This window comes from Callithrix jacchus, chromosome 4 (genome assembly GCF_049354715.1).
Source record: "Callithrix jacchus isolate 240 chromosome 4, calJac240_pri, whole genome shotgun sequence".
NCBI classification, from domain to species: domain Eukaryota; kingdom Metazoa; phylum Chordata; class Mammalia; order Primates; family Cebidae; genus Callithrix; species Callithrix jacchus.
This window is the reverse complement of record NC_133505.1, coordinates 51,771,325-51,906,935: the sequence shown is the minus strand read 5'-3', so window position 1 is coordinate 51,906,935 and position 135,611 is coordinate 51,771,325. Positions and strand designations below refer to the sequence as shown.

Below are 135,611 nucleotides of genomic sequence, written 5' to 3'. Positions count from 1 at the left end.
TTGTTAGCATTTCATCAAACCTTTTTTCAAGGTTCTTAATTTCTTTGCATTGGGTTAGAACATGTTCTTTTAGCTCACAGAAGTTTCTTATTATCCACCTTCTGAAGCCTGATTCTGTCAATTCATCACACTCACTCTCCATCAGCCCTTGTTCCGCTGCTGATGAGGAGCTGTGATCCCCTGTAGGAGGAGAGACATTCTGATTTCGGGTGTTTTCAGCCTTTTTGCGCTGGTTTCTTCCCATCTCTGTGGATTTACCCACCTGTCGTCTTTATAATTTCTGACTTTTGGATTGGGTCTCTGAGTGGACATCCAGCTTGTTGGTGATGAAGTTTTTTCTGTTTCTTAGTTTTCCTTTGGCAGACACCCCATTTCCCCTGTGGTGACCCTCTGTGCTGGCTGAAACAGCGGCGTTGAGATTCATGGGGCTTTTCTGCCCGGGAATCTCCTGGTCTGGCTCCCTGCTTCAGTCCCCTTTTCAATCAGCTGAATGGGCATCTCTGCCTTACTGGAACTCCAAACGCCAACTAAAAGGGCACCCAATCCCGTATACTCTGTACTGAGAACTGCTGCACTGGGGCACTGCCAAAACAGCCATGCCAGCCAAAAGAGTTGCGCTGGTGACTCGTGGGGCTCCTCTGCTGGGAATCTCCTGGTCCGTGGGCAACAAAAATTCGTCTGGCAGTGTGGTGTCCACTCACTCTTTGCACTTTCACTGGGAGCTACAATCCTGAGCTGCTGCTAATCAGCCGTCTTGGATCTCTCTCAGTGACGATAGCACCATTGTACTCCAACCTGGGCGACAGAGTGAGACCCAGTCTCACAAATAAAATGAAATAAAATCCCACCAGCAATGTATAAGGGTTCCAATTTCTTTATATCCTCACTGACACCTGTTGTTTGAGGGTTGTTTTCTTTTAATTTTTTTCTTTTTTCAGAAGAAAAATGGAGTTTTGCTCTTGTTGCCCAGGCTGGAGTGCAATGGCATGATCTTGGCTCACTGCAACCTCCACCTCCCAGGTTCAAGCAATTCTCCTACCTCAGCCTCCCAAGTAGCTGGAATTACAGGCATGCACCACCACACCTGGCTAGTTTGAGTTTTTATTATAGCCATCATAGTGGGTGGGTAGTGGCAGCCCAGCCAGGTCACCATTTGTGACGTCACCTGCAATGATGCTAGTCGTTTTTGTTTGTTTGTTTGGAGACAGAGTTTTTGTCTGTCATTCAGGCTTGGAGTGCATTGATTCAATCTCAGCTCACTGTAACCTCCACCCCGTGGGTTCAAGTGATTCTCCTGCCTCGGCCTCCCAAGTAGTGGGGATTACATGCACCCCCACCACACCTGGCCAATTTTTGTATTTTTAGTAGAGACAGAGTTTCGTCATATTGACCAGGCTGGTCTAGAGCTCCTGACCTCAGGTGGTCTGCTGGCCTCAGCCTCCCAGAGTGCTGGGATTATAGGCAGGAGCCACTGCACCCAGCTGATGCTAGTCTTAAGGCTGGAATTAGGCCTGCTCAACTTGTCATCTGCTTCTCTTTCCTAAAGATGACATTTTGTATGTATAGAATCATACAATATATAGTCTTTTGCTCTGGCTTCTTTCACTTAGCATAATGATTTTGGAGTTCACCAATGTAGTAGCATGCATCAGTACCTCATTCCTTTTTGTGTGTGTGGTCAATTAGATGTAACATAACCATTTTAACCATTTCAGTGTACAGTTCTGTGGCATTACGTATATTTGGAATGTTCCACAACCATTATCACCATTCATCTTCAATACTTTTTCTTCTTTTTTCTTAGATCCAGGGACAAACTAGATCTGGTACTTTTTTCACCTTCCCAAACTGAAACTCTGTACACATTATATAACAACTCCCCATTCCCTCTCTCTCTCTAGCTCCTGGCAACCACCACCCTACTTTCTGCCTCCATAACTTTGACTACTCTAGGTACCTCATAAGTGGAATCACACAACATTTGTCCTCTTATAACTGGCCTATTTCAGGGTTCATCCATGTTGTGGCACATGTGAGACTTGCTTTTTTTTTTTTTTTTTTTGAGACGGAGTCTTGCTTTGTTGCCAGGCTGGAGTGCAGTGGTGTGATCTTGGCTCATTGCCACCTCCACCTTCTGGGTTCAAGTGATTCTCCTGCCTCAGCCTCCTGAGTAGCTGGGACTACAGGTGCCCACCACCATGCTGAGCTAATTTTTGTATTTTTAGTAGAGACAGGGTTTCACCATGTTAGCCAGGATTGTCTCGATCTCCTGACCTTATGATCTACCTGCCTTGGCCTCCCAAAGTGCTGGGATTACAGGTGTGAGCCACCACACCTGGCCAACTTGGTTTTCATAGCTAAATAATATTCCATTTTCTGGATAAACATTTGTTTACAGATGGTTATGGATGAATATTCATTTTGTTTAACCATTGCTCTATTAGTTGACATTTGGGTTGTTTCCATCTTTTAGTCCAAGTAAATAATGTTATTGTTATGGGATCTTTGAGGTGTCACTTTTCTGGCCAGAAACCTCTGTGGCTAGTGACACCTTTGCCTGACTCAAGCCCACTCAGCTCCTGTCACCCACTCAGGGTGGTAGGCTGTGCTTGGCTTTCACTACTAGTCTGGACCCATCAAGCATGGAACCAAGCGTGGAACAGCAAGGGATGTGTGAGCAAGAGAGCATGGGGTCCAGCCACTATGCAGTCAGGCATGCTACCACCAGGGAATGCAGTGGCACCTGGCAGCTTGGATACACCAGGAACCACAAGGCCTCAAAGGGGGACTCAAAGCTCGGGGAGCTCCCAGGTCTGGGCTCCCTGAAGGGCTGCAGCTCTTCTTGTCTTTGCCTGCAATGTGGCAAGCAAGGGGCATGTTTCAGCCCTGTTTGTGTTACAGCTTTTCTAGACTTGTCATTTGGTGGTTCCCAAGTACTTGTCCTGCCACCAGGAAAAATGAAACGTGCAGACAAGTGGAGGGTGGGCTTTATCAAGCAGTAGAACAGCTCAGAGACCTGCTGTGGGTAGCTCCTTTCTGCAGCCAGGGTGTCCCAATGAGAGTTCAGCCCTCAGTAGAGAGGAGGAGGTACGGGGGTGGGTGGCTCTCTCTGGTGCTGGTCATCCTCTTGTCTCTGCAGTTCTTAGCAGAGAGGCCCTGGAGTGGGTTGCTCCTCTTTGCAGGCAAGTCGTCCCTGGAGTGGGAAGCTCCTCTCTGCTGCTGGTCAGACAGGCATCTGCTCTGCTCTGGCTGAGTCCAGGGTGTTTATCGGCTTGAATGGAGAAGTGCATGCTGATTGGTCCATGGGCAGCCATGGGTGGGCCCAGGAAAAAGCACTATGAGTTCCCTCTCCCATCAGCAGGACTGGTAGCCTGGCTCCCCGCTGCAGGCTTTCCCTAGCTTGAAGGTGGGGCTTCACTGGGTCCGCTCTCTTCTGCCAGGACGAAGAGCCATTGCCTCCTGCCACCACCATCCATGACACTCAGGTTGCCTGTTCCAAGGGATACCTGCAGGCCAGTACTGAGGTGCCCTCAGCACCCCCTTAGCTTCCCTCCCTTGCTCATTGGTGGTACAGTCTGGAGGGGGCCAAGGCAGCAGGGGGCTGGCAGGTCAGTGCTGCCTTGAGTGTGCACCCACCCGGCAGGGCTGCAACTGTGCCCAGTCTCGGCCCCAACCTTGCCCCATGATCAGAGCTTGTGCTGGAAGCTGGGAGAGGCCAGGCAGCAGCAGCAGGCACTTCTGAGCCTGCAGGGGGAAGAGGGGGCCTTCTGGGCCCCAAGACTACAGAGATGCCTGGGTCCATGGCTGGGCTTGGGCTGCTGTAGAGGCACTCTGGGAGGGCAGGGCTCCTGCCTGCTCCATGGAGTGAGGGGCTCAGGCCTCCCTGCTGCAGCTGGTGTCTTGGCAGTGGCTGGCCATCTGGAGCTGCTGGTGCCATCACTATTATAAATATTCATGTACAAGTCTTGTGTGGGCATATGTTTTCAGTTTTCTTGGGTATATACCTATGAGTTGAAGTTTTAGACCATATGTTAATTCCATGTTTAATCATTCAAGGAACTGCCAGACTGTTTCCCAAAGCAGCCACACCATTTTACATTTCTACCAGCAGTGTATGAGAGTTCCAATTTCTCCACATCTTCACCAGCACTTGTTATTTTCTGACTTTTTTTATTCTGGCCATTCTAGGATGTGTAATCTCATTGTGATTTGTATTTGTATTTCCCTGATGGGTAATTATGTCTAGCATCTTTTCATGCACTTATTGGCCATTTGTATATCTTATGAAATGCTCATTCAGATCCCTTGCCCATTTTTAAATTAGGTCGTCTCTTTATTATTGAGTTGTAAGAGTTCTTTTTATATTCTAAATGCAAGTCTCTTATCACATATATGATTTACAGATATTTTCTCCCATTCTATGGTTTCTCTTTTCACATGAATCTCTCTCTGTCACTCAAGCTGGAGTGCAGTAGCATGAACATGACCCATTGCAGCCTTGACCTCCTGGGCTCAAGCAGTCCTCCTGTCTCAGCCTCCGAAGTAGCTGGGACCACAGGTATGCATCACCATGCCACGCTTGGCTATTTTATTTTATGTTTTAGAGACAGGCTTTTGCCATATTACCCAGGTGGGTCTTGAACTCCTGGGCTCAAGCAATCCTCTTGTCTCAGCCTTCCTAAATGCTGAGATTATAGACATGAGCACTACATCTGGCTTTTTCATATTCTGTGTGTTTTTTAATTTTTTGAGACCAAGTTTCACTCTGTAACCCAGGCTGGAGTGCAGTGGCGTGATCTTGGTTTACTGCAACCTCTGTCTCCCTGGTTCAAGTGATTCTCCTGCCTCAGCTTCCAAGTAGCTGGGATTACAGGCATGCACCACCACACCTGGCGAATTTTTGTAGTTTTAGTAGAGATGGAGTTTTGCCATGTTGGTCAGGCTGGTCTGGAACTCCTGACTTCAAGCGATCTGCCCACCTTAGCCTCCCAAAGTGCTGGGATTACAGGTGTGAGCCACTGCATCTGGCCCTTCACACTCTTCTTTCACACTCTTCATAATGTCCTTAGAGAAACAAAAGTTGTTAATTTTGATAAAGTCCAATTTATCTAACTTTTCTTAAATTTTTTAAATTATACTTTAAGTTCTGAGATACATGTGCAGAATGTGCAGGTTTGTTACATAGATATACACGTGCCATGGTGGTTTGCTGCACCCATCAACCCAATATCTACATTAGCTATTTCTCCTATCACTATCCCTCCCCTATCCCCCCAACACCCTGACAGGCCCCAGTGTGTGATGTTCCCCTCTGTGTGCCCATATGTTCTCATTGTTCAACTCCCACTTATGAGTGAGAACATGTGGTGTTTGATTTTCTGTTCCTGTGTTAGTTTGCTGAGAATGATGTTTTTCAGCTTCATCCATGTCCCTATAAAGGGAATTCATTCTTTTTTATGGCTGCATAGTATTCCACGGTGTATATGTACCACATCTTCTTTACCCAGTCTATCATTGATGGGTATTTGGGTTGGTTCAAAGTCTTTGTTATTGTGAATAGTGCTGCAATAAACATACATATGCGTGTGTCTTTATAGTAGAATGATTTATAATCCTTTGGATATATACCCAGTAATGGAATTTCTGGGTCAAATGGTATTTCTAGGTCCAGATTCTTGAGGAATTGCCACACTGTCTTCCACAATGGTTGAATTAATTTACACTCCCACCAACAGTGTAAAAGCATTCCTATTTCTCCACATTCACTTCAGCATCTGTTGTTTCCTTTTTTTTTTCTTTTGAGTTGGAGTCTCGTACTGTTGCCCAGGCTGGAGTGCAATGGCATGATCTCAGTTCACTGCAACTTCTGCCTCCCAAGTTCAAGTGATTCTCCTGCCTCAGCCTCCTGAGTAGCTGGGATTACAGGCACCCATTACCATATTCAGCTAACTTTTTGTATTTTTAGTAGACATGGAGTTTCACTATGTTTGCAGGCTGGTCTTGAACTCCTGATCTCGTGACCCACCAGCCTTGGCCTCCCAGAGTACTGGGATTACAGGTGTAAGCCATGGCGCACGGCCTGTTGTTTCTTTCTTTCTTTTTTTTTTTTTGAGATGGAGTTTTGCTCTTGTTACCCAGGCTGGAGTGCAATGGCACGATCTCGGCTCACCGCAACCTCTGCCTCCTGGGTTCAGGCAATTCTCCTGCCTCAGCCTCCTGAGTAGCTGGGATTATAGGCACGCACCACCATGCCCAGTAATTTTTTTGTATTTTTAGTAGAGATGGGGTTTCACCATGTTGATCAGGATGGTCTCGATCTATTGACTTCGTGATCCACCTACCTCGGCCTCCCAAAGTTCTGGGATTACAGGCGTGAGCCACCACACCCGGCCTTGTTTCTTGACTTTTTAATGATCGGCATTCTAACTGGCATGAGATGGTATCTCATTGCGGTTTTGATTTGCATTTCTCTAATGACCAGTGATGATGAGGTTTTTTTATGTTTCTTGGCCACATAAATGTCTTCTTTTGAAAAGTGTCTGTTCATATCCTTCACTCACTTTTTTCTTGTAACTTTGTTTAAGTCCTTGTGGATTCTGGATATTAGCCCTTTGTCAGATGGATAGATTGCAAAAATGTTCTCCCATTTTGTAGATTGCCTGTTCACTCTGATGATAGTTTGTTTTGCTGTGCAAATTAGTTTAATTAGACCTAATTTGTCCAATTTATCTAATTTTTCTAGTACTTTTGGTGTCATATCTAAGAATCTGGCCAGGTTCTGGGCTCTCTGTTCTCTCCCATTGATCTACGTGTCTCTCTTTCTGCCAGTGCTATTCTGTCTAGACTACCATTCCTTTTGTGGCAAGTTTTGAAATTTGGGAATTGTGAGTTGTTGTGAACTGAACGCGAGCCCGGGAATCTCGTCCAGCGAGAGGGTCCCAAACCTGGAAGAGGGCTTGCGCGGAAAGAAAGGAGACAGAGAGAGGAGGGGTCTGGAGGACTGGATGGGCTATGCCCATACAGTGATTTTATTTGTGCAGTTGGTTTCCTTATATACTTTTTTCTTTAACATCATTACCTCAATGCAGATCATTACTCAAACAATAAAAGGAACAGAAAATTCCTTGGGGGATGATTCTGAGGAACTGTCAAAGGGAACAAATACTAATTTAAAAGATCAATGGGAAATAGGTGATGCTGATTATCGATATTGTCAGAACAATCAGTAACTTGGATAACAATCTTTGATTAACTAGAAGTCACAAGCTCAGCAGTAAACCGTGCATCTGCGAGAGACAAGGACCGCAGGGGAGGTCGCCAGGCTGAAACAATGCTGGTAAACAAAGTCTTAGATCAGGAGCCAGAAAGGGGAACACAATACCCAATTAACTCACTTCAGCGTTCACCTAGCCATTATCTCATCGGCCAAGAAGGCTGAGGATAGTGTCCTGCTTCTTAATTTCCTCTTTCTTTATAGCTCGACAGCCTCTAGCCAGGGAAAATGTGTAAGGGATCAAGTTCACCTAATGGTGGAGGCCAAGTTGTTAGCCTCTCGCAGGGGCGACCCCCACAGTGAGTACACTTTGTTCTTCTTTTGTAGGATTATTTTGGCTATTTGGAGTCCCTTGCAATTCAATATGGATTTTAGAATCAGCTTGTCAATTTCCAGTGAAGTCAGTTGGGATCCTGATAAGGATTGCTTTAAACCTTGATCAGTATGGGGGGTATAACCATCGCAACAGTGTTACGTCTTCTAATCCATGGACATGGGATGTTCTCCATTTTTTAAATTTTTTTTAAATTTTTTTTCGAGATGGAGTCTTGCTCTGTTACCCAGGCTGGAGTGCAGTTGTGTGATCTCGGCTCACTGCAATCTCTGCCTCCCAGGTTCAAGCAATTCTCCTGTGTCAGCCTCCCAAGTAGTTGGGACTACAGGCGCAAGCCACCACACCTGGCTAATTTTTTTGTATTTTTAGTAAAGACGGGGTTGTACCATGCTGGTCAAGCTGGTCTTGAACTCCCAACCTCAGGTGATCCACCCACCTCAGCCTCCCAAAGTGCTGGGATTACAGACGTGAGCCACCACAGCTGGCTGCATTTATTTAGATCTTCACTTCATTTTGACAAGGCTTTTGTAGTTTTCAGAGTTTGGCATTTCTTTTGCTAAATTTATTCCCAAGTATTTTATTCTAGTCAATGTTATTGTGAATTTAATGGTTTACTTACTTTCAAAAAGTAACCCCTGGCAACTCCTAATTTGTTTCCATCTCTGTAATTTGGTTATTTGAAAATGTAAATAGAAACATGTGCCTTTGTGTTTTTTTGTTGTTTGTTTGTTTGTTTGTTTTGAGACAGAGTCTCACCCTGTTGCCCAAGCTGGAATGCAGTAGCTCAATCTTGGCTCACTGCAACCTCCACCCACCAGGTTCAAGCAATTCTCCTGCCTCAGCCTCCTGAGTAGCTGGGATTACAGGCATGTGCCACCATGCCTGGCTAATTTTTGTATTTTTAGTAGAGACAGGGTTTCACCATGTTGCGTAGGCTGGTCTTGAACTCCTGATCTCAAGTCATCCTCCCACCTTCTTGGCCTCTCAAAGTGTTGGGATTACAGGCATGAGCCACTGCACCCAGCCTGAAGTTGGCTTTTTTTTTCTTTTTTTTTTTTTAACTCAGAATAAGACTTTGAGATCTGGGGCTGGGCGCGGTGGCTCAAGCCTGTAATCCCAGCACTTTGGGAGGCTGAGGCAGGTGGATCACGAGGTCAGCAGATCGAGACCATCCTGGTCAACATGGTGAAACCCCGTCTCTACTAAAAATACAAAAAATTAGCTGGGCATCGTGGCGCATGCCTGTAATCCCAGCTACTCAGGAGGCTGAGGCAGGAGAATTGCCTGAACCCAGGAGGCGGAGGTTGCGGTGAGCCGAGATCATGCTATTGCACTCCAGCTTGGGTAACAAGAGCGAAACTCCATCTCAAAAAAAAAAGAAAAGACTTTGAGATCCATCTAAGTTTGTTGCATATGCCAACAGTTTTTTTCCTTTTCATTGCTGAGTAATACATGATATGGATGTACCAGTTTGTTTTACCACCCACCAATTGAGAGACTTGTTGATGATTTTCAGTTTTTGGCTAGTGCAAATTAAGCTGCTATGAACATTCATGACATTCATGTGTTTGTTCTTGAGTGGATGCAAATTTTCATTTTCTGGGGATAAATATCCAGGAGTGTAACTGTTGTGTTGTATGGTAAATGTCTACTTTTTTTTTTTTTTTTGAGATAGTCTTGCTCTGTCACCCAGGCTGGAATGCAGTGGCACCATCTCAGCTCACTGCAACCTCTGCCTCCTGGGTTCTAGCAATTCTCTTGTCTCAGCCTTCCCCGTAGCTGGGACTACAGGTGCACACCACCATGCCTGGCTAATTTTTGTATTTTTAGTAGAGACGGGGTTTCACCATGTTGGCCAGGCTGGTCTCAAACACCTGACCTCATGATTTGCCCACCTTGATCTCCCAAAGTGCTGGGATTACAGGCATGAGCCACTGTGCCTGGCCTACTTTTCTTTTTAGGAAACTGCTAAATTGTTTTCCAAAGTGGCTGTACTATTTTACTTTCCCACCAGCAATGTATGCAAGATACTGTTTCTCTGCATCATGACTGGTATTTGGTATTATCACACTTTTTTATTATAACTGTTCTACTAGGTGTGGAGTGCTATCTCCTGATAATCTTCATTTGCATTTCCCTGTGACTAGTGTTATTGAACATCTTTTCATGTGCTTATGTGCCATCTACATACCTTCTTTGATGAAATATCTCTTCATGGTTTTTGCCCATTTTCTAATGGAGATGTTTGGGTCTTTTTACTGTTGAATTTTGAGAGTTTTGTTTTTGTTTTTGAGATGGAGTCTTGCTCTGTCCCCCAGGTTGTAGTTCAGTGGTGTGATCTCAGCTCACTGCAACTTCCACCTCCCAAGTTCAAGTGATCCTCCTGGTTCAGCCTCCTGAATGACTGGGACCACAGGCGTGTGCCACCACGCCCAGCTAATTTTAATATTTTTATTAGAGATGGGGTTTCACCATGTCGGCCAGGCTGGTCTCAAACTCCTGGCCTCAGGTGATCCATTCACTTCGGCCTCCTAAAGGGCTAGGATTACAGGCATGAGCCACCATGCCTGATCAAGAGTTTTTTTTGTTTTGTTTTTATTTTTTGAGACGGAGTTTCGCTCTTGCTGCCCAGGCTGGAGCGTGATGGGGCAATCTTGGCTCACTGCAACCTCCACCTCCCAGGTTCAAGTGATTCTCCTGCCTCAGCCCCCTGAGTAGCTGGGATTACAGGCATGCACCACTTTGCCCAGCTAATTTTATGTTTTTAGTAGAGACAGGGTTTCTCCATGTTGGTCAGGCTGGTCTTGAACTCCCGACCTCAGCGTGATCCACCTGCCTCAGCCTCCCAAACTACTGGGCTTATAGGCGTGAGCTACCACGCATGGCCAAGAATTCTTTATCTATTCTATATAACAGTCTTTTGTCTGCCATATGGGTGTCAGATATTTTCTTTCTTTGTTTTTTGTTTTGTTTTGTTTTTTGAGATGGAGTCTCGCTCTGTTGTCCAGGTTGCAGTGTAGTGGTGAGATCTCTGCTCACTGCAATGTTCACTTCCCAGGTTCAAGTGATTCTCCTGCCTCAGCCTCCTGAGCAGCTGGGATTACAGGCACGTGCCACCAAGACTGGCTAATTTTTGTATTTTTAGTAGAGATGGGGTTTCATCATGTTGGTCAGGCTGGTCTTGAACTCCTGACCTTATGATCCACTTGCCTCAGCCTCCCAAAGTGCTGGGATTATAGGCGTGAACCACTGTGCCCAACTGATATCAGATATTTTCTTGCAAATATTTTCTTCCAGTTTGTAGCTTGTACTTTTATTTTTCTTATTTTATTGTTATTATTTGAGACAGGGTCTTGCTCTGTCACCCAAACTGGAGTGCAGTGGTGCAATCATGGCTCACTCGCAGCCTTGACCTCCTGGGCTCAAAGTGATCATCCTACCTCAGCCTCCCAAGTAGCTAGGACCACAGGTGTGTGCCATCACACCTGGCTATTTTTTTTTTTTTCTAGAGATGGCATCTCCCTGTGTTTCCCAGGATGGTCTCGAACCCCTGTGCTCAGGTGATCCTCCCAGACTCCCAAAGTGTTGGGATCACAGGGATGAGCAACCACATCTGGTTAATTTTTGTACTTTTTGTAGAGACAGGGTTTCACCATGTTGCCCAGGTTTGTCTCCAATCCCTGGACTCAAGTGATCTGCCCACCTCAACATTCCAAAGTGCTGAGTTTATAAGTGTGAGCCACCATGCCCTGCACTGAAGGATCTATTTCTAAGGTGGCTCAGTCACATGGTGGGTAAGTGTTGGTTGTTAGTGGAAGGTCTTAGTTCTCCATGTGAGCCTCTCCATAAGGGCTGTTTGAGTGTCTTTATGACATGGTGGTTAGGTTTCCCAGTGGTAAGCAATCTAAGACCATAGGGTGAGGGCTGAAATGCCCTTTATGTTCTAGCCTGAGAAGTCACATATTGATGACACAGATTAGCTGTGATTCAGTGAGGTAGGGGGACAACTCAAAGGTGTGAATATCCAGAGTCAAGGGCATTGGAAGACATCTTGGAGACTGGGTACCATAGCTGGTCAATAGAACTAAATAGATGCAATTCGAGACAGTCTGGCTCCATAGTTGGGAAGCATAAACACCCTCTTATACTGGCTTAGTATGGTAAGATTTGGGCTGGCTGCGAAATATGACTTCTGTAAAGTAGAATAAGAGCAACTGAGGAAGGGTAGGTGGCGTTTCTATTATAGGAAAATAGAACAATTTTGCGAAAGGATCATATGGAAACAGTATTTGGTTACCTATTTTCTTAAAAATATCCATGCTGTAAACTTTTTGGCAAGTTGCCTTATGCCTCAGCCTGCTGTCCTGAATGACTGTTCCACATCTAACCTTCTACACCTTCTGCCCTTCTCCTTCTCTACTGATGACATTGCTTCCTAACCCTCAGAGAAGGTTAAGGCACATCTACCCCCTGATAGCATCTATGCTAACACACTCTCCCTTCCCTCCTTGACCAGTCTCTGCTCCCAAGGTCAACTCTTCAACTTGGCTACTAGATCTCTTCTCCTCTCAACTACTCAAGGATATTAGGATTGGCAGCCGTTCATCCCTTTATCTGAAATTTGTCTCTCTTGGCTCATTCTCATTAGCATGTATGTCAGGCTATACCATCTTCCATCTTTTTTTTTGAGACAGGATCTTACTTGTCACTCAGACTGGAGTACAGTGGTGTGACCTTGGCTCACTGCAGTCTTGACCTCCCAAGTTCAAGTGATCCTTCCATCTCAACCTCCTGAGTAGCTGGGACTACAGGTGCACACCACCAAGCCTGGCTAAGTTTTGTATTTTTTCTTAGAGATGGGGTTTCACCATGATGCCCAGGCTGGTCTCGAACTCCTGGGCTCAAGGGATCTGCCTGCCTTGGCCTCCCAAAGAGCTAGGATTACAGGTGTTAGCCACTGCACCCAACCCTATCTTCCGTTTTAAAACTAAAACAAAAGCAGAAAAACTTTCTCAACACCTTTTCCCCTTTAGATACTGTCCCAGGTCTCTGCTTCTCTTTACAGCAATGTTTTTGTTTGTTTGTTTTGTTTTTTGAGACGGAGTTGCTCTGTGTCCAGGCTGGAGTGCAGTGGTGCAATCTTGGCTCACTGCAACCTCTGCCTCCTGGGTTCAAGTGATTCTCCTGCCTCAGTCTCCTGAGTAGCTGGGATTACAGACATGCACCACCACATCTGGCTAATTTTTGCATTTTTAGTAGAGATGGGGTTTCATCATGTTGACCAGGCTGATCTCAAACTCCTGACCTCAGGTGATCCACCCATCTCAGCCTCCCAAAGTGTTGGAATTACAGGCGTGAGCCACGGCATCCAGCCTACAGCAAAACTTATTGAAAGAATGGTCAGTTATCTGTCTCTACTTTCTCTTCTCTCATTCTCTGTGAATGCATTTTAATTAGGCTTTTGCCCACATCACTCTACTGAACCTGCTCTTTTCAAAGTAGTCAATGACTTTCATATTAAATTGAATGGTTATTTCTCAGGACTTACTCTTCACCTATCATTGTATTGGTTATCTGTTGCTATATAGCAATTACCCTCAAATTTATTGACTCAAAACAAGAAGCAATTTTCTCATAGTTTCTATGAGTCAGGAATTCAGGAATAGCTTAGCTATGTGATTCTAGATTAGGTTCTCTTATGAAGTTGCCTTCAAGGTGGTGGCAGAGGTTGTAGTCATGTGAAATCTTGGAAGGTTGGAAGATCCACTTCCAATGTACTCACTCACATGTCTGGCAAATTAGTGTTTGTTTTTGGTAGTAGGCCTTAGTTCTTCACCATATAGACCTCTCCATAAGACTGCTTGAGCATCCTCACAATATGGCAACTGCCCCTCCTCTGGGAGAAGGGATTTCAAAGAGAGCAAAGCAGAAGTTGAAATATCTTTTGTGATCTGGCCTCATAAGTTGCACTCCATTATTTCTGGAACATCTTAATGGTTATACAAGTTATTCTGATTCAGTGTAGAAAGAGATTATACAGGAACATGTGTACCGTGAAGCAAGAGTCACTGGGGAGCCATCTTGGAGGCTAGCTAGCAGAGTGATGTATGCCTCAGTCGATTGCTCCCTTCTCCCTCTCCTTCTTTAATGCTCTCTCATTCTTGACATAATTTTAATTCTTGACTTTCTGGATACCACATATTCTTGGTTTTCTTCCTATCTCATTGGTTGCTTCTCAGTTTTCTTTCTGTTTATCCTTTCAGCTTCAAATGTTAGAGCCTCTTAGGGTTCATTTCACATCTGCAATGGATGCTGTTGTCCTACTTAGATCTCCTTTACAGGACTAGTTGTACCCATTCCTCAGCTCCTGTGAGTATTGGCTACTAATGGCTCATCATTTACTCCTTCTCTGGAGAATTGCTCTCCACAAACTGGATCTGCCTTACCTGAGAGATTAGAGAGATTAACTACTGCTCTCCACTGGCCGGCAGACCTGTCATTGACTAATGACTAATGATGAAATGAGGTCAAGTTAAAAAGGCCAATTCCTAGCCTTGGTAGAACGAGCTTTGTGGAATAATTCATGCTCCAAAGTTCTCACAGGATCAAACTGAACACCGTAACTTTGCCTAGCTCTTTCTCCTCTCCTATTCCATTTCCCTTGCTCATTTTCTCCTGACAGCACTCCCTCAAAGATCACATACACTCAAATCCCTATCTCGGCTCTGCTTACAGGGAGTCTGATCTACGATGCCAAAACACTTTCTTCTGTTTGTACTCATTCCCTAGGCTTCCTCTGCTCTTCAGCCATACCACAGATCTGCCCCACCTCAGAATCTTTCTCTCTGCCTGTCACCCACATCCCCAGATATCTACACGGTTCAATTCCTTGCTTCCTTCAGGTCTCTGCCCAAACCTCGTTTTATCAGAGAGGCCTTCCCTGTCTGCCTTATATAAATAGATGTATATCTGCATCTGTCACTTTCTAACCCCCTACCAAATTAATTTTTTCAAAATGCATATTATCATTTGAGATATTATCTATCTACTTTCTATTTGTTTATTGTCTGTCCCTTCCTGTACTAGGTTATGTGCTCCGTGAGAGCAGGGATTTTATTATTTTTGCTCATTGTCATATTCCCAGGGCATAGAACAGTGCCTGACACATGGTAAATACTCAGTAAATTATTTGTTGAATGAATGAATAAATGGACTCATTAATAGGGAAAACTGAGCCAATCTATAAAAAGCTTCCTCTTTCTCACCTATTCTCCCAATACTCCTGCAGTGGGAAACTGGGCAAGCTCATAGCAGCAGCTAAAAATATCACTCTTGAAAAATAACACAATAATTGAGTGCCCATTATGTGTCCAATATTGTTCTTGCCACTTTCACGCACTAGCTCTAATCTTTAGAACTACCCTGCAAACTGGATATAGAGCATGAAGGTTAACCAATCAAACTTTGGAGACAAAGATTGAAATCTTGCCTTGGCTACTCTGTAACTGTGATCTTGGGCAAGTTCTTTGAGCTTCAAGAGTCCTAAATGTGGTCAATAATAGATCCCACCTCCAAGTGGCCAGCTCCTGGTACTACCACAAATGTGTTCATGTTTGTTTCCTCCACCAGAGCAAAGTTCTTGAAAGTAATAATAGAGTCTCTTTCACAGAGTTGGTGGGAGGATTAAATGAGACAATGTATGCAAAAGATCTAGCAAACTACCTGGGATATAATAGTTGTTTCATAACTCTTACTATTATTATTGTATCCATTTTTCAGATGAAAAAACACCAGTGATGTGGCTGGACTCCAGGGTAAATGGCCATGTCAGGCCCCAGAGATTCTGCATCCTTAGCCTTATTCTCCTAGCCTCAAAGATTCCCTAGGCGTGGCAGGCTATGAAGCAGAGCCGTGAATCAAGGAGACGAGAGCTGGGACATTAAGTGGTAACCTGGATGGACAGTTGACTAAGAGGCTCCTCTAATGCCACATCACTACAGGAGTTGCAGAACATTGTCATAATTCAGGGTAGTCCCCCTACGTTGAATTGACAGTCATTTTGGTGGGATAGAGACTAAAGATTGAAGTTAATTTGATTTCTAGAATATGAAAAAGTTAGATATTTTGGGTATGTATAAGTTTATGCACCGAGATTCAAACTTACAATATAAATAGTACAAAGCAGTGTATAATAAAGCCAGGTGATCTGCACAATGGCTTTTACTGGAATTCAGAGGAGAGAGAGATCATTAAGAACAATCAAGACAGGTTTTTCCTAGAGGATGGGACCTGGAACGATAATAGTACTACAACTACTAATAACTATTTATGAAGGGCTTGATTCTTTATGTGTTATTAATATGGTTTGGTTGTAACTCCACCCGAATCTTATCCTGTAGTTTCCATAATCCCCAGGTGTCATGGGAGGGACCCAGTGGGAGGTAACTGAATCATGGGGACAGATACCTCCATGCTGTTCTCATGATAGTGAGTTCTCATGAGATCTGATGGTTTCATAAGGGGCTTTTCCCCTTTTACTCATTCTTGTTCTCTTTTCTGCCACGTGAAGAAGGATGTGTTTTCTTCCCCTTCTGCCATGATTGTAAGTTTCCTGAGACTTCCCCAGCCATGCAGAACTTTCCTTTATAAATTACCCAGTCCATGAAGACAGTGTGAAGGCATAAAAATGGACTAATGGCTGGGCACGGTGGCTCACACCTGTAATACCAGCACTTTGGGAGGCCGAGGCGGGTAGATCACAAAGTCAGGAATTCAAGACCAGCCTGGCCAAGATGGTGAAACCCTGTCTCTACTCAAAATATAAAAATTAGCTGGGCACAGTGGCTTGAACTCAGGAGGCGGTGGTTGCAGTGAGCCAAGATTGCACCAGTGCACTCTAGCCTGGGTGGCAGAGCAAGACTCTGTCTCAGAAAAAAAGACTAATACAATGATTGTCTTTTTAAATAGTCACAATAAATTAGCAATGTATGGAGATGTTATCATCTTCATTTCACAGATAAGGAAACTGAAGCTCAGAGAGTTCAAGTAACTTTCTCATTACCATAAAGCTAATAAGTAGTTTGGGTCAGGATTTGAACCCAGGTCTATCTCTGGTCCTATGGAAACATGCCCATGGCCCTTGACCCTTCCACACTCGAGTGTCTGTCCTGAAGGACCAAGCTGAAACTCAGCTCCCCTTGATAGTGACATCCCCAGCAATCCCCAGTGGATTCCCATAGCACTTTGATCCCATCTCCAAGTGGCCACTTCCTGGAACTATCACAGTGTGTCCATGTTTGTCTCCTCCACTAGAGCAAAGTTTCTGAAAATCAGAGAAATGTTTTATTTATCTCTATCTTATATCAATTTTGCAGTATTTGGCACTCAGTAGGCATCAAAATATTGAAAAAATTGATGAAGGAAAAAGTGAATATTAAATACTGTGATACCAAAAAGCATCTATTTGGGTTTTTTTAAAAGTGTGCTTTGAGTTTCTCATGATTTTAAACATATATTTGATATGACTTTCTTTTTTTTTTTTGAGACAGAGTCGCCCTCTGTCACTCAGGCTGCAGTGCAGTGACACTATCTTGGTTCACTGCAACCTCTGCCTCCTGGGTTCAAGCGATTCTCCTGCCTCAGCCTCCCAAGAAGCTGGGATTACAGGTGCCTGCCACCACACCAAGCTCATTTTTTTGCATTTTTAGTAGAGACACGGTTTTATCATGTTGGCCAGGCTGGTCTTGAGCTCCTGACCTAAAGTGATCCACTCACCTTGGCTTCCCAAAGTGCTGAGATTACAGGCATGAGCCACCATACCCAGCTAGATAAGACATTTTAATTTCTTTCATGATTCCTGGTATTGTTGAAGAGACATCATTTACAGATATAACAGGGACTATAAATAAACATATGAAAATGATAAATTATAAAATAGTAAATGATAATGTGTTAAATTGCATGGATTCTTTAAAAATGCAATAGAAGTTTAGAAAATATAGAGATTAGTGTGATTTTAGGTGGTATAAGGAAAAGAGAACTGAGGACAGCTCTCTGAAATGCTATATTTGTCAGTTCTCAGTTGCAAGCAACGGAAATAGATTCTGAATAAGTTAAGCTACTGAGCAGTTCACAGAAATACTGGGACACCTGGAGAACCAGGCTCAGAGCCTAAACAGATACAACCATAGCCAAAACCACTCCATAAACAGTGTTTGGTGAAGATTCTGCTGTCCACTATATGCCACATTTTATATCACTGACACTAGCAGGCCAGGGACCTGAGATTGGCACTGCTGCTAGGACTGCATGAAAACTAGAAGTTGCTGTCACCAGGAACACTCTTCCCCTGACTCTGCTTATTTTCATCAGTAACTCCTGAGTCAAAGGCTAGGATAGCTGCATCTGATTGGCTCGGCCTAGGACACCGTCAGGTCTGGCTGCAAAGGAGACTGGGAAAGCCCGGATCTGGTGTTTTCAGCATCTCTAGTGAGAAGTAGGATCTGCTTCATATAAGATTCTTGGGGTCTTTTTTGTTTATTTGTATTTTTGAAACAGAGTCTCACTCTGTCACCCAGGCTGGAGTGCAGTGGTATGATCTTTGCTCACTGCAGTCACTGCCTCCTGGGTTCAAACGACTCTCATGCCTCAGCCTCCCAAGTAGTTGGGATTACAGCTGCATACTACCCTCCCTGACTAATTTTTTGTATTTTTAGTATAGATGGGTTTCATTATGTTGGCCAGACTGGTCTTGAATTCCTGACCTCAAGTGATCTGCCTGCCTCAGCCTCCCAAAGTGCTGGATTCTTAAGGTGGGAAATTCTCAGGTCTTGAGTAGCCTCCACCCCTATCTCCCAAAAAAGGAATGTCTACTGCAGTTGCCCAAAGCTAGAGGGCAAGAAAAGGAAGAGGGATGGTTAGACAAGAGATCGAGAAGTGGTCCAGGGCAGTGGAAAGAGCCTTGAGGAAGCCTGGGAGGAGAGTTTAAGGAGGGAAAGGTAAGGTGCTGAGTGCTTCGGAGAGTTCTAGGGAGAGTAGAAGTGGTCTTTGCATTTGGATAGAAAGGGGTGTTCTGTGACCTCACCAAGAGCAATTTTGGTTAAGTGTGGAGGTAGAAGCCATCATAGGAAATTATGGAGAAAACCAATGTAAAGACATGGAGGAATCTGTCTCAAAATTATTGGGAACATTTGTCTCTATTAATCATCTAATGTCTTAATTCATCATTCATTCCATGACATGATTTGGCTGTGCTTCCACCTATGTAGGGAAGGGGAGTAGAAAGTTGCCAGGATAGGCCAGATGTGGTGGTACATGGCTGTAATCCCAGCACCTTAGGAGGCTGAGGTGGGAGGACTGCTTGAGTCCAGGAAGTTGAGGCTGCAGTGAGCCATGATCATGCCACTGCACTCTGACCTGGGCAATAAAAAGAAGAAAGGAAGAAGTGTGAGAAACAAACTCACCCATCTAAACTCAAAGAATGGACTCAGAGACTCAGAGAACAGTGAAAGTGAGACTTTTAATGACAGTCCTGAAGATTGGGTTTCTGATAGGGAGGCACACCCAGCACAGTTTCAACAAGCAATTTATCCCCTCATGCACAGATCCCTCCCCCAGTTCCTCATAGGCTGAGTACTATGGGGTCATAATCTTCCTGGACATTACCTATTGATTGTTGGGTAGAGGCTTTAGGTCTTTGTTTGGGTTGTCTTGCTGCATTTTATTGTAGCTCATAATGCATTGCAATCCTAGTTAGCTCGGGGGCTCTTTAAATATTTAACTTATGACCTAAGTGGCTGGACAGGCTGAGTGAGCTATTTTGCAGACTAGTAAATTTTTATCTTAGACTAAACTTTGGTCCAGGTGAAGGCAACTAAGGGAGATGGGGAGTGGGGAGGCCGACAAGCAGTCATTGGCTATCCAAGCAGGGGCCTGGTTTATCCTGTTTCTTTTGTAGTTTGTTGGCCTAAGCTGATTTAAGGCACTCTGTCTTGGAAATGGACCAATGTATACATTATTTCCTTCAATTTCCTCCGCTTTTTCTTTTTACTCCTATTGGTCCCATTTTCACATTTATTTTTGTGTCCTTTGGTTCTTAAATTTATTAGGGACTCCTAATGAATTAATGTAAGTGCTGGGATTAAAATAATGTGTTGTATCTCTCCAACTTCAGGGGCCATGTGGATTCTTGGGGATCTTATGGAATGCCGGGGTGAAGGGAACGGCCAATTGAACTAAGGCACAAGTTCCGGTGCAATTGGACGGTAACAGGTTAGGGAGGTTGCTCTTCCCATAGTACCACCAGACATCAGCCTGGGGTATATGAAGCACTGAGTAGTTGCCTTTGTTTGACTCACCAGTTAAACATTTAGGATTTGGGTACAAGCTGAGAGTTTTCCCACAGGCTTACTAAACTCTGCCCCCTGCCTAGAGAGGTGAGAGGAGTGGTTCAAATTCCCTATGGAGAACGAGTGAATTGCTCTAGGGTCTGATCCCTGCAAGGCAGGAAACAGCAGTGATAGACTTTTGTAAGTTTTATTTCCCCATGCATTCCTGTCCTGGTATAGAGCCAACATGCAACGCATTCCATAGGGATTGACAGTTCTTCCTAGGGAAATGGAACCACCTGTGCCCGAGGCTGCCCAGCAAAGCATGCAGTAACAGTCACTCTTATTAAGAGCTAGTACTGAAAATTTGACCCATTTAATCCAGGCATTTACATCCCCATATCTAGTCTTAATTTCTAAAGTCTGCCTCAAGTCAGTTACCTTAATTATGTTTGTTCTCTTACAGTTATTGTCTGGTGAGTTAAAGGAAGTAGTGGGACCAGGAGTTACAGTAATCCTGGGTGGACTCGGGGTGGAGTTGGTGACCAGCCTAAGGGCGAACCATTCCACGGCATCCCTTCCTGAGACATCTATTTCTAATCCACACCTCCAAGGTTCCTGGGTTGTTGATGGTAATTAATATAGGATTGCATTCTAAATTTCTACCGTTAGGTGATGTAGGGCCCTTATACAAATGTATTTTATTCTATTTTTTTTTTTAATGAATCATAGTCAATTTTATTCCAGTTCTTCAAAATTTATACTCAGTATGTTGTTTCCAAAATGTAAGTCACCCTTTACATAATAATTTTATTATATCATCTTTCCTTTATAGTTTTTTCATTGTTTCTTAATGGTTCTTCAGTAGAATCCAGAATCTTGAGTTGCCCAGTTAGGAGCCTCTGACCTGCTATTCTGATTAAGTTTCTTCTCAATATTCATGGCCAACATCTGGCTTCTAAAAGAAAGGCTTTTGGTCTTTTCAATCACTTGCTGATAGGGTGAGACTGCATTGTTACCCATAACCACATGACCCAATTTAGAATCAATCTTGGCATCCAGTCTTGCATTTCTAATCAAATTTACAATCCACCTTTCAGCTTCTTCTGGAGTCACGTTCAGTTTATCCGCCAACATGTTAATGCTGATACACTGGTGGATGTGACAGAAAGTTTCAAATATGAAGAGACGGGCATTTTCAATGAAATCTTCAAGACAGGCCACCAAGAAGAAGTCATTCACAAGCACTGATTCACATTCCCTCAGCTTTTTCTGAGCCCCATCAAAGTCAAAGTTAACATATAAGCATTCAACAAATTCTGTAATTGGGTCCTTATATGTGTGAGACTCCTGTTGAATAATCTTAACTAGATCTTTCAGCACTTGCCGGCGTTTTCGAACATCCTTGTTTGTTATGACTGCTGTAGTCAAATAGCGAAGAATGTGTGGACACATTGTCTGAATTGCATTAAGATACTGTGGCTGGTAAAGAAGAGATTGATAATATTATCGCGAACTTTGGGGTGATTGAAGAAAATAAACAGGGACCAGTGAATAAGCCATGTTCTCTGCTGAAGAGACTGGAGTGGAGAACTCACAGAATTATTATCTATGGTCTCTTTTAACCGTGTAAGATCTTCCATGGTGGCATCCCAATTCTGCATTAAGATTTCAGAGGCCAGCTTTCCCCAGAGTGAACTTAATGCATTTCTATCTGTTGCTGGAACCAACACTCTAAAAAAATAAAGATATTCTGCTGCTCCTGAGTAATTCCCACATTCATATTGGAATTTTGCATATCTGTAGAGGGTGTCTAAATATTCCTGCCTAAAACCATGTTTGTCCGCCAGGTAGTCAAAGAGCATCCTACCATCCTGGTTGACTGCATTTGCCTTGTAGTTTCTGGATCTTCAAACATCTTCACAATTGGTTCTGTTTCTGCCTGAAGCTGTTTCAGTTGTGCAACAACTGTGGTTCTTTTCTCTCTCAAAGCATGAGGAATATCATCAGAATAAAGGTTTTTGTAAACATCCATAGCAAAGTCTACCATGTTGGTATCACTAAGAAGGTCCAATTTACCTTGTAATAATTCCTTTTCATTATATATCTCCTTTACAGAGAGAAACTCCAAAAGCGGAAAGACTAGATGCCGATCCAGAAAGTGCGTGATGTGAGTAGTTAAGTCGTACTCCGCCATCTTGCCAAAGAAACGTATTTTATTCTTTAAGGGTTTGCTTTTGGAAGAATGACTCACCTAGCTTTGATATTGAGTGGGCCAACAAACCTGATTCCGGCTAGCACAGGGCTTTTCTGAGAGGGCCCAATAACAGTCTGTTTTAGGACATAGATATTTACCTGCTCGTGACAATTGTCTTTGGTTCCCTAAATTCAGGCATTAAATTTTATAGTTGGGGTGCAGGGGTGGAGGTCTTAGTTGATTATTGGTTTGGATATTCCCTACTTTCCACCCCTAGTACTGGGCCCTATTCAATACTTACGTCTCCTTTCACCCCTTGTGTTAGGATGAATCCTAACCATATCCACCCCTGATGACGGAGCCTGCTCATAGCTTCCTTTTCGGTTTTTCTTAAAGTTAGCTTTAAGTGTTCCTTAGTTGATCTATACACTTCCCATTCACCCTTTTCCCTTCCCTCTGGAGGTTCGTTTGCTAGTCCAAAAATTTTTATTGTGCAGATGTTTTTTTGAGACAGGGTCTCACTCTGTTGCCCAGGCTGGAGGACAGTTGTGTGAACACAGCTCACTGCAGCTCAACCTCCTGAGCTCAAGCAATCCTCCTACCTCAGCCTTCCAAGTCTTAATTAGCACCAAGTTGCCAGCCTGGAAGTGGTGACCTGTGAATTCAAGAGGTAGGGTTTGAGTTAGAAGTCTTTTTAACTTAAGGGAGGACAAGTGCTGGGAACACTGTGGACCTCTCGCTGGTGTCTGAGCTACCCCAAGCTTCTGAAAGAATCGGCAAAACCCAAGCTATCTGAAATAACAAGAAGAAATTGTGAGCCTATAAACGGACGCATGAGGGGCATCTGTCGTGAGGAAAAACCTCTGTGGTGGAGATAAGGATGTGAAAGTCTTTCTTCTCCTGCTGCTCCTCCAGGCCTGCGTGGCGGTCTCCCCGCTCTTGCAGTTTTGTGGTTGGGCTGGTTGTCCTGTGTCAGATCCTGTTCCCCCTGCAGCTGTGAGCCCAGTGTATTCTTGCTGATAGTTATAAGTTTATGTTTAACCTCTATTCTTGCTAAGGTGTATGGTTTCTATGCTGACATTGTGATCTTGGTGTACCAGTTTTGCAAATGTATTCTTTTTGTATGATCGTTGCCACAGTGTTGTGTAATCTCACTCACCCTCCAAAAAACTGAGGTTTTCAGGGGGATTTTAGACATTCATGGAGCAGCATTATGTAGTGTCTCCCCTGGGCCCAGCTTTAAGGAAAACCATTTCCTTGTCTTTCTTTTACCAACCACTCAATCACTCTGAGAGACATCTTATCTGTGCTGATATATTGGGAGCTGGTCTTCCAATAGACAAGGTGAAGGATATGGCCAGTATACAATTTCTTAAAAATTGGTCTTTGGTTTCCATAGTAGGAAGGTCAGTAGTTTTGCCTAAACACAGGAATGCTTTGAAATGTCCTTAACCCAGGCGGTCTTCCCCCAGTAGTCTGTTTTCTAACTACCTTTTTATTTATTTTTTGGCAGGCTGCACAACCCCAGCACACTTGTTTGGCAAGGGTATAAATCCCTATCCACTATAATTTTTGAGTATTGCATCACATGTGGCCTGAGGACCCCTATGACTTCCCTTATGCATTATGGACATAAGTTCTCTCATAAGGGTGTTTTTTTTTATCATTTCTCTCCCATTGGGGAGCACCTATCTCCCATCCTCAGTCTGAGTGGCCCCTATCTTGCCCAGTTCTTCCTCCTCCTCTTAAGAACACTGAGGTCTTAATGTTACTTTAGGGATATCTGAGATTGGGCTAAACAGTCTTTCTAACTTCTTCCTCCAGGGGGTCTTGCTTAGCAGCTTCATTCGCAGGCCTGTTCCCTACAACTTCTATAGTATTTACTCTCTGATGACCATTTTCATGAACTATGGCTATCTCTGCTGGAAGCAGGAGGCTTTTCAAAACTTGTTTGACCAGTTCCTCAGGTACCAGTTCTTTCTCCCTGCTATTTATTAGATCCTGCTCTGCCCAGATCTTTCCAAAGATGGGTATTAATCCATAGGCATATTTGGAATTAGTATGCAGTGCCTTCTTGGCCTTCTAGGAGCTTTAGGGTCTGGTTAAGAACATATAATTCCCAGCACTGTGGGAGGCCAAGGGGGCAGATCAAGAGATCAAGACCATCCTGGCCAACATGGTGAAACCCTATGTCTACTAAAAAGACAAAAATTAGCTGGGGGTGGTGGTGTGCGCCTGTAGTCCTAGCTACTCGGGAGGCTGAGGCAGAATTGCTTGAACCCAGGAGGCGGAGGTTGCAGTGAGCTGAGACTGCACCACTGTACTCCAGCCTGGTGATAGAGTGAGACTCCGTCTCAAAAAAAAAAGAAAAAAGAAAAGAATATAATTCTCAAGTTTGGGCTGACCATTGATTGGGTAGTCTACCTTTTTCACATAGGGTTGTTTGTTTCCATCAATGACAGCATAGCCATTGTGTCTTTTATCATCTATTACTCAGGATGACCCATCCACAAACAACCTTATTCCATCATGTAGTGGAGTTTCTTTAAGGTCTGATTTAACTTTAGTTTGATATTCTAGGATATCTAAACAATCTAAACAGTTATGATCTGATGCTTTCTTATTCTCTTCTCCTTTCCGTAAGAAACTGGCTGGAGTTAGGTTAGGTACCTCCCCAGGGCCCGCTGACCCCAGGAGGAACTTGGGGAGGCAAAGGACTGACTAGTTGGCATCCCAGGGTGCCTTTGGCCAGGACCTGCTGGGTCTGGTTCTGGGCCAAGAGCTGCTGGTTTGAAGAGGTGCCAGCCTGTGGCACCTTCCCTGATGGGCACTCACATTGGCAAAGGCATCCCTGGCTCTGGGCTCCCTTCTTTCTTTGCTTCGAAGGCATCATCCATCTCCCTGGCAGGCCAAGAACTGTACTGTTATATTTCATGCCACCCCCACTGGTGACCCAGCAACTGCAAAGGGCCTCTGGTTTGTCCCACTCTGGGAGGGGACTCAGTGTTTTCCTCCTCCTCAGCTGCAAGGGTCCTCCCTTAGCCCAGCCCTGCTCTGGGAAACAGAACTTTCATATATCCCACCTCAAAGCATCTTGGTGGACTTCTCCCCAGCAAAAGCCCTCTCTACTTCAGGGATTGCAAACTGGCATCCTCTTTTGCCTGTATTGGGTTTTAAAGGTTTTTTTTTTACTGATCACCAGCATTTAAAAATCCTATTTCACATAAAAAGTCAGAATTCCGGCCTCTGACAAAGCAGACAATTTGGCAACCCAGGGTCGGCACTGTAAGAACAGGCGAGCAGCTGCAGCCCCTTTAATAGGTGTGCCCTCTTCAGTTAGCCACAGCCCCCACCCAGCCCTGCAGCCCTCCTTCTCGCATCATTTGTGGGCGGGTATTCCTTTGAGTTTGCAACCCTAGTTCTGATCTTCCTTATGTAGCCTCCTCAGCCCTTCTGCAGACTTACTGACAGCTGCCCCTTGTGGACTTACAGCCTTTCAGTAAAACCTTAATGGTCATCTCATCCATTTATCCTTCCATAACCTGAATCATCTCTACCACCTCCCAACAAACAGCCATCTGTTTTTATTGTTTTTGTTTTTAAATGGAGTCTTGTTCTGTTGCCCAGGTTAGAGTGCAGTGGTGAGATCTCGGCTCACTGCAACCTTCACCTCCCGGGTTCAAGCGATTCTCCTGCCTCAGCTTTCTGAATAGCTGAGCCTACAGGCACGCACCACCATGCTCAGAGAATTTTTGTACTTTCACCACATTGGGCAGGATGGTCTGTATCCCTTGACTTCATGATCTGCCTGCCTCGGCCTCCCAAAGTGCTGGGATTACAGGTGTGAGCTAGTGTGCCTGGCCTGCCACCTGGTCTTTGTTGTAGGCAACCCATTATTCCTCAAGCGGCCTGATCCTAACTTTCTTTCACATCCCTTTCTCACTTGCAAAGCCCAGTTCCTGGGCTCTGTTCCTCCTCAGTGGCCGCACTGCACCCTTTCCCTGCACCTCCTTGCTGCTTTAGCCTCTAGAGCCTTCCCCTAGCCCTGCCAATCTCTCCACAGCCTCTCACTTCCTCTTGTACTCTTTCTTCCTTTTACATTATTTTTCTCCCCAGTCTCACCTTCTGTGTCTCTCTTTGATCTCTGTCTTTTCCAGTCTCTCTGTCTCACTCATTTTTCTTCTTCTATTTCTCTCTCTCTGTCATCCCTGTTTCCTTTCTCCCTCACATTCAGTTTCTCCCTCTTTCTCCCTCTGGGCACAAGCTGAGCCATGCTATGCCCTGGCTCTCCACTGTCTGTCTGCAAAAATGGACAGCTCTGTCTCTCTCTCTGAGCACCAGTGCACCTGCACAGTGTCTTACACTGTCCACCCTGTTACAGCTGCTTAGTCCAGTGGCTCCCACACACACGGCTGCTCACTGGCTCTCCCTTGCCTTCAAAGTCAGCAGCTTAACTCTTTCTCTCTTTCTGGCTCTTTACAATTGCCGTTTCCTCCCCTTCCCCTTCTGATTTTCTTTCTTACTTTTTCTCTTTCTTCCTTTCTTCTTACAAAAACCTTCTGACCTTTTCTCAGTCATTCCTTAGTTGGTTTTCGTTCCATCCATCCATCTTTTGCAGTTTTTTAGTAATATCAGGCCAGCTTTCAGTCACAAAATTAACCGTTAAAAGGCCTTGTCCTACTGGATCCTCTGGATCTAATCCTGAATACTTTCTCATTTGATATTTGAGCCTCTGCAGAAAAGCCGAGGGAGTCTCCACTTTTTCTTGTTGGATCTCAAATGCTTTTAGGACATTTTCTGTTCTAGGAGAGGACTTTTTAATCCTCCAATTATTCGTTCCCTTAGGTCCTGCATTTGGGCCTGATCTCTGGGGTTATTGTTAACCCGTCTGGGATTTGCATTTGGGAATTTCTGCTCAGCCCAGGAGGATGCTGTCTCTCCCATGGTCATTGCTGCCCTTCTAATCATTCCCCTCTTCCCCAGTAAACAGAATATGTTTACAGTTGACATCATCTCAGCCCAGGTACGTAACTTGGGTCCTAAAAATTGATCTAGCTGCTCTGCTAAACTGAGGAGATCTTCCAAGAGTGGCCTCATTTCCTTTTTAAAATTCCTAACCTCAGTACTTGTTAGAGGCACACTCACAAATTCAGCTTCTCCCTGTCCCACAGCAATTCTCTAAGAGGGTACATATTAGACATCTACTGTTTAGAAGAAATGGGGAAATTTTCAATGTCCTTCTTACATTGTTCTAATCCTCTCCTTAAGTTTGGATAAAGATTTAAGGGAGCACTGGGTTTAGCACCTTCATGATCCCCAGATTCCTTTTCCTCCAGCCTTCCTGTTGCCCCTGATCTCCCTGTCCTTGACTTCGTGAGATGTATGGGGGTGGGAGGATCATGTTAGGGGATCCCAGGGCTTTTCACTGGGTGAGGGCTCTTTACTATGCTCTTGTTTTCTCTCTCTCTTTAAGGGGAAACATGGAGTTAATCCACTAATCCAACAAAGAGCATAACCCATCTCCTCTTGTGAGGATGGGGTTTTATCATTTACCTAGAGAATTAAAGTTTGGCACACTCAATTCTCATCGGAGCCAAACTTAGGCCAAAAGACCGAAGGCTGACTAATGGGCTCTTTGGGCCAGATAAAACAGCAGGTTTGTTTCTAATTAGCATGTATACAATGGGTGTAGTCTTTTAAGGTCTTAGCTTTATTAGGGGTGTCTTATTTTAGAATCCCTACTTTAGACCCTGGCTTTGATCCAGGGGTCTCAAAATCCAGTGCTCCAGTTCACCTGGTCTGGGAACCCTCTAGAAGTGAAAGCTGCTTCAGTGGTCTGTCTCTCTGGTTTTCTGCCTTTATGCGGCTTCTTGTCTGAACATTCCTCACTTTCTTCCCAACTCATACACGCATTCAAGGAGACATTTTCCTCTATTAGATCCAGCATTTTAGTTGTTTTGAGTGGGAATTTTCAAACCTGAGACCTACTTTACCATGTTACCAGAAATAGAAGTTGGATTTCTTAGAATTTTAAAATTTTCTTCTAGTTCTTTTTGTTTTAAATACATTTATTTAGGTATAGTTTATGTATAAAAATTTACCCATTAAAAGTATAGTTCAGTGTATAGACCCATGTAACTACCACCACAAGCAGTGCATAAAACATTTCTAATCATCCCAAAAGGTCTCCTTATGTCCCTTTGTAGTCAGTCCCTTACTTTACCTCCAGTTCCAAGCGACTATTGATGTTATTATTATATATGACTTCTGCCTTTTCTGAAATGTCTTTCTTTCTTTTGGTCTCACTCTGTTGCCCAGGTTGGAGTGCAGTGGCATGATCTTGGCTCACTGCAACCTCTGCCTCCCAGGCTCAGGTAATCCTCCCACCTCAGCCTCCCAAATAGATGGAACCACAGGCATGCACCACCACACTCGGCTAATTTTTTGTCTTTTTAGTAGACATGGAGTTTTACCACATTGCCCAGGCTGGTCTTAAATTCCTGGACTCAAGTGATCTGTCCACCTTGGCCTCCCAAAGTGCTGAGATTACAGGTGTGAACTACTGTGCCAGGCCTGAAATTTTTTATTAATTAATTTATTTTTATTTCTTATGTTTTCATTTTTTTGAGATGGAGTTTCACTCTTGTTGCCTAGGCTGGAGGGCAATGGCATAATCTTGGCTCACTGCAACCTGCACCTCCTGGGTTCAAGTGATTCTCCTGCCTCAGTCTCTCGAGTAGCTGGGATTACAGGCATGTGCCACCATGCCTGGCTAATTTTGTGTTTTTAGTAGAGATGAGGTTTCTTCATGTTGGTAAGGCTGGTCTCAAACTCCTGATCTTAGGTGATCCGCTCGCCTTGGCCTCCCAAAATGCTGGGATTACAGGTGTGAGCCACTGCGCCTGGCCTATTTTATTTTATTGTAGAGATGGTATTTCACTATGTTGACCAAGCTGATCTCAAACTCCTGGCCTCAAGCAATCCTCCAACTTGGCCTCGCCAGTTACTGGGATTACGGACATGAGCCACTGCACCAGCCTGGAATTTCATACAAATGGAATCATATAGGAGAGCTCCTTGTGCCTAACTTCTTTCCCTCAGCACAGTGTTTTAGAAATTGATCCATATTGTTGCATGTTTCAGTGGCTCATTCCTTTTTGCTGTTGAGCAGTAGTCCATGGTATAGATATATCATACTCAGGTGATTTTTGAGATAAGATTTCTGTATATCTCAAAGAAGTCAATAAAAAGATGAAGAAGAGATTTACTAATGTGGAAAGTTAATATGGAAGATTCATGCTACATGTCCTTTTTTTTCCCCCTGTGACAGGATCTCTCTCTCTCCATCATCTAGGCTGGAGTGCCTGGGTGCAATCATAGCTCACTGGCTCACTGCAGACTCTACCTCCTGGGCTCAAGTGATCCCCATTAACTGCCTTATTCTCTCAAGTAGCTGGGACCATAGGTATGTGCCACCGTGCCAGGCTAATTTTTAAATTTTTTGTAAAGACAGGATCTTGCCATGTTGTCCAGGCTGGTCTTGAACTTTTGGGCTCAAGCAATCCTCCCACCTTGGCCTACCAAAGTGCTAGAATTACAGGCATGAGCCACCACACTTGGCCATGTTCTTTATTAAATAAAATCCTTCCATCTCTTTCTTCATTTCAGCTAGTTAAATTGAGATCTAAAGGTCCAAATTTACTATTTAATGCTACCTAATGACATTTCAGAGACTGGCCATAAAAAATCAAGTGTCAAAAATCAACAAAACATGTCTACAAAGGAAATGAAGATGTTCCCTCTTCCTTGAAGCAACAGAGAGAGAAATATCCTTCCGCATTATAAAACTAATTCCAAGACTCTGATTTGATACAGTGTTAAATAGAAAACATTTAGGAAAATATCTATCTTGTTTTCTCCATTTCCATTTCTGCAAAATGGAGACTTGCTGACTATTCATAATTATCAACTTGCTCTGTACCCTATTTTCTATTAATGTGAATGTCATTGGAGTTATAATTTGAATAAAGCAACCATGTAAAACTCTTGTCAAGGGAAAATTACTTTCAAAATAAACCTATTGTGTTTTTTGTTTGTTTGTTTGTTTTTTGTGAGACAGGGTCTCACTCTGTCACCCAGGCTGGAATGCAGTGGCACAATCTCAGCTCACTGCAACCTCTGCCTCTCATGTTCAAGTGATTCTCGGGCCTCAGCCACCCAAGTAGCTGGGATTACAGGCATGCACCACCACGCCTGGCTAATTTTTGTATTTTTAGTACAGATGGGGTTTCACTGTGTTGGTCAGGCTGCTCTCAAACTATTAGCTTCAAATGATCTACTTATCTTGGCTTCCCAAAGTTCTAGGATTACAGGTGTGTGAGCCACTGTGCCCAGCAAATAAACCTATTGTTCTTATTACTTTTCTTACTGATTAATTATTTGATTTATTTTTATTGCCCTAATAATAGTGTGATACTCAATATTTCTATGTTTAGTTTTTTTGAGATGGAGTCTCGCTCTCTTTTCCAGGCTGGAGTGTAGTGGTGCAATCTCAGCTCACTGCAACCTCCATCTCTGGGGTTTAAGTAATTCTCCTGCCTCAGCCTCCTGAGTAGCTGGGACTATAGGCATGCAGCACCACACCCAACTAATTTTTTACATTTTTAGTAGAGATAGGGTGTCACCATATTGGTCAGGCTTGTCTCGAACTCCTGACCTGAGGTGATCCACCCACCTTGGCCTCCCAAAGTGCTGATTACAAGCGTGAGCCACCACACCCGGCCCAGTATTTGTATGTTTCTAAATCAGTATTTCTATGATTCTGAATACTTATAGTATTCATACTGTCTCCTCAAAGTAGAAGAAAATGATTGGCATGATGGAAAATATAAAGGCCCCTAACTCTGCTAGGTTTTTTATTTTCAGAAAGAGATTGTGTCTGGTCTCATTTAAATTGCTACCAAAGAATGAGAATAATTGTGAAAGAAGCTCCCTCCAGAGGTGAGAAAGCATGAGAATTATTTACATTTATCATAGTAGTGAGGTTACAAAACTATGCAATCACATCTGCTAAGAAAACAGAGTTTTCTGTGTCAGGATTGGTTGGAGGATTTTTGTGTGCTTGCAAAAGCTGGATCCAGGGGACATGTAAACAACTTTGGCTGCCCGTTTGATTAATGGATGCCAAATACATAAATACAGAATTGAATCTAAGAAAACACAGAACAGTACTATATCTACTAGAAAGGCTTACATTAAAAAGAAAATCTGACAATACCAATATTTGGCAAGAATCTGGAGCATGTATAGTGCTCGTACACTGCTGGTGTATGAAGTTCAAGAATAAGAAAAACTGGTCAAAGATATTAGAAGCCAGAAGAATGGTATTATCCATTTTGAGAAAGTGTAAGTGAAAAGAAAGAAATGCCACATACAGTGGTTTACACTTGTAATCCCAGCATTTTGGAAGGTTGAGGTGGGAGGATTACTTGAGCCAGGAGTTTGAAACGAGCCTGGGCAATATAGGATATCCCATCTCTCTTTTTTTTTTGAGATGAAGTATTGCTCTGTTACCCAGGCTAGCGTGCAGTGGTGTGATCTCGGCTCACTGCAGCCTCCACCTTGAACCTGGGAGGCAGAGGTTGTGATTCTTGTGCCACAAGAATCACTTGAACCTGGGAGGCAGAGGTTGTGTTGAGATTGCGCCACTGTACTCCAGCCTGGGCAACAGAATGAGACTCTGTCTCAAAAAAAAAAAAAAAAAAAGGAAGAAATACAGAGAAGACATTGATCACAGCAAGAAGGTTAAATAAATAAATAAGTAAATAAATGCAATTAAAATAGAAGACATTAATCCAGTGAAGTCTTTTTCTTTGGCTTAATAACAGAAAACAACAGACACAACACACATCAACTTACACTGTCTCATGGTTACATGAACTTTTTGACTCTGCCACAAGTTAGCACATAGGGATCTTGACCATCTTACCATCTCACAAAGTATCTTGTGGGATGAACACTGAACTCATGACATCAAGCTGATAGGGCACATGGAGTAAAAAATAGCAAGTATCTTACATGTTTAGGAAATATATGTATACCAGAAGGCAGGGAGTCTCCAGTACAAGGAATTTCACTTCACTGATATTTCTTCATGTTTAATGATCTTGCATATAGGTGCTCCCTTCAAAATGAAGGACAAGTTGCTTTATTTGTGCCACCTACCCCTAAACCAAAAGAACCACATCGCTCTTAGAGACAGTGTTGATTATATTTGGGCTACTGCTTTGACCTCATTACCGGGTCACTTGAAATAAAGGCATATTTGAGTGAGATTCAGAGGAAGAAAAGCTTCTCCAGCTGGTCTCGTCTGCAGGGCAAGTTAGTCCTTGCGGTCCTTATAACGTTCAAAGTGTTTATGGCAGACTGAGGTGCTTTGGCAAGTCCTGATAGGAGAATCACAGCAGAGGCCCTCTGAGCATGCCTTTTGGCAGGTAAATATTTTCTCTTTGAGATTCAAGCTCTCAGTTTGCTGCTGGGCCATGGACACAGCATGATCATGAGCTGGCTATTATCTGGTCTTCCTAGATATGAAGCTTGTTCATACCTAGGACATGAATCTATTATCAAGTAGAAAAGACATATACAAAATGAGGCTAAAGTAGATCCTGAAAACACAAATGGGTCCGAGCACCCACACCCCTACTTCTGCTGCATTTCTATTTCACCTACCACTATAACCAATTACATGAGCCTTGTCACCAGACTGCAGTGGAATAAAGTCATATTAGTTTGTCACTGTCTTCACCTGGTGCATTGGCATGAAAAAGAAATGGGCTGCTGTGATACTGTGGCCTCCAATCAAGGATGACCCTGAAGGGCACAGGGGATAGGCAGGATTTCAAGAAATACACATACCCGACTAGTTTTTCCAGAAGGAGAAAGAGGCTAAGAATCTACACTGATTCTTAGTCTGAGGTTAATGGTTTGGCTAGATGATTAGGGAATTAGAGTAATATTAAAAGGAAATTTGGAGAAGTATAATGTGGATGAACTTTTTAAAATGGTTCCCAAATGTGACGGTATCTGTCATGATTCAGTTGCAGACCACAGATACCACTCTACTTAATTTAAGGGAAAAGGGAGCTATTACCAGGGATTAGGTGGTTTACACAATATTCGTAAGGGCTGGGAGAAGAAGCTTTAGGTGGAGCTTGTAAGAGCTTATAGGAGCACCATGATCATGCTGTGTCCATGGCCCAGCAGAATCTCACTGATTCTGCTATGTTTGGGTAAGCTATGACTTCCACTGCAGGAAACCAGCAAATCAGTACATTGGTAACCACAGAACCACACTTCCTCTGTCATGATTCGCAGAAGCAAAGTGAATTCATTATATCCTGCCTCTCTCTCCACATCACTCAGTTAATTGGGTTTCACATTAAAGTCTCATGAAAATGTACCTGATTGGCAAAATCCCTATTACATCTGGAACCATAACTGTAATAGGATCTGAGACATACAGCTTTTATCTTTCTAGACTCTCAGTATAGAAAGGTATGAAGGAGTTTAGAATATATGTTGAGAAAACCAATCTACCATAATGAGAACATGTGTGCCTAGTGGGTAGAAGACGCTATCAACAATTAGGTAGATAAGATGACCTGTTCTGTGTATGGTGTCTGGCCTTTCTCCTAGTTACACCAGAGCTTGCTCTATAAGCTTGTGGACAAAGTGACCATGGGACCACTGATAGCGGCAATGCATGTTGAGTGTAAAGGCTCAATCACATGGACTTTCTCACACTAAGACTGACCTGGCTACTGCCAATTTTGACCTCTTCCTTCATGAACAGGGCAGTAATTTATCTTCATTGTAGAAGAAACTTATTTTAAATTTCTATATATTTTTCCTACTCACCGTATTTTTGCCAGCACCATCCAGAAATTTACTGAATGACTTATAAGGCATTCAACACGACATCCTGCAAAATGATGCTTTCGGCCAAGGGAGTACTTTTACAGTGGAAGAAGTAAGGCAGTTGGAATACACAGTTCAACTCTTCTGAGATTCCTTATTTCGTTGTATTGTATATTCCAGGTGGTCTTATAGAATAGACTTACTGAGGTCTTAGTTATTTTGCCAACTGGAGACAATATCTCATAAGATTAGAATGGTATCAAGGCCGGGCGCGGTGGCTTAAGCCTGTAATCCCAGCACTTTGGGAGGCCGAGGCAGGTGGATCACGAGGTCAAGAGATCGAGACCATCCTGGTCAACATGGTGAAACCCCGTCTCTACTAAAAATACAAAAAATTAGCTGGGCATCGTGGCGCATGCCTGTAATCCCAGCTACTCAGGAGGCTGAGGCAGGCAAATTGCCTGAACCCAGGAGGTGGAGGTTGTGGTGAGCCGAGATCGCGCCATTGCACTCCAGCCTGGGTAACAAGAGTGAAACTCTGTCTCAAAAAAAAAAAAAAAAAAAAGATTAGAGTGGTATCAGCCAGGCATGGTAGCTCAGGCCTGTAATCCCAGCACTTTGGGAGGCCAAGGCAGGTGGCTCATTTGAGATCAGGAGTTCGAGACCAACCTGACCAACATGGTGAAACCCCATCCCTACTAAAAATACAAAATTAGGCTGGGTGCAGTGGCTCACGCCTGTAATCCCAGCACTTTGGGAGGCCAAGGTGGGTGGATCACGAGGTTAGGAGATCCAGACCATCCTAGCTAACATGGTGAAACCCTGTCTCTACTAAGAAAAAAAAATATATTAGCCAGGCATGGTGGCACGCACCTGTAGTTTCAGCTACTTGGGAGGCTGAGGCAGGAGAATACCTGGGAGGCGGAGGTTACAGTGAGCCGAGATTGCACTATTGCACTTCAGGCTGCGCAACAGCCTTTGCCTCAAAAAAACAACAAAAAAAATTAGCTGAGCATAGTGGCGCACGCCTGTAATCCCAGCTACTTGGGAGGCTGAGGCAGAAGAATTGCTTGAACCTGGGAGGCAGAGGTTTCAGTGAACCGAGATCATGCCATTGCACTCCAGCCCGGGTGACAAGAGCAAAATTCTGTCTCAAAAAAACAAAAAAAAGAAGATGAGACTGGTGTCCTACAGAATGTGACATAAGCTCTGAAATAGTGACCAACTATATGGAGCATTTCTCTCGTATCCAAAAATATATAAGGGTGGGGATGATATATAGGTGAGGTGATACCTGTTACAATTACACATGTGGCTGGGTGTGATGGCTCACACCTGTAACCCCAGCAACTTTGGCAGGTTGAGGCAAGGGAATCTCTTTTTTTTTTGAAACAGAGTCTCACTTTGTTACCAGGCTGGAGTACAGTGGCATGATGTAGGGTCACTGCGACCTCTGCCTCCTGGGTTCAAGCGATTCTCCTGCCTCAGCTTCTTGAGTAGCTAGGACTACAGGCACATGCCACCACACCCAGTTAATTTTTGTATTTTTTTTTAGTAGAGACTGGGTTTCACCATCTTGGCCAGGATGGTCTCGATTTCTTGACCTCATGATCCACCCACCTTGGCCTCCCAAATTGCTGGAATTACAGGCGTGAACTACCGCGCCCAGACTAGGCAAGAGAATCTTTTGAGCCCAGGAGTTCAGCCTGGGGAACATGGCAAAACCCAGTCCCTGCCAAAAGTACAAAAAATTAGCAGGGCATGGTGGCACGCACCTGTAGTCCCAGCTACTTGGTAGGCTGAGAGGTAGGAGGATTGCTTGAGCCCGGGAGGTTGAGGCTGCAGTCAGCCATTATCAAGCCACACTGCACTCCAGCCCAGGCAACAGAGTGGGACCCTTTCTCAAAAACAAAACAAAACAAAAAACTTGTATCTGTAACAAATTACTACAAACTTGGAAGGTAAAAACAACACATATTTATGATCTTACAACTGTGGAGTGCATAAATCCAAAATGGGTCTCACTGGGCTAAAATTAAGATGTGACCAAGGCTGTATTACTTCTGGAGGCCCTAAGAGACAAATCTTGCCTGTTCCCTTGGCTTTTTCAACTTCTAGAGGTTGCCCATATTTCTTGGCTTATGGCCCCCTTTTCAAAGCCAGCAATGGCTGGTCAATTATTTCCCCTGGTGCAGCACTCCAATACTGACTCTCCTGCCTCCCTCTTTTTTTTAGAAGGTAACCACTGGTGATTACTTTGGGCCCACTTAGACAATAGAGGATTATTTTCCCTTTTTTTTTTTTTTTTGAGATGGAGTCTTGTTCTGTAGCCCAGGCTGGAGTGTAGTGGCATGATCTCAGCTCACTGCAACCTCCACCTCCTGGGTCCTGGTTCAAGCAATTCACCTACCTCAGCCTCCCAACTAGCTGGGATTACTGGCATGAGCCACCATACCAGCTAATTTTTGTATTTTTAGTAGAGATGGGCTTTCACCATGTTGGCCAGTCTGGTCTTGAACTCCTGATCTCGTGATCCACCCGCCTCGGCCTCCCAAAGTGCTAGGATTACAGGCATGAGCCACCTTGCCTGGCCGATCTGCGATCTTAATTCCCTCTTGTCATGTAACACATTCATAGGTTTTGAGGATTAAGATGTGGACATCTTTGGGAACCATTATTCTCCCTATTACATCAACTATGAGCTCTGCTGCGGAGAAATACTCCACCAGTAGGAACAACAGTTTAGGGTGAGATGACCACTGGCCATTTTTGGTTCCTCACACTGCAGCAGATCAATGGGGAAAAAAAAGAAACTATGATATTGAGTCATTAATCTTGATTTTTGAGAAGAAATAAGATTGTAGTTACACATTGGGATCAAGAGGCATATTGATGGGACAGAGGGGACTCCCCCACAGGGTGCATCCTAATGAAATCGTGTTCAGAACTAAAAGTTAGAGAAAGACTTATTTAATCCCTTGAATAGGCAGGTCCTCCAAAGGCTTGGATCTCTCAGAAATGAGATTTGGGTCACGTAATGACCAGATGAGGCTCTGCCTAGAAGCAAAGAGACCATGGAACTAGTAGAGAGGGCAGAAGTCATAAATACCCACAGCCTTATCACTAGTTGTGGAAATGAGAATTGTAGCCTCTTTCTATGTTTCTTTCCTGGATTTTTCCTAAATATGTTCATATATCTTAACTGATTTCCCTTTTTTCTTTCTTTCTTCTTCTTTTTTTTTTTGAGACCCAGTCTCACTCTGTCGCTTAGACTGGAGTGCAGTGGCACGATCTCAGCTCACTGCAACCTCTGACACCCTCGTTCAAGCTATTCTCCTGCCTCAGTCTCCTGAGTAGCTGGATTACGGGCGTGTGCCACCACACCCAGCTAATTTTCGCTTTTGTTTTGTTTTTTTTTTTTTTCAGTAGAGACGGGGTTTCACCATGTTGGCCAGGATGGTCTCAATCTTCTGACCTTGTGATCCACCCACCTCAGCCTCCTAAAGTGCTGGGATTACAGGTGTGAGTCAACGTGCCCGGCCTTTTTTTTTAAAAAAAAAGTAATAATAAATGATATGTCGGCCAGACACAGTGGCTCACGCCTGTAATCCCAGAACTTTGGGAGACTGAGGCAGGCAGATTACTTGAGGTCAGGAGCTTGAGACCAGCATAGCCAACATGGTAAAACCCCGTCTCTACTAAAAAAAAAAAAAAAAATACAAAAATTAGCCGGGTGTAGTGGCATGTGCCTGTAGTCCCAGCTACTCACAAGGCTGAGGGATAAGAATTGCTTGAACCTGGGAGGTAGAGGTTGCAGTGAGTCAAGATTGTACCACTGCACTCCAGCCTGGGTGACAGAGCAAAACTCCATCTCAAAAAACAAAACAAAACAAAACAGTGATGTGTTGGTGATTGACAACATTACAAAGCTAGTCTATAAAGATATCAAGACAACACTGGGCGGAACCAGGAATAGGTATCAACAGGACTCCCTGGGCTTGGAGGTGGATGTAGTGACTGCTGAAATCTGAGGTTATTTTGAGGGAGGCAGTAAGTTGTATAAGGGATACCTAAAGTGTGTTGGACAGGAAAAAGTTTTTTGGAAGAGTAAATATGGGAAGAAGGATATATGTGGATAACAGGCAGCAGGAGGGATTTTTCTGAGACTTGTTCTTTATAGATTTCCCATCAATACTGTGAACTGCACAATTTAATTTCAACCACTTTATTTTCTGCTTACGTTAGCCAGGGTTCGTTTTTCTTACTTGCAGCTGAAAACCCTGACTGATACAAGGTCCCAGCCTGTCTTACCCTTTCCTCTCTCTCTTGTACCTATCAGTTTCTTCTTCCTAAAAAACAGAAAACGTAGACCACTTTATTCTGTCATCCTATGCAAAAACCTCCAAACGACAGAGTAAAATCCACACACCTTACTCTGAAATCCGTGTTTCTCACCAGGTTAATGCCAAGTTACCGTTCCAAATTTATCTTTGCCTATTTCCATCTAAAAACCAGCATTCAAGTCAAATTGGCTCCTGACCACCTTGGGAATCACCAAGAACATCAAATGTAACTTTTTCTCAGAACAAAAGAGTGTAGCCTTCTTTGGCCACCCAGTCCTCAAAGAAGTCTCCAGATAGAGAACTCCTGTCCATGACAATTGTACAGAAGGATGCAATGCATCATGATATGCTTTTGTTTTGTTTTTATTGGTATCTTGAAAGCTTCATTTAATAAAAAACCTAGGCTGGGCGCAGTGGCTCACGCCTGTAATCCCAGCACTTTTGGGAGGCTAAGTCGGGTGGATCATGAGGTCAGGAATTCGAGACCAGTCTGACCAACATGGTGAAATCCCGTCTGTACTAAAAGTACAAAAATTAGCTGGGTGTGGTGGTGAATGCCTGTAATCCCAACAACTCCGGAGGCTGAGGTAAGAGAATCGCTTGAATCTGGGAGGTGGAGGTTGCAGTGAGCCAAGATTGTGCCATTGTACTCCAACCTGGTCTACAGAGCAAGACTCAGTCTTGGCAGCGGGGAGCGGGGGAAGAAGCTTCTCAAAGATAAGGACCATGTTTATTTCATCTTTATAGACTAGAACCTAATAGAGTAACTGACAGATATAATTACTATGGTTTTAAACAATTCAGATATATTTCAGTGCTTTTTTTTTTCTTTTGGCAAGTAATGGTACTACCGATGCAGTGCTAAACACGAAATCTGTTCTTCCACCAAGGGAGGGAAGGACTCATCTGCTCCATGGGCTAGATGAAGAGACTGAAGAATCCAACTGTTACTCGTACCAACTTTCAACCCAATTCTACGTTTCAGCACCACACCCAAACCCACCTTCAAAGGTCTCTGGGGTGTCGAAGAGGGTCAGGGTTCTGCATATGAACAACTTTGGTTTCTTCTGGGCTACCCACTCACATGCCTAAGTTTCCACTTTTTTTGCTTTGCTGTTAATTACCTAACACCATTTGTTTTCTGGCTTCCAAAATGTTCTCATTATCCCCTGTACATTCTCATTCATCTTTTCTCCCATTGCTTTATTTACTTATTTTTATTTTTTAGAGACAGAGTTTCTCTCTGTTGGCCTGGCTGAAGTGCACAATCATAACTCACTGCAGCCTTAAATTCCTGGGCTCAATCGATCCTCCCAAGTAGCTGGGACTGCAGGACTGAGCAACTATGACTGGCTAATATTTTTTAATTTTTATTTTTGTAGAGACAGGGTTTTACTATGTTGCCCAGGCTGGTCTCAAACACCTGGCCTCAAGCAATCCTTCTGCCTTGGCCTCTCATAGCCCTAGAATTATAGGTGTGAGTTACCATACCTGGCCCAAACACCTTAATTCTAAGTAAAGTTATATTCTAGGCCTAAGTTTATTTCAAAACAAGAGAAACTAATCACTCATAATATTAGAGCCTCCCCAAAGTAACTAATTTGATTTACACACGTATAAGCCACCACACCTGGCTAATTTTTATATATATTTTTTAAATGGAGTCTTGCTCTGTTGCCCAGGCTAGAGTGCAGTGGGATGATCTTGGCTCACTACAACCTCCGCCTCCTGAGTTCAAGCAATTCTTCTGCCTTAGCCTCCCAAGTAGCTAGAACTACAGGTGCACACCACCAAGTCTGGCTAATTTTTGTATTTTTAGCAGAGACAGTTTTCACAATATTGGCCAGGCTGGTCTCGAACTCCTCTCCTTGTGATCCACCCACCTCAGTCTCCCAAAGTGCTAGGATTACTGGTGAGAGCCACTGCACCCAGCCCTATTTTATTAATAATTTTTATACAACCTCTGCAATATTAGGCTTGTATTGTTGAAAAAAGAAGCTACAATTACTGCTAAGTCAATCCAGCTGAGTTTATTTATTTAAGGGATACAGATTCAGCACAAGCAGGAAGCACAGCACGTAGGTCAGTAATATTTTCCTGGACAGAAAAGTGGGCTTTCAAAATCCTAATGAGTAGGGTTGCCAGATGTAGTGAATAAAAGTACAATACTTTATCTGGCAATCTATAAACAATAGACCACAATTCTAGATGAGAACTCTTGAGTGAGTTGAGCATCACATTATTCTTTTTGGAGGGCTCACTGTCCCTCTTCTGGCCAAATGTTTCCTACACAAAGCTGGAGTTTATTTGGATATGTACCAGCAATCACATCATCTGAGCCAGTTGCACCTTATCAAGCTTGAACTTAAAAGATAACCAGTCTGGGCCAGGCTCAGTGGCTGACACCTGTAATCCTAGCACTTTGTGAGGCTGAAGCAGGTGGATGGCTTGAGCATAGGAGCTCGACACCAGCCTGGGCAATACAAGGAGACTCTGTCTCTACAGAAAAAATTTAAAATTAGCCAGGCATGGTGGTGTAGTCCCAGCTACTCAGGAGGCTAAAGTGAAAGGATTGCTTGAACCCAGGAGGCGGAGGCTACAGTGAGTCAAGATCGTACTACTGCACTCCAGCCTGGGCAACAGAGTGAGATCCCTGTCTTAAAAATAAATAAATAAAAATTAAAAAATAACAAGGCCTAGCAACATGGCGAAACTGTCTGTACAAAAAATATACAAATTAGCTGAGTGTGGTGATGCATGCTTGTAGTCTCAGCTACTCAGGAAGCTGAGGTGGGAGGATTGCTTGAGCCCAGGGGTTCAAGGCTGCAGTGAGCTACGACCTGTTTCAGGAAAAAAAAAAATTCCAACACGCTAAACAGTTTGCTTAAGTATAGTATGCACGCAGGCATGAACTCAGATTAATGTTTACAATATTTAATATGCTAGACGTGGTCAACCTCTACAAACCTCTTCAGCTCCATTTCTCACTATTCTCCTTTCTTTCTGCCCTCTGGTCACACTGGCCTTCTGTCTGGTCACCCAGATCACCATGGTTTCTCCTGCCACAGGGCTTTGTGTACAGCTGAGCTTCCCAAACCTTAGACCAGGAATGTTTACAGGTATGTCAAGAAATGATTCCTCTCTACCATGGGGTGAGAACAGGTGGGGACTGGGTAAGTGGCTGGTGTAAACAGAGGCAAGGACAGTGAAAAAGGCAAATGTTAGGAAGCACTCGATTAGGTGTCCCTCTGACTACCAGGTTTTACACTCTACTTCCACCTCCTACTTATTTTCAGATCTCAGCTCAAGTGTCACTTCTCGGGGAAGTCCTGCCTAATCCCTCTGACCTTGGCAGATCTCACTACATGTCTCAGACCAACCAGGACCTTTCCTTGAAAACACTTGAAAATTTCCATTAAAATGCGTAAACATAAAAATATTATCATAATTAATAGTATTGTTGTTAGATTTATTTTTATTTCATTTTATTTATTTTTATTTTATTATTATTTTTGAGACAGGGTATCACTGTTGCCCAGGCTGTAGTGCAGTGGTGCTATCATAGCTCACTGCAACCTTGAACTCCTGGGCTCAAGTGATCCCTCTGCCTCAGCCTCCCAAGTAGCTATGACTACAGGCATGCACCGCCACACCTGGCTATTTTGTTGTGACTATTGTTTAGTAGAGATGGAGTTTTGTTATGTTTCCCAGGGTGGCCTTGAACTCCTGAGCTCAAGCAACCCTCCTGCCTCAGCCTCCTAAAGTGTTGGGATTACAGGCATGAGCCATTGTGCCTGGTCAGTATTTATTTGTTTTTTAATAAGCTGGTAAGATGTACACTTGTGTTTTGTATGATTATGGTATTATGATTATAATACCATCTTATTATAGTAATATAATGCTATATATTAGTATATAGTATATACTAGTTACAAAATAGAAACCATGGTGATCTGGGGGACCAGACAGAAAACATTTGGATGTGAAACATCCACATATGAATTAATTGCTTGCATTCAGGGTTTCTCCAAATTCAAGGTTAAAAAGAGTTATTAGTGCCTCCTGGAATAAAGGCAGGGGCCATAACAAAAGCAATTTTTATTCTCTAGGCTTGGGTATTAGCTATCTGCACAGCAAATGACTCCCAGGTTGGCAGCCTAAAGCAAGCATTTTTATCTCACAATTTCTGAGGATGAGGACTATGGAAGGACTTGCTGGTGGTCCTGGTTCAGGATCTCTCATGAAGATGCACTCCAGATGTTGGCTGGGGCTACAGTCATCTGAAGGTTTAATATACTTGAGGATCTGCTTGTGAGATGACTCAGTCACATGGCTGTTGGCTGGAGGCCTCAATTCCTTGCTTCTGTTGTCAGGAGACCTCAGTTTCTCACTACATGGGGTCTTCCATAGGGTTGCTCAACATGGCAGGTGTTTTCCCCCAAAAGCATATGATCCCAGAGAGAGAAAGTATGCTTAAAATGGAAGATTAGGCTTTTAGAACCTAATCTTGGATATGATACATTATCACATCTGTCCAATTCTATTGGTCACATGGATCAACCCTTGTACAGTATGGGAGGGGCCTATACCAGGCAGTGAATACCAGGAGACAGAGATCTTTGGGGGCCATCTTGGAAGCTGACTATCATATCTTAGAAACAAATTGCTGGCCGGGCGCTGTGGCTCAAGCCTGTAATCCCAGCACTTTGGGAGGCCAAGGCGGGTGCATCATGAGGTCAAGAGATCGAGACCATCCTGGTCAACATGGTGAAACCCCATCTCTACTAAAAATACAAAAAATTAGCTGGGCATGGTGGCACGTACCTGTAATCCCAGCTACTCAGGAGGCTGAGGCAGGAGAATTGCCTGAACGCAGGAGGCGGAAGCTGCAGTGAGCGGAGATCGCGCCATTGCACTCCAGCCTGGGTAACAAGAGTGAAACTCTGTCTCAAAAAAAACGAAGAAAGAAAAAAGAAACAAATTGCTTATCAGCATACAGATAGTGCTATTGAAGCTCCACAGCTCCACATTTCTTAGGATAGATATTTGTCTTCTGTCTCTAGCTCTTTTAATTGTGAAAAATTACTTGTATACTTTTGTATACATAAAAGTATACAATGTATACTTTTAAAGTAAGAAAAGACAGATACCCCAAAAGTACAAAATACTCGAGAAGTTTCACTGTTGCCGGAAGCAGTGGCTCATGCCTGTAATCCCAGCACTTTGGGAGGCCTAGGCAGGAGGATCTCTTGAGGTCAGGAGTTTGAGATCACCCTGCATTCCTATAGTCCCAGCTATTCAGGAGGCTGAGGCAAGAGAATCACTTGAACTTGAGAGGCGGAGGTTGCAGTGGCCAAGATCATGCCACTGCACTCCAGCCTGGGCAAATGTACAGAACGGGTGTGGAGGCTCATGCTTGTAGTCCTAGCACTTTGGGAAGCCGAAGTGGGTGGATAACCTGAGGTTAGGAGTCCGACACGAGCCTGGCCAACATAGTGAAATCCTGCCTTTACTAAAACTACAAAAATTAGTCGGGTGTGTGGTGCATGCCTATAATCCCAGCCACTCGGGAGGCTGAGGCAGGAGAATCACTCCATTGCATTCCAGCCTGGGCTACAGAACAAGACCACGCCTCTAAATAAATAAATAAATGTACAGCTAACTGAATTATTAAAAAGCTAGTATCTGTGGAAAAACAACCACCCAGATTAATATATGGAACAATCTCAATACCCCAGAAGCCCCTCCCATTGTCCTGTCTAATTACAATGCCCTCTCTTCCAGCCTCAGGGTCATCACCATGCTGAGTTTTACAGTTTTTAGTTTCATTTTCTTTATAGTGGTTTACCACTAAGAATGCACTCCTATTCACTGTAGTTTAGTTTTGACAAGTTAGCTGCATATTGCGGTAATCCCAGAACTTTGGGAGGCTGAGGCAGGTGGATTGCTTGAGTTCAACACCGGTCTAGGCAACCCAGTTAACCTTGTTTCTAAAAAAGAAAAAAAAAATCCGAGCACGATAGCACATGCCTGTAGTCCTAGCTACTTGGAGGTTGAGGCAGGAGGATGTCTTGAATCTAAGAGTTTGAGACTGCAATAAGCCATGATTGGGCCACTTACCTCCAGCCTAGGTGACAGAGAGAGACCCTGTTTCAAAACAAAATAATAATAATAAAAAAAGCTACATGAATGAAATCATGCAATATGTATTGTTTTGCATCTATTCTCTTTAACTCAACATTATGTTTTTCAGATTATTTATGTTGTTGAGTGAAGTACTTTGTTAATTTTCAATGCTAAATAGTATGCCATTGTGTAAACATCTCCAAATTCATTCATTTTATTGTTGAAGAATATTTGGACTGTTTTCAGTATTTGGCAGTTACACAGAAAGCTGCTGTGAATGTTCTCGAACATCTGCTAGTCTAACTTTATGCATTTCTGTAGGATATACACTTAGGAAAAGAATTGTGAAGCCATTTTCAATTTTAGTAGAAATGCCAACCTGTCTTCCAGAATGGTGGCACTGATTTTATACAACATGGAAGAATGTCCCTTGTTCTACATCCTCACCAACAGTTGCATAACTATGTTGGAGTGAAGTGGTATTTAGTTATGGTTTTGATTTTCATTTTCATGATTACTTGTGAGGTTTCATATGTTTATCAGTCATTTGAATTTTGAATTTCCTTTTTTGAGCACTTCCTCTTTTTTTTTTTTTTTTGAGATGGAGTCTCACTCTGTCATTGAGACTGGAGTGCAGTGTCATGATCTTGGGTCACTGCAACCTCCACCTCCTAGGTTCAAGTGATTCTCCTGGCTCAGCCTCCCAAGTAGCTGAGATTCCAGGCATCCACCACCATGCCTGGCTGATTTTTTTGTATTTTTTTTTTTTTTAGTAAAGATAAGTTTTCACCATGTTGGCCAGGCTGGTCTTGAATAACTGACCTCAAGTGATCTGTGCCCGCCTCAGCCTCCTGAAGTGCTGTGGTTATAGACATAAGCCACCATGCCCAGCCAAAGCTTTTTATTTTTTATTTTTTTGAGACAGAGTCTTGCTTTGTTGCCCAGGCTGGAGTGCAGTGGCATGATCTTGGCCACTGCAACCTCCGCCTCCCGGGTTCAAGTGATTCTCTTGCCTCAGCCTCCTGAATAGCTGGGACTATAGGAACGCAGGATGGTCTGAAACTCTTGACCTCAAGTGATCCTCCTGCCTAGGCCTCCCAAAGTGCTGGGATTACAGGCATGAGCCACTGCATCCGGCAACAGTGTAACTTCTCAAGTATTTTGTACTTTTGGGGTATTTGTCTTTTCTTACTTTATAGCTGTTGTTTATATATTGTTTTATGAGTCCTTCGTATGTGTGGCATAGAACTTTGATACAGGGTCTTTCTTTTCCCACTCCATTCTCTTAATGGTGTCTTTTGATAAATAGATGTTCTTAATTTTTTTTTTTTTTTTATGGAGTTTTGCTCTGTGGCCCAGGTGGGAGTGCAGTGGTGCAATCTCAGCTCACTGCAATCTCTGCCTTCAAGTTCCAATAATTCTCCTACCTCAACCTCCCGAGTAGCTGGGATTATAGGCACGTGCCACCATGCCGGGCTAATTTTTGTATTTTTTTTTTTTAAAGATGGGGTTTCACCATGTTGGTCAGGCTGGTCTTGAACTCCCGACCTCAGATGATCCACCCGCCTTGGCCTCCAAAGTGCTTGCATTACAGGTGTGAGCCACCACACTCAGCCTAATTTTTGTATTTTTAGTAGAGATCGGGTTTTGCCATGTTGGCCAGGCTGGTTGCAAACTCCTGACCCTCTTCAGCCTCCCAAAGTGCTAGGATTACCAGACATGAGCCACCATGCCTGGCCATTCTTAATTTTAATGAAGTCCAATATATTGATCTTTTTATTAGTTGTCTTAAGTCTGGGTTCTCCAGAAACTAGAGCCTGATTTTACTACTAGGGAGTCCTTGGAGCAGGTGTGAGGGACAAGGGGAATGAAGCAGGGAAGGAACTACAGCCAACAAAGGCATCTTTCCTCAACCTGGACATCACTAAATTAAACTGATTGTTCAATCTGGGGACTGTGTTTGCAATGAACAAACTTTATCTCAAAACCATCCCAAGATAAGTGAGATAAGGGAAAAATTATTCATTGGCTCCTGCCTCTCACTGATAAAAATTCCATCCCATGGGGAATTATCACCCTTACACTTCCTGATTGCACATGAGATTATACCTTAAAAAAGACAAAACTCCTTACTGTCATATTAGTGGAGGTTATAGACAGAGTAGTGATACATGCATGATTGAATTCACCATGTTTAACAGAAAATCATATTGTCTCTCTTTTTTCTTTTCCAGAGACAGGGTCTTGCTTTGTTGTCCAGGCTAACCTTGGGCTCCTGGGCTCAGGTGAAAACTCCTGCCTTAGTCTCCTGAGTAGCTGGGATTACAGGTATATGCCACGGTGTCCAGCAGAAAAAATCGTATTTTCTTTTTCTGAAATGGAGTCTCACTCTGTCACCCAGGCTGGAGTGGCATGATTTCAACTCACTGCAACCTCTACCTCCTGGGTTCAAGGAATTCTCCTGCCTCAGCCTCCTGAGTAGCTTGGATTACAGGCGTGCACCACCATGCCCAGCTAATTTTTGTATTTTTAGTAGAGACAGAGTTTCACTATGTTGGCCAGGCTGGTCTCAAACTCCTGACCTCAGGTGATCCACCTGCCTTGGCCTCCCACAGTGTTGGGATTACAGGCGTGAGCTACCACACCTGGCCAGAATCATATTTTCTTTTTTTTGTTTTTGTTTTTTGAGACAAAGTGTCCCTCTGTCACCCAGGCTGGAGTGTAGTAGCACGATCTCAGCTCACTGCAAACTCTGCCTCCCAGTTTCAAGCAATTCTCCTGCCTTAGCTTCCCAAGTAGCTGGGATTACAGGCACCTGCCTCCATGCCTGGCTAATTTTTGTATTTTTAGTAGAGATAGGGTTTCGCCATGTTGGGCAGGCTGGTCTCGAACGCCCAACCTCAAGTGATCTGCCTACCTCAGCCTCCCAGAGTGCTGGTATTAACAGGCACAAGCTACTGCACCCAGTCTCAGAATCATAATTTCTAATTGGTTATTATTGGTGTAAAGGTAATATTGCTAATATTAGGATATTATCATTCCAGTCACTGAGCAGGGAGTGCCTAGGCTTAGTTCTTGTTTAAAGATGGTCAATGTTTTTATCTTCCCACCCACATGACACATTCCCATGAAACTGTACCCCCAAGCAGAAGGGTGGCAGTCATTTTGTTCAGCTTGCATGTAGGGACTTGGCTTTAAGTTGAAAATCTGGCCCAGGTCCTCTACCTCCTGAGAGGCACTTACATCTTCATTATCTCACAGGAGCCAAATCTCTAACTGCTACCCTTGCTTCTAGACTCATTTAAAAGCCCACAAGTTCCATGCGGAGGGGGTTATCTCATTTCAGAGTGTATTAATTGTCTTGAGCTGCTGTAACAAAATACCATAAGCTGAGTGGCTTCAACAACAGGTGCTTATTTCTCACAGCTCTAAAGGCTGGAATGTCTAAGATCAAGGTGCCAGCCAATTTAGTTCCTGGTGAGTGCTCTCTTACTGGTTTATAGACACTGCCTTCTCACTGTGTGCTTGCATAGCAGAGAGGGGCATGGGTGTCTCCTCCTCTCTTTATAAGGATACTAATCCTATCATGGGAGCCCTACCCTCATGACCTCGTCTAACCCTAATTACCTCTCAAAGGTCTCTTCTGCAAATATAGCATCACATCAGGGGTTAGGACTTTCACAAATAATTTGGAGTAGTGGGCAGGGGCAGGGGGTTGGGAGACACAATTCAGTCCATAGCATACAGCCTAGGTCTCCTTTTCTCTTTTAAGGTTTTACATGTCATTGCCATACGTCTACTATGGGGTGGGGTGTGTGTGTGTGTGTATGTGAAAGCCTTTCCACATCTCACCATTTTCATGAGAGTCTCAAAAATTTCTTGATGACAGACAATAGTGACAGTATGTTAACTGGGTTCTTCCTATTGTCTCTGGAGTTTCAACAAAGGCCTCAAAAGCAGAAGGCAATACAACAGGTGCCAGGTACTCCCATTCCCCCATCTTAAAGGGTGATGATAGAATATGAACTAGTCTGCCAGCATTACTAATCATCCACATTCAGTCTATATAAGAGAAAGAGGATTGTGATGGAGACTTACCTGTGGGCTCTGTATTTCCTCTCTTGTCACTCTAGGGAGGGAGAGGTGTTTCTCCCCTTGCTTGAAGCCAAGTGAGATAAAGGCTTCCATTAGAACCTCAGGATATTTGGCTTGTGTCTCCTGGGGTTTGGAGATCCACAGGGATGGTGTCTTAACCCCTACCTGGGGGAAGTCCGAAAGCAAGATGCTGGCTAACTGCTGGGATGGTGAATAAGGTGGGTGCCATGGGAGTGAGCTGCACTGCCCTTGACACTGGGGCAAAGGCATGAGTTACCTGTGAGCCAAGCGGACCTACAAGCTAACCAATGTGGAGTCATTTAAAAGGGATCCTTCCCATGAGAGATAACCAGAGAGGAAAAGGACTCTCTGCCACAGGGGAGTGAGTTTTACATGAGGTAAGCATCCTCCAGAAGGCCAGATACTTGGGGGAGGGGAGTCATAGATATCGAACCAGAGGAGGACCACTGCCTAGCTCCCAGCAAGAGAGTTCTAAAAAAGCCCACAAAGGTGTATAAGAGAAAGGCCAACATGTGTGATTCCTCCATGCCCACAGGGAACCAATATTGGAAGATAACAGCATCCTGCACTAACCAGGAAACTCTGTGTTCTTTGCCTCCAAACCCTTCTCCTCCTGGGAGGAGGAGGGTCAGAAATAGCAGCTAGCCAGTGGGAGAGGAGAAGCAAACTTTGAAGAGCAAAGGTAGGGAGGTGGAGAAGCCTACCATACCACCTTTAATACAGCAAGCTTCAAGTCTGAAACAGGTAAGAGCAGGGGTAGGGGAGAACCTTTAGCCTTAATAAAGTTTACAGTTTTGTTATTCTGTACTAGATGTTTTCACTTCTGCAATATGACTACTCTCTTGACTGAAAAACACTTGAAAAGTGAAAGGATCTGCAAGAGAGTTCATGCAGGACACATGAACTATGCATAGAGCAAGTGTGATGGGGAAGCAGAAGAGTTTTCTGATTATACACCATGTCTCCTCTCCCTGTCTTGAAACCTCCCAGCTCCTTTGATAAAAACACTCAATATTAGAAACAGACTGGGGAGGAAAAGTTGATACAGAATATAACAAACATGATTTAAAATTTATTGACTCCAAGTATCTATACACACTGATTTACGTTTTCTTTACATTTATTAGGTCCCACCAAAAGTATGGGTAACCAAAATCCATATATATGCTAATAAAGACAGGGCATACACTCAGGCAGATTATTATTATTTTTTTCATTAAGTTATTGGTGTCTTATTTTATATAAATTATATAAAACGTGAAGCTGGGTGAAAGAAGTCAACTAGTGAAAATTTCAAACGTTTTTACTGAGTATATGCCATCAAAAAACATGGAAATGGGTATATACATAGATGTTTTTTTTGAGACACAGTGTCACTGTCACTCAGGCTGGAGTGCAGTGGCATGATCACAGCTTACTGCAGCCTCAATCTCCCGAGTAACTGGGGTACAGGCGCGTGCCATCACACCTGACAATTCTTTTTTTTTTTTTTTTTTTTTAGAAATGCGGGTCCTTCGATGTTGCCCAGGCTGGTCTTGAACTCCCAGGCTCAAACAATCCTCCTGCCTCGGTCTCCCAAAATGCTGGGATTATAGGCGTGACCCTTCGCACCTGGCCCACTTTTGTATTTAGGATGCAGAGCCCTGAGACTGACATATAGGAAAATCCTGGACTTAAGGCAGGTGGAGGAGGCATGCCTGAATCTTCTACAAAAAACTCGACAGGCCTCCAGTCTGTCATGATGTGGGGCCCTGGTAGTGAGGGCCCTCCACCAAGACCACAAGTACTAGTCAGAAAACAGCTCGAAAACTTACTGATGTCTATTTGGGGTTTGATTCTCGACCATCACCTCCATCTCGCACTCTCCTACCCTCAATTTCAACCTCCAGAAATTAGGCAAACTGGAAAGTAAACTGATGTGAGTCGTGCTGCTTCCGCAGGCGACGGGGACTTCGGTGGGAGCTCTTGCCGAGGTCCGCGACCTCGGACAAGCTAACGTTTTCAGGCCTGTTTATAGTCTCACGAATGGTTTACAACCATTTCGTGTCCATTCCTAAATTAACATGCTTAAGGGGCGACAGGTAAGAGCGAAGAGCTGCCCCAGATTTCCAAACCGCCAAGTCCCGAGGCCTGGAGCATCCCGGGAAAACCAGGCTGAGAATTCCTCCCTTCCGCCCCGCCCACCCCGCGCGGAGGCCCCGGGGGTCACGTGGCCGCCGGGGGAGTGGAAGTGGGTGGCTCAGCGGCCGCCATCTTGCGGGGTCGGAGGCGGGGCGTGCAGAGCTCAGGGCGCGCGCTTCGCTTCCCCTCCTCTCGCCTAGCCTCGTACCGTTGTCTGTGCTCCTCCTCACTTTTCTTGGTTCCTGCGGCCGCTCCCTGAGTGGAGGAACGGGGAACCCCGGAGGCGGGGGGAGGGGGGGTGTGTCGGACGCGTGCTCGCGCTCTTCAACCGCTGGCCGCGCGGGCGCGCTCGGCCGGGCCCCAGGGGCGACGCGGGGCCGAGGGGAGGGGGCTGCTCCAGCTGCTGGGGCGGCGCGCAGCGGTCGAGGTGGCGGCGGCGGCAGCTGCGGCGGCGCGCTCCGGGCCTGCATCTAGGGCGCCCCTGGGTCCGAGCGGTCGCCGTGGCCGCCGCTACGAGAACCATGTACCGCAGCAGCGCCCGCTCCTCCGTCTCTTCCCACCGGCCTAAAGACGACGGCGGGGGCGGCCCGCGCAGCGGCCGAAGCTCCGGCTCCTCCTCAGGCCCGGCTCGCCGCAGCTCACCGCCGCCTCCGCCCTCCGGCTCCTCCTCGTCACGGACCCCGGCTCGCCGACCCCGCTCGCCCTCAGGGCACCGCGGCCGCCGGGCCTCGCCGTCCCCGCCGCGGGGTCGTCGCGTCTCCCCATCTCCTCCTCGAGCCCGTCGCGGCTCCCCGTCGCCACCACGGGGCCGACGACTCTTCCCGCCGGGCCCGGCAGGCTTCAGAGGCAGCAGCCGAGGGGAGTCCCGCGCCGACTATGCCCGGGACGGCCGCGGAGACCATCCAGGCGACAGCGGCAGCCGGGTAATCCCACCCCTCGTCCGGGACTCCCTCCGTCCCCCAGCTCCCTAGCCCGGAATTCCCGTTTCCAGGAACGCCCAGGGCCTCCAGGCCAGAGTCCTAAGCGCGGAGCCTCCGGCCAATTCCCTCGGGGATGACGAGCCTGTCAGACCCGGGAGCGTTGACACAATAACGGACTCGGGAGCGCACGGGCGCCTGGTCGGGAGTGCGCGCCCCATTCTTTAGGAATAGCTGTTTCTCTCACCCCGGGTGAGGTGTGGAAAGTTTGCCAAGGCTAGGGACATTTCTCCAAACCGTGTGCCTTGGTACTTTTTGGAGCGTTGGCGTGTCGTCGGGGTTCCGTAGTTTTCATCCCCTTACACCTGAGCTGCCCCAGCTGGATCTTAGGAAAAAAAACCCGAAATGGTACTTTTTTTTGGTGGCGAATTAGGGACGCTTGAACCCTACCAGGCCAGACGTCTAGAGTGTAAACTGCTAGCTTAAATGAATTGGAGCTGCTTCTCCGGAATAAATGTGCAGAACCACGGTCATTGTCATAGCCACTACTTCTTACCGAGTTCTGTGTTAGAAATTATGCCTAGTCTTTCACTTTACACATTCTTTAAACCCTCCAAACTCTTCGAAGTGAGGCAGTTAATATCCCTTGTTGTACGGTCGAGGAGCCAACTCAGAGAGGTTCAGGTAACTCGACCAAGGTGACATGGCTAGGTGGTAGAGCTGTGATTCAACTCAGAGCTGCCTGGTTCTCCAAACCCATGATTTTAACTGCTGTATTTCACTGCTACAGGAACAGAGCATGAGATTGTTTAGTTTTAGAAATAATACTGACCTTAACCATAACCACCACTCCAAGAGATCCTCTAGATAGAGGCTGGTGTTTAGGGATCTGTTTTATTTTTAGTTGTTTTTTTTTTTTTTTAATTGTTTGAGACAGGGTCTCGCTCTGTCGCCAAGGCTGGAGTGCGGTGGCGTGATCTCGTCTCACTGTAACCTCCGCCTCCTGGGTTCAAGCACTTCTGCCTCAACCTCCCAAGTATCTGGGACTACAGGCGCCCACCACCATGCCTGGCCTCTTTTTAAAAATTTAGTAACAAAGTTCTACTTTTTTGAGTGTCTCTCTAACGTGTATCTAAGTACTGTGAGTACTTTGGTCATGGGTGAATTGTCACTATGTTACGATTTTCAGTTGAGCAGTGCCAGGGTGGGTGACAGTCACTACAGAGGAAACAAAAATAGAATGCTTGTTTCCACAACATTCTTTTCTTTTCCAATGCACAATTTATTTACTCTGGTCTTTTCTGTTTTAGTAAATAGCATCATCCATGCTTACATCAGAAACAGTCATTATTTCCCATCTCTCCATATCTAATTTGTTAGATTACCTCATCTGTCTAACCCATTAGCTTTACCTCTGGAATATGTCCCCAAAACTGCCTTCCTGCCATCACTCTGGTCTAAGCCTTGTTATCTCTTTCCTGGGTTGCTGCATTGGGCTCCTTTGCACTCCACTCTTGCTACCTTCCAGTTTATTCTGTACACAGAAATCAACATGATTTTTAAGCCCTCCCTTTATACATTTGACATCTATTTATTAAGCATCTACTTTGTATTAGGCACTGTTCTGGACTATCTGGGGATACAACAAAGTACAAACCAGGCAAAAACTCCTGTCCTTATAGAGAGTTAAAATTCTAGCAGGGAGAGTTGGATAATATAAAGTTAGAAATGAATGCCATGGTTTGTTAAATGTACTTAAGTACTAAGAAAGACTAAGAAGAACTAAAATAGAGAAGGGAGTTACAATGTGTGTGTGTGTGTGTGTGTGTGTGTGTGTGTGTGTTTTTCATAAGAGTCTTGCTCTGTCACCAAGACTGGAGTGTAGTGGTGTGAACATAGCTTACTGCATCCTCAAACTCCCAAGCTCAAGCTATTCTCCCACCTCAGCCTCAGGAGTAGTTGGGACTACAGACATATATGTACCAGCATCCTAGCTGACTTTATTTTATTTTTTTAATTTTTAGTGTGGGGAGGGATTTCACTATGTTGCCCAGGCTGGTCTCAAACTGCTGACTTCAAGTGATTCTCCTTCATCAACTTCCCAAAATGCTAGGATTACAGGCATGAGCTACTGTGCCCAGCCTTGGGAGTTAAAATTTTTGATAGAGTAGTCAGCCTCCTGGAAAGGTGATTTTTGAATAAAAAGATCTGAAAGAGGTGAGGGTGTGCTGTGCAATCATCTGGAGGAAAAATGTAGTCGGATGATCACTATCCTGTGTAAAACCCTTCTGTAGCTGTTAATTGCACTAAGAATAAAACCCAAATTTCCCAACTGTGGTTTCTCCCTATCTTTTCCTCTTCTGTCACTTTGTTTGCAGCCCCACTGGCCGCTTTTCTGTTATTTAAAACATACCAAGCTCAATACTGAGGTGATTCTTTCCTTTGTCTGAAACATCCTTCTACCTGTTCTTTGCAAGGCTAACATCATTCAGGCCTCAGGTTATCACCTGATGCCTTTTCTAACCATTCTATCTGAAGTAACTCCTTTTATGATATCATGTTTAATGACTTTATAGCACTTATTAGAAGTACTTTTTTTTTTTTTAGATGGAGTTTCGCTCTTGTTACCCAGGCTGGAGTGCAATGGTGCGATCTCGGCTCACCACAACCTCTGCCTCCTGGGTTCAGGCAATTCTCCTGCCTCAGCCTCCTGAGTAGCTGGGATTACAGGCGTGCGCCACCATGCCCAGCTAATTTGTATTTTTAGTAGAGACGGGGTTTCGCCATGTTGACCAGGATGGTCTTGATCTCTTGACCTCGTGATCCACCCACCTTGGCCTCCCAAAGTGCTGGGATTACAGGCTTGAGCCACCGCGCCTGGCCTTAGAAGTACTTTTTTTTTAAACTTGTTTTTGACTTACCTCCTTCACTAGAAAATGTGTAGGTTCTGAGAGCAGGGACGTTGACCTCTCTTTTCCCATGCCCAGTCAGAATGAGAGGTCACTGTTGAGGAGAGTTAGAGAAAGTGATAATTTTTTAGAAATGCTTTATTTTTGTGCGGGTCAAGATGTCCAGGGGCAGACCTATGTTATTTCTAGTTAAATAATTATAAGCTTGCTTTGCTTATTGTACACTGAAGTTTATACCCCAAACTAAGTTATATCAAATATTGGTGCAGTAAAATAGAAATCAGGTGGCAACAGGAGGCCTAAGGTAAAGACCATCTGAGAGCTCTGTAAAACCTTGGAAGCTGTAAAACCTTGGAACACCTTGAGGTGGTTACAGAGCAGGAAATACTGCTTTGGTCCCATGAATGCCTTCTCAACATGAAGGTGGCATGAGGGTCTTGTCAAGAGGACTTGTGCAAGATCTCTGAGAAGGGAGGTGACCTCTGCTCACAAGATCTGGAGGGTTGCAAGGAAGAAAAGCCTTGCAGGGCAGAGATTACCCGACGGGCTCTGCGTAGGTTCTCAGAATAGGGAGTAATTTTGATTGCTCTGTGTTCTCAAGGCTCAGAAGATAAAATGCACCTTGGTAGCGACTGGTGGTAGAATTCAGTGTTCTAGGTTTGCATAAGAATCAAGGCTGCTACTGAATACTGCAGACCACACCTCTCCCCCTGGCTGTATTGCCCACATTAGTCTAGAGGCCTCACCCAATAATTTCAAGGCCTCCCCTGATCACCCCTCCCTGTTCCCCCACCTCTCAATTAACAAGTGTATGCACCTATAAAAGCCTGTGGAAACCAGAACTCGGTGCCGCTTGTGTTGGTACCCTGGACCCATGCTGTAAAATTCTACTCAGAATTTTGTCTTTTGTCTTTATTTCCTTTTCTCAATCCCAGGACTAAGGGCACCCACGAACAGGGTTGGGGCTGTACCCAACATTTTGGAATAGTGTCTTACCATAACCGTTTCTTACCTTGTTGAACCCCAGCTTTGTGAGGTTGTTTTTTGTTTTTATTTTTGAGACAAAGTTGCTCATCGCCCAGGCTGGAGTGCAGGGATGCAATCATGGCTCACTGCAGCCCTGACCTTCCAAGCTTAAGCTATCCTCCCACCTCAGCCACCCGAGTAGTTGGGACCACGGTGCAGCATGCACCCCACACCTAGCTAATTTTAAACTTTTTATAGAGATGGCGTCTCTTGCCTGGGCCTATACACCTCAGCCTCCTGAAGTGTTGGATTGGCTAACTTTGTAAGTAGGGAGGAGAATGTTTTTGGATGTAGGAATGTCTTGACCCTATTGACTGACTATATTATCTTTTGCTTTTGTAGAGACGCTCTCCTGGTCTGCGTTCTGACTCTTTGGAACAGAGCTTAAGGATCACTGTTGGCAATGACCACTTCTGTGTTAGCACACCAGAACGACGACGGCTTAGTGATCGGCTGGGGTCACCAGTGGATAATCTGGAAGACATGGACAGGTAGGCATCACCTAAGGCAGGGCATACTATGCTAGTACTTGAAGGCAGAAATGTTACTTTTTTCTGAATGATATATTTGAAAGGATGGTACCAGCTCTGAAGTTACTTTATATGCCATGTGTCCAGTATAAAATATAACATTGGAACAGACTTTTTTTTTTTTGAGACGGGGTCTTGCTCTGTCACCCAGCTGGAGTGCAGTGGCATGATCTTGTCTCACTGCCACCTCTGCTGCCCGGGTTCAAGTGATTCTCCTGCCTCAGCCTCCTGGGTAGCTGGGACTACAGGTACATGTCACCACGCCCAGCTAATTTATTTTTTTATTTTTTATTTAGTAGAGACAGGATTTCACCATGTTGGCCAGGGTGGTCTCAATCTCCTGACCTCATGATCCACCTGTCTTGGCCTCCCCAAGTGCTGGAATTACAGGCATGAGCCACAGCACCCAGTCCATTGGAACAGACTTTCTAAGTGGGAAGAGTATAATGATGTGTAGACTCTCTTGCTGAATGAATTGTATAGAAAAAAAGACTTTAAAAAGGTCATGCTAGTCTGACTAGAAAGAAGAGGCTGAGGGAACATAATCAGAGTTCCACAAGTCAAGAACAGTTGAGATTGAGATGGTGTAAATTCTAAAACACTGGAGCTATGAGGGGTCCCTTCTGCAAAGGAAAGTTCTGGACAAAATGGGAAGTCTTTTTTAAATGGTGTTATATTTTAGCTTATCCAGGCTGAAACAGATTCAGAAATGGTTTAGATAAAGTTCATGTCTAATATATGCGTGTATATGAAGTAGATAAAGTATTAATAGAAAGTTAGAAACCTTCAAAAATGTTTAAGGCCAGGCACGGTGGCTCATGCCTATATTCCCAGCACTTTGGGTGGATCACCTGAGGTCAGGAATTCAAGACCAGCTTGGCCAACATGGTGAAACCCCATCTCTACTAAATACACAAACAAAATTAGTCAGGCGTGGTGGCGAGTGCCTGTAATCCAGCTACTCAGGAGGCTGAGGCAGGAGAATCACTTGAACCTGGGAGGCAGAGGTTGCAGTGAGCCAAGATCACACCATTGCACTCCACACTGGGCAGCAAGAGTGAAACTCCATCTCAAAAAAAAGTTTAAGTTTAGTCATTAATTTACAACTATTGAGTGCTGAGGAAGGTGGATACACTCCAGAGAGTTGGATATAGACCTCAGCTACTGGGAACTTAACTATATATAGGATGTAAATAATCACATTAGGTGTTTTTCACCTCACAAAAGTCAAAGTATGGATGGGAGTTCAGGAAAGGACTCTTTCTCAGAGCTGAGACATGACTGTTATGGTCTTTGCCCAGCACACTGGGAGTTTTGACAAATGAGTAGTGGTAGCAGTAAATCAATGTAATGTTGTTTTAAACTGAGACTGTCCCTTGCATTGTTATACAGAGCATAGCCAGGCACATGGGGGATAGCTGGGCAGGATGTCTGAGGACCAGTTTTGCCATTGGTAATACTTCAAAGTTCCATTGGCTGTGGATGCAATGAAGCAAGGCAGAACAGTTTTTTTTTTTTTTCAGGCTTAATTCACTTTATTTTTCTTGTATAAAAACCCCATGTTGTGGCCACAGTTGGAACCTGGGTCCTTTGCACAGAAACTTTGGTGTGGGTTTTGACAAGGTGGTCAGTGAATTCCTGATAAGGAGACTTGGTGAATCCAGTCTCCTTCCAGAGTTCAGGGGTCAAGTAGCTGTAGGTCTTAGAGATGGCATCAAAGGTGGCCTTAGCGGAGTTGCCCAAGTTGGCAGTGCAGCCTGTGGCTGAGGTGTAACAGTCATCGATACCAGCCATTACGAGCAGCTTCTTGGGCACAGAGGCCGAGATGAAGCCAGTGCCCCTGAGTGGAGGGATGAGGTGCACCAGGCCCGAGCCATAGTGGCCTTTCACCTTACAAGGGATGGTGTGGGGCTTACGGATCTTGTTCTCCAGTGGAGAGCTTGGCCAGGATCATGGCCCCGTGGATGGCAGTGGCCACCTCCTTGGAGCACTTAACACCTAGACTTATGTGGCCATTGTAGTCTCCGATGGCAACAAATGCCTTGAACCTGGTGCACTGGCCAGTATGGGTCTGCTTTTGAACCAGCATAATCTTCAAAACGTTGCCCTTGAGAAAGGCCCCCAGGAAAAAGTCAGTGATCTCAGATTCCTTGATGGTCAGGAAGAAGAGATAGATCTTCTCCAGGGACTGGACCTTCATGTCCTTGACCAAGTGGCCCATCTTGGTGATGGGCATCCACTCCTTATTCTTGGCCTCACCCCCATCCAGGGCCACAACCTCAGCCCCAGATGCCACTGCCAAAGCCGCTGCCGTTCCCCATCCCAGGGCCCCTGAGGCCTCCGCATCCACCCCCATTGGTCCACCATTTGGTGTTTCTTGGAGAAGGAGCAAGGCAGAACAGTCTTAGGTCATATAACATTGAAGCTTCTGAAGGGCTTCAAGGTATGTGACTGTATCCGTTAATTGAGGCAATAGCCCTTGCCCTTCTGGCTGCTTCTGTTTTGGAAAATAATTGAGTAGGTAGTCTGGGTAGGTGGTACATAGTATGATTGTCTTTCTTCTTTGCTGAGGTTTTGAGTTAACTTCAGCAGTTCCTCTTCTTGGGCATAGAATGTCACTTCCCCTTTGCATAAACTTTGTTGTACACATGTGCTTCAGATAACTAAGTGTATTTTTAAATTACAAAAATTAAAATTTTTGCCCTTAGGGAGTTTCAGGCAGCAGTCTTCTTTCTAGAACCTAGGCCTACTTTAGAGAAAGTGAGATTAAGGTTCTGAATGGAGATACAAGGCCATTTGAAAAAACCATTCTACCATGCACATTTCTCTTCTTTCCGTCTTGTTCAGTATGGTTTGTGTGGATAATTACTGTCCACTAAAACCAGGTCACAGGACCATTGGATACTGAGGATGTCTCCTGACAGTGAGTCTAGTCTTCAGCCAGTGATACAGGCCATTTATATCCTCTGTATGTAGATTCTGGGCCTGGTGCCCTGGCTCACATTTGTAATCTCCGCACTTTGGGAGAATGAGGTGTGCCGATTACTTGAGGTTAGGAGTTCGACACCAGCCTGGCCAACATGGCGAGCCCCTGTCTCTACCAGAAATACAAAAATTGCCCAGTAATGGTGCAAGCTTGAACCTGGGAGGCAGAGTTTGCAGTGAACCCAGCTTGTACCACTGCACAGAACAACGACTCTGTCTCAAGAAAAAGAAAGAAAGTGTATGTAGTTTTATTTTTACTTTTTGTAATTTATTTTTAAGAGATGGGTTCTCACTCTGTCACCCAGGCTGGAGTGCAGTGTCATAATCATAGCCTAGTATAGCCTCTAACTCCTGGATTCAAGACATTCTCCTGCCTCAGCATCCCAAGTAACTAGGAAAACAGGCACACACCACCTGATGCCCAACTAATTTTTTAAATTTTTGCAGAGATAGGGTTCTTACTGTGTTACCTAGGCTGGTCTCAAACTCCTGAGCTCAAGTGAACCTCTTGCCTCAGCCTCCCAAAGTGATGAGATTGCAGGCATGAGCCACCATGCCTGGCCAGACGTTTATTTTTTTTCTGATACTCTAGTATTCTTTCTCTTCCTTTATTGAATCTTTTAAGTTTTATGTCTGGTTTGGATGATAGCCAAGGTGGGTTTTATTGTCCTCACCTTAGCAACCCTGTATGTAGAACTGTAATTGTTCTTAAAAGGGAACATGAACAGGCAATGTGAAAAATTCGAAAACACCTGACTTCTAAAGACTTGTCGATGTGAGGCTATGTCTCCTGTTCATCAAAGTAATTTGCACATTTAATGTTCCATTCATGGAACTATTTACTTTTAAAAATGTATTATCTTTTTAAGAGACAATGTCTCGCTTTGTTGCCCAGCCTGGAGTACAGTGGTGTGATTGATCATAGTTCACTGTAACCTCAAACTCCTGAGCTCAAGTAGTCCTCCCAGCTGAGGCTTCAGAGTAGCTGGGACTGTATGGGCTACATCGCCACACCTGGTGAATTGAAAAAAATTTTTAGAGAGTGGTGGTCTATCTATGTTGTCCAGGCTAGTCTCAGACTCCTGGGCTCAAGCAATCTTCCTGCCTTGGCCTCCCAAAGTGCTGAGATTACAGATGTGAGCCACTGTGCCCAGCCTCATGAAATTCTTATCTCTTAATTCCTTCTCCTTATTCTGACAGATTGAAGGAGCAGGATTTTTTTTTCCCTCTAATTTACTTTAGGGAATAGAAGCAAACAGCTTTCTTGGAGCATTTTGGGGACTCATCAACAGAAAAGAATGGAAAATTTAGGCTCTGAAGGACCTTTTAAAATGTATATACATTTTTGGCTGGATGCGGTGGCTCACACATGTAATCCCAGCACTTTGGGAGGCCGAGGCAGGTGGATCATGAGGTGAAAAGATTGAGACCATCCTGATCAACACTGTGAAACCCTGTCTCTACTAAAAATACAAAAATAAGCTGGGCATGGTGGTGTGCACCTTAATCCCAGTTACTTGGGAGGCTGAGGCAGGAGAATCGCTTGAACCCGGGAGGTGGAGGTTGCCGTGAGCCGAGATTGTGCCATTGCATTCCAGCCTAGCAACAGAGCAAGACTCTGTCTCAAAAAATATATATATATATTTATATTCATATTTTTTAACAGCTCTATTGAGGTATAATTTGTATGCCATATAATTCACCCATTTAAAGTGTACAGTTCAAGGCAAAGCATTGGAGAACCTTCTCAAACTTGTGAAGAACATTATGCTAATTAGATAAATCAGTTGTTTTTTAAAAAGTTACCCTATAGTGAAACTTTTTTTCCAGTTGAAATATTAGAACCTTAATATACAGACATAAAGTTGGAATTAGTATCATTTAATTGGAGTAGAAGGTCCAGAGCCCCTCTGGGTCTGCTTTTCTAGTACCTCGTTTCTTTTGGTAGCTACTGAGCACTCTTTAGAATCTCTGGAACACAGCTTTAAAACCATTGATCTGAGCCTGGTTCGGTGGCTCATGCCTGTAATCCCAGCACTTTGGGAGGCAGAGGACAGCAGATCACATGAGGTCAGGAGTTCAAGACCAGCCTGGCCAACATGTGAAACTCCATCTCTACTAAAACAGTACAAAAAAAATTAGCCAGGTGTGGTATTGCATGCCTGTAATCCCAGCTACTCAGGAGGCTGAGGCACAAGAATCGCTTGAACCTGGGAGGCGGAGGTTGCAAGGTTGCAGTGAACCGAGATCATCCCACTACACTCCAGCCTGGGTGACAGAGCAAGACTGTCTTAAAGAAAAACAAAAACAAAAAAACCCTATTGATCTGGACTTGTGTTTCCCAACTTCAAAGTACAAACAAATCACCCGGAGATCTTGTTAAATGCAGATTCTAGTTCAGATCTGCTTGGGGTGGAGCTTGAGAGGCTATATTTCTCAAAAATTCCTAGGTAATGCTAATGCTCTTTGGTCCACACCACACTTTCAGTAACAAAGAGCTAGAATTTAGCTTGTGTGAATTTATGCAACTTGCATGATACTCTACATGTCCTAAGTCTAGTCAAAGAAATTATCCAAGAGCTCTGTCTAGATACATTGGTAATATTACTTCTTGGTTAGAGGCTAAAGCTGCTTGTGCCCGTGGGGAAAGGGAGAGGAAATGTTCTTGGACTTCATGATTATAGTCTTTTGCCCTAAGTATTTTATAGCCCCTTGACAAGTAACAGTCTCTTAGCCTTGTCTGCTGTTGCTCTTTCCAAGTCTACTATGTGCACTGATGCTTCTCTCTTTCCTCAGGGATGACCTAACTGATGATTCTGTCTTCACTCGAAGCTCCCAGTGCTCTCGGGGTCTTGAGCGATATATTTCCCAGGAAGAAGGGCCTCTCAGTCCCTTCTTGGGACAACTTGATGAGGACTACCGAACAAAAGAAACTTTCCTGCATCGATCTGATTATAGTCCCCATATCAGTTGTCATGATGAACTTTTGCGGGGAACAGAACGGAATCGAGAAAAACTCAAAGGCTACTCTATACGATCTGAAGAAAGGAGCCGGGAGGCCAAAAGACCCCGTTATGATGACACAGAGAAGATACACAGCATGGGAGGGGATCACCCAAGTTTCACAACAGGAACTCGCAATTATCGACAGCGTAGGCGAAGCCCAAGTCCTAGGTTTCTTGACCCTGAGTTTCGAGAACTGGATCTTGCCAGACGAAAGCGAGAGGAAGAGGAGGAACGAAGTAGGAGCTTGAGTCAGGAGATGGTTGGAGTTGATGATAGTGGTACTGGCTGTTCCATCCCTGGATTGTCAGGTGTTCTAACAGCATCAGAGCCAGGATATTCTTTGCATCGACCTGAGGAAGTATCTGTGATGCCCAAGAAGTCCATTTTGAAGAAGCGAATTGAGGTGGACATTATGGAGCCTTCCATGCAGGTCTCTGCTGCATTTCTTATAGGATCTCTTGCTACTTCCTCTAATATCTTAAAGCCTGCTTACTTTCCTGGGGGCTGTGTTCCAAATGGTATCTTGATAATATATGCTGGACCAACATTGTCATGCCTATATGAGTTACACCTTCTAGGACTCTCCCTATGAAACATTAGGCCTTTTAATGCATCAGTAGAGGGTTCTATTGCTGTACATTAGGCTTTATATTAATAAATAGATATTTTGGAGACAGTACCTACTATAAGTTTTTTTCCTTTCATTGGATTATCCTGTGGCAATCTTTGAATGTGGATCTCTTGGAAATGAAGCTTTAAGGGCAAGGGGAGGAGGTATGATCTCAATTTTCTCATCTCTCTTTAGAGAGAAGACAAGATGTATGAGTTGTAGGACACTGGACTAGAAATCAGGTGATTCTGATTTTGGATCCACCTCTGCCACCAACTTATTGTGATTTTTAGACAAGTCACCTCACCATTCTGAACCTTGATATTTTCCCCTCACCTGTGAAAGGTTGGTGAGATCACTAGTGGCAAGACCACTGGTTTTTAGCTGTCCTCTTAGGAGATAAAGTCTTCTGAAGAGGTTCCCAAGCAAGGGAATGCTGATGAGTTAACGTCTAGCATCTCCTATCCCCACTTCAGCCAAAGTGGCTCTCCTTTTTTTTCCCTTTTCTTTTGGGGATCCATAAAAAAGGAAACAAGCTAGGGGATCTCTAAAATTCTTTTGAATTCAAATTCCTTTTAACAAATATATAAAGGTGAGGATTCCATCCCGTCAACCTCACTTCTTGTTTCTCCTTCTTAACAGCAGAAACATCTGGAGATAAGGGGACTCACATTTTGAACCTGGCTAAGGATAGATACTTCTCCCTTTTATCCATACTTATATCTCACCTGTTCATTCAGGAAGACCAATGTATATAAGTATTTATGTCAGTTACTACTGTTCTGAGATTCTGCATAAGACTAAATCAGTTGTGTTTGTCTTTGCAGCTTGAGAGTTTTTCCAGCAGTACCAGCTCCAGCCAGGATCACCCTCTCTACTCTGGGCACCCATCTCTTCCACTAAGTGGTGCTATTGCTGCTTTTGCCTCAGAGATTGAAAACAAGGGGACTATGGTAGAGACCGCCTTGAAGGAACCTCAGGGCAACCTCTACCAATGGGGTCCCCTCCCTGGGATTCCCAAAGACAACAGTCCCCTCAGAGAAAAATTTGGAAGTTTTCTATGCCACAAGGATAATTTGGATTTAAAGGCTGAGGGACCTGAGCGACACACCGACTTCCTGCTGCCCCATGAGAGAGCTAGCCAGGATGGCAGTGGTTTTTCCCGCATTCTGAGCATGTTGGCTGATTCTACTAGTACCCAGGAAAAAAGGCGACGTAGCTTTCCTGACATTGAAGATGAGGAGAAATTTCTCTATGGGGATGAAGAAGAGGATTTAAAGGTAGAATCCCTACCAAAGCCCCTTGGGAGCTCTGAGAGTGAAGTTATGAGGCAGAAGGCAAGCTCCCTGCCCTCTTCAGCTCCAGCTGTAAAGCTAGAATCACTAGAAGAGACCAATCCAGAATATGCCAAGATCCATGACTTGCTCAAGACAATAGGGCTGGATATTGGAGTAGCGGAGATTAGTCAATTGGCTGCACGCACCCAGGAACGACTTCATGGCAAGAAGCCGTCATTACGCTCCTCAGCTGACCGCCGTTCCTCAGTTGACCGATACTTTTCAGCTGACCGCTCTTCCTCAGTTGACCACCGCTTCTCAACTGATCGCTGTTCCTCAGTTGACCACTGCTTCTCAGCTGACCGACATTCTTCAGATCCCCACAGGCTAGAGAACAGGGAAGCACATCATAGCAATACCCACTCTCCAGAGGTGTCCCATCCACACCCACCTTCTCCTGTGGATCCTTACCTGCTCACAAAAAACAGCCCCCCATTTCTCAAGTCTGACCATCCAATGGGTCATATTTCAGGACCAGAGGTGGTTGGTAGTGGGTTTCAGTCATCTGTTGCAGTCAGGTGCATGTTGCCATCAACCCCATCTGCTCCAATTAGACTTCCACACTCTGCTGCTTTATCTCAGTTTCACATGCCAAGGGCCTCTCAGTTTGCTGCAGCTCGGATACCTCCAAGCTACCAGGGACCTGCCATTCCTCCTGCCTCCTTTGATGCCTATAGGCACTATATGGCATATGCAGCCTCAAGATGGCCCATGTATCCCACCTCTCAACCGTCAAACCACCCTGTACTTGAACCACACAGGATAATGCCAATAACTAAACAAGCTACTCGTAGCCGTCCCAATCTTCGTGTGATCCCCACTGTGACTCCTAATAAGCCTAAGCAGGAAGAGTCGGTGCTAGGCTCAGTTCCTACGGCCCAAGTTCCTGTCCAGGTGACCATCCCATCACTTATAAGATATAATCCAGAAAAGATCTCTGATGAGAAGAACCGTGCTTCCCAGAAGCAGAAGGTAAATATTAGCTTTGGGCATCCTTTGCCTGAATTTTCTGTTTTACCATAAATTTGTATGTGTCTTTCTGAGGGGTCTGAAAATTTGTAGGGCTCTTTCACTTTAAGTCCTTTGGAGGCTGCTGTCATCACCCTAAGAAATGTATATTGTTCCTCTGGTTTTTTTTTTTTATTGCATTTTAGGTTTTGGTGTTCCTATTTTTTTTTGCACATGTTTTATCATTAGGACTAAACAAAAGTCTGGCTTTAGGTCCTATTGTGATCTGCCAGACTTTTTAAAGTTTAATTCCATCCATATTAATGGTCTTCAAACACTGTAGATAGGAGCGGGGTGCCTTGAAGTCTTCAATATGATTTCATGGTGGAGTGGGGAACCAAAATTGGGTCTTGTTGAAGGAGAATCAGTAAAGCAGTGAATTCTGGATTCTTACCCTGTAGTGATTATGTGAGTTAAAGCTAATAACTAGTTGTTACTTGATAATTGAAGCAAACCAAGAAATAAACTTTGCTTGTTCTAGGTTATCTTACAGCCCAGGAGTAACATTAGCATATTTTTGACATGTTGTTTAATTTAAAAAGTATGTATGTTTATGTGTATATATATAGATATATTTTCTATAGAGATGGGGTCTTCTCACTATGTTGCCCAAGCTGATCTTGAACTCCTGGGCTCAAGTGATTCTCCCCTGCCAGCCTCTCCCAGAGTGCTGGGATAACAGGCATGAGCCACTGTGCCTGGCCTCCAAAATTAGTTTTTATATTATTAAGGTTCATTGGGTTCCCAGGCTGTGGGAAGAAAGCAGTGACTGGAGTAAAAATACAGTAATTCTATCAGAGACAGTGTTTGGAGATCATACACTTTCTCTTTATTTTCCCTTTATAAACCTAGCCCTTTACTCAGTTGGGTAGAAATTTGGTAGCCTTTAAGTCAGGGCTAGGTTTATAAAGCATAGTTTTTAAAAGGTGGACAGTTCTATTCTGGAACTTAGATCAGAATGAAATATCACTTTAACTGTAAGGTCAGAGCCTCTGTGTGCAAGCATTTGGATCCTTACATTCAGATAATGTCTAGCATGAAGACTTCTGGAAAAGAGAAATAGGAAAGAGAATGTTGGAGGATGCTAGACTCTCGTACCATTTTGTGTTTTACAGGTTATTGAAGAGAGGGAAAAACTAAAGAATGACAGGGAAGCCCGCCAGAAGAAGATGTACTATCTCAGGACTGAGTTAGAGCGGCTTCATAAACAACAAGGTATCAGCTGCTTTGCATGACTGCCTTTTTGTAATAACTTGTTCAGGAGACCTAAATGGGGAAGTTTGGTACTCTCAGATAGGTTCAGTAACCTGAAGCTTCATTAAAAAAAAACTTTTTACATAATTAAACTTGTTAAAAAGTTGCAATAATAATGCAAAGAATTATCAGGTACTCTTCTCCCAGATGATGATGATGATGATTTGAGATGAAGTTTCACTCTTTTGCCCAGGCTGGAGTGAAGTGGCATGATTTCGGCTTGCTGCATTCTCTGTCCCCTGGGTTCAAGTGATTCTCCTGCCTCAGCCTTCCAAATAGCTGGGATTACAGGCGCCCACCACCACACCTGGCTAATTTGTTTAATCTTATTAGTAGAGATGGGGTTTTGCCATGTTGGCCAGGCTGATCTTGAACTCCTGATCTCAGGTGATCCACCCACCTTGGTCTCCCAAAGTGCTAGGATTACAGGTGTGAGCCACCATGCCCAGACAGATTATTAACATTTTACTACACTTGCTCTATCCTTCTCTCTCTCTCTGTGTGTGTGTGTGTAATTTTTCCTGAACTTTTTTTTTTTTTTTTTTTTTGAGACAGTCTCACACTCACCCAGGCTGGAGTGCAATCTCACCTCACTGCAACCTCTGCCTCCTGGGTTCAAATGATTCTCAAGCCTCAACCTCCAAAGTAGCTGGGATTACAGGTGTGCACCACCATGCCTGGCTAATTTTTATAATTTTAGTAGAGATGGGGTTTAACCATTTTGTCCAGGCTGGTCTCAAACTCCTGGCCTTAAGCGATCTGTCTGCCTTGGTCTCCCAAAGTGCTCGGATTACAGGTGTTAGTCACGGAAATGGCCTTTTCTGAGTTTTTAAAAGTAACTGTAGATGTAATGTTCCTTTACTTCTAAATACTTAAGTATTTCCTAACAACAAAGAAGGTACATAACCTTAATACACTTACCAAAATTAGGATATTAGCAGTGATACAATAATATTACCCAGCCTACCAATCTTACTCATATTTCACATCGTCCCGTTAATGCCCTTTATAGCAAAACAAAGTGCAAGATAATTTATTGCATTCAATTTTCATGTTCTTTTAGTCTTTTTAAATCTGAGTCTTTGTATTTCATACATTGGCATTCTGGAAAAGAAGAGGTCACATATTTTGTAGAATATTCCTTAATTTCGATTGGTCTGTTTCCTTATGATTAAATTCAAGTTATTTATTTTTTGCAAAAATATCACAGAAGTGTTGCTGAGTTTGTATCAGGTGTTGATTTGTCCCGTTACTGGTGATGTTAATTTTAATTATTGGTTAAGGTAGCATCTGCCAGATTTCTCCACTATAAAGTTACTATTTTATCCTTTTTAGTTAATGTGTATCTTATAGAAGAGATACTTTGAGGCTGTGTAAATATTCAGTTACTCCTCAAACTTCCACCCACTAGTTTTAGTATCCATTGATGAGTCTTGCCTGAGCCAGTTATGGTGATAATTATTTTTAAAAATTTTAAAAATATATTTTATTTTTTGAGACAGTGTCTCGCTATGTCACCCAGGCTGAAGTGCAGTGGCAGTGGCACTATCTCAGCCCACTGCAGCCTCTGCTTACTGGCTCAAGTGATCCTCCTGAGTAGCTGAGACCGTAGGCACGAGCTACCATGCCTGGCTAATTTTTTTTTTTTGTAAAGACAAAGTTTTGCCATGTTGCCAAGGCTGGTCTCAAACTCCTGGGCTCCTTGGCCTCCCAAAGTGCTAGGATTATAGGCATGAGCCACTCACTGTGCCTGGCCTATGATGGTTATCAAACAGGGATTTTTCAAGTTTCCTCATTCACTTTGGTAGAAGCCTTAATTAGTTGGCTTTCCACCATAAGAGGGAACTTCTTAACCTTCACTCCCATTTGTTTATTCATTTATATGAGTATGAATTCGTGGATTCTTCATTCGATAGGTTATAATCTTTTATTATCATTATTTATTTTAATGCTCAAATTGTTCCATATGTGGTCAATGGGACCCCCCTATGAGTTGGCTCCTGTGTCCTTTCTTTTTTTTTCTTTTTCTTTCTTGGCCAACTGAAGTCAGACCTGTGTCTTTTCAATATGTCTTCATCATATTTGTGTACTTTCTATTTTTTTTTTTTTTTTTAAGAGACAAGGTCTCATTCTGTTGCTCAAGCTGGAATCTAGTGGTGCTGTCTTAGCTCACTGTAGCCTCACATTTCTGGACTCAAGTGATCCTCCCTCCCAAAGCACTGGGATTACAGGCACGAGCCACCATGCCTGGTCTTTCCTTAAACTTAGTACAAAAAAAAAATGTTCCCTGATGCCTTCCTTTTTATTCTATTTCTTTATGCTTTTAGGAATTCATATACACAGTGAGGAAAAGAACATAACAAGGCTTCTAAATACTGATAGTATGAATGAACAGAGTGGGAGAAGATGTAATTGCTTCTGTCTGGGTTTGGACTGTTTAAGGATGAGAAATTTAGTTATTTATCTGGTGAGGATTAACCCCAGAGGATCTGGAGTTTGGAATAGGAGATAATATTAAATAAGGCATCTGTGTACAGTGGCTCACACCTGTAATCCTGGCACTTTGAGAGACTGAAGTGGGCAGATCATTTTGAGCTCAGGAATTTGAGATCAGCCTGGGTGGCAAAACCCCATCTCTACCAAGAAAAGGAAAAAAAAGATAAATCAGAGGCAAAACCTAAACTCATTGAAGAATTTGTTAATGTGTCCTTCGATCAGATAAAGTCAACTGCATTACCCTAAAATAATTCTTCAGCTCTCTGAAGAGAGGACAACCGCTAGATTCATAGTTATAACATTTATTAATATTTTGGGGAGACACACAAAATTGTATATACTGTTATGGAAGTTCATGGATTTTCTGAAGCCTACTATAGATCCTTAGCTTTACACGAAAGATAATGTCATAACCCATCCTTTACCTTTATAGAAGCTTCACTTACACCAATCCATATGGAAGGACAGTCTCACTTGCTCTTAGAAGAAAAATTTTTTTTGAGATAGTGTCTCTCACTATCACCCAGGCCGGAGGAATGCAATAGCACGATCTTGGCTCACTGCAACCTCCACCTCCTGGGTTCAAGCGATTCTCCTGCCTCAGCCTCCAGAGTAGCTGGGATTACAGGTGCCTGCCACCATGCCTGGTGAATTTTTTGTATTTTTGGTATAGACAGGGTTTCACCATGTTAGCGAGGCTAGTCTCAAGTTCCTGAACTCAAGTAATCCACCCGCCTTGCCCTCCCAAAATGCTGGGATTATAGGCGTGAGTCATTGTGCCTGGCTGCTCTTAGAAACTTTTGTGGACAAAGATTTTGTAGCCATAAGGCCCTGACAAATTACTACTTGTAAATGAGAAATGACTCATCTCATTTTCCCTCTGCTTCTTTTTGTTGACATTTGACTGCTCAGGAGAAATGCTGCGCAAGAAACGAAGGGAGAAGGATGGTCACAAAGACCCACTCCTGGTAGAGGTGAGTCGGCTTCAGGATAACATTATGAAGGACATTGCAGAGCTACGGCAAGAGGCAGAAGAGGCAGAAAAGAAGCAATCTGAACTGGACAAAGTGGCTCAGATCTTGGGAATTAACATCTTTGATAAATCCCAGAAGTCTTTAAGTGACAGTAAAGAGCCTACAGAGAAGCCCGGGAAAGCAGAAAAATCTAAGAGCCCAGAAAAAGGGTCATCATTCTCAAACTCCTCCTCTAGCAAGGTAACAACTCAACTTTTCCATTTCTATTATACCTTTTTTTCTCCATAGACTCCTACAGAAGGTTTCTAACCATTTTCTTAGCTGAGGTTTTCAAACTGTTCTTACTCTTGTTAATTATTTTTTCAAAGTATAGATCAGAGCATGGTACTCCTCTTCAGAATTTCAGCTGTTCCTTGTTGTCCACAAAGAATCCAAAATCCTTGGTATTCAGGACCTTCCATATTCTTGTTCCAGCATTTACTTCTTAACCCGCTCCTATCTGGCTTCTAATCTTCTCACAACTTGTATATACCCTTTTGTGGGGTTCATATTTAGCACCTGTGTTCATGTCTAGGTCACTATTAAGTTGCTAATATCAGTAGATACATTTTACTTCTCAAATGAGCAGCATTTGAGGCTGAGAATCACTTCTACAAATGGAAGAAAGTGATTCCCTTGGCTTCTGACATTTCTTTTCCTCCTAGTACATTATTGGATGCTCCTGCTTAGTATCCTTTGCTGTCTATCTTCTCGTATATAATCTTTAAATGTTTGAGTTTCTCAGAGCTAGGTCCTTGCCCAGTTCTCCAGAATTTGCTCTTTCGTTCTAGGCCATTTCATCCAGTCCTATGCTAAAATGCCAGTTTTATGTTCCAGTTCAAATGAGTCTTCTGATTGTCTAACAACCTACTTGCCATTTCCACTTCATTATCTCACAGGCACTTCAAATTGAGCATGTCCTAGACTAAATTAATGGTTGTGCTCAACCTCCTTCCAACTTTTTCTGCCTCCATTGTTAACCATTTTCAATGAATGGCACCCTGTCCAACAGTTTTCATGCCAACAACTTAAAAGTCACTCTTAGTGCTCTCTTCTCCCTAATTGCTCCATACGCAAACAATTACAAATTCTGTCAGGTCCCTCTCCAAAGTAAATCTTGATTCCATTCAGCTTACCATCTCCATTGACATTCAATTCCAAGCCACATCAGTTTTTTTGCTTATATTTCTACGTTATTTCTCCACATGTAGCCAGTGATCATGGTACTTAATCCCTTGCCTACCTCTTCAAACTCATTTCATACCTCCTTTTCGTCTTGCTTACTGTAGTTTCATTACTAACCTTTTCATTTTTCAAATATATCATCTCCTCTCATGACCTCATATTTTCTGTTCCCTTTCTTTACCATGCAAACCAAACTCTTTCCTTATCTGCTTTTTTTTTTTTTTTTAACTAACTCCAATTCATTCTTTAGATTGCTTCTTAAATTACTTCTCTGACTTCCTTCTCTGATTCCCTAGACTGTTAAGTTTGCCTGATAGGCACTCCCATAATACCTTGTAATACTCCCTCTTAGCATTTATGACAGATCTAATTATATAATTACATGTGTTCCCCCCAATTTGATTTTAAGGTACAAAAGTTCCAGGGATTTTTTCTTTTTCTCCCTGGCCGCACCTCTCAGTTCCAGGGATTCTGGATTTTATCTGTGTCATTATTCAATATGATTTCCAATACATAGCCCAGGGTGTGGCACATAGTAATGAATGCTGCTCAAGAAACATTGTAACATCTTAAACTGCTGTCACCTCAAAATGCAATTTTTCAGATGTGCAATATCTGGTGTTATACCTCTCTAATTTTGTATTAATAATCCTATTAGCCTGTAATAATCTTTCTCCCAACCCTACTCATCCATTAAGTCCCAATTTGCATACCACCTTCTCCATGAAGAATTTCCAGATTTCCACCCAGATCTAGTCAGCCCTTCTTTAGCACTCTGTAATTTGTTTCTTTGTAAAATTTATTTTGTTGTCTTATATAAAGACTCTTCTAATTTCTGTCTTCACTTAATGAGAGCTTCTTTTGTTTTTTTTGGAATAAAGATTGGATCTTGCTATATTGCCCAAGCTGGTCTTTTTTTTTTTTTTTTGAGACAGAGTCTCACTCTGTCGGCCAGGCTGGAGTGCAGTGATTCAGTCTTGGCTCACTGTCACTTCCATCTTCTGGGTTCCAGCAGTTCTTTTGCCTCAGCCTTCAGAGTAGCTGGGATTACAGGTGTGTGCCACCACACCTGGCCAACTTTTGTATTTTTAGTAGTTACAAGATTTCCCTATGCTGGCCAGGCAGGTCTCAAACTCCCGACCTCAGGTGATCCACCCATCTCAGCCTCCCAAAGTGCTGGGATTACAGGTGTGAGCCACGGTGCCTGGCCCCAGGCTGGTCTTGAACTCCTGGGCTCAAGTGATGATCCTCCTACCTCAGCCTCCCAAAGTACTAGTATCACAGATGTGAGCCACTCCACCTGGCCTGAGAGCTTCTTGAGTTTAAAAGAGGAAAGTTTTTTATCTTTGTGTTTCCCATGGCATACAGTATGTCTGGCACATGGTACATCCTCAGTTAATGTTGAATTCAGAGGTAGGAAAGAGAATATATTCTGTATTATCACCCAAGCTCTATTTTCCCTGTCTTCCTGGGAGACTTCTTTCTCAACCAGGTAGGCCTAGTCTTTTTTTTTTTAAGGCAGTCTTGCCCTGTCGCCAGAGTGACTGCAATCTCCGCCTTCCGGGTTCAAGTGATTCTACTGCCTCAGCCTCCTGAGTAGCTGAGACTACTGGTGCGTGTCACCATACTCAGCTAATATTTTTGTATTTTTAGTAGAGAAGGGGTTTTACTATGTTGGCCAGAATGGTCTCCTTGGCCAGCCCACTTTGGCCTCTCAAAGTGTTGGTATTACAGGTGTGAGCCACCGCGCCTGACCAGCACTAGTCTTTTATACCTGGGTACTGAGTCTAGGTAGGGCCTTTGATGGGCAAAGAATTTAAAGGCTCTAGTCCTTTGTAATTAACTTGTACATTGGATTTCTATTCATATACCAACCCCATGATAATCTATCATCTTGATTTCTATGAGTCTTCATGGTCTCTGAACATAACAGGGATATGTTACAATTCAGTTTTCATCTCAGCAATAAGGAATACTATGTCTACAGCCTAATTTTCTTACCTGTTCTTGGTATGCCTTCTTTCTTTACCTCTCTTTAAAATGTATAATTGGTTTAAGGTTTTCTTTCCCTTTCTGTTCATTTCAGAAAAGTACACACAGACTTGTAATTTCATCTACCTAGAGACAACTATTCTTACCTTTTTTTTGAGACAGGATCTCACTCTGTCACCCAGGTTGAGTGCAGTGACACGATCATGGCTCACTGCAGCCTTTAACCCTTGGTTCCAAGCAATCCTTCCATCTCAGGCTCACCAGTAGCTGGGACTACAGGTGCTCACCACCACCACAACCGCCTAATTTTTGTATTTTTTATAGAGTTGAGGTCTTGCCATGTTTCCCAGTCTGGTCTCGAACTCCTAAGCTCAAGTAATCTGCCTACCTCAGCCTCCCAAAGTGCTGGCATTATAGGCATGAGCCACTGGGCCCAGCTGAGACCACTGTTATTAATACTTTGGTGTATGATATTATTAATACTTGGTCCTTGGTGTATGTTATTCCAAATACATAACACCAAGGTATTAATTCTGTCCATTAATCCACTTAACAAATATTTATTGATCATCAAGAAATTGTCAGGAACTGGTCTAGATATGGGATGTATCACACTGAACAGTATAAACAAGTTTCCTATTCTCATTAAACAGCAGAAGACAGACAATAAATAATTCCATGTTAGGTAATCAAGTGCCCCAAAAAAGAAAACAGGATTAGGGGAATAGAGTGGTGAGAGAAAGTCTTTTGGATAAAGTTATATTCAACATTCTGTGTCTATTTATGTATCTTTATTGATTATTCAAGTGTATTTTGAATAATACATGATATGTACATCTTTCCATGTCAGTAAATATACTTCTATAATATCATTTTTAACAACCTTATTTTTTGTTGTTTTTGTTGCATGGTTAAGCAAAATTTATTTAACCAATCAAATCACCTGTTGTTTGACATGATAATTTCTGTAGGATAAATGTCAAGGAGTGAATTGCTGGGTTAAAGGGTATACAGAATTTTGAGGTAGGTAATATGTATTTCTAGAAGATGGTGCTAGTTAATACTCCCCCCAGGAGAGTCTGAACTCTCCCTGTCTGGTGTGATCTCGTTAGTGATTCTTGAATAGGACTCAGGTAGGGAAAGAGTATCTTTGGAGCCCGTTATTTCCCTTTCTTTATCCTGTCTTTTTCCCCACATGAGTCACTATTCCAGGTGCCTAGTTCCTTCACATTGTGTACTATAGAACACCATTCATAGTTAGACTCCGAGTTGCAAAAATTATCTTTTTCCGTGCCTTACTCCTGAACATTAACCAAAATTCTCATTTCTTGAGTGCCTTGTTTCAGCTTGGTAATAAATTAATTCATATTAAAGTATTTACCATTGATAACTTTAATATTAAGGAGTTGATATATTTTAAAAGAGGATAACTCAAAGGGGTTAAATTCTTTTTTTTTTTTTTTGAGACAGGGTCTCACTCTTTGCTGAGGCTGGAATGCAGTAGTATAATCTTGTCTCACTGCAACCTCTGCCTCCCAGGTTCAAGTGATTCTCATGCCCTCAGCCTCCCGAGTAGCTGGGACTACAGGTGCATACCACCACACCTGGATAATTTTTGTATTTTTAATAGAGATGGGGTTTCACCATGTTAGCCAGGCTTGTGTTGAACTCCTGGCCTCAAGTGATCTGCCCACCTCGACCTCTCAAAGTGATGGGATTATAGGCTTGAGCCACCACACCTAGCCTCTAAAGGTGTTGAATTCTAAAAGTGATATTTTAGGTACTTAAAAATATTTTTTTCAGATTCCTTTAAATCATTCTACATAGATGACTATCTGCTTTATCTATGTATACCAACCTATCTCTCCAGTGTTTCATACCAGGATATATATGATAAGTTTACTATCACCTATTTTCTGCATCTTCTTTGCTTAGCCTGTCAATTACCTTTTCCATTTTGGTATTTTTTCCCTCCCTAGTCATCATGATGATTTTCAAATTTAACTATTTAGTTGCATAGGTAACGCATTCAACATCTATCTTCTCAAGGGTATACAGTGAAGAGACTCCTACCCACCCTTGTTTTCCACTTCCCTTCCCCAGCCAATGATTCCACAACCTTGGCTGTTCTTCTAGAGATATTTTAGGATATATAAGTAAATATATTGCCGTTATGATTTACTTTTCATGCTGTGATAGCACTATGAAGTCAGTTTGTTCTGTGTGAGTCTTAGAGACATGTTTCTGTTAGGGTTACCCCCAACTTATGCAGCTTTAAATATTGACAATATGGTCATATGGCTGTATTTGTATTATTATGGACACTTACTATTTCTAAGAGAAGACAAGTCTAGATTGCCTTGAATTTCTTGTAAGTACAGATTTTTCCCCTCTAGGAATCAAAAGTAAACAATGAGAAGTTTCGTACTAAGAGCCCCAAGCCTGCCGAAAGCCCCCAATCAGCCACTAAGCAGTTGGATCAGCCCACTGCTGCTTATGAGTATTATGATGCTGGCAATCACTGGTGTAAAGACTGCAACACCATCTGTGGAACCATGTTTGACTTCTTCACCCATATGCACAATAAGAAGCACACACAGGTAGGTATCCTGCTCTCTGTATTTTCACTCCCACCCTCACTCTCTTCAAATTTCTATACCCCTATCTGCATTGCAAAGCCGGAAAAGGAAACATTCTCATAGGGCAGGAGCCCCAGTCTGAAGAGCCAAGAGATACCAACAAAGGAGACACCATTCCCGGGACTCAGTCCAGGGGACTTGGCTATAGCTAAACACCATGACAAGTGTAAGTGAGGTTTCTGCCTCTTTTGATTCCTTGAGTAACTGATTTTTTTGTTTCATTTTAGCTTTTTCTGGTACTTGCTCTAACATGTGTTTACCTTTTCCACAGGTGATTTCCATTTAAACAGTTGGCAGAGGGGTTGGGGGTGGGTAGCTGGGGGCTTCTGGTCCCCTGGTCTTATGTATGGGGGAGAAAAAGAGAGAAAGGTGGGTCATTGAGTTTTTTAGTGCTGTTGTGTGAGCACCTCTGCCTCTTACAAATAGACACTGGATCCCTACAACAGACCTTGGGCTTCAAAGACCCAGAGTGAGGCCAAGCAAGATGTTGTAAAGCGCACTGACAAGATAACTGTTCCTGCAAAAGGTATGTTTTCTCTTTGCCTCCTTTATGTTTTCCTTATATTCAGTTGAGGAAGAGGTGTCCCTGAGCTAAGTTGCTAGGAAGCAGTATAGCATGAGACATAGCCATTCCTTTTAACAAAGCCGTAAGAATACCTTCTGTCTACAAAACGGTGTACTAGCTCCTGAAGCTATAAAGAGATCTATAAGACTATGATCTCTACCCGTATGGCCAAATATCTGCTATTAACAGATGTTAAACGTAGACATGTCACTTAAAATATAATAAAACTGTCTTTGTCATTGGTTTATGGGCCCAAAATCTTGCTTATTTGGAATCCAGGCTAAAAAGGATAGGAAATGCAGTAATTTTAAAAGTATTTATTTATTTATTTAAAGGCGGAGTTTCACTATTGTTGCCCAGGCTGGAGTGTAATGGTGTGATCTTGGCTCACCACAACCTCTGCCTCCCAGGTTCCAGCTATTCTCCTGCCTCAGCCTCCCTAGTAGCTGGGATTACAGACACCCACCACCACACCCAGCTAATTTTTTATATTTTTAATAGAGATAGGGTTTCACTATGTTGGCCAGGCTGGTCTCTTAACTCTTGACCTCAGGTGATCCACCAGCCTCAGTCTCCCAGAGTGTTGGGATTACAAGCGTGAGCCACTGCGCTCGGCTAGGAGATGCAGTAATTACCTTTTCAACTAAGAGCTATACAATATTTTGAGTCATTGTTAATAAGGGGTAAATGGAGAAGCAGAAACTTTCTTCGTCTTTAAACTTTTCAATTTCTTACCTTCACAAGTAGCCAGTGCTGCTTCTGTATCCTTTAGATCTACAGAAGATAGATTCCTCAGTGAGGAATGAGAGATCCTCATAAAATGATAATGAACTATTCGGGAGTATAGTTTTTATATCTCCTGTGATGCTTAGCGCTAGTTAGGATTTGAGGAGACTCAGCAACAGGAGTGAATCTGGCACAGGAAACTCCTAAATTAATCAGTTAGTGTTCCCAAGAGGTAGAAGAAATAGAAGACTATAGTTCAAGCCTTAGGTTGGAAAGACTTGCTATTGGGTTTCATCTAAATGCTACTTCTGACTTCAAAGTGGGTAAGGACCTTTATACTGTAACTATTTTACTGTAAAGGGGTGATGGGATTTCCACTGGTTGCTGTTATTCTGGGTGGAATCGACTTATTTCCTTGACTTTTTTCTATTTCTTCCAGGTTCTGAGTTTCTGGTTCCCATTAGTGGATTTTACTGCCAGCTCTGTGAAGAATTTTTGGGGGATCCAATTTCTGGGGAGCAACATGTGAAGGGTCACCAACACAATGAGAAATACAAGGTTGGTCTTTGTAGTAGAAAAAGTTTCCAACTTTTCTGAAGTAATTCTTTTGACTTTGTCAAATGAATTCTGAGCTGGAAAAAGTCATTGACACTTCAAATTCCATATAACCTCTAAGTTCTCCTCAGTCCTAGTGGGAGATTTTGAGCTGATAGCATCCTATATGTCCTTGAGAAAGATTATTCTGGGGATTTCTACTAAGTAAATTCTAACAGTGGCAGGGCCAAGATATTTTTCTCTTGTGTTTTTACCAGCTTTTGAGCCTTTATCTTTTTTATTCTCAGAAATATGTGGATGAAAACCCACTATATGAGGAGCGGCGGAATCTGGACCGCCAAGCTGGCTTGGCTGTGGTCCTAGAGACAGAACGGCGACGGCAGAGTGAGCTAAAGCGCAAACTGAGTGAGAAACCAAAGGAGGATAAGAAAGAAAAAAAGGCAAAGGCTGTGAAAGAAGTAAAGGAGGATGACAAAGTCTCTGAGAAATTAGAAGACCAGCTCTCTGAGGGTAGGAACTCCCCTGAAAAAGCTGAAAATAAAAGGAACACTGGCATCAAACTCCAGTTAAAAGAAGAGGTAAAGAAGGAATCGCCAACATCATCATCTTTTGGGAAATTCAGCTGGAAGAAGCCAGAAAAAGAAGAGGAGAAAAGTTCAGTGGTGACCCCAAGTATCTCTAAAGAAGAGATTATAGAAAGTAGTAAGGACAAAGAGGATGGCAAAGCTGAAGCTGGGAAGGCAAAGCCTATCAAAATTAAGCTCTCTGGGAAAACTGTTGTTGCACATACCAGCCCTTGGATGCCTGTTGTGACAACTTCAACACAGACTAAGATCCGACCCAACCTGCCTATCCCATCCACAGTACTCCGCAAGTCATGTTCAGCTACAATGAGCAAGCCAGCTCCTCTTAACACCTTTCTGTCTATTAAATCCTCGGGAACCACTGCTAAACCTCTGCCAGTGGTTAAAGAGTCTTCAGCTGATCTCCTCTTACCTCCAGACATCATCTCCAAAGCATTTGGAGGGGAAGAGGTGATTCTAAAAGGGTCTCCAGAGGAAAAAGTGGTGTTGGCTGAAAAGAATGAGCCATCCCATTTACCTGAACAAATACTACCACCTCCTCCACCACCCCCACCTCCACCACCTCCACCACCCCCAGTTATACCTCATCCAGCTGCCTCATCTCCTGCTCCAGGAAATGCTATCTTGGATCCAGTAAAATCAAACCCAACTGTTTCTCAGACTCTCAGCCCTGGCTTCATGGGTCCTAACATTTTGAACCCAGTGTTGCCTGTAGCCATCATGGCCTCTGCACAGCCAGCTGCCATTCCTTCTGATGAGACAGCTCCTGGGGTGAGTGAGAGTGACCGAGACCAGACCCTGTTCTCTGTGTTAGTACGTCCTCCACCACCCCTCTCAAGTGTGTTCAGTGAACAAGCCAAAAAATTAGAGAAGCGAAATTCATGCTTAGCCACAGCCAATGCTAAGGACCTGTATGACATATTCTATAGTAGTGGTGGAAAGGGGGCCCCTGAGACTAAGCTAAGTGGTGGTCCATTGGCCAATGGGGAAAATAGCAACCTCTCTAGAACCAAAAATTCAGACACTTCTTCTTCTCCTTTGAACAGCAGTGCATCCCAAGAAGAATTACATCAAGATGATGGTTTGGTCACTGCTCCTATACTCAGCAACTCTGAAAAGCCCATTGTGAAAACTCTGGTGGCCCTAGGGAAATGGTCAGTTATAGAACATGTAGACCCAAAAAGCACAGGCAGCACATATGGCTTCCTACAGCCTCTGACAAGGTTGTGCCAAAGCAGGACTTACGAAACGATTACCCCAAAGACAGACAGTTTGGCCTTATGGACCTCTAGTTCCTTCCAGAGTGACACTAGTAGGGATATATCTCCAGAGAGGAAGAGTGAGCTTGACCTGGAAGAGCCAGGGCCACCTGGTGTAGAACCACCTCCTCAACTGTTAGATATACAGTGCAAAGAATCTCAGAAGTTGGTAGAAATCCACCTCAGAGAATCTGTTCACCAGGGTAAGAAAAGCCAAGAGCTCCATAAATCTGAGGATTGTAGAGAAAGTGAGATAGAGACAAACACTGAACTACAAGGAAGGGCAAAAGAGCTCTCTGAGGGGATAGTTGATGAGAGAGCAGGTACCAGCATTGGACCCCACAGCATAGAAGATTCTAATTTGAAGCATGGGAACAGATACATGTGGGAAGGAGAAGTAAAACAGCCCAACTTGCTAATAATTGACAAAGAGGCTGAACAGTCCAATAAATTGATGACAGGAAGTGAAACTCCAAGTAAAGTAGTGATTGAATTGAGTCCACAGGCTTGCTCTTCCACAATGGCAAAATTAGACTCATTTTCATCAGAAGCTAGGTCTTTACCCAAGAACCCACAAGATATACCTGTGAAAATTTCTGCCCCAGAGTTTCTTCAGTCCCCAGCCAGATCAGCAGTGTGTTTGACAGGTAGTCCACAAGAGCAAGGAGTTTCAGTTAGTGAGGAGGGGCTAAAAAATTCAGCTCCAGAATCAGCATCTAGAACTCCTAGGTACAGACGCCTCAAACTCAAGAGAAAAAGAGCAGAAGACTTTCTAGTTACAAAGATGTATGAGTTGGCTGTTTGGGATGAAAACAAGAGGCCAGAGGCCTGGGAAAGCCCAGAGAAACCAAAAGTAGAAGCACTGGAGCTACGAGATATCCATCCAGAGTTACCAGTGACAATAGAAAGCAAGGCCCTAAAAGACTTTGAAGCTACAGACTTAAAGGTAGAAGACCTTACTGCCCTGGGGGATATGCCTGTTGATTTCTGCGGTAGTCGGGTAAGCCCAGCACCTAGATCCCCAACTGCCTTGTCTCAGAAAGTTTGTGAAGAAAATTCTATATTACCTATAGGGTGTAATTCTTCTACTCCCACTAACTTTGAGCCAATACCATCTTTTTCTGGGTTTCCATTAGATTCTCCTAAAACCTTGGTGCTTGACTTTGAGACAGAAGGTGAACGAAATTCATCTAATCCCAAGAGTGTTAGGATCCCTTCTCCTAACATTTTGAAAACTGGACTTACAGAAAATGTTGACCGAGGCTTGGGGGGCCTAGAGGGAACACACCAGGCCCTTGACCTGTTAGCAGGAGGAATGATGCCTGAGGAAGTAGAAGAATCTTCCCAATTAGACAAACAAGAGTCACTCAGATTGGAATTAAAAGAAATTAATTCTGTAGGCCTTGGGCCATCTCCTTGCCTTCCAGACCTTGTTGACTTTGTCACACGGACCTCTGGAGTTCAAAAAGATAAACTGTGTTCTCCACTCTCTGAGCCAGGTGACCCTTCTAAGTGTAGCTCCCTGGAGATGGGGCCATTACAGCTAGAAATACCGAATGCATCCATCACAGAGGTGGCAATTCTGCAAGTAGATGATGACAGTGGCAACCCTCTGAATTTGGTTAAACCTCCAGTGTCAAGGTCACCTCCAAGGGAGCAGGTAGTCGAAGACAATATGGTCCCTCAGGAAATGCCTGAACAGGAAGCTACAGTTGGTGCCATCCAGGACTGCACGGAGTCCAGTGTTCACAACTACGAATAAATACCTAGAGCTGCTTGTGAATGAATCAAATTGGCTTTTAGAAATCAGATGCCCAGATGCTCCAGGACTAATTTGCTATCTCATCTGGAACCTACACCAAGAGATGCAGTCAGCATCTTACAGTAAATGTTCATGGAAACTGAAAAATTTACCTTCTTTCCTTTTTCCTTTCCCCTTTAAATACCAGACAAATCAATAACAACTTCTATATATATATATATATATATATATATATATATATATATATATCTGTAAAAATGTATTTTCTGGGTGTTTTTGGCCAATTTATTTTCTCCCACTTTGTCATTAAAATCAGATGTCTTAACTGGCTCACCACATAGTGTGCTTTGATTGTATTTTGGCTTTGACTCTGCCATTTCTGAAATGTGGGGGAGGATGGAGACAGCTGACCTCTCCAATAGCTGTGTTGTATTCCTACCCAATTTCCTGGGCAGTTGATGCATCTCTGGGAGAAACATCAGAAAGCTTGCTGAAATGAAAACTTGGAAGAATTGTTCATCTCTTAACATTGCTTGAAATGCAACGTGAGTAACTCTTTTGTTTACTGTTTACATCCTTTATTGGCATGTCAACTCCTGTACTTCCCTTACTCTGTTGCCTTTCTTGAGATGCACTGTCCTGCTAACCCACAAACCTGTTTGGAAATAAACAAGGAAGAACATCTGGCAGGCCCACTTTTAAGAAGATGACAAATCAACAAATCGGTAAGACTTTTTCATGGTTCATTGCCAGGAACAGATAGGCTTTTGGGATCACTTTTATTTTTGAAATGGCTTTTGTTCATTGTATTGTGATCCAATAACACTTTGTACTAAATTATTTAGCAGCCATTTCTGTTGTGAAGGGGTAGAAGATCTGTGAAATTTTCGAGATTGAACTCATTCCCTGTTCGACAAACCCATATGTATCCTTTCCTCTACCTCCTCCTCTCCCAATTTATTTCCACCATAGTATGATGTTTTGGGTTGTACATTTTGTTAAAATGATTAAAGAATTTATGAGTTGGCTCGAACAAGTTTAACTTTATTTTTAATGTGTTAATTACTTGGAATAAATGCATTAATCTCATGTTTTCTTCTGGATTTTTGTTTTGAAATCACACACATTTGAACTCCAAAGGAAAACTAGAACAATGAATCCCTGCTGCCCTATTGTTTATCTGCACCCCTCAACCATTCTTTCCTCATTTCTCAGAATTACTTTATGCCAGAATGTTAGGATATATAGTCTGCCCCAGCACAGCCTGGATGGGTAGTAAGTAGGCAACAGTGGTCTGGTATTGGCATCTTCCTGTCGTGAAGCTTTTTGTATACCTTTGTGTTGACTCTCCATAGGGTCTTCTAGGAACTGAGCTCCCCTAGGACAATCAGGTTGTTGCTCTTGGGAATTAGGGAGTTCAGTCCTCAGATTTTCTAACTCTGTCCCTGTTTCCTCTTGATATCCCTGTTGTCAGCATTTTATAACCTGACTCAACAGGGACTTCAGAGTCTTATTTACCCACCTGTTCCTCAAAGATAATAGAAAATTCCTGATCTGTATTTTTCCCCCAAAATTATTTTTTCCTGTTTCCTTATAAAAAGAGTTATAAAATCCCTAGGTCAACTCTGGAAAGCATTTTTTTTTTATACTAATGTCAATTTAGAAGTCATTCTGGCCTCTCTTGATCATGTTACGGAAAGGGCACAGATTTGGGAGAGCTAGATCCTCGACTATACCTCAGTCATACCTTGCTGTGATTTTAGACAAATTAGTTTACCTCACTGTGTCACAGAATTGTTTTGTGTTGTTTCCTTTGAGATAGGATTGTTATTTTTATCCTAGCACCAAATATGTACAGGGTCAGGATATCTTGCCTGTGTCACCTTTCTAGCCCTGATTTTGTAGGAGAAAGCCTGAGTTCAATGTAGTTTTCTTGCTTGGAAACCATAGACTAACTCAAAAGGTGTCATTGAGAAGAGTTAAAGCCCAGATGAGCTTCAGGGAGATTTGTTTTCCTAGAGAACTACTCGCTCTGTGTTTTAGCAGGTTATCTATAGGAATTCAGGGAGCATAATTTTTAATGCCAGTTTGTACTGATTTTCAGTCCTGTTCACTTAGTTCCACTTCTCTTTAGGGAGAGACCGATTGTTTTAGATAGAGTCAGGAAGAGGTAACCATATCAAGATCTCAATCCTAACCTTTTTCCCACTAAGAGGATGTTGGACTCTTACTCTCTAGGTTAGGAGGGGGCCACTTGAAAAGGGTGAGAAGGGAAAAGCAAAATTTATTATAAGAACGGCAGAACCGACTCAAGTAGCTAGGGCTGGAGTACTTTGAGCCTAAGCTTTGGTACTAACTCCTCTTGTATTCTCTGGGTAAGTTCAGGATTTAAACCAAAGGCATCCACCAATCAGGGTTTTTCAAAAATAATGCTCACTTCTAACGATGTAGGAATGACATTCTTTATATCTTGCTTGAACCAGCAGAGGGAGAACTTTTTAGGATTCTGTATTCTGGGCAGGAAGTGTTGCTGCCTCCTTTTGATTAGTGGGATCTAGCTTTGGAACCTATCCAGAGAAGACAGGTGAAAGGAAGGACAAAATTCTAACCCAGTAGCTGGAAATAGAGCATATATATTTTTTTATTCATCACCATCATGGTACTGAGTAAACTTTCAACTTAGGAGACTTAGGCACATGGAAGAAATGGGCCCTGAATTCTAAGTGAAGCTTGTGGTGTAATATAACTATGTTTTAAATTTCACAAACATGAGGAACAACTTTTATCAGGCATCCTCAATTGTGAGAGCAAATGATCAGCAATTATGTTTAAATTTGGGCAAACACCTAATTTTATCTAAGGTGTATAAATAACCCCCTGTAAATCCCCCTTGTCCTTGCCAATGGAGGGCTTCTTACTTTACAAGCCATATTTTCTTCACAGGGTACATAATATTCTCTTTCTGCTAATATTGCTGAATAATATAGTTAAGTATTCTTACTTCACTCATGATACTTCATCTTTCAAAAAAGTCAAAAAGTTAATATTCTGGTAGCAGAATATGCCAGCATATAAGTTCATTTATCAGACTGCCAGGTTCAGGGACTGAGGAATAATGGGGTGGGGAGGTGGACATACAGGACACATGCATCCAATAGGAACATGAAGTGTAATTTTTAAAATTGGAGAAGGGTCCAGAGAGGATATAGCCTATAACAAATAAATGAGTGGTTTCTTTAAAATATATATATGTATAATATTTGTTATATATATAATATATATATATTGGTAGGTAAGCTTTGTTAATATATTAATATATATTCCTGAACCTTAGTTCTCACCTTAACAAAGCTTACATACCAAATCTAGGATACGAATCTAAAACAAAGTCTTGGTTTATTAACAATTTATGTGAGAACATGGACAAATGGAAATAGTGAGCACATCTCATTTAGAGTTTAAAATTGCAGTAACGTTTATGTAATTTTTAAAAGGCTATGTATACAATATTCATTGATAAGCCACGAAGTTGAATTTATAATGAAAATCTCTTAAAATCACAACTCTCCTGATTTGCCCTCAACCCATATACACTTTTGCAGGAATACATATATAAACATGTATGTTTATGTTGTAGCAGTTAATGTGGTTGTAATTTTACCTTTATGTTTCTTTGATTAATTCTGTGTTCCCCTTGTTCCCCTTAAGTACATCAAAAACTCCCCAAGGCAAGAAGTCTGTCTTTGCTTACTGTTTTCTTAATCATTGTATTCACAGTGCACAGTTGTCTGGCATATAGCAGGTGCTCAATAAAAATTGATTGAAACAATGTGTAATAGTAGCTGTTTTTATTATCGAATTGTTAATACTTAGCAAATTATTAGTAAAAATTGTAAATTGCCTCTTTTATTTTTGGGGTGCTTAGCACTCTAGAAGCCAGCTGTCCTCTTGCTTCTGTCCTGGGTCTTTGTATACAAAGCACTATATCCGTGAAGCATGTCAAGTTTGCCAGTGGTTCCCTCACTTCAGCAGCATTCTGGAATAGTGGTGCCAGGCCATGATGGGAACACTGCTTCTGCAGCTCCTAGAAGAGAAACAGGATGAGAAGGAGTTAAACTGGCCTTAGAGTTAGCAAAAAACTTTTGGGGATCCAGCTTTCAGGTGGTCTGCTTTTTTCTTTGAGCCAGACTTCATAAGCAGGTTGAAGTCAGTCAAACCCCAAACCCCTCTGATTTGGCTGAAAAAGTAATTCAATACTTTATGGTTCAACATCATCTTATCTCATCAAAACTAAATCATAACTTAAAAAGGTTGCCTTTGGGAGAGGGAATAGGAATTCTATCACTTTTTATTTTGTATCTTCTGTTTTGTTTCAACATTGTGACCATGAAAATGCATTTTATATAAAATATAAATGTTTTATAAACAAAATATGTACACATGCACACATATGTATGAAATGATAACATATAGTAAGGGTTACCCATTTCTGTATTAAATTTTTTTTTAAGTTGTGTCTCTCCTACTCAGTGCATTCCTGTTTTCCTTCACACCTCCTGTCTGTTTTCCATCATTACAAATAGGTCCTACTGCTTTTCCCTCAAGACTTCCTAAATTCTCTTCCCATCATTGCTGGACAACATGCCTTCTTCAAGAATCTCTTCCCATTCTTTTTCCCTAACCTCTGTTGAGCTGGTTGTGCATTTTCATTAATGTTGTACAAGCACTTGGACATTAAATGATATCAATCAAGATACCTGTTTCACAAAGTAATACAGGTACACAAAAGATAACAAAGTCTTTGTCACATGCAAAAGGATAGAAGATAACATCTAGATGTAATGGTTTAAACATTTACAGGCTTTGGTTCCATTTGTGGAGGATCAGGCAAGAAAGGAGTTTTGTAGAAAATAAGGGAAATGAGTATGTTTAAGGGAAGTGAATGAACAGGGTGAAAACAAGCAGCGTTACCTAACAGGAGAGCAGAAGGTAGAAGATGAGAAAGATGGCAGAAAAAATCAACCATATTATTATTTTCTTTCATCTCTCTGATACTCTGCCCCTGCTAAGTTTCCACCCAGCCTTCCTATAACCACCTTCCTAAGGATGACTATTATCACATTGTTGCTGATTCTCACCCACTTATCTTCCTTTCTTTTCAGGGGTGATTCCAAAAGTCTTCACATTTCCAAAAGGAAGGACTGCAGCAGACATTTCTGCTCCCAGGAAGGCAGGGATAGAAGCCACAGAGGCCATGGAAATGATGGGGTACCCTTGTGGCCAGTAGGCAATCACCTGTCAGCTCTGACTTCCAGAAGGTGGGTATGGCTGCTGTAGGTGGGGATAAGTTGTAGACAAGATCTTGTCATTTTAGCTGCTAGGAAATGGTGAGTTAGGTGAGTGAATATGTATTTGGTTGTACCAGTAGATGAATAATATTAGACTGTACATAGAGGGTTGTATTTTAGACTTGCCACTCCTCACCTCATTTAGCATTGAATAAGTTATCTCCTAAAGTCCCATCTCTCATTTTGTAACATGATATTTACATTAAAGCTATAGAGTTCAAGTCTTCATGTTCTTCCTGGGCCCTGGCTCCAATGTCCCCCTAAGTAGAACATCTCTTATCTCAGTTCCAGCTTCTTTTATTGGCCCATACAAGGACAAAGTAAAATTGGGTATGTCCTTAGTGGATTAGGGTATGAGTAAGCAAAGGAGACTCAATGAAGCGGGGATAATCACAAAGGAGATGTTTGAAAAATCCCTCAATATCAGACTTAAGGGCAGCTGTCCACCAGTTTTCACTCAGTCTTGTACTTGTCCCACACACATTGAAACCTCTGGTGTACCGTAGCAGGCAACCATCATTTCAAACCGCCAAGGAAACCTCTTACTCTCTGCATTATTTAAAATGCCAGTAGGGGGCTGGGCATGGTGGCTCATGCCTGTAATCCCAGCACTTTGGGAGGCTGAGGAGGGTAGATTGCTTGAGGCCAAGAGTTCGAGACCAGCCTGGCCAACATGGTGAAACCCTGTCTCTACTAAAAATACAAAAATTAGCCAAGTATGGTGGTGTGTGCCTGTAATCCTAGCTACTTAGGAAGCTGAGTCAGGAGAATTGCTTGAACCTGGGAGGTGGAGGTTGAGCTGAGATTATGCTACTGCATTCCAGCCAGGGTGGCAGAGCAAGATGCCATCTGGAAAAAATAAAAAATGAAATGCTAGTAGGGTGTGGGCATGGTAGCTCACACTTATAATCCCAGCACTTTGAGAGGCCAAGGTTGGCAAATCACTTGATCCCAGGAGTTCAAGACCAGCCCAAGCGACATAGTGAGACCCTGTCTCTACAAAAAAATAAATTAGCCCAGCATGGTGGTCCATGCCTGTAGTCCCAGCTACTTGGGAGGCTGAGGTGGGAGGATCACTTTGAACCATCGAGGTTGAAGCTGCAGTGAACTGTGATTGCACTCCAGCCTGAGCAACAGAACAAGAACCTGTCTCAAAAATAAATTAAAAATAAAAAATGGCCCAGGCATGGTGGCTTATGCCTGTAATCCCAGCACTTTGGGAGGCCAAGGCAGGCAGATCATCTGAGTTCAGGAGTTCAAGACCAGCCTGGCCAACGTGGCGAAACCCTGTCTCTACTAAAAATACAAAAATTAGCTGGGCATGGTGGCACACACCTGTAATCCCAGCTACTTGGGAAGCTGAGTTAGGAGAATCGCTTGAACCCGGGAGGTGGATATTGCAATGAGCCTTCATTGGGCCACTGCACCCCAGCCTGGGTGACAGAGAGAGACTCCCATCTCAAAAAAAAAAAAAAAAATGGACTGGTTGCGGTGGCTTACACCTATAATCCCAGCAGTTTTTGGGGCCGAGGTGGGCAGATCACCTGAGGTCAGGAGTTTGACACCAGCCTGCCCAATATGGTGAAACCCTGTCTCTACTAAAAACACAAAAAAATTAGCCAGGCGTGGTGGCGGTTGTCTAATCCCAGCTGCTTGGGAGGCTAAGGCACGAGAATCACTTGAACCTGGGAGGCAGAGGTTGCATCGAGCTGAGATCTCGTACCATTGCACTCCAGCCTGGGCAACAAGAGTAAAACTCTGTCTCGAAAAAAAAAAAAATGCCCGTAGGAGACAGCATTTTTTTGTTTTTTGAAGATAGTCTCACTCTTTCAGCCAGACTAGATTGCAGTGGCATGATCTTGGCTCACTGCAACCTCTGCCTTCTTGGTAGAAACAATTCTTGTGCCTCAGCCTTCCAAGTAACTGGAATTACTTTATACATGGTAGCACAGGCATGTGCCACCATTCCTGGCTAATTTTTGCATTAGTAATTTGTAATAGTAAATTAGTAATGTCTATCTTGGCTCACTGCAACCTCTGCCTTCTGGGTAGAAACAATTTTTGTGCCTCAGCCTCCTGAGTAGTTGGAATTACACCATTATATGGTGGCACAGGCTAATTTTTTTATTAGTAGAGACAGAGTTTCACCATGTTAGCCAGGCAAGTCTCAAACTTATGATTGCAAGTTATCCGCCTGCCTTGGCCTCCCTAAGTGGTGGGATTACAGGCGTGAGCCACTGTGCCCAGCTAAAAAATGCTAATAGGTACTTTTATTCCTTTTTGTACTTTGGGACTATGGGCTGAGAAACACAGTGGGAATGGGAACCAGAACCTAGTAAAATTTAGCTGCCCTTTAAATCCTGTAAACTCTGAGATGTATTTAAATATAAGCTGTGCCAATTCCAGATTTATCCTGAAAACTATTAGTCTGGTTTTTGTTTTTTGTTTTGTTTTGTTTTCAGACTGAGTCTAGCACTGTCACCCAGGCTGGAGTGCAGTGGTGCAATCTCTGCTCACTGCAACCTCCACCTCCCAGGTTCAAACGATTCTCCTGCCTCAGCCTCCCGAGTAGCTGGGATTACAGGCCTACGTAACCACGCCCGGCTAATTTTTGTATTGTTAGTAGAGATGGGGTTTCACCATGTTGGCCAAGCTGGTCATGAACTCCTGACCCTAAGTGATCCACCTACCTCAGCCTCCCAAAGTGGTGGGATTACAGGCGTGAGCCACCGCACCTGGCTGGTTTTGTTTTTGATTTGTAAGTCCAGGCACTTTTAGAGTCCTGGAGGTCTAGTTCACTGCCCAAATAAATCTATGGTTTTAGTAACTTTAGGGAATATTCATGATATAAGCAAAGCCATCAGTGGAATAAGAAGTCAGTAAAGGGCAAAAAGTACCTCAGGGCCTCATGTTGCTGATATATTAGTTAAGGACCTGGTGGATGAAGCAATGGAAAGCAACTTGGTGCCAGGGCTGCCAACACTTCATCACTACCACTTTCTTTCCTTTGCTCTAGCCCAAGATCTGTTTCTCATTAACTGTCACATTCCTCTGTTCAGGGACAATCAAGGATGTTGGTCACAAGCTTTCATACACACATGACTCACAGTCCTACCTTCATCCTCTGCTTTGCTGCTTAGACTTCTGTTCTCCAATGGTGTGTGAGGTGTACTGAACTGGGGGAAGGGTGAGGGAAAGGAAACATTTTTTAGACTACTGTTTTTACTTTGGACTTCTTTTTTCTATTATTCAAAACAGCTTCATTTTTTATTTAGCTTTCTGACTCTCAGCATTTTCACAATGATTTTCTGCTCTTTGATAAGGAAAGCACACTTGATCTTGTTATGAATACATTAAGCACACATAGAACCACCATAGGCCCTGCTGATATGTCTTTTCGTTTGCACAATCTCATAAGAACTTTAGGTCTCATAGCACAAACCCCTTGAAGTCTGCCTGGGCACACACCACATGCAGATTTTGGTGCTTTCTCAACATTCTTGGTATAAAGGTAAGCAATTATATTACTAGGGATTTGGGACAGCCTAGTTTTTTTGTTAGAGGCTATATCATAAGAAGGCCTATGATGGTATGTGCTGGACCATTCTAAATGCCTCTATGCAAGTGCATTGGGCTGGTCCTGAGAGCTCTAGGCTTCCTCAACTTCTGCATGGTGTCCAATTATAAAGGAACTATGGACAGAGAAAAGAGAATAGCTGCCATACCTCTAGACCCCTTTGGACTCCTTTTATTTTATGTGAGTTTACATGTATAATGAATGATGAAATACTTAAGATCTCTTCATTGAATTACAGTTAATATGTTGAATTTCACATAACAAAATTCACCTTTATTTCTCTGAGACAAGGTCTTGTTCTTTCATCCAGGCTGGAGTACAGTGCTGTAATCATGGCACACTTCAGCCTCCACCTCCTGGGCTCAAGTGATTCTTCCACTTTAGCCTCCCAAAGTGCTGTGATTAGAGGTGTGAGCCACTATGCCTGGCCAAATTCACCATTTTTAAGTGTATAGTCCTGTGGTTTTAAATATCTTCAGTGTTGTACAACTAACACCGCTATCTAATTCCAGAACATTTCCATCATCCTCTAAAAAAACATATACCCATTGGCAGATACTTCCAGTTACCCCCACTCCCAAGCCACTGGCAATCACTAGTCTCCTTTCTATCTCTATGGATTTGCCTATTTTGAGCATTTAATATAAGTGGAGTCATACAATAAATAATTCTTTTGTGTCTGGCTTCTTTCACTTAGCACAATATTGTCAAAGTTCAACCATGTTATATCACATATCACTATTTCATTGCATTTTATGGCTAATTAATATTCCACTGTATAGATAGGCCATGTTTTGTTTACTAGTTGTTGGACATTTGGGTTATTTTCATATTTTGCCTGTTAAAAATCTGTGATCATTCATGTACACGTTTTTTGGTGTGAATATACGTTTTCAGTTCCCTAGGGTACATACACAATTAGGAGTGTATGGTCATATGGCAACTATTTAACTTTTTTCTTTTTTTTTTGAGATAGTCTTGCTGTTGTCGCCTGGGCTGGAGTGCAATGGCATGATCTCAGCTCACTGCAACCTCCACTTCACAGTTCCAACAGTACTCCTGCCTCAGCCTCCCGAGTAGCTAAGATTAGTGGCTGCCACCACACCTGGCTAATTTTTATATTTTTAGTAGTGACAGGGTTTCACCATGTTGTCCAGGCTGGTCTCAAACTCCTGACTTCAAGGTGTTTCACCCGCCTGGGCTTCCCAAAGTGCTGGAATTACAAGCATGAGCCACCATGCCTGGCCCCGTTTAACTTTTTTCTAAGTAAACTTTTATGTTAAAGTACAGTGTTAATATTTTAAAAACAGGCTGGATACAGTGGCTTATGCCTGTAATCCCAGGACTTTGGGAGGCTAAGGCAGGAGGATTACTTGTGTCCAGGAGTTCAAGACCAGCCTGGGCAAAATAATGAGACCCCGTCTATACAAATAAATAAATAAAAATTAGCTGGGCATGGGAGCATGTGCCTTTAATCAGAGCTACTCAGCAGGTTGAGGTGGGAGGATCACTTGAGGTCAGGAGGTAGAAGCTGCAGTGAGCCATGATCGAACCACTGTACTCTGGCCTGGGTAACAATAAAACCCTATCTCAAAAACCAAAAACACAAGGGTTAAGCTTAACAGTTTCACAAAGTGAAAAGACCTAGGTAACCAACACCCAAATCAAAAAAATAAAATACAACCAACACCCCGGAAGCTCCTCTTATGTTATCTTCCAGTTACCACTTCCCCCAAATGTAACCACTATTCTGACTGTTATCTCTGGTGATTAAAAAAAAACCGAGGTGAAATTTACATCATAAAATATGTGAAATTTTCATCACACAAAATAAAACCCTATTTCCCTTAAGCAGTTAGTCCTCATTCCCACCTAACTGCAGCCCCTGGCAATCACCAATCTGTTTTCTGTCTCTATGGATTTACCTATTCTGGACATTCTGTATAAATAAAATCATACAATATGGGACCATTTGTATTTTTGTGCTACTATTTTTTCACTTAGCATAATGTTCTTGAGGTTCATCCATGTTGTTGTATGTATCAGTGTTTTATTCCTCTTTATAGCTAAATAATACTCCATTATATGTATATATCACAATTTGTTTATCCAGTCATTTGCTGATGGACCTTTCAGCTTGTCGAGTTGTTTCTACCTTTTGCTTATTTTGAATAATGCTGCTGTGAACATTTCATGCATAAGTATTTGAGTAGCTGTTTTTTATTCTTTCAGGTATTTACTAGAGATAAAGTGGCTGGGTCATATGGTTATTCTATGTTTAATTTTTTGAGAAGCTGCCAAATTGTTTTCCATAGCACCTGAATCATTTTACGTCCCTACAGCTTTGTACAATCTCCATAACACTTGTTAGACTCCTTTTATATATATATATACACATATACATATATATACACATATACATATACATACATATACATATATATACACATATACATATACATATATATACATATATATATATATAATAACCATCCTAGTATCTCATTATGGTTTCGGTTTACATTTTCCTTATAGAGCAATACTGAGCATCTTTGTTGTTGTTGTTGTTTTTGAGACAGGGTCTTGCTCTGTTGCTCTGGTTGGCATGCAGTGGTGGGAACACAGTTCACTGCAGCTCAACCTCCTGGGTTCTAGTGATCCTTCTACCTTAGCCTCCTGAGTAGCTAGGACCAAAGGCACACATCACCACTCCCAGCTAATTTTTTATTTGTAAAGATGGAGTGTTGCTATGTTGCCTAGGCTGGACTTGAACTCCCGAACTCAAGCAGTCCTTCTGCTTGGCCTCCCAAAGTGCTGTGATTACAGGTGTGAGCCACCACATCTAGCAGTGAGCATCTTTTATGTGCTTATTGACCAATTTTTTTTTTTGAGACCGTCTCACTCCCTCACCCAGACTGGATTGCAGTGTCATAGTCTTCATTCACTGCAGCCTCTGCCTCCTGGGTTCAAGTGATTCTCCTGCCTTAGCCTCCTGAGTAGCTGGGATTATAGGTGGAGGTCACCGTGCCCAGCTAATTTTTGTGTTTTTAGTAGAGACAGCATTTTGCCATGTTGGCCAGACTGGTCTTGAACTCCTGACTTCAAGTGATCCACCCAACTGGGCCTCCCAAAGTGCTGGGATTACAGGTGTGAGCCACTGCACCTGGCCTTATTGGCTGTTTTTATATTGTCTTTACAGAAATGTTTATTCAAGTCCTTTATGTATTTTAAAATTGTAATGTTTGTCTTTCTATTCTACAGTTGTAAGGATTCTTTATATATTCTGCATACTAGGTCTTTATCTGATATATGACTTACAACTAACTATTCTCTAGGTTGTCTTTTCAGTTTCGTGATGTCCTTTAATTGACAAATCCAAGGTCTTAAAGATTTACCTCTTTATTTTCTTCTAAGAGTTTTACAGTTTTAGCTCTTATATTTAGGTTATTGATCCATTTTGAGTTAGTTTTTATATATGGTGTGAGGGCCCCAACTCCATTTGTTGCACATGAATATCTGGTTGTCCCAGCACCGTTTATTGAAAAGACTGTTTATTCCCCCATTAATAATCATGACATCCTTAGTGAGAATCAGTTGGCCATAGATACATGGGTTTATTTCTGAACACATCATTCTACTCCATTGGTTTATATGTATTTCCTTATGCCAGTTCCACACTGTTTTGATTACTCTAGCTTTGCAGTATATTTTGAAATGGAGAAGGAGGAGTCCACTGACTTTGTTCTTTTTCAAGATTGTTTTGGCTATTTTGGGCCCTGTTACAATTTCATGTGAATTTGATGATCAGATTTTCCATTTCTGTGAAAAAGTCTTGGAATTGTGATAGGGAATGTGTTGAATCTGTAGATTGCTTTGAATATTATCATCTTGATATCAAGTATTCTGATCCCCACACATGGGATACTTTTCCATTTATTTAGATCATCTTTAATCACTTTCAGCAGTATTTTGTAGTTTTTGTTTTTGTCTTTTACCTCAGCTAAAATTAATACTAAGTATTTTATTATTTTATATGCTATTGTAAATGTAATTGGTTTCTTAATTTCCTCTCAAAGTATTCATTGCAGATGTATAGAAACACAACTGATTTTCATGCATTGATCTTGTACCCTGAAACATTGCTGATTTCATTTATTCTAGTAGATTTTGTGTGTATATAGATTCTTTGGGAATTTTTATTATATTTTATTTATTTATTTACTTATTTGAAACAGTCTTGCTCTGTTACCCAGAATGGAGTACAGTGGTGCATTCATGGCTCACTACGCCCTTAACCTCCAGGCTCAAGCAATTTTCCCACCTCAGTCCCCCAGGTAGCTGGGACCACAGATGCACACCACCATACCTGGCTAATTTTTAAAATTTATAGAGACAGTGTTTTACTATATTGCTCAGATTGATCTTGAGCAAACTCTGGGGCTTGAGCAGTTCTCCTGCCTCAACTTCCCCAAGTGCTGGGATTACAGGAGTGAGCCACCACACCCACCGTGGAAATTTTTATATGCATAGAATCATGTCATCTTACAATAGAGATAGTTTGACTTTTCCTTTTTCTTGCCTAATTGCTCCAGCTAGAACTGCCAGTACAGTGTTCAATAGCATTGGTGAAATGGCATCCTTGTGTTACTGCTGATCTTAAGGGGAAAACTTTAGTCTTCCACCATTGAGTATGAAGTTAGCTGTAGGTTTTTCATAGATGCCCTTTGTTAAATTTTAGGAGTTCCCTTCTATTCCTAGTGTTTTGAGAATTTTTATTATGAAAGGTTGTTGGATTTTATCAAATGCTTTTTCTGTGTCAATTGAGATCATCATATATGGAGTTTTTTTCCTTTTATTAATGTGATATATTACATTGATTTTCTTTCCCCTCCCCTTTTTTTTTCTTAAAGAGATGAAGTCTCGCTCTGTCACCCAGGCTGGAGTGCAGTGGTACAATCTCGGCTCACTGCAACCTCTGCCCTCTGGGTTCAAGCGATTCTCCTGCCTCAGCCTCCTGAGTAGCTGGGATTACAGGTGCTGGCCACCACGCCTGGCTTATTTTTTGTATTTTTAGTAGAGATGGGCCATGTTGGCCAGGTTAGTCTCAAACTTCTGACCTCAGGTGATCTGCCCATCTCGGCCTCCTAAAGTGCTGGCTTTACAGGCATGAGCCATTGCACCTCGCCTCTGTATTTTTCTATTATTTATTTCCTTTATCTGTGCTCTAATTGTTTCTGTTTCCTTCCTCCTACTATCTTGTCATTTAATTTACTTTTATTTTTCAGTTCCTCAAGGTATAATGTTTGGCTGTTGATTGGCGATCTTTTTTTTTTTTTTTTTTTTTTGAGACAGAGTTTCACCCTGGCTGGAGTGCAGAGGCACAATCTCAGCTTGCTGTAACCTCACCTCCTGGGTTCAAGTGATTCTCATGCCTCAGCCTCCTGAGTAGCTGTGACTACAGGCACGCACCACTGCACCCAGCTAATTTTTGTATTTTTAGTAGAGATGAGGTTTTACTATGTTCGCCAGGCTTGTCTCAAACTCCTGACCTCAGGTGATCTCTCGCCTTGGCCTCCCAAAGTGCTGGGATTACAGGCGTGAGCCACCACACCTAGCCAGATTGGAAATCTTTTAGTAAAGTGTTTACAGCTATAATTTCTGTCTTGGCACAGTTTTAGCAGCATCCCATAAGTTTTGAAGTGTTGTTTTGTTTTTATTCATCTCAAAATGTTTTATACTTTCCTTTGTGAGTTCTTCTTTGACTCATTGGTTGTTTAAGAATGTATTGTTTGGCCGGGCGCAGTGGCTCAAGCCTGTAATCCCAGCTCTTTGGGAAGCCGAGGCGGGTGGATCACGACGTCAAGAGATCGAGACCATCCTGGTCAACATGGTAAAACCCCGTCTCTACTAAAAACGCAAAAAATTAGCTGGGCATGGTGGCACATGCCTATAATCCCAGCTACTCAGGAGGCTGAGGCAGGAAAATTGCCTGAACCCAGGAGGCGGAGGTTGCGGTGAGCCGAGATCTCGCCATTGTACTCCAGACTGGGTAACAAGAGCGAAACTCCGTCTCAAAAAAAAAAAGAATGTATTGTTTATCCGGGTGCAATGACTCAAGTTTATAGACTGTAATCCCAGCATTTTGGGAGGCTGTGGTGGGAGGATTGCTTGAGGCCAGGAGCTTGAGATCAGCTCAGGTAACAGAGCAAAACTCTACCTCTACCAAAAAATAAAAATAGGCTGGGTGCTGTGGCTCAACCCTGTAATCCCAGTGCTTTGGGAGGCCAAGGTTGGTGGATCACAAGGTCAGGAGTTCAAGACCAGCCTGGCCAACATAGTAAAACCCCATCTCTACAAAAAAAAAAATACAAAAATTAGCCAGGCATGAGGGCATGCACCTGTGGTCCCAGCTGCTCAGGAGACTGAGGCAGGAGAATCGCTGGACCCCGGGAGGTGGAGGTCAGTGAGCCTAGATCACGCCACTGCACTCCAGCCTGGATGACAGCAAGACTCCATCTAAAAAAATAAATAAGTAAAAATAAAAATAAAAAAGCTGGCTGTGGTGACTTAAGCCTATAGTTCTAGCTACTCAGGAGTCTGAGGTGGGAGGATCGCTTGATCCCAGGAGTTTAGGGTTCAGTGAGCTATGATTATGCTGCCACACTCCAGCCTGAGTGACAGAGCAAGACTCTGTCTCAAAAAAAAAAAAATGTGTTATTTAATTTGTATATGCTTGTGAACTTCTCAGTTTTCCTCATTATTGATTTCTAGCTTCATTGCATTGTGGTTGGTGAAGATACTTGTATGATTTAGGTATTTTCTAAGGTATTGTTTTGTAGCCACACTTACTTTATGGCCTAACACATGATCTGTCCTGGAGAGTATTCATACACTTGAAAAGAGTCCATATTCTGCTATTGTTGGGTAAAATGTTTTATATGTCTGTTAGGTCTACTTGGTTTGGTGTTAAAGTCTTCTGTCATCAAACTTCTGTCTAGATGTTCTATTTACTATTGAAGTACAGTACTAGAGTCTTCAACTATTATTGTAGAACTGACTATGGTCAGCTCTCCATAACCATGGATTCCACATCCACAGATTCAACCAACCATGGATCAAAAATATTTATGAAAAAATTAAAATTAAAAAAAAAAAACCATTAAAAAATACAAATAAAACCAATTGTAGTATACCAAATGTTTACATAGCATTTACATTTTATTAGGCATTATAAGTAATTAGAGATTAAAGTGTATGGGAGGATATGTGTAGGTTATATGTAAATAGTACACCACTTCATATAAGGGATCTGAGTACTTGCAGAGTTTGTAATCCAACAGGGTTCCTGGAACCAATCCCCTGCATATTCAGAAGGACAGCCATATTTCTCTCCCTTCAGTTCTGTCAATGCTTGCTACATGTATATTGTGCTTCTGTTGTCTGATCCATGTATGCTTATAGTTGTTATATCTTCTTGATAAATTGACCCTTTTATCAATATATGATGACTTTCTTTGTCTCTTGTAACTTTTTTTTTCTTTTTCATTCATTTTTTTGAGTTTTTTATTTTTATTTTTTATTGCATTTTAGGTTTTGGGGTACATGTGAAGAACATGCAAGATTGTTGTATAGGTACACACGTGGCAGTGTGATTTGCTGCCTTTCTCCCCTTCACCTATGTAATAACTTTAAAATTTTTATTTATTTATTTATTTATTTATTTATTTATTTATTTATTTTTAAGAAATAGGGTCTTGCTCTGTTGCTTGGGTAGACATGAGTGCAAGGGCAGGATCATAGCTCACTGCAGCCTTGAGCTCCTGGGCTCAAGCAATTCTCCCACCTCAGCCTCCCAAGTAGCTGGGACTACAGGTGCATGTCATGGTGTCCAACTAATTTTAAAATAATTTTGTAGAAATGGGGGTCTCACTGTGTTGCTCAGGCTGCTCTTGAACTCCTGGCCTCAAGTGATTCTTTTTCTTCAGCTTCCCAGAATGCTGGGATTACAGGCATGAGCCACTACACTCAGCTTCCTGTAACAATTTTTTTTGACTTAAAGTCTGTTTTATCTGATGTTACTATAGCTGTCTCAACTATCTTGATTACTATTTCCATGGAATATCTTTTTTCATTCTTTTACTTTCAACCTATGTGTATCTTTGGATCTAAAATGAGTCTCCTTCAGGTAAGAAAGGGCTGTAAACAAAATTTTGAGAAGAATAAAGTAAAATAAAAGAGTCTCTTATATATAGCGTATAGTTGGATCATGTTTTTTCTTATCCATTCTGCCAATTTCTTTCACTTGATGTTTTAATCCATTCAGGTTACTCCAACAAAATAGCTTAAATTGGGTAATTTAAAAAAACATTCACTGTTCGCAATTCCAAAGGCTGGGAAGTCCAAGATCAAAGTGCTTACAGATTTGGTGTCTGGTGAGAACCTTTCTCATAGATGAAAGTCTTTCCACAGTAACCTCACGTGGCAGGAAGGGCAAACAGCTTCCGTGACCTCTTCTATAAAGGTACTAATCCAATTCATGAGGCCTCTGCTCTGAGAGTCTGCCTCCTAAAGGCCACATCTCTAAATGTTATTGTATTGGGGATTAAGTTTTAACATAATTGTGAATTTTGTTAATTATGAATTAGAGGGGCACACAGAAACATTGAGATCACAGCATTTGGTGAGTTTATTTACATTTGAAGTAATTACTGACGAGAAAGGAATTCTTCAATTTTATTTGTTTTCTATATATCATAACTTACTTTTTCCTCAATTTTCCAGTACTTTTTTCCAGCCTTTATTTTCCAGCCCTTTTTTTGTTTTTTTCCACCCCCCACAATGTTATCTTTTAAATCATGCACTAAGAAAATATGTATGTAAAACCACCTACAATATCCTGACTTTACACAAGAGATGTAATTATTGTTTTGTTTTGTTTTTGAGACAGGGTCTTCTTGCTCTGTTGCCCAGGCTGGAGTGCATTGGCACAATCACAGCTCACTGCAGCCTCAATCTTTTTGGGCTCAAGCAGTGCTCCTACCTCAGCCTCCTAAGTAGCTGGAACTACAGGCCTGTGCCACAACACCTAGTTAATGTTTGTTTTTTGTGGAGACAGGGTTTCACCATGTTGCTCAGCCTGGTCTTGAATTCCTGGGCTCAAGCAATCCACCTGCCTTGGCTTCCCAAAATGCTGAGATTATAGGCATGAGCCACAGTGCCCAGCCAGATACAATTTTTTTTTTTGAGATGGAGTCTTACTCTGTTGCCCAGAATGAAGTGCAATGGCGTGATCTTGGCTCACTGCAACTTCCACCTCCCAGGTTCAAGCGATTCTTCTGCCTCAACCTCCCAAGTAGCTGGGATTACAGGCGCCTGCCACCACACCCAGATATATATTTTTAAATGTATAGTAGAGATGGGGTTTCACTATGTTGGCCAGACTGGTCTCAAACTCCTGACCTCAGGTGATCTACCTGCCTTGGCCTCCCAAAGTGCTGGGATTACAGGTATGAGCCCACTGTGCCCAGCCTCAATATAATTCTATGCAAGAAGCATTTCTGTTGTATAAAGGTACATGTTTGTTAATTAGGACCCTTTTGGTTGTATCAGAAACCTAATCCTTTCCATATTGTCATGTGGTTAGGAAGAAGAAAAAAAGGAACTTAATGCAAATAAACTTAAGAAAAACGATAGGAGTGGTGATTTATAGGTTGGTAACCAGGGAACTGAGGCAGAGCTATATCCAGAAGGTCAGAGATGTCATCTAAACTCTCTTACCCAGTCCCTCTGCTCTGCTTGGCCTTATTTTCAGTAGTCTCTCTACTCAGAGGCAAGATAACCCCTTCAGTTTCAAGCTTCCTGGTCCTTATAGGCTTCTATCATGAAAATTGAGAGTATATCTTATAATATCAGAGTTTCAGGGAGGATGTTGATTAGTCTGATTTGAGCCACATTTCTATCCAATGGTCAGATGGGTGAAGTAGTCAGACCAGGTCCAGTTGTCTTGTCTATTAAACCACAAGACAAATTTGAATTAACATGGAATAGGGAGAGATGAGGTTCTTCAAAGGAAATGCTTCAAAGTAGAGAATAAAAATATGAAGCTACAAAGGTTAAGTGCCTTCCTGGTAGACTTTCTCTTTGTAGCTTTTTATCAAAAGATGAGTATTTAGGTTCTTGTCTCGACTAAGATGCTGCCTTTTTTTTTTTTTTTTTTAATGGGGATGGGTTATAGGAGGGTAGAAATTACAAATAAGGGCTTTGTAGCTATGCCTGTTCCAAATGTCCAGGAGAGGAAGAGGAAAAGCCCAATCATTTTGGATTTAGGAAGAGACTGGAATTTGACTGCTGATTCTGTGACCTTGAGCTTCATAGAGGAAATGAAAGACACTTCTATAGAAAGGTATGCATTTGCATTTGTCTGAATTCACAATTTAGCCTCATTAACAGTCTCATGACCTGTAAGGACTATTTTTATATATTATTTAAAAATTACCCTCTAGACCTTAGTATGAAGATGAGGAGGTTGTTATTAGGACTTTATACCAACTCCATGACCACCATCTATCAGATTTATAAGTAAGCTGACTACCAAGTTTCACTTCTTTTTCTCCTCAGTTTCCAGCATATGGATACATTTTTCATGCTGAAAATTATTTGTAGGTAGGTAGTTCTTTTTATATACTTTCAGATTAAATACACATTTCTAAGTGATACTTGGAAAGCCATATCCATCGTGGAAAACCACTGTTTAAAGCTGTTATTGATTTCTTCACAAACAGGTTGAAGGCAGCCATGGCAAAGGATTAGGGGGTCCTTTCCTGCCGTCTTCATTCTGAATTAGTCTAGTTAATGCCACTGAATCACAAAATGTAGCCCACTCAATATCCCTAAGCAGCTAACCACTATTAGCTCTATATAGAGTACTCTCAACAGGTTCATGTAATGGCAAGGTGATGTTGGAAAACGAGGGGAAAAAAATCAGACTCTGCAGCAATTCTCTGCAGGTGGGGGGATTAGTATGTTTTAAGAAAGCAAATTCAGTCTTTTTTTTTTTTGGTTTGTGTGTTTCTTTTTTAAAAAAGTAATATAGGAGGAAGATCCAAGATGGCTGATTAGGAGCAGCTCAGGATTGCAGCTCCCAGTGAAAGCAGAGAGGGTGAGTGGACACCGCATTTCCAGATGGATTTTTATTGCCCACAGACCAGGAGATTCCCAGGCAGAGGAGCCCCATGGGTCGCCAGTGTGGCTGTTTTGGCTGGCGAGGCTGTTTTGCCGGCGCCCCAGCGCGGTGGTTCTCCATACAAAATACACTGGTCTGAGTGCCCTTTTAAGCTGGTGATTGGAGCTCCAGGAATGCAGAGTCACCCATTCATCTGATTAAAAAGGGGACTAAAACAGGGAGCCAGGCCAGGAGATTCCCAGGCAAAAAAGCACCACAAATCTCAGCGCCATTGTTTCAGCCAGCACACAGATCCCGGCGCCTTTTCAACAGGTGATTGGAACACCTGGGAGAGAGTTGACTGTTCAACTAAAAAAAAAAAAGGCTCTGAGGCAGGGAGCCAGGTGATCAGGCTCTGCTGGTCCCACCCCCACAAAAACAAAACAAAAAAAAAAAAACAGTAATTGGAAACACTCTGGGTTGAGAGTTTCACAGCAAGCACAGCTGAACCCAGGACGGTCCAGCTCTGTGGGGGAGGGGCGTCCACCATTACCGAGGTACTCCACCACTATGGAGGTAGTCCGCCATTGCTGAGGCAGCCTGCTGTTGCCAAGGCAACCTGCCATTACAGAGAAAGTCCGCCATTACAGAGGTGGGCCACCATTGCCAAGGCAGTTCTAACCACACCCGTATAAACAGGACTGCAGAGAAGTTCACATGGCAGCTAGGCAGAGCCCACAGCAGCTCAGCAAAGCCTCTGGAGGCAGATAGTGACTAGGCTGCCTCCTTGCTGGGCAGGGCAGCCCTGAAAAAAGGCAGCAGCACAATGGAAACTCATAAATAAAGCCCTAACTCCCTGGGACAGAGCACCTGGGGAAAATAGGGGTTTATGAGTTCTGCTGCAGCAGACTTAAATGTACCTGCTCAGCAGCTCTGAATGAACAACTGAGCTCACATCTCAACACTTGAGCTCTTATAAAGGACAGACTGTCTCCTTAAGCAGCTCCGTGACCCCTGTATATCCAAACAGTCACCTCATAAAGGAGAGATCAGGCTGACATTTGGTGGGCATCCTTCTGGGACAAAGATAGCAGAAGAAGAAACTGATAGCAATCCTTACTGTTCTGCAGCTGCTGCAGGTGATCCCCAGGCAAGCAGGGCCTGGAGTGCACCTCAGCAGTCCTACAGCAGAGGGGCCAGACTGTTAGAAGGAAAACTAAGAAACAGAAATAACTTCATCATCAACAAACTGAATGATGTCCACTCAGAGACCCATTCTGAAAGTCAGCAACTACAAAGACAACAGGTGGATAAATCAACAAAAGATGGGAAGAAACCAGTGCAAAAAGGAGGCAAACACCCGAAACCAGAACACCTCTCCTCCTACATGGGATCACAACTCCTCACCAGCAAGGGAACAAGGCTGGATGGAGAATGAGTGTGATGAAATGACAGAATCAGGCTTCAGAAGGTGGGTAATAAGAAACTTCTGTGTGCTAAAAGAACATGTTCTAACCCAATGCAAAGAAACTAAGAACTTTGAAAAAAGGTTTGACGAAATGCTAATGAGAATGGACAACTTAGGAATGAATATAAGTGAATTGATGGAGCTGAAAAACACAACACAAGAACTTCGCAAAGCATGCACAAATTTCAACAGCTGAATTGACCAAGCAGAAGAAAGGATATCAGAGGTCGAAGATCAACTCAATGAAATAAAATGAGAAGGCAAGATTAGAGAAAAAAGGGTAAAAAGGAATGAACAAAGTCTCCAAGAAATATGGGACTATGTGAAAAGACCTAATCTACATTTGATAGGTGTACCTGAATGTGATGAAGAGAATGAATCAGCTGGAAAATACTCTTCAGGATATTATCCAGGAAAACTTCCTGAACCTAGCAAGGCAGGCCAATATTCAAGTCCAGGAAATACAGAGAACACCACAAAGATATTCCTCAAGAAGAGCAACCCCAAGGCACATAATCGTCAGATTCACCAGGGTTGAAATGAAGGAGAAAATGCTAAGGGCAGCCAGAGAGAAAGGTCAGGTTACCCACAAAGGGAAGCCTATCAGACTGACAGCAGATCTCTCATCAGAAACACCCTACAAGCCAGAAGAGAATGGGGGCCAATATTCAATATCCTTAAAGAAAAGAACTTTCAACCCAGAATTTCATATCCAGCCAAACCAAGCTTCATAAGTGAAGGAAAAATAAAATTCTTTGCAAACAAGCAAGTACTCAGAGATTTTGTCACCACCAGGCCTGCTTTACAAGAGCTCCTGAAAGAGGCACTACACATAGAAAGGAACAACCAGTACCAGCCACTCCAAAAACATACCAAATGGTAAAGAGCATCAACACAATGAAGAATCTGCACCAACTTAGGGGCAAAACAGCTGGCTAGCATCAAAATGGCAGTATCAGATTCACACATAACAATATTAACCCTAAATGTAAATTGACTAAATGCCCCAATAAAAAGATACAGACTGGCAAATTGGATAAAAAGCGAAAACCCATTGGTGTGCTGTATCCAGGAAACCCGTCTCACATGCAAGGATACACAAAGGCTCAAAATAAAGGGATGGAGGGAGATTTACCAACCAAATGGAGAGCCAAAAAAAAAAAAAAAAAAAAAGAGTTACAATTCTCATCTCTGATAAAATAGACTTTAAAGCAGCAAAGACCAAAAGAGACAAAGAAGGACATTACATAATGGTAAAAGGATCAATGCAACAAGAAGAGCTAACAATCCTAAATATATATGCACCCAATACAGGAGCACCCAGATACATAAGGCAAGTTCTTAATGACTTACAAAGAGACTTAGACTCCCACACAATAATAGTGGGAGACTTAAACACCCTATTGTCAATATTAGATCAACCAGACAGAAAATTAACAAGGCTACCCAGGACTTGAACTCAGACCTGGACCAAGCAAACCTAATAGACATTTACAGAACTCTCCACCCAAAATCCACAGAATATACATTCTTCTCAGCACCACATCACACCTACTCTAAAATTGACGACATAATTGGAAGTAAATCACTCCTTAGCAAATGCAAAAGAACAGAAGTCATGACAAACAGTCTCTGAGACCACAGTGCAATCAAGTTAGAACTCAGAATTCAGAAACTAACTCAGAACCACACAGCTTCATGAAAACTGAACAACTGGCTCTTGAATGTTGACTGGATAAACAATGAAAGGAAGGCAGAAATAAAGCTGTTCTTTGAAACCAACGAGAACAAAGACACAACATACCAGAATCTCTGGGACACATTTAAACCAGTCTCTAGAGGAAAATGTATAGCAATAAGTGCCCACATGAGAAGCAAGGAGAGAGATAAAATTGGCACCCTGTCGTCGAAAGAGCTAAAGGAGGAGCAAGATTTAAAAAACTCAAAACCTAGCAGAAGACAAGAAACAACTAAGATCAGAGCAGAACTGAAGGAGATAGAGACACAAAAACCCCTTCAAAAAATCAATAAATCCAGGAGCTGGTTTTTCGAAAAGATCAACAAAATAGACCACTAGGCAGATTAATAAAGAAAAGAGAGAATAACCAAATAGATGCAATAAAAAACGATAAAGGGGATATCACCACAGATTCCACAGAAATTCAAACCATCATCAGAGATTATTACGAACAACTCTATGCACATAAACTAGTAAACCCGGAAGAAATGGATAAATTCCTGGACACTTGCCTCCTCCCAAGCCTAAACCAGGAAGAAGTTGAAACCCTGAATAGACCAATAACAAGGTCTGAAGTTGAGGCAGCAATTAAGAGCCTACCACCCAAAAAAAGCCCAGGTCCAGATGGGTTCACAGGTTAATTATACCAGACATACAAAGAGGAGCTGTTACCATTCCTTCTGAAACTATTCCAAATAATCCAAAAAGAGGGAATCCTTCTCAAATCATTTTATGAGACCAACATCATCCTGATACCAAAACCCAACAGAGACTCAGCAAGAAGAGAAAGCTTCAGACCAATATCCATTATGGACATAGATGCAAAAATATTCAATAAAATACTGGCAAGCCGATTGCAACAGCACATCAAAAAGCTTATCTACCATGATCAAGTAGGATTCATCCCGGGGATGCAAGGCTGGTTCAACATATGCAAGTCTATAAACGTAATTCACCACATAAACAGGACAGAAGACAAAAACCACATGATTATCTCAATTGATGCAGAGAAGGCCTTTGACAAAATTCAACAGCCCTTTATGCTAAAAACCCTCAATAAACTATGTATTGATGGAACATATCTCAAAATAATAAAAGCTACTTATGACAAACCAATAGCCAATATCGTACTGAATGGGCAAAAACTGGAAGCATTCCCTTTGAAATCTGGCACTAGACAAGGATGCCCTCTCTCACGACTCCTATTCAATATAGTACTGGAAGTTCTAGCTAGAGCCATCAGGCAAGAAAAAGAAATAAAGGGTATTCAAATATAAAAGGAGGAAGCCAAATTGTCTCTATTTGCAGATGACATGATTGTATATCTAGAAGACCCCATTGTGTCAGCCCAAAATCTCCTGAAACTGATAAGCAACTTCAGCAAAGTCTCAGGATACAAAATCAACGTGCAAAAATCACAAGCATTCCTATACACCAATAACAGACTTAAAGAGAGCCAAATCAAGAATGAACTGCCATTCACAATTGCTACAAAGAGAATCAAATACCAAGGAATACAACTAACAAGGAACGTAAAGGACCTCTTCAAGGAGAACTACAAACCACTGCTCAATGAAATAAGAGAGGACACAAACAGATGGAGAAACATTCCATGTTCATGGTTAGGAACAATCAATATCATGAAAATGGCCATACTGCCTAAAGTAACTTACAGATTCAACACTATCTCCATCAAGCTACCAATGACCTTCTTCACAGAACTGGAAGAAACTACCTTAAACTTCATATGGAACCAAAAGAGAGCCCGCATAGCCAAGTCAATTCTAAGCAAAAAGAACAAGGTGGGAGGCATCACACTACCGGACTTCAAACTATACTACAAGGCTACAGTAATCAAAACAGCATGGTACTGGTACCAAAACAGAGATATAGACCAGTGGACCAGAACAGAGGCCTCGGAGGCACATCTGCAACTATCCGATCTTTGACAAACCTGACAAAAACAAGCAATGGGGAAAGGATTCCCTGTTTAATAAATTATGTTGGGAAAACTGGCTAGCCATGTGCAGAAAGCAGAAACTGGACCCCTTCCTGACACCTTACACTAAAATGAACTCCAGATGGATTAAAGACTTAAACATAAGACCTAACACCATAAAAACCCTAGAAGAAAATCTAGGCAAAACCATTCAGGACATAGGCATAGGCAAGAACTTCATGACCAAAACACCAAAAGCATTGGCAACAAAAGCCAAAATAGACAAATGGGACCTAATCAGACTCCACAGCTTCTGCACGGCAAAAGAAACAGTCATTAGAGTGAATCAGCAAACAACAGAATGGGAAAACATATTTGCAGTTTACCCATCTGACAAAGGGCTGATATCCAGAATTTACAAAGAGCTAAAACAGATTTACAGGAAAAAAACAAGCCCATTCAAAAGTGGGTGAAGGATATGAACAGACACTTTACAAAAGAAGACATACATAGGCTAACAAACATATAAAAAAATGCTCATCATCACTGGTCATTAGAGAAATGCAAATCAAAACTACATTGAGATACCACCTCATGCCAGTTAGAATGGTGATCATTAAAAAATCTGGAGACAACAGATGCTGGAGAGGATGTGGAGAAATAAGAACACTTTTACACTGTTGGTGGGAGTATAAATTAGTTCAACCATTGTGGAAGACAGTGTGGCGATTCCTCAAGGACCTAGAAATAGAAATTCCATTTGACCCAGCAATCCCATTACTGGGTATATATCCAAAGGATTATAAATGGTTCTACTATAAGGACTCATGCACACAAATGTTCACTGCAGCACAGTTTACAACAGCAAAGACCTGGAACCAACCCAAATGCCCATCGATGAAAGACTGGACAGGGAAAATGTGGCACATATACACCATGGAATATTATGCAGCCATCAAAAACGATGAGTTCATGTCCTTTGTAGGGACATGGATGAACCTGGAAACCATCATTCTCAGCAAACTGACACAAGAACAGAAAATCAAACACCGCATGTTCTCACTCACTGGCAGGTGTTGAACAATGAGAACACATGGACACAGGGAGGGGAGCACTACACACTGGGGTCTGTTGGGGGGAAATAGGGGAGGGATTGGGGAGGGTGAGGAGTTGAGGGGAGAGAGCATGGGGAGAAATGCCAGTTATAGGTGAAGGGGAGGAAGGCAGGAAATCACTCTGCCACATGTGTAACTATGCAACAATCTTGCATGTTCTTCACATGTACCCCAAAACTTAAAATGCAATAAAAAAAAAAGTAATATAAACTAGGCCAGGTGTGGTGGCTCACGCCTGTAATCCTAGCACTTTGGGAGGCTGAGGTGAGCAGATCATGAGGTCAGGAGATCATGACCATCCTGGCCAACATGGTGAAACCCCGTCTCTACTAAAAAATACAAAAATTAACTGGACATGGCGGTGCATGCCTGTAATCCCACCTACTTGGGAGGCCGAGGCATGAGAATCGCTTGAACCCAGTAGGAGGCAGAGGTTGCAGTGAGCCGAGATAGCGCCACTGCACTCCAGCCTGGTGACAAAGTGAGACTCTGTCTCAAAAAAAAAAAGTAATATAAACTACAGAAAGTAAAGCTTTCTAGTTGCAGCAGATATGCAAAAGATGCAATGAGAAAGCAAAAGGTTTATGGGTAATAAGGATTAAGAAACACAACTATAAAGAAATAAGACTGATTTTTCATTAACTTACCAAAACTGAGTGATTTCCCTTTCAAAAGAGTCTAAGAACAAAGTTCTAGGTAATGCCTTAAAAGTCATGGGCATATGACTATGTACTTGAACAAGCCTACAAAGACATAAATGGGTGTAGTTTGTACTTGTAGTCAAATTCACTGCAAAGCTAACCTGACACATAATAGCAGCCTTACTTATAAGGTTGCTTTATAGTTTACATAACAATTCCCCACATTCTCTTATTTGCCATGTATTTAATGATAGACATATTGTGCCACATGTTAATTAAGCCTAATTAGTAAGTTCTTATGAGTGACTGTAATTAGTGGGACTTGTTTGGTTCCAAAACAAATTTTCAGTTCTCTATTTACTTCATTAGTTACCTACTATTTATAATCTGGATCAGTTTAGATTATATTTTCTGTTTCGTATCATGTTTATCCTCGTGTATATTAAGAAACAAAACTCCTGGCTGGGCACAGTGGCTCACACTTGTAATCCCAGTGCTTTGGGAGGCCAAGGCAGGAGGCTCTTTTCTCTTTTCATGCCAGGAGTTCAAGACTAGCCTGGGCAATGTAGCGGAACCCCATCTCTAAAAATTAAAAATTAACCAGATATGATGGCCCATGGCTGTAGTCCTAGCTACTTAGGAGACTGATGGGAGGATTGCTTGAGCCCAGGAGTTCCAGGTTACAGTGAGCTGTGACCACACCACTGCACTCCAACCTGGGCAACCAAGCAAGACGCTGTCTCTTAAAGAAAAGAAACAAATTCCTGAGACCTTATTCCTAGGCAGCTGAACTTCCTTCACTCCAGGACTTTCTTGTTACCAACTCTCAAACTCTACCAGTCCCCTATTATTCCCACATCTCTCACTAGCACTTATCTTTCACACTCAGGCTTGTATATAACATGTAACATTCATTCACCAGCAAATATTTGTTGAGCACCATATGTCAGAGATTTGAGCAAGGCATTGGAAATATACTCAATGATTGGCAAAGCAGCCTGGTCCCTGCTCTCATGGAGCTCACACACTAAAGGGACAGTCAAAGCCCAATTGAAGTGGAGGAGGTAGGCAGGAAGTTACCATGTTTATTTCACTCTCTAAACTACAATCTGTCCTTTATCAATAATAAAGATGATGGGCTGGGCAGTGGCTCACATCGGTAATCCCAGCACTTTGGGAGGCTGAGGTGAGAGGATTGCCTGAGGTCAGGAGTTTGAGACCAGCCTGGCCAACATGGTGAAACCTTGTCTCTACTAAAAATACAAAAATCAGCCAGGCATGGTGGCACACTCCTGTAATCCCAGTTACTCGGGAGGCTGAGGCAGGAGAATTACTTAAACCTGGGAGGCAGAGGTTGCAGTGAGCTGAGATCATGCCACTGCACTCCAGCCTGGGCAACAGAGTGAGACTCTGTCTCAAAATAGTAGTAGTAGTAATAATAACAATAATAACAAAGGGTCTCTGCCTTTTATTCCTCATTTGGCTCAGCCTCCCAAGTAACTGGGAGTAACCTTTTCCAGCTCACCACTGTTTGAAGCAGCCACTCTGTGTTTGGGCTCTGTCTATTCAAAGGTTTTTTGGAGGGGACCTAATCCAAATTGGCTTCCCTGTGTCCTCTCTTGAGGGATCTTGGTAGTACCTCTAATACCTTTTCCAGGTCATAGTTTGGGCCCCCTCTACCCTCCCGCAGAGGATGGTGCTATAGAAACAGTGCTTGGGGTCAATAACCTGGTATGGAGTAGTTGAGGGGGACTGAGGTTAGGCAGGAATTGATGAGGCAAAGATAATGGGGAAGTGAATTCTCAGAAAAGATGGCCTTTGCAAAGGTCCTGAGGCAGAATAGAGCTTAACAGGTTTACGAAGCTCATTTAATGTAGTTAGAGGGATTGAGGCAACAGGAGAAATGGCTAGAAGACTAGAAAAGTGGAGGGTCCTGTCTTGAGGATACTGAGAATCATGTAAATGTTTTAATGACATTTCCCTGCCCCTTGCATTTCAACCCATTATTTTTCCTGACAGGCCCTCTTATCTTCAGGTATAAAGGCGCTATGCAGACAAATATATCCTTTCAGGCTGAAACATATGGGCAACTTAGCAAAATCTGTGCTTAGTGGGGCATAGAGTAGAAAGAGTATGGGCTCAAGAATCAAAATTGTTGGGTCTATATGATGTTTTATAAATTTCTTTTCTTTCTTTCTTTTGACACAGTCTTGCTCTGTTGCCCAGGCTGGACTGCAGTGGTACGATCTTGGCTCACTGCAACTTCTGCCTCCCAGGTTCAAGCGATTCTTGTGCCTCAGCCTCCTGAGTAGCTGGGATTACAGGCATGTGCCACCATGCCCAGCTAAATTTTTTGTATTTTTAGTAGAGACAAGTTTTCACCATATTGGCCAGTCTGGTCTCAAACTCCTGACCTCAGATGAGCCACCCACCTCAGCCTCCCAAACTTCTGGGATTACAGGTGTGAGCCACCATGCCCAGCCAAATATTTTACTAACTTCTTAACCTTACCAAGTCACTTTCTTTTTTATACAATTGGGAACGTAACATTTCTAACCTTCATCAGCTCTAGTAATGCCCTCTTTCTAACACAAGTTTCAAGCTCCTCTTTGGGAAAGGAATCACAGAATCAAAATTGTTAAATTATGAAGAGACTTTAAAGTTCTATCTGCATAAGATATTTGCATCCCTTCTGCAACACTGAGGATCAGTTGGTTTATTGTCCAGCATTACTTGTGTCCAGAAACAGGAAGCTCACTGCTGTTTGAAGCAGCGACTCTATGTTTGGGCTCTGTCTATTAAAAGGTTTTTGGAGGGGACCTAATCCAAATTGGCTTCCCTGTGTCCTCTCTTGAGGGATCTTGGTAGTACCTCTAATACCTTTTCCAGGTTGACAGTGCTCCAGGGGCTGGAAGTCATTATCTCTACCACCATTCACTCATTCACCTAGAATGGAAAAGCTAGTTTTTTCAGTTTTTCTAACAACAATAATCAAAGGGTTAATTCATCAAGCAAACACAATCCTGAAACATTTATGTACCTAATAATAGAGCTTAAAAACATGACATAAAAAGTGTTAGTGGGAGATTTTAATAATAACAATTATCATTTGCTGATTACCTACACTGTACTCAGTGTTAAAGATACACGGATAATTCTCCACCAGTCCTGTCAATTAAAGTCAAACAAGTAAACAGGTGGCATACAATGTTACAGATTCTGTGACAGAGAGGTCTGTGCAGGAAAAAGGGCGGGCACTAAGGGAACAGTGATCTTTATGAGAAAGAAGCCTGCCTCTAATGGAAGATGACACAAACTGCACCTTAACATGCCTTCTCTGAGGTGGACTTACCCATTTGTAGTATTTGTTAAAGTATCATTTTAGAGACTTTAGTCACACCAATTATTCTTCAAAATATCCACTGTCAGTAACTCAAATGTATTCCTACAAGAAATGTTAATTTTCCCTGTTGCCATTCTTTACATAGCCTCTTTTCGACCCAATAATGGAAGCCAGGCAAGGAAGAAAAGTGCAATACTATAATTTGTTGTACCTGCAAATGTATACTGCAAATGTTTGGAAGGGTGGAGCCTCAACTAGTCTTTCCTAAGCGCTGAAGTAGAAGAGATGAAGCATACTGTGAGATGAGGCTATACAATAAAGGCCCTACAAGATGTGGGGAGCTGTAAAGCTGTGTGAAAGCAACACAGGACTCACACCCCAAGGTTGGTTTCTTTGTGTTGGGTCCTGTGCTAGATGCTGGGATAAACATGACCTGCCTAGGCAGATGAGGCAAGTGCACAAGGTAATTCAAGACAGAAAGTGCTAGAGAACCTTGGAAAATGATTATTTGATGTGTCCTGGAAGTTCTGAGGACCTGTGAAAATGAAATTAGCCTTCTTAGAGAAGGCAGCATATCTAAGAATAAACATACCAAAGCAGTCCTCCCAACCTCCAGAAGTGGGCCCTTCTCTCTGAGAGCAATACAGAGCAAAAGGCAGTAAAACTGCAGCTTCTTCCTCCAAGAAGAAACTGATGACTCAAAGATATACAAATGACAAACAAGTACATGAAAAGATCATCAACATAACTGATCATCACAGAAATCCAAATCAAAACAGATACCATCTTACCCAAGTTAAAATGGCTTGTATCCAAAAGACAGGCAATAACAAATGTTGGCAAGGATGTGGAGAAAAGGGAACCCTCATACATTGTTGATGGGAATGTAAATTAGTACAGCCACTATGAAGAAGAGTTTAGAGGTTCCTCAAAATCTAAAAATAGAGTGTAGCAATATATGATATAGCAATCTGACTTCTAGGCATGTACTCAAAAGAAATTAGGGGGCTGGGCACTGTGGCTCAGGCCTGTAATCCAAGCACTTTGGGACGCCAAAGTGCAGGCAGATCCCCTGAGGTTAGGAGTGCGAAACCAACCTGGCAAAACCCCATCTCTACTAAAAATACAAAAAGAGTAATGGCATGGTGACATGCACCTGTATGTACTTCCAGCTACTCGGGAGGCTGAGGCAGGAAAATTGCTTGAACCTGGGAGGCAGAGATTGCAGTGAGTCAAGATTGCGCCACTGCACTCCAGCCTTGGTAACAGAATGAGACTCCATCTTAAAAACAACAAAACAAAACAAAAAAACAGTGTATCTGAGCCTGGGCAACATGGTGAGATCCCATCTCTACACACACACACACACACACACACACAGACACACAAAATTGACCAGATGTGGTGACATGTGCCTGTAGTCCCAGTTACTTGGGAGGTTGAGGTGAGAGGATCACTTGAGCCCAGGAGGTTGAAGCTGTAGTGAGCTTGTAGTGAGCTGTGATTGCACCACTGCACTTAGCCTGGGTGACAGAGTGAGACCCTGTCTCAAAAAAAAAAAAAAAAAAAGGCCTCTGCACTCTCATGTTTATTGCAGCACTATTCATAATAGACAAGATTTCGAAGAATCCAAATGTTCATCAACGGATGAATGGATAAAGAAAATGTGGAGAAAAGGGAACCCTCATACACTGTACACTGTATATGTACTCTGGTACATATACACCATGGAGTACTATTCAGCCATAAAAAAGAATGAGATCCTGTCATTTGCAACAATGTGGATGGAATTGGAGGTCATTATGTTAAGTTAAATAACCCAGGCACAGAAACAAACTGCGTGTTCTCACGTATTTGTGGAAACTGAAAAAACAGTTGAATTCCTGGAGATAGAAAGCAGAATGACAGTTACCAGAAGTTGAGAAGGATAGTTGGTAGGGGTTAGGTTGGTTGATGGGTACAATAAAATACAGAGAACGAATAAGATCTTGTATTTGATAGCACAATATACTCCATAATAATTTAATAGCACATTTTAAAATAAAAGAGTATGATTGGATTGTTTATAATAACACAAAGGATAAATTTTTGAGGTGATGGATATCTCATTTACCCTGCTGTAATTATTATACATTGTATGCCTGTATCAAAATATCCCATATAGGTTGGGTACGGTGGCTCACGCCTGTAATCCCAGCACTCTGGGAGGCAGGTGAATCACAAGGTCAGGAGTTCAAGACCAGCCTGGCCAACAAGGTGAAACCCGTCTCTACTAAAAATACAAAAATTAGCCAGGCATGGTGGCATGCACCTATAGTTCTAGCTACTTGGGAGGCTGAGGCAGGGGAATTGCTTGAACCCGGGAGGCAGAGATTGCAGTGAGCCAAGGTCATGCCACTGCACTCCAGCCTGAGCAACAGAGAGACTCTGTCTCAAAAAAAAAAAAAGGCAGAAACAAGAGTAAAATTCAGTGGAAGCTAAAACTAATATTTTTCACATTTGTTAAAGAAGAAGCCCTTCAAGAAACAGTTATAAAACTAAAGATCATGAAATATTCCCTAAAACAAGAAACAAATAATGAGAAAGAATAGAAAGAAAAGCTTGTTACAGTATGCAAGGCTTCCACCCTTAGAACTAGACAAGGATGATAAAACAAGTGTTATAAGTAAAAAGTACTGATGGGGACAATTCAGGAAACAGAACTATTGAATGGAAGTTCATAGACCGCAGTCCCTGCCCCATTACCCAGATGAAGGCCAAGAGGAGACACTTAAAACAGTGCTCCTTTCACCGAGCAGAGCACAGCACTGCAGTCCGATGATGAATTTGGTGCAAGCCGTTTCTCAACAGATTTGACGTAACAAAGGAATTTAAGAAAACTGTTTTACCTCCATCCTTCATGGAGGGATTTATTATGGTCTCCTCTGCTGGGATACTGGCACAAGTTTATCAGCTCTTCCCTCCAGCTCTTCATTGGCTACCTTTCCCTCCAACCCCCCCACCCCTTTTTGAGACAGAGTCTCACTCTGTCTCCCAGGCTGGAGTGCAGTGGCGTGATCTCAGCTCACTACAGCCTCAACTTCCTGGGCTCAAGCGATTCTCCCACTTCGGCCTCCCAAGGTAGTTGGGATCACAGGCACATGCCACCATGCCCAGCTGATTTTTTGTAGAGACAGGGTTCCCCATGTTGCCCAGGCTGGTCTCTATAACTCCTAGGCTCAAGTGGCCCACATGCCTCAGCTTCCCAAAGTGCTGGGATTACAGGTGTGAGCCACAGCGTCTGGCTGCCTTTTTTCTTTAAAGTAGTTCTCTTTAGGTTCTATTATTATCGTTGTTAAGACATTACTTGTATACCATAAAATCCACCTTTTTAAAGTCTATAGTTCATGATCTTTAGTATATTCCCAAGGTTGTACAAACATTACTGCTATCTAATTCCAGACCATTTTAATCTTCCCATAGAAAAGCTTTGAACCCATTAGTAGACATTTCCAATTCCACCTTCCCTCAACAGCCCCTGCCAACCACTAATCTACTGTCTGTCTCTATATATTTACCTATTCTAAATATTTCATATGAATTGAATCATATAATATGTGGCCTTTTGTGTCTTGCTTTTCTTGCTTAATGTTTTTATGGTTTATCTGTGTTGTAACATGCATCAGTATTACATTCTTTTTTATGGCTGAGCAATATTCTATCATATGGATATACTACATTTTGTTTATCCATTTATCACTTGATGAACTTTTGGGCTGTTTCTACTTTTTGACTATTGTAAATAGTACTGCTATGAACATTCATATATGTTTTTGTGTAGACATATGTTTTCATTTCTCTTGGGTATATACCTAGAAGTGGAATTGCTGGGTCATATGGTAACACTATGTTTAACCTTTTGAGGAACTAACTGCCAGACTGTTTTCCAATTTGGCTGCACTATTACATGTTACCATCACAATGTATGAGACATTGGATTCTGCCACATTCTTGCCAATGTTTGTATTCTTAATTATAGCCATCTAGTGGATGTAAAATGGTATCTCATTGTGGTCCTGATTTTCATTTCCCTAACCACTAATGATGTTCAGCATCTCTTCATGTGCTTATTGGCCATTTGTATATCTCCAGAAAAATGTCTATTCAAATTCTTTGCTCAATTTTAATTGGGTTGTCTTTTTGTTATTGCATTATAAGAGTTATTTATATAATCTGGTTACTAGATCTTTACCAGATATGCAAATATTTTCTTCCATTCTGTGGATTTAAATTTCTTGAAATGTCCTTCGAAGCACTCTTGAGCTACTTTTAACCAATATTTCTCTGTGCCTGGTGGCTCATACCTATAATCCCAGCACTTAGGGAGGCCTAGGCAGGTGGATCACTTCAACCACCAAAATTAGCTAGGCTAATTTAGCCCAGCTACTCAAGGCTAAAGTGGGAAGATCGTTTGAGCCTGGGAGGTGGAGGTTGCAGTGAGCTATGATGCACCACTACATTCCAACTTGGCAACAGAATGATACCCTGCCTCAAATTAATTAATTAAAAAGCATAAATTATTTAAAAATATTAAACCAGATTAGAAATATGTAGTTGGTGTTCATTTTTATTTATTTATTTTGAGATGGAGTCTTGCTCTGTCACCCAGTCTGGAGTGCAGTGGTGCGATCTCAGTTCGCTGCAACTTCCACCTCCCTGGTTCAAGAGAGTCTCCTGCCTCAGCCTCCCAAGTGGCTGGGATTACGGGTACCCGCCACCACACCCAGCTAATTTTTGTACTTTTAGTAGAAATGGGGTTTCACTATATGGGCCAGGCTGGTCTTGCCTCAGGTGATCCACCCACTTCAGCCTCCCAAAGTGCTGGGATTACAGATGTCAGCCACTGTGCCCAGCCGCCTTAAGCTTTACAAGCAAATGATTGTATACAGACCATGTACTGAAGCTTCCAAACCAAGTCTTGAGTTCATTAAGGGATCCATCATAGTGATAGCTATAGTTCTTACAGCATTTATATGCCAGGCGCTGTTTGGGCACTCTACGTGTATTAACCTATTTAATTCTCATAACAATCCTATTAGGTAGAGACTGTTATCATACTCATTGCACAGATGAGAAAATGGAGGCAGAGAGGGAGGTTAAGTAATTTGCCTGAAATCAAGAGTAGGATACCAGAGATGGGCTCCAGATTTTGTTGCTTTCAACCACTTCCTATACTGCCAAAGTGGAATTAAAGCATTTCAAAGAATGCCTACTCACTCGCTCTGGAGAGAGTGGTGTTTTCCTGGTGTCTGCACTGTGGACATTTTTCCTGTCCTTACCTGTCCAGAAATTAGTAGTGCTCCCCATCCAGGTGTCTTCGTTGCACATTTGCCTTCCCAGTCTGGAGTCCACTTGGCTTCAGGATCCTCTCTCCTCCTCATGGGTCTGACTGAGGCTTTTTTTTTTTTTTAGACGGAGTTTTGCTCTTGTTGCCCAGGCTGGAGTGCAATGGCGCGATTTTGGCTCATCACAACCTGTGCCTCCCGGGTTCAAGCGATTCTCCTGCCTCAGCCTCCTGAGTGGCTGGGATTACAGGCATGTGCCACCAAGCCCGGCTAATTTTTCATTTTTAGTAGAGACGGGGTTTCTCCATGTTGGTCAGGCTAATCTTGAACTCCCAACCTCAGGTGATCCCTTGCGTCGGCCTCCCAAAGGCCTGGGATTATAGGCGTGATCCGCCAAGGCTAGGCCTGACCGAGCCTTTAATGCTCTTTGAAGTAACAGCGAAATAGCCTGTTTCTCAAGTGGAGTGGTTTTAAATTACTGGTAGCCAATGAGCGCCCAGGAGCCGTGGATTCAGCCCAGTGAGGCTCAAAGCTGAGCGGTGGGTGGAGCCAGCGGAGGGGTCGGAATTGAGCCACAGCCGCGGTACCTACTGTGTGCCTCGCACCGCTGCCTGGAGCGGAGCTATGAGCTGGACCTGTCCGCGTTGCCAGCAACCTGTTTTCTTCGGTGAGGCCCGGGCTGAGGAAGGGGCGAAGGTGGGGCAAATGAGAGCCGCTGGATTCCCTGACGATGGCAGAGCTGGCCACCGTGTGCTCCCAGACACCTTTTTCCACCTGCAGTGGCTGGTAGTCTCTGCACCACCACCCGCTTTCACTCAGGTCTTCTCCCCTCCTCTGAGAGTTCTGTGGGGAGTATGACATCGGAGCAGGATGGAGCTGGCCTCCTGGAGACACTCATCTCCAGGGAGCAGGGCAGGCCAAGCTAATTCCCTAGAGGGCTGAAGGGGGAAAGGAGGGGCCCCATGCTTGGACAGGCTCCTCGCAGCTTCGTTCCACTTTGTCCTTCACAGCTGAGAAGGTGAGCTCCCTCGGCAAGAACTGGCACCGCTTCTGCCTGAAATGTGAACACTGCCACAGCGTCCTGTCCCCTGGCGGGCATGCAGAGGTAAGGCCTGGCCAGGGAGCACTGATCTGTTTACATCACTGCCTCCCCGCCCCCCAGGGGCCAGCCCCCAACTTCAGCCCTGGAGGCCTGCCAAAGGGAACCTCAGTAGCCAAACCCTAGGGCGCCCACCTGGTGGACGGCACACCAGCCAGGATTTTGGGAACCTGTGACCGTGGATCCCATGGGGGATAGAAAGGGTGGGAAGCAGCATCACCTCCTGAGCTGCTCTTGCTCTTCCTCCTTTGACCACAGTAGAAATTCTGGTATGCCAGCCCATCCCCCACCACTCCCAGGCCCACCAGACTTAGCCAGTGGACAGACACTCCTGGCAGCCTGTCTGGAGGGAAGGCCTGTGGGGCATGGCTCCCGTTGGCCCTGAGTAACCCACTTTCCTCTGCTTGTGCCCAGCACAACGGGAGGCCATACTGCCACAAGCCATGCTATGGGGCTCTCTTTGGACCCAGGGGTAAGTATCAGCCTGAAAGGGGCCAGGGGTCAGCAGAAGCCTCCTTGTGGCTAGGAGCCACAAGGCTGGGTCAGGCTCAAGCCTGACCTCCCTATTCTCTCCTCAGGGGTGAACATTGGTGGTGTGGGCTCCTACTTGTACAACCCTCCGACTCACAGCCCTGGCGGCACCACTCCTCTCAGCCCCAGCAGCTTCAGCCCTCCCAGGCCAAGGACTGGCCTCCCTCAAGGCAAGAAAAGTAAGTGAGGCTGGCTCAGTTCCTCCCAGTCCTCCTCCCGACCCTGCCCCAAGCTGGAGCAGGGGGTGGGGCCAAGTGCCAGTCTCCTACCCAACCCTCTGCTTCACATTCTCACTACCTTTGTTCTTGGCAAAGTCTTCTCTATCTACTCCCCTGCTCCTTTTTTTTTCCTATTTCCTCATGTAAGCTGCTGAGTTAAGAGGTAAATTGTTAGGAGGCCAAGGCGGGCAGATCACAAGGTCAGGAGTTCGAGACCGGCTTGGCCATCAGGGTAAAACCCCTGTCTCTACTAAAAATACAAAAATTGGCTGGACATGGTGGCTGGTGCCTGTAGTCCTAGCTACTTGGGAGGCTGAGGCAGGAGGAATCATTTGAACCCAGGAGGCAGAGGTTGCAGTGAGCTGAGAACTCACCATTGCACTCCAGTCTGGGCAACAGAGCAAGACTCTGTCTCAAAAAAAAAAAAACGGGTGGTAAATTGGGCTGATCGCATTATCCCCTCTCCTCCCATTTTACAAGTGAGGAAAGTGAGGTCCAGACAGGGCAAATGATCTTCTCCATTCACAAAGCTAGTCAGAGGCAAGGCTGACCAGGAACTTAGGCCTCCCCCAGGCCAGGACCATGGAAGGAATGACCTACAGGAGAGGGGTCATTGGGATAAGGACAGCCCCTTACATTCTTCAACTTTTCTCCTCTGGTCCCTGTTCCTTCCCCCCATACCCTGGAGTAGGCAATGACACTGTGCTCCCCAACACCTGACACCTCTGCCCTGGCCAGCTCCTGTATCAGCTCAAGTTTCCTGAGGATTGAGTTGCTGACAGGGTTGGGATGGTGGGAAGGAAGCAGGTAGTCCCTGATACACATAGGGATGGGCAGAAGGTGGGGTTAAAGGGGGCTCATCTCTGGGCCTGTGGAATGCAGATTCTTGGGTGCCTGAATGGGGCATTCTGGAATGAGCATGGCTTTTGGAAGAGGACAGAGCCATATGCAGGCAGGTGCTAGTGAGTCCTGCTTAGGCCCTCACCTCCACCTCAGACCTAGCCAGGGCCTCTTCCCCTTAAAGGCCCTTCCCATATGAAGACATTCACTGGGGAGACCTCGCTGTGCCCTGGCTGTGGGGAACCTGTCTATTTTGGTAAGTGACAGTGGAAAGCTTGGGGAGGGGGATACAGGGTGGGCAGCAAGAGGCAGGGAGGTGATCGAAGGCAGATGGGTCTCCCTACTCTGCCCCTAAAATGGAAGAACTATCAGTTCTCTTCACCACCAGCTGAGAAGGTGATGTCGTTAGGGAGAAATTGGCACCGACCCTGTTTGAGGTGTCAGCGTTGCCGCAAGACCCTGACTGCTGGGAGTCATGCTGAGGTGAGCAGGGCGGGGATGGGTGGTTACGTTAGGAGGAGGCTGGAGATGGGAAGAAAATCAGGCTGAGACAGTTCTTTCTCTTTGTGTCTCAGCACGATGGAGTCCCCTACTGCCACATCCCCTGCTATGGCTACCTGTTTGGCCCCAAAGGTGGGCAGCCCCACCCCAGACGCCAGGCCTAAAGTATGGCATGTGCATGGGCTATGAGGATGTGTGGACAACTTGGTTGTGGTTAAGCATACCCCGGCCCCTCCCAGTTCCCTCCAGCCCTGAATCCTGCACCCACAGACCCAAGGCCTATGGTGATAGGGCTCTCTCTCTCAGGTGTGAACATTGGCGATGTGGGCTGCTACATCTATGACCCAGTGGAGATAAAATTCAATTGAGATGCTCACAGAAAAGTTCACCCTAACTCAGGCCTCTCATCATTCCCCTCATGGTCCAATGGGAGCTACAGAAATCTCCAGTCCCATGCAGGTTGGGGAAGGTGGGATCCTGGGGGCCTGGTCAGAGGCTCCATGGTAGGCCAGAGTCAACACTTTTTCTGCCAATTTTTCCCTTTCCCATTTCTATCTGGTTAGGGAATAGCTCATTTTGAAGGGTATCCTCCTCCTGGCCATCCCAGCCCCTTTCCCCAGCAAATTCTGGAGCTTCAAGGTACTCATAAAACTTGTGTTTATTGAATTTCAGCCTCTCTGGCTTCTCCAATAAAATATTGGCTCCCATGCCTTCAACTCTTCTTTGGGCATGAGACCAGTGGGTTGGAGGATGGGGAGTGTGGGGGTTGGCAGGGGCATGCATTGCCCTGCAAGTTGCCTCGGCGGTAGCAGGGCCAGCCATGAGAACAAAGAGCTCTGTTCTTTTTGTCCCCTTGGGCTGGCATTGGCAGTCCTAGCATCACACAGTAGACAGCATGCCCACCAGCCCCACTGGTACCAGAAGTCTCATATGATAGTCCTTTCTTTAGCACCATCTCTAGAAGAAGCACATTATTCAGCAAGTTATTTGAGCATAGCAACTCATTTGGCATGGTAGGCCCTACCAAGAGGCTTCATAATCCATTTGGGAGATGAACACACAGGCCCAGAGAGGGAAAGCCACATGCCCAAGGTCACATAGCAAATTAATGGTGAAGCTGTCATCAGAGGCCAGGGCGGACTCAGTGGCTTCCTATCCAGGGCTCTTCCGACAGCTCCTCACCACTGCCCCAACCCAAGGGGCACCTTTATTTACAGAATCCTCCCCAGCCATGAGAGGGGTGCCCAGCAGCCTACTGCATTCTGGGAAGTTGACTGTTCCTGGAAGCCAAATAATCAAGGTTGGATAAGCACAGGGAGTAGGTACCGGTGGCAACTCCAGCCCTTGGCAGAGGGTTTGATACTCCCAGCCTGAGTTGCAGGGCCTGCCCTTCTGCTCTCCCAGCTCCTGCTGCAGAGCTTCTGTGGAGGGCCTGCCTCTGCTCCCACTTAGTTCTGGACCTGCTTCATAGGCATCTCTTCCTCCTGAAGACTGGTTGGGGTTCTAGGAAGGAGTCATGGGCAATGATGGGGTTTAATCCCTGAGCCTGCCTCCCCAGCCTGCCCCATCAGGGCTGTCCCAGGGCCCTCCCCAGCTCCTGGTATACAAACACCTGTACTCCCATAAGTGATTCACATATATGTTTGTACACACCCCTGATGTGTAGGCATACTTGAGTGTGCACACATACACATCTTTCTGAACAACCTTATGCATTTGTATTCGTACACACGTATGGATTCATATATACATTTATGCTTGCCATTTACATATCATGGGTCATGCACCCTGAAACACTCACCAGTGCACACTCTCATACATGCACCAAGTACACATGCGCAGATATATTTTCCTGTCTGAATCCTAAGGTGTCAGGTATCTGAGCACCTGCATCCATCTGCATGTGCTCACCCATACAGACACAGTCCTGTGCACACACCTCTTTCTCTCCACGTCTTGGATGGTCTCTGGCAGCTGTGCCTGCCTTGTCTCTGGCAGCAGGAGGGCGGTGCAGGCAGCCAGCAGGGCAATCCCCCCATAAGCAAGGTTGGGCAGCGACAGCCACACTCCATCCAGCAAGGCCGCCAATGGGGCCAAAGAGCCCCCCAGCCGGCCCACCAGTGCAGTCAACCCCATCCCTGTCTGTCTGTTCAGAGAAAGAGAATGAGGGAAGCAGATGGTGTTCACACCTGCCTGGGGTCATGCCCCACAGGGCTCCCCTCCAGGGCAGGCATACCCTGATGCCCCCTTTTCTCCTTATAGCTAAGGAAACTAGGACTTCAGTTGGTTTTCCCACCCACCTTCAGGCTAGGAGGCCCCAAGCCAGCACCCACCAGAGGATGGGGCCCCCATTCTGACAGAGTACCAGTCAGGTACTACTGAAAGAGAAGAAAAGTCACCAGACTGGGATAAGGAAAGCGTGATGTGGAAGGAAGAAGGTCAGTAGTTTGTTTGAGGAGACAAAGCTTTTTCTAAACATGACCAGAAGCCTAGAAGTGTCCTCTTCCCACCTGCCAAGAGCTAGCTGAAAGAGCCCTGGGCCTTTCAAGGGGTTCCCCTTGGGACAGTCCTCAAGGGCATCACTGCCTTCCAGGGGTGAATGCAATGGGAGTGGGCAGAATGGGGCTTCATGGGCTGTTTTCTTTATTATTATTATTTATTTTAAATTTTTTTATTTATTTGAGAAGGAGTTCCTCACCCAGGCTGGAGTGCAATGGCATAATCTCAGCTCACTGCAACCTCCACCTCCCAGGTTCAAGCGATTCTCCTGCCTCAGCCTCCTCAGTAGCTAGGATTACAAGCATGTGCCACCACGCCCGGCTAATTTTGTATTTTTAGTAGAGATGGGGTTTCACCATATTGGCCAGGCTGGTTTCAAACTCCTGATGTCAAGTGATGTGCCCATCTTGGCCTCCCAAAGTGCTGGAATTACAGGCATGAGCCACAGTGCCCAGCCTTGGGGCTGTTTTCTTAAGGAGGCCCAGAGAGGATGTCTGACTTGGCTCAGGGTCACATAGTACAGAAGATAAGATGCCCTGCCTTCTCCAAGACTAGGGTAAACACAGAGTGCCCTGATTATCTCTGTATTCTGGGTGTACTTTAGAGAATGAGTGAGAGGCTGGGTGCAGTGGCTCATGCCTGTAATACCAGCACTTTTGGAGGCTGAGGCGGGAGGATCACTTGAGGCCAGGAATTTGAGACCAGTCTGGGTAATACAGCAATACCCCATCTCTACCGAAAATTAAAATTAAAAAAAAAAAAAAAGAATGAGTGAGAGAGACCAGGTTGTGGTGTGTATATGTAAAAGTGTTGGTTAAAACACATGACTAACAAGCCCCAAACCCAGGTCGGTTGCAGGCTCCCTCACCTGAGCACAGTAGGGTACAACTCCGAAGTGAACAGGTAGGCAGTAGTGAAGGCAGCTTCAGAAAAACCTTTTCCCATCACTGCCAGGGCAGTGCTCCAGGACTTCATGTCTGGAGGGAAGGGGGTTCAGGTAGTGAGAGGGCTGTGGAGAGGGAGGGTTTCCTGTAGAGGGCAGAGTCTCCAGAGTGGGCCGAACTTAAGTCTGAGCTCACTGGGTAAGGGCAGGGAACTGGGGGAGGAGTGGGTTCTTGGCCAGAAGGTGGGGTCTCCGGGGGGGAGTGGGCGGGGTTCCTGGCCCGGCTTCTTGAGTGGGCAGAACCTATGGGCCAGGGCTCACCGGAGGACATTAGTAGTCTAGTGCCCAATGCCAGGGCGGTGCCCAGCAGTGTCCCGGCTTGCGTGAGGCGGCGTCCTGCGTGGCGCACCGACAGGTAGACCAGCAGCTTGGAGGGCAATTCCACTACCCCGAACAACAGCTGCGTCTGGTATGTGTTCAGCCCCAGCCCTGACACATCCAGACTCAGGCCATAATAGGAGAAGTTCACTCCGAACCTGAAAGGAGTCACAGTGCCACTTGGAGGACTCTCCTTCCCATCCCTCTTTGTTTGTCCTCTCTTCTCAGGAAAACTTGGCCTTTTACAGGGACAATCTCCTTCAATCTCCGCTTCCCACCTCCTCCCCGCAAGGAGCTTCTCTGACATCCATGATGCCCTTTGAGTGTGCAGCATGCGCCTGCCGGTGGTCAAAGTGCCTTTACCCTAATTTTCACAGCAACTCTGACATGGAACTGACAATAGCCCATTATACAGAAGAACACTGGGGCTCTCAGTGGCTAAGTGATCTGTCTGTGTCCAAGTAAGGAGGTGGGAGTCTGAACTTGAACCCATGCATCTCTGCTGCCTGCTTCATTTTCTGACTTTACCCTGCAGATCGCCCACAGAGGCTTATTCTCCTGCCCTACACAGTTACACTCTCCGGCCCTCCTCAGAGCCCTTCCCATACTCAGCACTAGCCTGGAGTCCACTCCTCTCTCCCACCACACCCACACCAGACCCAAGCCAGCCTCCTCCTCACCACACCACCATGCAGCACAGTGAGATGTGTCGGAGCTGTCGTGTTCGGAACAGGTCTAGGTATGAAGGTCTTCGGACCACCCGTTCCCCAGCGGCCACTTTGCTCACAGCCTGTTAGGGAAGGAGATGGGGCTGTAACATCAGAGTTGGCTATGTGGTCTCAATGAAACACAGTGCTCTCCCCCGCCCCTTCTATTCCATCCACAGTGGTGGGGATGGAGATGCACACAGCAGCTGAGAAGAATGGGTCTCAAATGATGCATATGGCCCACTGGAGCCAGATGGGACATCCTGAACAGTTCCAAACTCTCCATGGGGGGCCAGGGGCTTTTCCTGCCATGTATGGTGGCTCTGGGAGGGAGGCACTTGACACAGCCCACCCCCACCACACATATATATGCATGTTCACACACACATTCACCCTTACCTCCTGGCTGAGGCTGTCCTCACCCACTGGCCGCCCATTGAGCCTGGCACAGTGGAGCAGGTACCTGTGGGCCTCTTCCACACGGCCCTGGGTCAGAAGCCAGCGTGCAGACTCAGGCACCCACCTAGGGATAGGCAGGAGGCCCTTCAGCCAGAAAGTCATGACCCTAAGCCACATTTTCCTGGACATACTGCAGGCTCTCAACTTCCAGGCTTTCGCATACGTAGAGCCTGGATCATCTCCTCCCCAAGTCCTCCACACTTAATGAACTCTTATTCATCTTTTAATGCCCAATGTAAAAGTCACCTCTGGGCTGGGCACAGTGACTCATGCCTGTAAATCCCAACACTTTTGGAGGTCAGGGCAGGAGTGTGGGTTTGAGCCCAGGAGTTCAAGATCAGCCTGGGCAACATGGTGAGACCCTATCTCTACAAAAAATTTAAATATTAGCTGGGTGTGGTGGCACACACCATAGTCCCAGCTACTCAGGAGGATCACTTGAGCCTGGGAGGTTGAGGCTTCAGTGAGCTGTGATTGTGCCACTGTACTCCAGTAACAGAGCGAGATCTTATCTCAAAATCATAATAATAATAATAATAATAATGATAATAAAAGCCACCTCTTCCCACACTTCCTTGCCCAGACCTAGGTCCTCCATAGCCTGGGAGTCCCTTACTTAACTAAATTGTCCTTACCCTCAAGACCAGCTCCTAGCATCAGCCACCCACTTCTCCCATGGGTGGCAGTAGGGAATGGGAGGAAGGAGGGACAGACATGCAGATAGGTATCCGGAAAGGCTACCCAAGTCATCTTTGGGAGGCAATGTAGTGCCCACCCTTCCTGTCCTCCCACTCTCCTGCCTGAGCTCCCCACCCCCATGCTGGCCCTGCCTCCTTCCCCCTCTCCAAGGGGCCAGCCTCAGTTTGTGCTGAGTTCTGTCTTTGTCTCTGTCTCTCTCTGTTTCTCCCTGTTCCTTGCCATCTTCTTTCTACTGATCTGTCTCCCTGTTGCTTTTTCTCTGTGTTTCTTTCTGTCTCTTAGTCACTCTGTTTCTTTCCTTTCATCTCTCAATCTCTCTGTCTTCAAATCTCAGACTCTCATCAATCCCATCTTTGACTTCCTGTATCTTGTGCTCCCCAGCTGCCTGCAGTCCTCACCAGAGGCTGAGGATGCCTGGGGCACAAGGCAGGGTGACAGCTAGCAGAAGCCATCGCCAGTCCCGTATCAAGTACCCAACCAGTGCCAGCAGCATCACGCCTCCTGTCCAGAAGGTGCTGCTCAGGACTCCAGCCACGGTGCGGTGTTCCACATCCAGCCACTCCAACTCTGGACCAGGGCAGGAGACAAATGGTTAGTGAGGACAAGATGGGCTCAGTCTCAGTGTGACAGCTGCCTTCTTCCAGCCCTATAGGTCCTGCCTGTTTCTTGCCTGCCTCACCCAGTGGCATCACGATGATGGTAAAGCCAGCCAGGGCTGAGCCAGTGAGGGTGCGGGTGATGGCGAACATTACATAGCTGACGGAGGCTGCAGATGCCAGGCTCAGCACCAGGGTACTCACGTAGGCCACCAGCAACAGACGCCGCCGCCCAAACCTGCAAAGGGTTATGCGGGGTCAGTTTCCTGTGGAGGGAGGTTCTAAGACACAGGTAGACTAGGCTCAACCCCAGCTAGTGGGAGAAGGTTCCCCCAGCCTGTTTCTTATTGGCCCAAAGCCTCACCTCACCTGTCGGACAGATATCCAAAGGCTACAGCCCCCACCAGCACACCGGTGAAGAAGAAAGTGGACACAGCTTTGTTCAGGCCTTTCTGCTCACACACCAGATCCCACTGCAAGGACAGGCAGAAAGGGACCTCTTATGAACATCAGCCCCTCTCCAGCAGGTACCAGCTCCTCCTCCCCAGACCCTGGAGCCTTCTGAGGCCAACTATGCCATTCTGGTACCTCCGTGCCAGATAATAAACCTCCCAACAATTCACGCCAGCTTAGTGAGTGGGAAACTTTGTCCCTCCCCAGTCCTGCAGCCTCAGCTTCTTCCCAAGACAGGCCTCAACCTGCTGCCTCCCAGGAAGACTCTACCTCCACTCACATTCCACCTCCAGATGGATTATGTAAATACCGACCTGGGACTGGAAAAGAGGGAGGGAGAAAAGAAGGCCTCTACTGTTTCTCCTTGCTGCAGAAATTGCCTTCTCAGCTCTTTGTCCCAACTCCCTGAAGCCATTTTAGCCCTTCCCTGCCTTAATCACCTCCCAATTAGTGATGATAATAACAATTCTTGTGTATGAGCCTGTTACTACAAGCCATCAACTAAAAGTGCTTTGTATTCATAGCCCCCATCTACAGATTGGTATACTGAGACTCTTAAGAGGTAAGGTAATATATCTAATGCCTACACAGTAACCACCCAAGGCACTATCCCTCTCACATGTCTCTCAACTTCTGGGCGTAAGTACCTCAGTTGCAATGGTGGAGGAGAACTCTGAGCGGTCGTACTCCCAGCCCTGAGAGCAGGGCACCGTGGCAGGTTCATCCTCCAGCTCTCCACGGCTCTGCCTTTCACCCACCGTGGTGTTGAGGAGAGCCTGGGGGTAGGCAAAGCGGAGGCAGGAGCTAAGCGTGCCATCAGGCTCCCGGGGAAGGTAGGCCTCCAGCCATGCATCTTGATGGCTGAAGTTGGCAGGGGCACCTGGCAGGGCACATCGGTGGGCAGGCACAGCAGCCAGGAAGATGGGCAGGAGGAAGTGCAGTGGTAGCAGCACTCGGGGCAGGGCCAACAGTGCCACATTCCGCAGTTGGAAGGGCCCAAAGCCGCCCACCTGTTCCAGCAGCTCCTCAAAGCCCATGCTGCTCACCCACCAACTGTTTCAGGTGCAGCCGCCGTCTAGTATCCAGCCAGCTCAAACTGCCCACCACATAGACCCTTGGACTCTGGAGGCGGGAGTGGATGGGCTGAGTAGAGAGTCTGCAGCCAGAATCCAGCCCTCAGGGGCTGGCCCAGGACTGGGCCCTCCCAGCCGCCCAGGTCTCCAGGGACCCCTACCTGTCTGGCCTGGTGCCCGGGGAAATGGGAAGCCATCCAGAGGTCACTATTCATGGCTCTGGGGCTTACCGATTAGTGCTTAGGGACCAAGTAGGGGAGCTTCAGGCTACCATGATGAGGTAACTGGGTGATGGCATAGGAGGTGAGCCCCTAGCCCCTTGGTCAGCAAAACTCCAAAGATCCCTAAGAAGAGGAGGCCCCTGGGGCATGGGGCTAGGTCTCCTGGGGTGCCCTTTGTCCTATGAGACCTTAGGTCAGCCTTGCCTATTTGCAGCTACAGCCATGGCCTGGCTGACAGCCCGGGATTCAGGGCTGAAAGCTGGATCCCAACCAGGTTTCTTTCTGCTGAGCCAGGATGCCCTTCCTTGCATCCCTCTCCCTCGCTGGGAGCTGATCCCCTAACCTAAGACATGCTGTGATCGATCACACTGGGCAGCTTGACCTCTCCAAGGGTCCCAGACTCATCCCATTCTCACTTCACTCAGGGGCTCTCCCCATACATATGGTTCCAACTGCCTGCCCCATTCTCCTATTGCCAGGAGCTTCCTAAATTACCATTTGGAGGGGTGGGGAATGGTGGGGGACACGTTGCCAAGGTCTTGCCATAGGTATCTGCAATGCCTAAGATTACCTTTGGAGAAGTAGGGGATGGGGGGTGTTGCCAAGGTCTTGTTGTAAGGTTTATTGCGGAGTTTAAAATGAGGAAACTGAGGCCAGTATAAGAAAATGAAAATCCAATTTATTCAGCTCCCGGGTGAGGTTCCATGGTCCCGGGGAAAGGGGCCAGGGAAGTCGCCCCAACTTCCTGGGGCGTGGGGTTTTTATGGAACGAGCAACAGCTGGGTGCTCTGATTAACTCTAGGGGAGTGGGATTGAGATGGGGCAGGCCACTATTGGTTGGCAGGTTGTTGGGTGGGTTTTCCGGTGGGAGAACCGGCCAGGAGCCTTGCATCAGCTGGAGCCTTCCAGGGGAGCCATGCGGCAGAGCTAGGTGCCAAGTGCAGAGCCCGGTGCCGGGTGCAGAGGTGGGTGTGTCCAACTTCCTGGCGAGGCAACTGGCCTTACACTTGTCGTAGGTACCTGCAATGCCTAAGACTCAATGCTCAATCTGACCCTCCCACTCAATTCTCAATCGTGGTCCCTGAAGCAAAAGCACAGCAGAAACCATCAATGTCCAGTTTATTCTCTGATTCTCTAAACAGCAGGCTGGCAGAACCACTAGTTTAATCTAGCTGCTACTTTGAACATGTCAGAAAACTAAAGGTAGGATGGGGACCTGCTGGGGTCATGTGGCAACTCAGCAGCAGAGCTGAAGAAAGGACCAGGTCCCCTGACTCCGGACCAGGAATCTCACCTTTGACCCAAGCTGCTGAGCTGGTGATGTCTCAGTCTGTTCCAGGCTGGGCTCCCTGAGAAAGCTCTGGGAAAGGAGTAAAATTGATGGCATGTCATGTTTTTGTTTTTGTTTTTGTTTTTGTTTTTGAGATGGAGTCTTGAACTGTTGCCCAGGCTGTAGTGCAGTGGCGTGATCTTGGCTCACTGAAATCTCCGCCTCCTGGGTTCAAGCAGTTCTCCTGCCTAAGCCTCCTGAGTAGCTTGGACTATAGGCATGCGCCACTATGCCCAGCTAATTTTTTTGTATTTTTAGTAGAGATGGGGTTTCACCATGTTGGCCAGGATGGTCTTGATCTCCTGACCTGGTGATCTGCCCACCTCAGCCTCCCAAAGTGCTGGGATTACTGGTGTGAGCCACCGTGCCTGGCGGGCATGTCGTGTGTTAATGTAGGTGCTGACAGCCATGGAGTGAGGGCTGTGATGGGAAGCAAGAGGTAGCTAATGGTGGTGGCAGTGACAGGGGCTGACAAGAAGAAGAGACATTTGAGTCTCTAGTGCATCCTCAGCATTCTGGAAGGTACACAGATGCCTTGGACACAGTCCTTACCCTTAGGGAGCTTACAGGAGGGTTAAAATAACCCACCCCTCCCTGCCTTCAGTTACCCTTTTCAACCTGTTCTCGACACACTGGCCACAGTGAACATTTAAACACAGATCTAAGAGGGTCATATCCCTGTTTAAACTCTTCACTAGCTTCTACTGCCTGAGGGGGAAAGTCTAGTTCCTTATCTTGGCCCCTGTGACTTCCCTAGGACCAGTTTCTCTCCCCCAGCCCACCCCAGACCCCTCCCCAATATGCCCCCTTGCCTCCAGGTCTCTGCACACATCAGCTTATCAGCATGTCACACCCTAGTATGGTCCCTTGGACAACATGGCCTCCTCCTCCTTCACCAAATGGATTCCCAGGGCTCCCTGAAGAGCAGCTCAAGAGGAGACACTTCCACCCCTCTCACCCTCACTCATGTGTGACCTCACACTGTTGATTCCTCCCTCGTTTAATACTATGTAATCGTATTATTGATATAAAATGCACAAAATACCATAATACTTTGCAGCTCCAGAGAGGTAAGTTTTTTGGTCACCTGATCTCCATGTCCCATCCAGTGGCTCCACAGGGTAATACACTGAAGTTTTTCCACAGCCAGAGAAGACAGCCAAGGAGGCCAACCTCAGCCATTGTCTGTGACGCCTTAGATTTCACAATGGGAATTTCTCTCCTGCTTTAATATCAGAAATAGCTGATAATCATACAGTGCTTACCTCTCCCTCTTGACATGGGCTCCTAGGAAACTCAAATCTAAATCTGCAGTTCTGGCTGGCCATGGTGGCTCTCACCTGTAATCCCAGCCCTTTGGGAGGCCGAAGCGGGTGGATCACCTGAGGTCAGGAGTTTGAGACCAGCCTGGCCAACATGGCGAAACTCCGTCTCTACCAAAAATAAAAAAAGCCAGACCTGGTGGTGAGCACCTGTAATCCCAGCTACTCAGGAGGCTGAGGCAGGAGAATCGCTTGAACCCAGGAGGCGGAAGTTGCAGTGAACCGAGATTGCACCATTGCCCTCCACCCTGGGTAACAAGAGTGAAACTCCATCTCAAACAAATAAATAAATAAATATGCAGTACCTTTCTACAGAGAATAATTTGGCATTAATTTTACCCTGGCTCCATCTTATTCCCTGGCCCTATCCCATATGGAAGCTCTCTTCTCTGATGTCATTGAGGAATGATGGTGACAGTGACCATGATGGCTGATGATGGAGCTGGACAGGCAGGTATGAAATGCTGAGTCTTACCAGAGGATAGATAGATCAACTCTGAGTCACCAGGTAAGAGCTGGTTTTGATTGGATTGTAACCATCCTCCCACCTCTCCAACCTGGGAATTCTAACCTGAGCTCAGAGGCCAAGGTAGAGACCTTTATACCAAACTGGATAATGAGGAGCCTTGTGCAATGGAAAAATAACAACTCCTGGCCAGGCATAGTGCCTCATGCTTGTAATCCCAGCACTTTGGGAGGCCAAGGCAAGAGAATCACTGGAGGTCAGGAATTCGAGACCAGCCTGGCCAATCTGGTGAAATCCCCATCTCTACTAAAATACAAAAATTAGCTGGGAATGGTGGCGCACGTCTGTAATCCCTGCTACTCAGGAGGCTGAGGCAAGATAATTGCTTGAACAGGGACCTGGGAGGTGGAGGTTGCAGTGAGCCAAGATGGCACCACTGCACTCCAGCTTGGGCTAGAGAGTAAGACTCCGTCTCAAAAAAAAAAAAAGAAAGAAAGAGAGAGAGAGAGAGAGAGAAAGAAAGAAAGAAAACTCTTTAATTGGAATTATTACTAGGATTATTGAAAGTTTCAGGAAAAATGCATTCCTGGAGTAAACAATTTGAGATTTCTTGCAATACAGACTTCTTACACTTTAGGCCTTTTACTCTTTTGCCCCTCCATTGAGTGACCTCAGATGACCTACCCATCTTAATTGGGGCTTCAGTGACCATTAACCATTGCTAGAACCCATGTAATCACTTCCTACACTGATGATGGTGACAATGACAAATCACTTGCAGTGGTAAGTATGGTAATGGATGGTATAATTGTAAGGGAGGTGGGGATCCTGGTGATGGAAGTGATGGTGACTGGGGTGATTGGAGCAGAGATGACGAGGTGGGGCTAGGGCCACTGGTAGCAGTGATGTGGTCATAAGGGTAGTGGTGGTGATAGTGGTGATGATAATGGTGGTGATATGGTGATGGTGGTACTGATGATGGTGGTGATGTGATGGTGGTAATGGTGGTGGTGATGTGGTGATGGTGGTAATGATGGTGGTGGTGATATGGTGATGGTGGTGATGTGGTAATGATGATAATGGTGGTGGTGATATGATGGTGGTAATGGTGGTGATGTGATGGTAATAGTGGTGGTGATGTGGTGATGGTGGTAATGATGGTGATTATGTGGTGATGGTGGTAATGGTGGTGATGATGTGATGATAGTGGTGGTGATGTGATGGTGGTAATGATGGTGATTATGTGGTGATGGTGGTAATGGTGGTGGTGATGTGATGGTAATGGTGGTGGTGGTGATGTGATGGTAATGGTGGTTGTGATGATGTGGTGATGGTAGTAATGATGGTGGTGGTGATGTAGTGATGGTGGTAATGATGGTGGTGATGTGGTGATGGTGGTAATGATGGTGGTGGTGATATGGTGATGGTGGTGATGTGGTAATGATGGTAATGGTGGTGGTGATGTGATGGTGGTAATGATGGTGGTGGTGATGTGGTGATGGTGGTGATGATGGTGTGGTGATGTGGTGATGGTGGTAATGGTGATAGTGATGTGATTGTGGTGGTGATGTGGTGGTGGTGGTGTGATGGTGGTAATGGTGGTGGTGATGTGATGGTGGTAATGGTGGTGGTGGTGATGTGATAGTGGTGATTGTGGTGGTGATGTAGTGATGGTGGTGATGGTGGTGGTGATGTGGTGATGATGTGGTGATGATGGTAATGATGGTGGTGGTGATGATGGTAATGGTGGTAATGATGGTGGTGGTGATGTGATAGTGGTGATTGTGATGGTGATGTAGTGATGGTGGTGATGTGGTGATGATGGTAATGATGGTGGTGGTGATGTGATGGTGGTAATGGTGGCAGTGATGTGGTGATGGTGGTAATGATGGTGGTGGTGATGTAGTGATGATGGTAATGATGGTGGTGATGATGTAGTGATGGTGGTAATGATGTAGGTGATGTTCTGATGGTGGTAATGATGTTGGTGGGGATATGGTGATGGTGGTAATGATGGTGGTGGTGGTGTGGTGATGGTAATGATGTAGTGATGGTGGTAATGATGGAGGTGATGTGGTGATGGTGGTAATGGTGGTGGTGGTGGTGTGGTGATGGTGGTGATGATGGTGATGATGTAGTGATTGTGGTAATGATGGAGGTGATGTGATGGTGGTAATGATGGCGGTGATGGTGGTGTGGCAATGGTGGTAATGATGGTCGGGGTGTGGTGATGGTGGTGATGATGTAGTGATGGTGGTAATGATGTTGGTGGAGATGTGGTGATGGTAATGATGTTGGAGATGTGGTGATGGAGGTAATGGTGGTGGTGGTGATATGGTGATGGTGGTAATGATGGCAGTGGGGATGTGGTGATGGTGGTAATGATGATGTTGGTGATGTGGTCATGATGGTGATAGTTTGGGAGAAGAATGTCTGTGATCTGAGTGAGGATGAAGCTACTAATGGTGGATAATGAAGACAGGTGGGAATGTGGTAAAATTGGTGGTGGTGGCAATGGGTGGTGTTATACCACTTGAGGTTTAAAGGTGAGGAGCAATGCAGATGACACCACTTGGAGCTGCTGAATATGTGCTTATGTCATATTATCTCTGAGCCATGGCCATGCAGCCTCTCCTTCCCTATCACCTCATTACCCTGAGCAATGAGCAGGCTTCTGAATCCCCCGAGGACTTAGAAAGGTCACTCTAAGTCCTTTAGCCTCAGATTGGCCTCAACTCTTGTCCTGGCCTTGACTCAGTAGCCCATGGGAAAATCTCAGCAGGCCCCAGCGTCTGATGATTAGAGTCACAGACTCTTTACATTCCTACCCCTGTCTCTTTTCTGAAGGGCCCCTCTCTAGCAACAAAGGTTCCTCCAAATGTTCCTGGTCTGTGGCTCCCATCTAGGCCCTGACAGAGCAAACTTGCTCAATCCATGTATTTCTCTGTGCCCCTTTCTGGGGGAGAACAGGGAGAAGGTCTGCCAGGGGCCAGGGAGGCCCTCACACGCAGACCATCAGGTAGTCCCTGACAGCCATGCTGGGCCTCAGGAAGCGAATGTGCCTGAAGGCTCAGGCTCCTGAGGGTGGTAGGTGGGCAGAGAGTCCCTGCCTTAAAGCCCTGTTCTGCGACACAACCTCTCCTGGCTCCAAGCCCAGCCCTGCTCCCTCCTCATTCCACTCTTCCACTCCCAGATTCATGACTGTGACTCGCCACACTGAACTACGTGCAGTCTCACTGCACCCCCCTCACCCCCACTATGCCTGTGCTGCTCCTCCTCCTGATAATGTCCTCTCCTCTATCTGGCCAGCTTCTGTTTGTCCTTCAAAATTCAATCCAGGAGGCATATCTCTCTCCGGGGAGGTGGGGGGGGTCTTCCTTGAAGTTCTCAGTCTGGGCTTGGAGTTCCTCCCTATGCTTTGAGTATCAGGGCACATGCCACATGTGACATGAAAGTGAATTTCATTTTTTTTTTTTTGAGACCACGTCTTGTTCTATTGCTCAGGCTGGAGTACAGTGATCATAGTTCAATACAGCATCAAATTCCTGGGCTCAAGCGATCCTCCTGCCTCAGCCTCCTGAATAGCTAGGACTACAGGTGTACACCATCACACCTGCAATGCCTTAAAGCCCTGTTCCTCAACACAGCCTCTCCTGGCTCCAAGCCTGGCCCCAGCCACCACCTTGAGGGCTTTGTCTCAGTGCCTGCTCAGTGCCTGACATCTGGCATAACCTCTAGCACATGTGGGGCTCAGTAATAGTCTACCCAATTAGTTAGGTTAATAGGTTGTATGAATGAAAGATAGATTAAATAGATAATGAATGAATAATCCATGGCATTCTTTCATTCAATCTCAATAATCAAGAAAATTTAAAAATGCAATAAGGTACTATTTTTTATGGATTTAATTATCTGGGGGATTTCTCCTAGAATTAGACTTGAAGAAATAATATAGGTTGGAGCCAAGAAGTTCTAGTGCCAAGTTTGGCATGATTTGAAATAGTGAAACGTTGGAAAGAGTGATGAAAAATCAATATGTAACTGGTTAAGTAGATTATGGAACAATCATATCATTGAATATGATATATCCGTTAAAAAGAACAAAAGAATTCTTATCATTGCTGGTGAAAATATAAAATGATATAGCCATTTTGGAAAAGTTTGGTAATTATTCAAAATGTGAAACATAGCATTACCATATGATCTAGCAATTCCACTCCTAGGTATATACCCAAGAGAAGTGAATGCATATATCCACACAAAAACTTGTACACAAATGTTCATAGCAGCGTTACTCATCATAGCCTAAAGCAGAAACAACCCAAAGTCCATTAACTGACAAATGGATAAACAGAATGTGGTATTTCCATACAATAAAATATTATTTAGCAATAAAAAGGAATCAAGTACTCATAAATGCTGCAATTATGGCAGTACCTTGAAAACTTGCTAGGTGAAAGAAGATAGTCACCAAAACATTATATATATTTTAGATGGAGTCTTGCTCTGTCGCCCAGGCTTAAGTGCAGTAGTGCAATCTCAGCTCACTGCAACCTCTGCCTCCCGGAT

At 43.9% G+C, this 135,611-nt stretch overlaps 3 protein-coding genes, 2 long non-coding RNA genes and 1 pseudogene across 14 annotated transcripts; 3 read left to right on the top strand and 3 right to left on the bottom strand.

Moving 5' to 3' along the window:
* Positions 1–20,632: 20,632 nt before the first annotated feature.
* Positions 20,633–22,141, bottom strand: LOC100389031 (eukaryotic translation initiation factor 3 subunit E pseudogene; annotated as a pseudogene).
* A 28,940-nt stretch (positions 22,142–51,081) lies between these two features.
* On the top strand, positions 51,082–86,410 carry ZNF318 (zinc finger protein 318). Of its 2 annotated transcripts, XM_035295700.3 has the most exons (11): positions 51,113–51,678; positions 55,950–56,098; positions 61,919–62,558; positions 63,566–65,047; positions 66,199–66,298; positions 69,746–70,047; positions 75,420–75,623; positions 76,089–76,188; positions 77,393–77,511; positions 77,796–78,863; positions 86,276–86,410. In XM_035295700.3, exons 1-11 carry the CDS (start codon positions 51,277–51,279, stop codon positions 86,279–86,281), a joined length of 4,572 nt encoding a protein of 1,523 aa, XP_035151591.1. In that variant the 5' UTR covers positions 51,113–51,276; the 3' UTR covers positions 86,282–86,410. The 2 variants fall into 2 exon arrangements, with proteins under 2 accessions (XP_035151590.3, XP_035151591.1); XM_035295699.3 differs by lacking the exon at positions 86,276–86,410 and having other exon boundaries at positions 51,082–51,678; positions 77,796–82,202.
* LOC103792439 (uncharacterized) lies at positions 84,947–117,212 on the bottom strand. Its single transcript, XR_619178.5, has 3 exons — positions 116,762–117,212; positions 89,577–89,637; positions 84,947–85,197 (listed from the first exon to the last, which is right to left on the bottom strand). It is a non-coding gene; the product is annotated as an uncharacterized LOC103792439 (long non-coding RNA).
* On the top strand, positions 98,429–111,726 carry LOC144582148 (uncharacterized). Its single transcript, XR_013534223.1, has 5 exons — positions 98,429–98,559; positions 100,328–100,440; positions 100,656–100,700; positions 101,123–101,196; positions 111,589–111,726. It is a non-coding gene; the product is annotated as an uncharacterized LOC144582148 (long non-coding RNA).
* A 147-nt stretch (positions 117,213–117,359) lies between the features above and the next one.
* CRIP3 (cysteine rich protein 3) lies at positions 117,360–127,151 on the top strand. 4 transcript variants are annotated; one of them, XR_013534222.1, is made up of 8 exons: positions 117,360–117,434; positions 117,778–117,872; positions 118,281–118,338; positions 118,445–118,576; positions 119,640–119,711; positions 119,844–119,938; positions 123,945–124,455; positions 125,963–127,151. XR_013534222.1 is itself a non-coding variant. In XM_002746571.6 (8 exons), exons 1-8 carry the CDS (start codon positions 117,392–117,394, stop codon positions 120,322–120,324), a joined length of 615 nt encoding a protein of 204 aa, XP_002746617.1. In that variant the 5' UTR covers positions 117,360–117,391; the 3' UTR covers positions 120,325–120,663. The 4 variants fall into 4 exon arrangements, 3 of the variants coding, with proteins under 3 accessions (XP_002746617.1, XP_078225338.1, XP_078225339.1); XM_002746571.6 differs by lacking the exons at positions 123,945–124,455; positions 125,963–127,151 and adding exons at positions 120,031–120,088; positions 120,263–120,663; XM_078369212.1 differs by lacking the exons at positions 123,945–124,455; positions 125,963–127,151 and adding an exon at positions 122,219–122,482.
* On the bottom strand, positions 120,597–127,754 carry SLC22A7 (solute carrier family 22 member 7). Of its 6 annotated transcripts, none has more exons than XM_078369208.1 (11): positions 127,641–127,754; positions 127,278–127,406; positions 126,547–126,650; positions 126,261–126,415; positions 125,980–126,148; positions 124,823–124,946; positions 124,397–124,506; positions 123,660–123,874; positions 123,324–123,432; positions 121,896–122,102; positions 120,597–121,459 (listed from the first exon to the last, which is right to left on the bottom strand). In XM_078369208.1, exons 1-11 carry the CDS (start codon positions 127,665–127,667, stop codon positions 121,405–121,407), a joined length of 1,404 nt encoding a protein of 467 aa, XP_078225334.1. In that variant the 5' UTR covers positions 127,668–127,754; the 3' UTR covers positions 120,597–121,404. The 6 variants fall into 6 exon arrangements, with proteins under 6 accessions (XP_078225334.1, XP_078225335.1, XP_002746615.2 ...); XM_078369209.1 differs by having other exon boundaries at positions 120,597–120,913; XM_002746569.6 differs by having other exon boundaries at positions 127,278–127,754.
* Positions 127,755–135,611: the final 7,857 nt, after the last annotated feature.

Bases quoted from the DNA above. Each gene is read 5' to 3' on its own strand.
- ZNF318 (XM_035295699.3), top strand. From the start codon at position 51,277: ATGTACCGCAGCAGCGCCCGCTCCTCCGTCTCTTCCCACCGGCCTAAA. The intron at 62,559-63,565 runs GTCTCTGCTGCA...TTGTCTTTGCAG, and splicing joins TTATGGAGCCTTCCATGCAG to CTTGAGAGTTTTTCCAGCAG. The intron at 75,624-76,088 runs GTAGGTATCCTG...TCTTACAAATAG, and splicing joins ACAATAAGAAGCACACACAG to ACACTGGATCCCTACAACAG.
- CRIP3 (XM_078369212.1), top strand. From the start codon at position 117,392: ATGAGCTGGACCTGTCCGCGTTGCCAGCAACCTGTTTTCTTCG. The intron at 119,712-119,843 runs GTAAGTGACAGT...CTTCACCACCAG, and splicing joins TGGGGAACCTGTCTATTTTG to CTGAGAAGGTGATGTCGTTA. The intron at 119,939-122,218 runs GTGAGCAGGGCG...TTCTCCTTATAG, and splicing joins CTGCTGGGAGTCATGCTGAG to CTAAGGAAACTAGGACTTCA.
- SLC22A7 (XM_008994461.5), bottom strand. From the start codon at position 127,667: ATGGGCTTTGAGGAGCTGCTGGAACAGGTGGGCGGCTTTGGGCCCTTC. The intron at 124,507-124,822 runs GTAAGGGTGAAT...CTTCCCTAACAG, and splicing joins AGGACAGCCTCAGCCAGGAG to GCTGTGAGCAAAGTGGCCGC. The intron at 122,103-123,323 runs GTGAGGGAGCCT...TTCTCTGAACAG, and splicing joins TTGTACCCTACTGTGCTCAG to ACAGACAGGGATGGGGTTGA.